Source organism: Pecten maximus, chromosome 12, assembly GCF_902652985.1.
Source record: "Pecten maximus chromosome 12, xPecMax1.1, whole genome shotgun sequence".
Classification (NCBI taxonomy): Eukaryota; Metazoa; Mollusca; class Bivalvia; order Pectinida; family Pectinidae; genus Pecten; species Pecten maximus.
Window position 1 is genome coordinate 12,190,497 of NC_047026.1, and position 111,824 is coordinate 12,302,320.

A 111,824-nucleotide genomic window follows, 5' to 3' on the forward strand; every position below is an offset into this window, starting at 1 on the left:
GCACGAAACTCAAATGGTTCGAGCTTGATCCATCGGAAGGTCTCAGGTTTGAGCCCCACACAGTCTGGTTAATGCATTTTTCCTGTGCTATTACCCTTTGTACTTACAAATAATTTTTCTGCAAAGACAATCCCATAATCTCTTTCCTGGATACATAAAAAATTGAGAGTCAGACCCTTTAAAATACAATGACTTCTTGGTATAACCATGAGCTTTGTTTAATTCATATGCTAATTTTTCTCATTTTCAATTTTCAACTTTTTTTTTTTTTGCTCAAAAAGGACAGGTGTTTCTGGTTTTTGTTTATTTTTTTTCTCTCAAAAGTGATTACCTTTGATGTCATTGTACTGTAAATTTCACTGGAACTATTTTTTGTGAAAACAGGTTTTCACTAAACTGATAGACATAGTGCTGGTGGTTGATTACAACAGAGCAGAACTCACAAGTCATTGAATGAGGTGTGTCTCTGTACCCAGGTAAACTCAGGTGTAAACGACACATGTGACTAGGTAACATATCTAATACCAGAGTTTTGTGGATCCCTGGGGAGCCCTGTATACACTCTAACACATACAGCTCCTCAAGTACCTGGCTGGGTGCTGTTGAGATACCTGGGCAGAAGTGTACACCTGTGATGGTTGACACAGGTAAAACAGCCTGACCCAGCGTCAGTGAAGGAATTCTTGTTTACCCCTTTTATAAATGTACTGTTATAATCCACCCTTTGTCCCCGTGGAAACCAGCTGATGAAGTATATGGAAAGGACAAGAGGCCCTGCATAGGGGAAGTTTAAAATTTAATTTAAATATTAAAAATATGAAGATTTAAAGTATTACTAGGTCACTTAAATTTATACATGTCTGATCGATATAAATTTATTTTTGTGCATTTAAAATATGTTTTGTTGTGTAAATGTGAAGAATTCTAAAAAGAATTTTTAATTAAGTAAATTTCCATGGTAATTTGATATTTACCTGTTGGATAGCCTCTTTTACAGGTAAAACTGTCTCACTCAAATAAATTCAAAATCCATCTGTGATGATAAAGAAGAATACATGCTTGTGAATAGGCCCAGTACCGTATTATACACACCTCAAGTTTCAAGCTTGTTATCTTAATAACAGTCGTTTACAGTTATAATCCCGATTTAATGTCTTGAATTACTGCAGTCTGGAATCATTTTCAAAATATCAAATGTGACCTGATATTATTCATATAAATATCCTAATTTTAAAAACTGAATATTTTATCTTCAAGTTTTTGTCGAAAGAAATAATTTCAGTTAACCATGCAGAATTAAAAATGTGGTGTATTTGTCTAAATTTCAATTTACTGGCTATAAAGCACATCATCGTCACAATAGATCTGGCGACATTGAAAACCGAACACCAATTTAAGCAAAAATATGGTTTCTTGTATGCAGAAGGCTATATTTAGGTAGCCGACTTTTTGGATACAAAGACAGTTCAGAAACTTTCAACTCGATGACCCTTGGGTGAAATCTGTAAATCTCCTTTTCCACTGGGGAAATTTTAACCCATACATCATATCCTACTTCAAACTTAAACTGATGAAAAAAACATTGCCTTGTGAACTCTTAAAATTGGATCAAGTATGTGGCATAAGATATATGGTCTTGTGTCATTTCAAGGGGAGACGACTGTGTTGTTGTAAGGGGGGGACTACTGTGTTGTTTTAAGGGGAGACTACTTTGTCATGTTAAGGGGAGACTACTTTGTCATGTTAAGGGGAGACTACTTTGTCATGTTAAGGGGAGACTACTGTGTCATTTTAAAGGGTGACATCTAGATTGTAATTTTAATTATAATTTTTATGAGCTGTTTCGTAATGGATTGTACTAATAGTTGCTCTTAGACTAGCTGTACACATATTTGTTAAAGCAACATTAACTGTAAAAATCACTGTTGAAAAATGTTATCAGAAATATAGCAAAGACTTTCCATGATAATGAAAATTTAAAGTGTATGAAACTATTTTTGAAACATTACTATTTGGTGGGTCCTTCAAGAATGCATATGTTACCGCTCGTTACAGCCGAAAATTGTTCGTGTAGCATCCTTTACAAACATTTATCGAGGTTAACAGTGTTTTAAAACTCATAAACATATATTTATAGAAACATTTTTATGGTAAAGACTCGGGTATCACTATTTCTTAAACTCATTACACTATTTATAAGAAATCAATATTTAATGAGTATTAAATCAACAGTTATAGCCACATTAAATGCATTTAGAATTATACATGACCAGATACTGAAAATTATACCAGTATAACACATCTAACTGCAGATTATCTATCATTTTATAAAATGTGTGAAAGAACAGAAAAAATTCACAGGTCTCGGATAATTTTTGGATAATTCTCTCCATCAGCAGAGCCAAGCTGAGTGAAAGAGAGTGAATTATTTGTGGCAACTTTTAGAGAGATTATCATTTAAAACAATGAAAATTTTAAAGTACTGTTGATATAACATTTTGGAAAATATGGACATCTATAGAATGTATAGAGGAACTTTCAGAGCAAATTTGAACAGCAGAATCATTTAAAGATTTAATGTACCAGATAAAAACTAATAAAAGCATTATATCATTTTTTTATTTCAGGCAGAGATTGTCAACAATGACTGACAAAATGCTTTGGTGAATTGCTACCAAGAGGAGACAACTGTTCACTACAATGGGCGACAACTCTACATAAAACAACAGAAATAAAGAAATCTGATACCTGGTGGGTGCCAAAGGGAATACTATATTGGAAAACCCCTTAATAATGTAATTATTTTTTGTTTATATACCTGTTTATAATCAGTGTGTCATATATAGAGCTAACCACACTCTTCTGTATGTCTATATACAAATAATCATTTATTTATGGATTAAACTGATGCAACATGTCCTGCATGCCTCAGATGATGATGGATCTTGATCAGACCAATTAGAAGCATAGGGTTCACTCACCAGCAAATCACAAGATAAGACTGGATCAATGTGGTCCCTACTGTAAATCTATACCTCCTTGTTTACTATAGAAATCCCAAAGGTCCTTTTAGGGAGAATTTGTACACAGATTCCATAGCAATGTAATCAGCTACACTTCCCAGTAATTAATCTGCCCGAATAAAGGACCTTTATGTCGAAAGTATTGTCAGCTCACAAAAAAAAATATCAAACATCCAGTCATGATATTTTTCTAAAATTTGAAAAATTAAAAATATGTACATATTTGATTTCAAGTGTCAATATTTTTCTAAATGAATATTTTGTGAGTGTTTTTAAGAAGAAAATGCCAGTTTTGATATTTTCTATATATATATATTGAATGGTCATGCTAACAATACTTTAAAAACTTTGAAAACTGATCAATCAAGATTTAATTAAAAGATGGAATTAATGAGAACTTGCTCTTTATTGATGTGTACCAAAGAAGGTTTGATAATTGAGGCAGACATACTAGTTACAGAGATTAAATACAAATATTTTGAAGCTTACAACAGTTTTATGGTATAAGAAATCTTACATTTTGTCATTTCCAGAAATGTTATAAATTGTTTTGAATGTGTAAAAACATTGAGGCTTTATTGTATCTATTTGGTAGTTTTCATTTGATAAAATATCATTTTTAACATGTTATTCCTTAAACTTTCATAATGATGTTTGTAAAATTAATAACTGTTCATGTCCACATTTCATTTCAAGCATGAATCTGCCTGATTTGATTTACGGAAAGATTTAAATAATTAAAATCCACGGAAATGAATAACAAAATATACTTATGATGTCGCCACTGTGCATTAAGATATTGCTCCTTGTTTTCGGATCAAGGAATCTGTCAGAATTCTGTATATTTCTGCTCAAATAAAGGGTTTGTGAGCCAGGGGCTATTGACTCTGTTTGAGGGGCCAGCTGGCTGCCATTTGTCTAGGGTGACAGTAGGAAATGGGACTGTCTTTTGGGGTTAGGTCTCAGTCAGGATATTTATGTTGGATCACATCCTGTGCTGGAGAACAGGAAGTTTGTGATAGGTAGCCAACAGTTGTTCTCTAGAATATATCCTGTTTACAATGTTTCTTCACCCTGGTGGCAAAATATTATTTTAAGTTTTGTGATTTATTTTTGTTTTTTATGAATATATATAACTATTTCTTCAAGATATATTCTATTTTTCTTGTTTTTTTTTTGTTTTCTTTGATTTTGTTTTCTTCATTCTTCATTATCGTTCATATTTTTCTTGGGTTTTTTTTCTGGCCTTTTTTTTTTTGAATTCCTCATTCTTCCGTGTCATATAGATATATTTATTTCCAACTTTGAATATTAAATGTTAGTAAGTATTCAAGGTTATCTGACATCCACACAGTTTTGTCAATTACTAAAAAGAAAACATTATTTGTGTTACATATCATTATTAACATGTCAGAAAGATACTTGCATTTATGTTGCAAATTGTTACCATAAAGGTAAAAGTTTTCAGCTCCCCAAATGCTAAATTTGTTCAGTCTGAGCAAAAGGTAGGATGCAAAAATATGTTGTTTTAAAACTCAAAGAAACAAAGACTGTGTTGAAAGGACTCGTAATATTTCCTATAAATCATATTTTGCAGTAATGACACCAATCTATCATAGGATTACTTCCCAGGATGTCTATCTCATTTATACAGCTAGGCAGACTTGAACAGAATAATTTCTTGTGCTTGATGCTGCATATAGCATTCTATAGCAGAATGGAACTGCTGATTAATTCCAGAGCTCTACCAGATACCCAGGATCGAAGCATAGAAGCATGAAAATGGGTGACTGAATATGTAGTCATCAGAAGCAACCTATATAGATGCACTTTGTAGGTAGATTTACCTACTTTACAATGGAAACACCGTTAATACATCCTGCCTGGAACATCGTATAATATATAACACAAGACTGTATATGTATGTCTATCTCAGAGGAAGTTCCTCTTAATGTACAGCAGAGTAATCGCTGGTATATATCTTCATTACCTTTTTACATAATCTGTTATTCTTATCAAGGGGGCCCATCATGGGATGATTAATTAGACCAGCATCTGTAGCCCTGGACCAGCTTGGGGTCGGTATGATGAGGCTGGCTGGATCCCTGTGGGATGGTTTAGTGAGATATGTGATGCAATGTCAATTAACACACTATCACATGATACCCCATCACCTAGAGTAAGCCTCTTCAGCAGATTTCTAGTCCCCCCCCCTATAATTCATCATCTGTAACCCCTTATTATGATGTACAGTCTTCAGGCAGTCAGGATATCAGGTCATGTTTCATATGTATACATTCAGGTTTTAGTGCACCTAAAAAATTTAATTAGTGCATGTAATTATTACACCATACTAATTTAGTATGAAATGCAGTAAAATAGGACTATATCGTCACTTAAGACTGAATAATGATGAGATAGATAGTTATAAACAAATATTATAAGGTTGAAAAAAAGATATTTTTGTAAAATATAAGCTTTACAAACTGAAAAACCAAAACTAAGTTTCAAGCAAGTTGATGGCATTGTTCTTCACATATCTCATTTCACAAAGAAATTTCTTTTAGATGTCCTTAATAAAGCTGATACACAGGGGCTTGACACTTGCCTATGACACAGAATGAAATATTTAACTCCAGTGTTTTGACCCCCAGATTACTCAATTATATATTGAGGTTCCGACACAGGGTGAAAGAAATATGTCAAGCCCCTGTGGGTTTGATCACAGGGAAATTACTTCATTTTACACCGTTGTGATTGTACTTATCTATCGTTATCTACCTTTTGGTTTTTACTAAAACTTATTTAATTTGTTATATTGAACATGAGACCTGTAGAATTTAAATACATGTATCTGGATTAATAAGATTTTTAACAAAGTAAACACTGTGACATCAATATGTTACTTCACAAATGAGATGCACTACTTAACATCTAGGCAGATGAGAATTGATTTTAATGAAAAAATAAAGAAATGGTTGTTAAAATATTATTCCCACCTCCCAACTTAACTAGGGAGATTTTCTTGTCAGCTTCATAATGCTAGATTGTCGGACAAGTAAAATAGAAATCTGGTCCCAAGCAGGACTATCAAAAACAATTACCACAGGTAGAAAAATGTACATGTTTTAATTAGCAGTAACAAATAAATTCTGTATGGTGTATATGTTGTTTTGAATTTAATTATCATTCATTAATTTCCATACGATATATTATCAGTCCAATTATCAATCATGTTTTATGAGAATTTTGACGAGTTAACAATTAAGTGTTGACCTCAAATCTGATGTGAATATTTTTCAATCTGACTTTGATGTAAAGACCATGGTGTATTTAATTGCTTGTGAAAGTGTTATCCAATACATCTACATTGTTCCCATAATGTGGTATTTAATTTATGATAATTGTATTCACATTCACATGTAAAATGCATTAATCAGCATTACATGCACACTGTATCAGAATTCCATTACACCCAGACAGACCTTACTGAAAATTTATCTTATTCATCTGTTTAACTCCTGGGGCAAACAAAGAAAGTATAATTACTATCAAATTATTGAGACATCCAGGTGAGATTTTATGTACTGATATACCTGTATCATGACATCTGTGTAACTGTCACAGATTGATGACAGGTTATCTGATTATCTGCAGGTTATCATAGGATTTCAATGAGTCTTCATACAAACTTAGATATATATATAGTTTTCTATCTTGGTTTTAAAAATGTTTTTGTTTTATTACCATTGTCTGAGATTTTAAAGTCAGTTCCATGTCAGTGACCTCCCCTCCACTTCCCCTACTGTCACTTTTGATATCCTGGTAGTTCTTGTTGCAGTATTTTCTCACTATTAGTCAAGGTTTTCTCTATATACTGTACATTTTGCTTTAGTTTGTTCAAGATTTTCTCAGTATTGGTCAAGGTTTGCTCGGTATTGGTCAAGGTTTGCTCCAGTATTGGTCAAGGTTTTCTCAGTATTGGTCAATGTTTGCACAGTATTGGTCAAGGTCAAGGTTTGCTCAGTATTGGTCAAGGTTTGCTCCATATTGGTCAAGGTTGTCTTAGTTTTGGTCAATGTTTGCTCAGTATTGCATGGTCAAGGTTTGCTCAGTATTGGTCAAGGTTTTCTCAGTATTGGTCAAGTTCAAGGTTTGCTCAGTATAAGTCAAGGTCAAGGTTTGCTCAGTATTGGTCAAGGTTTTCTCAGTATTGGTCAAGGTCAAGGTTTGCTCAGTATTAGTCAAGGTCAAGGTTTGCTCAGTATTGGTCAAGGTTTGCTTCATATAGGTCAAGGTTTTCTCAGTATTGGTCAATGTTTGCTCAGTATTGGTCAAGGTTTGCTCAGTATTGGTCAAGGTTTTCTCAGTATTGGTCAAGTTCAAGGTTTGCTCAGTATTGGTCAAGGTTTGCTCCATATTGGTCAAGGTTTTTCTTAGTTTTGGTCAATGTTTGCTCAGTATTGGTCAAGGTTTTTTTCAGTATTTGGTCAAGGTCAAGGTTTGCTCAGTATTAGTCAAGGTCAAGGTTTGATCAGTATTGGTCAAGGTTTGATCAGTATTGGTCAAGGTTTTCTCAGTATTGGTCAAGGTCAAGGTTTGTTCAGTATTGATCAAGGTTTTCTCAGTATTGGTCAAGGTCAAGGTTTGCTCAGTATTTGATCAAGGTCAAGGTTTGCTCAGTATTAGTCAAGGTCAAGGTTTGATCAGTATTGGTCAAGGTTTTCTCAGTATTGGTCAAGGTCAAGGTTTGTTCAGTATTGATCAAGGTTTTCTCAGTATTGGTCAAGGTCAAGGTTTGCTCAGTATTAGTCAAGGTCAAGGTTTGCTCAGTATTAGTCAAGGTCAAGGTTTGCTCAGTATTGATCAAGGTTTTCTCAGTATTAATTGGTCAAGGTTTGCTCCATATTGGTCAAGGTCAAGGTTTGCTCTATATTTTGCTAATTTAAAGCATTTGCTGTGATGTTTACTACAGTTTTCACAGATGACGACTACAGAAAAAATATGATCTGTAGATGTCGACTAACGACAGAAAAATTAATGGTACAGGGTTTTATATGATACAGATTGATGAAGACCATGGGGAAGTTTCATGTTTGACATCTTGAACTTATTGGGAAATGTTTTATTTCCTTGTACATTGTGAGATACATTTGATGTATCGCAATATATATCCTGTTGTCTCCACCCTATCTCTCATTTTGAGGATGTGGCTTCATAAACCCATATTTGACCTAGATTTGTGACTCGTTGATGAGGTAGAAGATGCTTAGCCTTGCTGAACCCCTGGTCTTATTCACCTACAGATTTGTATGGCATGTGTCGTTGATGAAGCTGAAGATGCTTACCATTCCTGGATGCCCTTGTTTTGTCAATTATAGTTTTGCTTGGAACTGCATGCAATAAAAAGCAGTTGAAAACTAGATTGGCCACAGTACAAACTCAGTGTATACAGTCAAACCTGTGTATAAAGGACACCTAAGGGACAAGGCAAAAGTGTCCTTTATAGAGAGGTGTCCTTTACATAGAGGTTCAATGAGCTATGTCCCTTATAAACGAAGAACCAAACCAAAGTCTGATTACATGTATAAGTAGCAGAAACCTAATGTTGTAGCAATTTGGTTAAAGTGACCTCAAAAGGTCAAGCTCAGGTCAGTTGACCTCTAGATGTCTCTGGATTATGATGAACATCAGATTCCTTGACATCACATTATACATATTTATCATATAAGTACAAAGGTATTAGAAAGTCATGCATTGCCCTGGGCTCCCTGCAGAGGTCCAGAACAATGGCCGACTGTTCCAGTACAGTTATAATTCGGCTAGGTTAGGTATAGGGCTAACTATAACACCTCTATAGCAAAGTGTCACAATTCCCCACAGGTAAGACGTGCTGACACTAAATCCCTGTGCTACTTCATGACTTGGATATTGAAATATTAACCTTCAATTGTTAACATTGATCTATCAACATAATAGGGCAGGCACTCGGTGATAAATCAACCAGCTGATTTGAAAGATAACATTTGTCAACTGTGCTTAAGGGATTAAAATTTGACACCAATTTGTTATACTTTTGATATAAGACCAACTAATTGTTTTCATATGCCATAAGTTTGTTACACCATTGGCTATTAACAAAATGTTTCTTGATATATACATGTATGCTATTGTTTCCATCATTTGATTTTGAGGTAAATGTTTAATTCAAGACAAAAAATTAGAATTTTTTAAAGCTAGTGTTACTGTATATTTCTTCGTATCAATAGTGAAATGGGTTTAAGAAATAGCGATACCCCAGCCTATACAATGAAAAATGGAAATAAATATACATTGTATGTTGAATATTTTAAAACATTGATTCTTATAGTTATCTGGGAACCTGATGCTGAGTTTCTAGTTGATATAGAAAAATATAGAATGTAGACAATATCATACAAAAGTGACCATTTTGTAATAAATTCAATAAACTGATCATGCAATGAAAAAAAAAATCATACAAAATCACATGGTCGGAAAGCCATGAGACTCGCTGCTCTGTCATAAATAAAACAGGAATGATAGGAACAATAGAAATTCCAGATATGATGGGAATGTAAAGAGTTAAGAAGCAGTCTGTGGTGAAGTTCCACTATGAAATAGATAAATTAAAATTAAGCTATTTATTTTTATCCACTTCCTCTTTTCTTCCTTTTTGTTTTTCTCACCCCTGTTTCATCCTTTGATCTTCACTTTTCAATTTTGTCTATTCTTTATCACTTCTCTTTATGTATATCACTATATTTCAGTCCAAACTATCCTATCCTTTCTGTATAAAATACCTCATTTAAAAAAAAATTCCCTACTATCTAAGGTTATTGGAAATTATAAAAATTTGAAATGACTGATCATGAATATTCTAAAGCATGATTTAAAGTGTATTAGCTAATCTGGTAAGTTAATATGTCATAATAATGATAAAGTAAATTGATGTTGGACAGCATCACCTTTTGACCACTGCCTTTGGTAGCCATATAGTCTGCTATACAGGAAATGCCATCCTCATTCAAAGGAAGTGGCTAGCACCTAGTTACAAACGCCACTTGGAGTTCTGTGAAGTTAACAGGTAATTGAGTGTAGGTCCACAGATGTCACTGAAGATGTGTCAAAGGGAAAAAACTGTTATCTATAATTGAAAGCTGGTTGTATTGTAAAGAATTCTGGTTATAAAGAAAAAGATTAACAGATGTCATCACCAAAAATAATTATCTGCTTCCAACAACCATTTAAACCTTCAGAGTTATCTGCCCTTAGTGGTCAATTTGTATGTACTTGAAGAAGAAACACTGGCAATTCGATAATGACCATCAACAGGAAATTGACCATTGATATATACTTTGGATGACTGAGACTGAAAGCATGAAAATATTTAACAACAGTAGAGTATATGAACAAATCAATAGAAATCTTTGAAGTCTTTGTGTTCTTTAGAAACAATTAACTGTGAGTAAGTTGAACTGTTTGTATTTATCTTTTTGGTTTACTCTCGGAAACAGAATTAGTAATATCTACAAGAAATCTTCATTTGATAACGATTCATTGACAAATTGAGGTGTTTGTATAATATTATAATACATAATGCATGCTGGGAGAAACTGGTATAAAAATATGACCAAGAGTTATCTGCCCTTGAGTGTCCTTCAGGAAGCTCGTGATTTAGTTCTTAAATCTCAAAGCAGAACAAATTACCTGTTTAATAAAAAAATGTTCACATCTGACACAGGAACAGGATGGTTCCTTTCTTTTAATAATGTATTTTAATTTGATATGCATATGATGTGTTAAAACATCTGTCACTTAGAGTTGCCTGCCCTTGAGTGTCTCAACAGGAAACAGACATTTATCCACAGAGTTCAAAGAGCACATGATAGAACAAAATTATCTTCTATGAACAAGTATTTAAACAAATGTGCTAACCTCTCCATCAAATTACTGAGAGTGGAGGCTGATGAGATTAAAGAGGGCAGTTAAATACCCAGAATATCAGTCAATACACAGTCCTCTTTTATGTAGATTTCAGTTCTGTACCATTTGTAAACAATTGTACTCCATGGATGGCTTTAATGAAACCGCTGCCTTTGTGTAAACACGCAGATATAACCACATGATCAGTTCAGCTTCCTCTTCTGGGATTCTGGAAGTTTTGGAACTCTTTGGTGTGAAGGAAACAAGATTTTAAACATATGTTTTGCATTTTCTGATGTCTAATCATTTATTCACCAAGATTTGTCTTGTTTGAAATTTCTTATTCTTTCTTTATGGAAAATTAATTTGTATGACAAAATTTAAAGATTTCCTTCTTAAAAGATGCATGGGAAAACCTTATGAGCATAGACTGGCTGTGTACTTAAGTATTAAATATGTTTTTCATCTAGATAGCTTCTGTTGTTTGAGTCCTTTTATGAATATAAAATCTGTAGAAGAATGATTTGGTGTACATAATCAAAGTGATGCCCGTAGATGGCCGACAATGGGATCTTGTCTTAATTACATGTAGATTGGGCTCTGATAATAATATATCAAAATCGGTGCAGATGGTTAGCAGTCTTTGACTCAGCTTCCGGATGGGATGAAGCGATACACCCACAGCTATTGGAAGATTTTCATAAAATGGAATTATAATAAACACACAGAGGCCCTTCCCTAACTAATGCAATAGTTTGGTCAATTATATGTAGATTGTATACAGAGGAGTTGAATGATATGGACAAGCTGGTAGGCTTTAATATACATACATGTACCAGGCTTTACATGTCGACTCATGAAAATGCATGTTTATGCAGACAACAGAAATTATAAGTAATATTTCACATCAGAGATGTTTTGTTCATTTGTTGTACATAAAAACCATTGATAATGTACGATAATTGATCATTTAGGTTTTTCCTTGAGATATTCCTATTTGAAATTAATATCTTTTGTACAAAAAAGTTTAATATTTATGAGTCTTTCATTGTATTTTTGAATTTTTAAAAAAATGGAAATATTTTAAATTTCAAAGCCCCCCACAACACACAAGAAAAAGATTTTGCACATCTAATATACTATCTTTGATATCTGTCATGCTTGAGGAAAAGAAAATTATTTGTATCAGTATAAATGATGAGGAGTAAATTGTTCTCAAAAAAAGGAAAATTTTGGTGTTAGAAGGATCGACTGATGTGGGTGTGTTTGTACCTCACCATGCCAGCTAGCCCCTGGCAGGCAGTAGCAGTAAGATGTTAGAGGGCCAGAGGTGTGATGGGAAGCATATGGACGACTTCATTATACTTGTATAACAACTGTTTTCTGTCCAGGCATAACATATGCAGGATGTACAATTCAGATGGGATATTGCTCCAATCTATGAAAAAAAATCGAAATTATCAGAAACGGAAATATTTACATATTGACCGCTCCTTGGTGCTATTTCAGAGTCGGGGTAGAAAAGCCAGAGATCAGATTTGACACTCCCGCCCCCTTCCCCCAAAATCATTACCATATTATTGAGCTTATAGATTTAAGATGGAAGCTGTAGATTTATATATGTGTAGTATTTCCTGCCAACGCAGGTTTCCCCCTTGCCCTACTTCCTCAATTTGGTTTAGGGGAGAAAATCGGAAAATGTTTTCATACTTGTTAGCACCTGGACCCCTTTCTTATATGCTTGCTTCAATTTTGTTAGGTTCTGGATGGCATTTGTCAATATTTCTAATTCAGGAGCTAATTTTCTTATTACATTTCAGCCTCTAAATCCAAGTTTACTTGTCTGAATTCAGTTCCTAAATCCAAGTTTCCTTGTCCGAAATTTTTTGTTTATTTTGGAGATTTTGGTTTGAAGTCATCCATTCAAACTTGACACCTTTCTACCAAATCTTGTTGCTGTTTGTTGATCTAAGGCTCTTGGTCAGTCTAGGGGTCAATTCCAGCCTCAAGCCGACAGAATCCTTGCTGTTTTATTCTAAACACACCTTTCTTTAATTAAATTAATTTTTATCAGGTGCCATGATTTGAAATCAAAGTTATCTCCTAGAACATGGATATAATTACATCTAGATTTCCTGTGCTCTCCAAATTCAGATGATAAGATGTTACAATTGTATTATTAAAAGTCTGATATCTGGGTTTTGAATTTGGGAGGTTTTATAAGGGATGAGAGTCGGATTTTCTTCTGTAGTTTGTAAGCTTTTACTAATGCATGAAGTTTCAAAATTGTGATTTATTTGAAAAAGAATATATCAAATACAGAAAAATGTTCATTTACAAAATTCAAAAACTTAATTAAATCCAATTGAATTATCCATTCACTACACAATTTTGCACAGCTGTGAAGGAGTAAGATTAAGAAATGACTGCTGTCGCAGTGTTAATTGTTAAATACTGAGGATTATCAAGAACATGTATCTTTGTTAAAGACTTGTGACATTTCTCATTTAGGTTTTCACCGAGAATTTTATCTGTCAAAGTGGTTACTTCAAGGAGGTCAGAGCTTTATGTAATATATGTCTGCTCCTATTTCTCAACTGTCCAAGAAAGTAATATCTCCGTTTAATTAAGAAGTTAATGCGTAAAAAATCCTCTGTAATGTGGGGGAAAAGGGGAATTTTATTAACGATTGTTTTTTCCAAATGAAACTATGCAGAAAATTAGCTTGAATGGAGTGAGGACACGTTATTAATCATGACTGTCCTACAGCCACTTTAAATATGGCTATTACACAGGTAAAAATGACAGGTGACTGTGTATTTGACATGTAGTTTTCTGCAGAATGACCCTAACTTTGTTGGACTGACAGGACTAATGTTACAGTATCGACTGACCAGCATTGTGTACTTGATTAGCAGAAATTCAGAATTCCTTATCAAAAACATACACATCTCCCAATAAATTTATACCTTAAGAATACTTCTGAAACATAAAATATACATTAAAATGAAAAAAATTTCAAATTCAATAAACTAATTTCTCCTATCCAGAAAAATATCAAGCTGACCGTTATGAAATCTAGTTCTACTGTCTGTGTAGCTATTTTGGCTCATTTCTCACCTATAACAGTTGAGGGATTCTATCATTGCCAAAGGCAGCCGACTTTTACCTGACACTGTGACAAATGATCTCCAGGGATATAAAGGTGTTAGATAAATTTGGAGATCAGGAAATGAGATTTTAATCTGGTAATTAATTAAAAGTTTTAAAAAATCAGCAATGTTTCTGGATGTTTGGTAAGGAAGAGCCGATTTAATTACCCTTGGTATTTTCTTGACAATTATGTATTACATCAAAAGGCATATTAACAAGGACTTAGAATAGATGTTATATGTCCCTGACATATAATAAATGAAAATAATTACAAAATCAGATTACAATATTTTTACACTTGTATAATTTATTAACATTATTTTTGAAATCATTCTGAAGATATATATATTATATACCACATAAGTTATTATGGTGTTATTTTACTAAGGTTTTAACTTCTTCTTTTTTGTGAATCATCAAATTATAATAAAATGTAAGCTTTGTTTGTTTCCTCCGGAAATTGATTGTATGAACATTTTCAATAATAATCACTATAGCTCAACTTACCCATAAATTTTCCTGTAGCCTATCTTTTCTGTTTTGAAAAAAAATATTCCACAAAATTTGATTTAATTTAGACACCTATGGTGATTTCTGTACAATCTTTGTCAGATTTTTACAATACCATCTACAAATAACTGTATTTTTCAATTAGGAAGTTAACACGTTTTTATTGAATGCTATCATACCGAACATCCTGTGTTCAGAAAATAGCTGTAGGACTTTTTTAAGAGAAGCAGAGTGACGTCACGAGAAATCTTTTGATCCCAAGTTTGAAAGTCTGTCACGTGATCCCTCCCCATACACACACCGATAGGCTAGAAAGTTGGATGCTTCAGTTGTGATACGGAGAAGTAGAGTGCGCACTGTTATGGAGATTTTAAAAAGTGTTTTTGGATTATTAACAACTTGATTTACACATATATGTGGGATTTACGAAAGTTTAAGGTAAGCATTTGTAACTTTTGTAAGTTGAAAAACGCAGAAATAAATAGAAATCTTGGAAATTAAAGGGACGCTACGGGACTGGAATACCCGAATGGCTGGGCGACGAACCATGTGGCTAAGAAGTTGTAGGGGGTTATCGTCCCAGGCGAATTCCTGGCAAGTTTGTCTTTCTATTATCCGTATAACGCTTGACAACAAATTAGATTAAAATCTCGTCTATTTCTGAAGTTGAAAATGTGTTTCGGTGGAAAATTAGTGGTTTCGCAGGGAGCATATCTTCTATTTGTTTACAAGTCTGTGTGCATGTTTTAGGCCTAGCTTTCATGAATACCTGTTGTTGCGGAACGTTGACGTCTTTTTTAAGTATTCAAAAATGATTTTATGAGTAACAAACAGCTACCTACATCAGGATGTGTATATTGTAAACAAATAAGAAATAATATAAAGTTAGCTTTATTAATATAATCGGCAAAATTTATTTGCGACTCTTGCAGGTGCGCGTTTTGAGTGAAATAGGCCTATAAGGACAGCCATAATATACTGATATGCGATATTTCCTCTAGATGAAATTGAAGTCAAGACTTATGTTGGAAATTCTATATTCAGTCCCTCCGCACCCCTTGAACCAGTCAGTCATCTCAATCTGGGGCCCGTGTGACTGTGATCGACTTTTGTTATGCTGATAAGGCTCCAGGTATGCGATACGCGTTTGCACGTTCGACCTGTCAATGATGTGAATAAAATTTAGCATCACTTTATGTCTGAATTAATTGTGACCAGTTGATAAGCGATTCGTGATGGTCTTATCATGGTATCTAATTCTAATTTCAATAACTTGCATGATCTCTCATACCTGCGAAAGGGCCCTTTACCTGTACAAATTCCCGCGTTTTTTCACGATTGACCGTCACCCCGGGGCATTCTAGTGACCGATTAAACAGAGATTAAAACGGCAAGCATTGGTCAACTGGTCAATGATTGGCTCCAAAGGATTTTGTGATCTTTTGTTTGGACAACATTAACTGCAGACTGACCATTAGTGTCTTGATAATTAGGAGCATTTACCTGTAAGGAAGTGGTCAATTACACACCTAGGTAAAAGCCAATCAATTGTCAGGGAGCTTTACTCTGTGTCAAGATTAACAGGTAACTACAGGTATTGATATGAGATGTACATTGTATTTAGTTGACTTGTTTTTAATGCAAGTTGTATTATATATAATTCATACTAGGAATAATAAAAGTTCTTTTATTTCACAATACCTAGTTGGCTGGATAAAAACTTTCTACCTATCAATTAATACCTGTTCAGTAGCAGTCTTTGTTAGTTGTGATAATCTATCAAGGTCTTTAAGGTTGAAATGACTTTATTTCAAGAATTGAAAAATATTTATGTGAATCTTCTTCCTTATTGATTTGATTAATAAAGTAGCAAGAGTTTCTTTCACAATTATTCTAAATATTCAGTAGTGAAAAGTTTTGATAAGATTGTTCAGATTTTTATCAAAATGAAGAATTTTTACCTTTGATTGGTTATTGCTTGTTGATTGTCTATAAATCAACATCACTATAGTTTTATTAATACTGTTAATTGTAGGGCTATCTTAATTGACAATTAAACAGAGAAAATTATTGATTCTGACAAAGAAATCATACTTCGAATTTAACTTGAATGTTGAAAAATATAAATATGGTAGATGATTGAAGAAAGTCAAACTGTAGGTGTTAGAAGTAAAACACAATAGAATAGGCAAAGCATCTGTTGGACAAAATCCCTCCAAAATATTTTTGTCAGATGTTTTAGATTATAAACTGCAATTTACAGTGACCACCAGTTTCTCTGGCCCTGGACATTTGTATGGAGTCAGTTGTCTTCAGTGAGCCCTTCAAGTTGATCAGCTGAAGTGGTCACTTCCAGCTGTTAAGGGTCATTCTCACCAGTATGTTAAAAGTTTTTGTTCTCAGGGGTCTAAATTTTCCAAGTGGGGTTGACTGTATTTAGCCAATCCTAAGTACATCCATGTGGAGTCTCTAGACCCAGATATTGTGTGACTTGTCGTCGGATCTGTATCATGTTAAATTAAGATAAATTACATTCTGGATATGATTTACTTTATAATAGCAAGATTTTAAATTGGTATTTATACATGAAAACTGAATTCAGTTAAAAATATCAAAAAGACATTTCTTAGCTTATTGTTGCTATAAATTTCTCTGACAAATTATTTTCTTCAAAAGCAAGCCTTGTGTTTATTTTTATAACATACTCCTGTCTATAATTTGTATAGTTAAATTAAAGTTAGATTAAAAAAAGAAGATACATTTACAGTCTTCTAGTTTAAGGGTTAAAAAATAGAAAAGGAATAAATTTGTCATATAAATCACTTTTAAGTATGAAGCTCTTGGCCACACTAAATCACTCGGTCTCTATATATTTGCTTCAGACTATGACAAAATTTGTTTATCTACATAGAATGTAAATTGGCAAATTAAATTAGCACTGTGAAACAGGATAGACATAGGTCCTAGCCTTGACTACATACACCTTTAAAAAGTGATTAAATGTTGTGTTATCCTGAGTTTATCAGGATCATCAACAGATTACAGACATACAAGTATACCCCCCAACACAGTCGAGGAATTTTCCCACTGAAGATCAGGAAAAAAATACTCGACCCTCCCCATGAATGAAGGTTGAAGTTGCTTTAGTGCTATAGTGTAAAATCTGTTACGACAAACCAAATCATGGGGAATAATCTTGACATCTAATTTTCATCCCCTTTATCCATTTCTGATCTGAATGATATTACATGGTCATGTATGAGAGGTTTTGTGAGATTTATTGATATTTGTGACTGATGCTGAGTGACGGGTGTAACATCAGGTTCAAGATAGAGCTACTAGATGTACTATTATAACAGACACACATATTTCCATATCTACTTCTTTTTACACAGAGATCGAGATAAAGAAAGGTATTTCAATTACTTTTTTCCCCTCTTGTGACCTAAGGGAGGTAATTTGCCCTCTGTTGGCTTACAATTTGCTTCCTTTCATTTCATGGTTTAAATGCAGGTCGTTAATTATTAGCGTGTGTAATTGGTCAAATTAGAAATGTGATGATTATCTTGTTATCTGTGGAATTGATTCTTGTCAGGGAGTCAATTACATTAACCCTGGGGATGAGTATTGATCAATCGGAATCATTGATTAACATGTGTGAATAGCTTAGTTTTTACTGGCCATTAGTTGGGAATCGGGAATTCAAATGATTTAACTGTCCCTGAATACTACTGCAGTGTAGTATATATTGTCAGGAAGATACAGAGTATACAGTTACCATTGTGTTAAAAAAAATATTGGCCATCAGCCTAATTATAAGCAAGAATAAGAGAATTGTATCTACATTCATGAGATCACTAGTGAGGGGTAAGTTGTGACTTAATATGCTTTCATTGAGTAAGCTAGCTGAGTTACTATAGATATTATAAAAATTTGATCATGATGGTACTTAATGTGATATAAATATTGAAAGTGATTAGTATCACTGGTTCTTAGGCAGGTTTGGGTTCAAAAAGATGAGTTTTAATGGTCTAATTAAACTGAATTAGTTGCATCAAAATAAGTAAATGGTAAAATTAGGAACAATTTTGCACTTGCTTATATTGGGAAAGAAGTCACCAGTATTTATTTACCCAGACCAATTTTACTGCTCCTTGGCCATCAGACCTAGTTTTTTTCACACCATAATATTTGATATAAGGTTAAAAAAGTTAAAATTGCTGAATTTTTCTAACTCCAATGACTTGTTACATTTATGTGACCAGGGCAATGTTCTGTAATTTATCTGCAGTTAAAAAAAAGTTTTCCTGATCTACTTAACCTTAATTTTTCATGATCAGACAAAAAGCTGCAACAGATTTGGAGGAATCAAGCAGAAACATTTTGTCCATCCAATTTTAAGCACATCATGTCATTTCCCTGTCTAGTCTTGGGTAAAGAAGTTTTTGAAATGAAACTATATTTGGATGTCACATTCAGATATTGAAAATTTCATAGAAATGATATTGGTATTAATTTGTCAAAGTTGTTAATTTTAAGAGTAATAATTTGATACAGCGCGCAGGTAAGAATATATTGATCTGTAATATGTTTGTCATGAAACATTGCATTTTACTGTTAAATCACAACAAAAGGATCCAAAATAACATTATCTTCAGACTTCCTTCTGATCACATCGATTTTATATTTTGAATTCATCAGTAACGGAGACAACACAAAGAGGATTTAGCATGTTACATGTAAGAATAAAACCAGATTCATTACAAGGGAGAATATTCATTTCTAGTTTGATGCCAAAACTGTGGAGTTTTCATTGTTAAATAAGCTCATGTTTGGGAAGGAAGGGGAAATGGCCTGGGAAATCATGTATGTCTCAGTGTCATGATAGGGAAAATGTACTGGTAGTGAATTATTGATAAAGTATTTAGAGCGGGAGGGAGGGACCTAGCCATGGAAACAATTTTTGAAGATTTAAAGTCATGAATGATAAAAAACATGCAAGCATATATATAAGTAGAGGACTTTCATCATGTGAGGAATTTATCATAAAATATATATATGTGGTGAGTCTGGTGATGTCACTGAAGTGCATTGTTGTCATGCATGGTGGCATCACTAGGGTATATTGTTGTCATGGTAACATCACAAGGGTACATTGTTATGGTGACATCACTATGGTACATTGTCATGGTGACAGCATTAGGGTACATTGTTGTGGTGGTAACATCACAAGGCTACATTGTTGTCATAGTAAAACATAAAAGTACATTTTACAAATAATGACATCCCTAGACTACATGGTTGTCATGGTGACATCACTGGGGGACATCACTGGAGTACATTGTAGTATAAGTGACATCACTGGAGTACATTGTAGTATTGGTGACATCACTGGAGTACATTGTATAGTGACATCACTGGAGTACATTGTAGTAGTGGTGACATCACTGGAGTACATTGTCGTATAAGTGACATCACTGAAGTACATTGTAGTATTGGTGACATTACTGGAGTACATTGTAGTATAAGTGACATTACTGGAGTACATTGTAGTATAAGTGACATCACTGGAGTACATTGTAGTCTTGGGGACATCACTGGAGTACATTGTAGTAGTGGTGACATCACTGGAGTACATTGTAGTATTGGTGACATCACTGGAGTACATTGTAGTCTTGGTGACATCACTGGAGTACATTGTAGTGGTGGTGACATCACTGGAGTACATTGTAGTATTGGTGACATCACTGGAGTACATTGTAGTCTTGGTGACATCACTGGAGTACATTGTAGTGGTGGTGACATCACTGGAGTACATTGTAGTCTTGGTGACATCACTGGAGTACATTGTAGTGGTGGTGACATCACTGGAGTACATTGTAGTAGTGGTGACATCACTGGAGTACATTGTAGTAACATTAATGGTGACATCACTTTTCACTGAGTTCTCTCATCTGAATACTTCTGCTGTTTTAGAGTGTAACAAATGATTTTATGTGATTTTGACAATTTCATGCTCTGTTCTGATTTGTTACCAGAATATTTTGATCATCTCTATAATTCAGATACTGCAGTCTAAATGAAAATGACACTATGTGTGGTGAAGCGTGTATCAATCTGAACATTTTTTTCAACTCTAGTAAATGTGTTGCTATGCTGGAATGTCTTCGGTCAAGTGTAGAGTTGGGTACAACCATATGTCAGAATTACTCACACGTACACACCCCCAGTACACTTAACAAATCATCCAGCATATGAGAGCTCTCTCTCACTATACAGTCTACATGGGGCTTACCATCAACTCTGCCTATTATATATGTGGGTACCCTTTTGACAGAAGTCTAAACTTATGTGATTGTTTTGTGTTATAGTTCATTACAGTACTGGTGTCGTCTGTAATTGTCATCAGTTTAATATTTAACTGTATTTTCTTTTTCTTTTGCAGATCTTGTGAAAACAATAAGATGGAAATTTTATTCTGAAGGAACACATTGAAGGATTTACCCTCCGTACAAATATTAAAGGAATATTAATAAAATCTTCAAATATTTCAATTTTTTTAACCAAATTTTGTGTGCCATTTGAAATATTGTTGATGATGTGAAATGTTCATTGATTCTTCTGGATTAATATACAAGATAACCTGAATGTGTGAAAGGATTTGAAAAAAATGTTATTTTGCTGAAATCTGATGTTCAATTCGTGGAGTTAAGACTGAAAAGTGTGACGACGCAATGTTACTGTGTTTTCCGAGGACGTTGGATTTATGATATAGTGTAACTCGTGGACATGGGCACAAGCTTTGTTTTTCTGGTATTGATATTTGCATTAGGAATATCAGTGGCAGACAAACCAACTCGTAAGTATTAATTAAGTTCATGGAATATATTAATTGGGACAAATTTATATGAATTTGCTTCCATAAAATTTATGAAAAACTTATATTTTATGTGGAAAAAAACCCTCCAAATATCCTTTTAAATTTCTTTACGTTAAAAAAAAACATTTTGGTTTCCATAAAAAACATCTGTCCCAGTAAATGAGTTATCGGGGGTCCGAAAATGTGTCCTATTCTCAATCAAAATTATTACATATATATTCCCAGTATTTGCAGTTTATTCCGCAAAATTCCCTTTCTAATTCACCACTTTTCATCCCCAAAGTAGGAAAAGGAGCCCTGCCCTAATAATATTCCTTTAAGTATTAGATCTTACATTCTTCTTAACTTCCAGAGCATTTGCTTTCGGAGTGTGTCTATGTACAGAGGTCAGAAGTCTGGAGAAGTTTTTTACAATCCAGCTGTCATGTAACTTCCTAGTAGTCAATTGTCACTCGTGCATATACAGAGACTCCTTAGTCAAAGATTCAACAAGTATTCTAATCATTGCTGGAGATCTTATCACAAAAGCCACATATTTGTATTGTAAAGTTTCTGAATAGCTTGTTATTGCATACAAATTTTTGTATACCAACGGTTTAGAAGGCACATTTTTGCTTACATAGTTTTCGGATACCTGAGTTTCTGTGTTATCTTCCTATACTGAACGTACAAACAAGCAAAGGGACAAAGTATAAAGCGAGCTATGTACATCACAGGCCAGCTCGGAAACAAAATATGATGATGGAATCGATCTAACACGGGGAGTCAATGCTGAAAATAGCTCAATGTGACCTGTCACCAGGAACGTTTTCCTGTACTAAAGTCTATATGGCAAAGTTTGTATTCACAGGGGTCAAAACAAAGGTGTGTGTAGCTATTCGGGGCTGGTCACGCTCTCTGAACATCCCGAATACCAAGACACCTCTACAATGGTACAATATTACACTGGAGACCAGGATCATCTCCATCTTATACCCTGCTCACTATAGCCTACACACAAAGACTATACCACAATCTTTTAAGGAGACCCTCTTTTTTTTGTCAGTTTCTGCTCTGTTTGGTTCCCTCGACAACAATGGACTTATTTGTCATGGACATGTCTAAAGTAAAATTTGAATTAGTGATTTTCAATGCGTACCTTAGCAACTGAAATTTAAACATGAATAGAAACACGTAGCCGGATCAGGTGACCCAAATATCTTTTAACGACTCTTTTAAACGCGACCCAAAGCTTTGTGCATACTTCCACCATGAACAGTCTCTAAAGTCTGAAAATAGATCCCCTGATGAGGTTTAAAAGTTCAAACGATAACATTTAAAACGATGAACACACAATGTTTTGTTTAATGAGATATCCTTATGTGAAAAACTCCCAAATTTCAACAAATGATTGCAGAGGAAAAGGATGGTCAAGCTGGCCTCAATTGGACTTGAATGTGTTCCACATTTGTTTCTCAAGTCACATAAACCTTATTCAAAGAGATCTTTTTACTCCATCAAAAGTCTTGAAATGGTGACGAGACAGAACAGTATCCTGTATTTGAGTAAAGACTTGATATGTACACCCTGTATCCAGGTGTGTTTCATTAGTGTTACATGTTGGGGGGGGTTTCAAGCTTCATACATTTCTTAAATTTCTAGGCATTTGAGCCAGATTTATGTAGCTATAGGCTATCGACATGTGCACACAGCATTAGCCTTGTACTCTACTACTACTGCTGAATTTGTATTCATAAAATTTACGTTAAATTACATGTAATCAACTTAACACTGATCGCGTAATAGAAATAGTTGTACAGGAAAGTTTTATAAAACTTTAAAATGCAGAAATGTAGTTCATGAATAAATATTTTTCCAAAAAGTTTTGTTGAGAAATATTGTTTTTCTATAAATATGCAAAAAAAAAGAGTGCTCAATGAATAAAAACGCTGAAAATAGGGAGTAAAGAAGATAGATAGATCTACAACTTTTAATAAGGAGGGATATCTGGAGTCCCTTGTACTAAAAGCACGAGACCCTTTGCCTTTTTTTGATTTTCTCATTTCAAAGGTAGGTTTCATTGTTTGGTTTCCCTGCAGTGGTGTTGTCAGATGTACCACATCTCTTTGAGTATTGCACATGTGGATTTCATAACCACCAATTTGTACAACATAAATAACGAATTAATTCAAGAAAAACTCCTGTTCCATCAAAAGAATGCCTTTCACCTGATCCTGAATCTTACAGGGAAAATCCAGTCGAAAGTAAAGTTAATTTGTAAATTAGAAGATATTTCGTGAGTATTATAACGGGCATTATAACAAAGCCGAATGCTTGTGTTCCCACAAACGTTTGTAGTGTTTTCATAAACTCCTCTCTGTACGGAAGAGGAAGGAAGTCTAGTACTAAAAGAAGCCTTTGAACAACTATACACAGATACAATACTGCTAACCTCTAGATCTAGTCTCTGTTTTTACAACTGGCTGGAAAATAGTCCATCCTGGTAATAATTGTTGAAAAATATAATTATTTCATTTTCGATTGGGGACCGAAATGTTACCAGAAGACAAGATTTGGGTGATTTTGAAGTATTTTTGTGATTTTTTATATCATGTTTATTGAAATGACCTTTGTTGACATTGATGATTCATTGTTTAAGGCCCACCAGAACTAAAGGACACCAACCAAAATAATGACTTGAAAGTGTACGAAGGCGCCAAAGCAAGGTTACGATGTACAGTGAAAGGACATCCACGTCCCTGGATCATATGGACCAAGAACAACCAGAGCGTCTCTCCAAAACTAGAACCTAGGTATATATCTGAAATTTTATGTGGAGTTATATACCCTTCACAGCGACAACTGTAGCAAGGGAAGTTCCAAATTTTCAGTACCATATTCATACACAAATAAAGCTCCCTACGTCAATTTTACAGAATCTAAAATTTTTAAATATTAAGGTAAATGTGGTTCACAAATATTCCCTCTCCCAATTTAAATTCTAATTATAACTTCTACAAAAAGGGGAGGGGCTTATTTGAGAATAAATACGGTACTAAGCTAGGGGAGGGGGCTTATTTGAGAATAAGTATGGTAGAGATTAACTTGCTCATTTGTAGGCTCAGGTGTCTAAAGGTTTTCTCCGAAAATTCTCTTTTAAGATTTTTTTATTTTTTTGGCGATTAAGAAAAAGTATGACAGAATTATCCAATATGATTCTGAGTGTGTTAACCATAATTCAAAATTTCTGAATTTACACTTTCCTCAAACCTGCCTTTAATGACATCCTGTATTATCCGACATCATTTGAAACGCATGTCAGAAAACAGTGTAGCTTTCTTTCTGAAATCCAGCGTCCTTCCTTGATCATAATAGAAATAAGGAAAACAATTTTGTCTATTCCTTTCAATTGTGTTTGCGGTTTGAAAGGCATTTTCTTCTGGATTGCTAAATACCGCAGGCTGCATTAGTTTATTGTTTGCAAGCTTACGAAGGGCTACAACTTGTTTTACTGAAAAATTCTGTATATTACAGATCTATTGGTATTGTAGGAGTGATATTTGTTATCACTTGCTGGTGTATCTTCAGGTTTTTCAAACATTTTGTCACTTTTTGAAACTTCACCTTTTACCACAATTTGGACAGCTATTTTGGGTTAAAAAACTTAAAAGTTGCATTTCTTCAACCAACTGACACAGTAAGGATCAAAGCAATGTAGATTTCGAGCCTATTTTTAAAATAAAAATGTCGATTTTTTCGCTGTATAGCTGTCGCAGCCCAAGGCAAATTCCATCCAGGAATTGTTTTATTGTGGTTGACAAGCCTCAACACCTGATTGGGGTACTCCCTGGTAGTGATGGCCATCTTGGTGATGTTAGTGCTAATTTGTCTTTTATAATTCATAAGGTTTATAGATAAATAAAAACACTTTTGACAAGATCTACAATTAAAGTGATGCATACCAGATAAATCCTTGAGTCATTGAAAATTAAAATTGCTTTTTGTTACAGGTACAAAATCAATAGAAACGCCCTCGTCATAGATAAAGTACACCGTAACGACACAGCGGTCTTTTCCTGTTATGCATGGAACAAACATGGGAACGTCTCCACCACTTTTACATTAACGGTTATCACAGGTAAGGTTTATCATTATAATTTATCTATACCTTCCATAGGTTACGAGACTGCTATAGTCTTGTTTTATGAGAACTTAGTAGGAAATTTACCATCTTAAAACGTCAAGTCAAAATTATTTTTTGTCCTCTTTCTGTAGATTTTAATGTATTGAGTTAAGTATTGTTTAGAGTGGAAGAAGCTGAATCTACCCCTTTAAAAACTTCAGCCAATCTACTGTAAAAGCTGTGAATCCAATATTATTAGTACCTTAATACCAGTGAAAATGGAGGTCTCCTCTCTGTTCGTCTTGTACGTACGTAACGCCAAAGATTGTCAATGCTCTAGCAGCTTCATTTCTTGAGCGATTTTGATTAAACTTAATACAATGATAAAGGACCATACTATATTGAACATGTTGGGTTTATGGTAAAGGTCAAGGTGAACATGTTGGGTTTCTGGTAAAGGTCAAGGTGAACATGTTGGGTTTTTGGTAAAGGTCAAGGTGAACATGTTGGGTTTTTGGTAAAGGTCAAGGTGAACATGTTGGGTTTATGGTAAAAGTCAAGGTCACTGTTACTATTTTTAGCAGGGGCTGGTAGGGGACATGTATTGCTAAGTGATAGGATGTTTGTTATGGATATTATCTTGTATGTTAAGAGTCGTTTGGTAAGTGATCATCACTATAAACTAGTGTGAGACTTGAGGTAGCTGAAGGAATGCCTCCAGTATATGTAATTAGCGTCTAAATGTGTCTCCTTGTGCATAACTTTAAAGATTATCTGAAGTTAGATTTATAAAATTTGCAGTGTATTGTTATATTTTTCTTGGTGTAGATTTCAGATTAACTAAATATAACAAATATTTATATCTGGGTGGTAAAACTTTGCTTTTGCCTGTATGCTTAAATATAACTTAGGTGAACTGAATCGGGAGGAAATTATCAAGTGTCAGAGTTTGTAATGAAAGGAAATAAGATAACTAGATCTGTTTTATCAGTAGTAGCCGAGACATGAGACCATCTAGGCTGAGTAATAAAGAAATAACCACACATTGACTTAAGCAACACGAGTCCATCTGATTTAACCCAGCAGTCGTCAAGCCAGTTACATTCAATTACGGCATCAAAACTCATTTCCCTTCATCGTATTGCGATACATACAGCCCAGCTTTAATTTTCTATTGTTTGAAGGTTTTACAAAATTGCTTGGGAATGAGAGCGAAGTCTATGTAACGAGTATATAGGTATCTGATGTTTTTTTCGGCTCCACGTTGGTAGAGGGTCGAGCAAGGACATTACCAGTCATCTCTGGTCTTTATCACAGTTTATAGTGATCACAAAGCCCTGTCAGTTTATTTTAATAGGAGGACCATGAATAAGATTTCTCTGTTATAACACTGTTTATGCAGAAACAGGACAAAGAAACAATTTGAAAATAAAGTTAAATATAAAAAAGTTTTTTAGGCAGCAATATTTATGTTGAAAATGATAATAGTTATCCACCTATTTTTACTCTGAGGAAAAAAAACTTTTTCAGTCATGATCGATATTCTGGTTCCGGTCTTCTATCTAGAAGAAACTTTTTAAAAATTTGGTTGTAAAGAAAGTTAATACAGAGAACAGACTGTGAAAATTGTAAGTACTATTTTACAAAGGGCCATAAATGGATCCCTTTGTACAGGAAGTTGGGATAATCTGCACCTAGAAGCTGCTGCCTCACCCAGCCTCGGTTCACCGACTTCCATAACTCATTATAAACTTTTGTTTATGGTGTGAACCTATTTGTTGTGCTGTAGTCTGTTTGGAGCCTACTAAATTAGTTGTTGCCATCCTACATGTGTGATATGACGTTGTGCTGTCTACCAGAAGTTTGAAGGACCTTATATGCCTGTTTGAGGCTGTATATGTCTGAAAATGTGGGGTGTCACCCAGAAATTACTGTTAGGCCTTTGTACAGGGGGGATGAGTGATGATGTGGTTTATGTATGATGGCAGAATTATTTAACCAGCTTTAATCCTCATTAAAGACTGACATGTTTGTTAGGCATTTCAGTCAGATATAGTTAATAAACCTAGAATACAAAAAAACTGGCTGTATGTTGATTTGAAGTATAAATTATATCCCAACAACACGGGCTTTGGTCGATTTTTATTGTGGAGCCAGAAAGTCATCAGTTTTAATCTAAGATTAATAATTAGTAGTAGATGATTTTATCATGGACTTAAAAGTTGTGTTTTATTAAAACTTTAAGGCATTCTTGTATTTTCCTTTTTTTGATCTAAAAGGCTTTACAAATTCAAAGGTTAAAATTAAATTTTCAATTTTGCAGAGGAAGAAGAAGAGCCGGTGGAACAGTCATATGCCATCTCCAAATGTAACAAAAAGGAAGAAGGTATGTGTTCTTTGATTTCTATCGTGACTCTGCTTTCTTTGGTTAATGATGAACACTTGAGTACTCTGTTTCGTCTCTGTGAAAGAAGTGGATACTGTATTATTTTACTGTTTGTGGAAATAGAACCACAATTGGCTCTAGTTACAATAAACTGTTCAGTGCATGTGGTCTTTCTACGGTATCCCATATCCCCTAGTGTCCAATATCGCTTCGGAGCGCGAGCGGAACGATACTCCGGTTCAGCATATTGGTTTGACTTGATTCAGATCTCATGGAGTTTAAATTCACCGATGAAGTCCTCTTTTGAAATAAGAAAAAAAAAATTAATTAAATGTAAACTATAATCAATCTTAAGTGGTCAACCATTTATGAATATAAGTAAAAGTAAGGAATAATGTAGACAAGTTAGATCTATTAGCTGGGGCTCCTGTAGGCAGCCCTAATGTATACAAAGATGACAACGAGTGTTTAAACTGTTTGTAGAAATAACACTCGCAGAACAGGTAGTTAGACTTGATCTAAAGATGATGATCTTTCCTAGGGGGTGTATTTGTTTTCTTTAGATTCTGATACTTCTGGTGTAATTATTTCAGCAGAGTTTGTAAGTGGCCAGAGTCTCCTCACCAATATCTCGTTAGGCGTATCATTGAGAGGCTGCAGAGAAAGAAAAAAATCTCTCTTCCTCCCAATTATCTGTAGATTATAGCTTGTTGCTAACTTAGGTTTGTGGAGTATGTATAGGTATAATAGTCAAGGTAAAAGTAATGTCCCAGCCCAAATCTCAGCCACAAGTATTTTAAGAAACATATTGCGAAGGAGAAGAGATCCCAGGGTATGTATTTCGTGGAGTTCACATAATATCTTCTGCCAGATATATCGGAAACATTTGTCTTGATAACATACCATAGAATTGTATTGTATGTCATTATTCAGCTCTTGTCAATTTTGTGAGAATTCGCCCTTGTTAATGATTTAGAGCAAGGGTTACGTAGACGAGATTCAAATCTTGATATTTCACAGTTGACGTAACCTGGGGTGCAAGTGGAATCCTTACAAACCTGGCTTACAATGGCCTAAATTTAGGAGCCCATTTCAACTCGTGGTGCAGAGGGAAAATTATATATCTTGTAGATAAACATTATCTCTGAATTTCTGATGTAAAAAATGACATCACACAAAACCACGATATGAATTACACGCAGATGTGTCCTCGTTGACTTTGCAACATTTAAAATACTAGCCTGCTTTTTTGGCCAGAATTTTCCATGCATGTAACGTAATTGACGATGAATACAAAACAATTTTACTTATTTAATATCTATTTCGTGAAAAAAAAAGTATAATAATATCTGAAATGTATGTTTCATAATGAAGATATATGAGATGGATGACATTCAATTACACAGCCATTTTTCAGCATTATAGTTCCTACATACAGTAATGTAGATCTGTTAAAAGGACTGGAAAGGGGCACTGACTCTGTATGATTGAAATGGCTGGGATTTCTAGACAGATGAAACCTTATATTATGTTGTTATATTCTAAGGTCAAAGTATTTGACCATCAGATGTTAAAATTAGGTTACATAGTTGTGTTTACATTACAATGAATGTGGATTTGTATTACCGATAAGTGCAATTTCATTTTGTCCCTGAACATTATATCCATAAGTTTTCTAACAAGGAAAGATATATGTGACTTGTTTGTGTCTTGACAATTTAAATCACCTTGTATATGTGCTCATTAAGAAGTATCTTGAATTTATCTGCCGTCATTTTACCAGGATGACAAAGAAACTACAGTTTAATAAAAGTGAAAAATTTAAAGCCCCTGTTAATTTCAGTGTTGTTAGATTTGATGTTCAACCTTGAGGGATATCCTGGGAAAAGAGGGTCGTGGAGTCCTTTACAATCTTGTGGAATAGTTAGTTGAGTGTTGTTGTAAATAGCCACCAGTTTGTATTATTTAAGTACAAACAAATCTAGTGATAAGAAAGTACATCTTGGACAGTAGAGAGGGGAAGATGTAAAGTTCTCAGTAGATTAAGATTAGATCAGAAAGAGGGAGGTAAAGAGGTGAAGGATCTTCCTCAGACACCAAACAATATCTACACTATCATTGTATGTGACTCTTCCATATTGATTTACAGTCTGGGAGCAAAATATACAGATTTATTTTGTAGATATGAGTTTTCAAACAATGATACAAATTAGAGTTATTCAACCATTTTCAGAGAGCAGCTCCTATACCAAGGTTTTGTTTGTTACCTGGTGTAAAATGCTTGTAGCTGGTTAAATGATAAATATTTGTGTATTATACAATTATAGACTTTTTATAAGGTTGATACTTGGTTTTATTAACCTGGAGAAAATATGGACCCGGATTCGGTCTGTCCACTGCCACTGAAGTTTTGTGGGTTGGAAACAAAGCAGGAAACAAAGGCATTCACAATTTCTGATTTTACTGACTTTCCAAGGACAAAACACTCATGTTTCGGTTAAAGCTGACTATCTATTACAAGATTTATATCTAGAAGTGCTATTTGTTTGACTTTTGTACAGTCCTGTTTGCTTCCAAGTCTGGACAGTCATAATTCATTTTAGGAAGTATGGAGAAAAGTTCTGGTTTTATCATTTATTAAGAAATAAATATATTGGGTATATAAAGCAGTGGGTGAAATGCCCCAGCTGGGTTTTCCCTCTACAGGAGGAGCCAGCTCGTGACTCATTATAACTCTCTCACAGTTTGAGTTTTAAAGACATCTAAACCTTTCAAAACAACTTGACAGTTGTCACAAGAAACACAATCTGTAAGGAGTGTCTGTGGTCTAGAAAATATTTCTGTTCACAAACAATTGTCCCTGTTACTATAGTATAATGTAGCCATGGTATTTAATCAGAGAAAATCCACAAACCTGTCTAAATGACACGGAGTCCTTGGAACCTGGCACAGATATTTTATCTCTGAAATAATCGTTATTAAATTGTACCATTAAGTTGATTTTGAAAGTGGATAATGCTTACAGATTTTAAACTTGAATTTGAAAAGTGTTTTTTTAACAAACAAACAAAAAGTGAAAAAAAAAGTTAAATTTTAGATTTAATTCTCATTGTGAAAATTTTCGTGCTTAAGTAGTATACTGTTGTTATGTGTAGGAGTACTAGTGTGTTTGGTAGAGGATAAAAGTCATTTATAAGAGGGAAATCAAGATGTCCGGTTTCAATTGAGCGTGCTTGACCATTTAGTCCAGGTCCAGATAGATGTCAAAGGGTGAAGCTAGCCACATGTGGTGTGGCTGTGTGTTACTTTATATCAGGGATCTCCTGTGTGTATGTGTGAAGTGTGTACCCTGTTCACTCTGTGACCCCCTCCCTCCCTCTCCCCTCACTACCCATCTCCTGCCTCTTCCCACAGCCCCTACAGGGGGGAGTAAGTATACAACATCACAGTAGGGGCTGGGGGCTGGAGTGTCACAGTAATGCCACCAGCCCACTCTGATTTGTACCATATGGATCTGGAGGAGTTCGGAGTCACAAACACTTCAAATGCCCTAGGATTCCTCCCAGTTCTGGTTACTTCTGGCATCAGTGGAAAATTTTAATATGAAAAGTGTATTTCATATTCATTACCCAGGAATTCTTACAAATATTACTGAAAATATGCCCTACAGTGAAAGTACATACTGTATACACATCGATAGATAGATATTATGATTTTAGTTTTGTCATGAATTCACCTAATTAAACAATATTCTATGTAATATGTTTACACATCATTATATATTAGTCATGTTGTAACTAACTAGTCCCAAAGATCTGTTTTATTGTAGCATTAACAATGAGTCAGACTTGTATTTTTTTTAGTTCTACACACTGAATTTAGTCCTGATTTATCCACATGTGTTTGTGTGTCATTCTTGTCTAGATCGGAACTCTCCTCTGCCAGAGTTAAAAAGTTCAATCTGGTGTAAAAATATGAATGAATATTTTGACCCATTTTGACTAAGATTCGAGCAGTAGTGGGCTAGAGACAGTGAAAAGTTCTAATTTTATTTCTACTGTATAATAATGATATAGATGTTATTAGTATACATGGGTTCTAGCCAGGTGTACATCTCGGGTTTCCTCAGCTTGAATCACATAAATCAAAATTAAATACATTTGATTGATTCTTGACATGATCAGTTGAAGGATTAGTCGAAACATTTTGTTGATGCATTGTAATGTTACTCCACAAAACATGTCCAACATTTCGTAAGTGATTGCAAAGGAAGATTCATCTCTGAACACAGAAATTAATTTTCAAACACAGCGGTAATATGTCTAACATATATTTATATTCAATTTTGTATAAAGAGAAAGACAAAGTATGTAAATTTATTCTTTCGTGATGCATCAAAGAGATAATTGTAAATTTATGTGACAGATTTATGTTACTGTCACCGGGATTCCTGCTCCTCCCCATAACTTGTGATGGATCCGACAGAGGGTTATCAACAAGGACCACTACACAAAGTCTACCACTGTAGATATGGTCTACAGTGTCCCCCTAGTGCTGAAATTACCATGTTCTGTAGACAAAAAGGTTAAATGTTGGTGTCCTGCACTTAGTTCTCTGTATTCAGAACTGACAACTTGAATTTTGTCAGATCTCCAGCCTGGTATAATATGTGGTAGAACCTGACAGTTTGAATTTTGTCTGAAGTTGAACTGAACACAACAGATTCTTTGTCATCATGCCTTCTGGAATTCAAAGTGTTGGCACCACACCGGAACACCAAGGGAGATGAGATACTTTCAGATAATACTATAAATATCTTGATTCTGATGATGTAAGGTCTTCTTTGTAAAAATATTTCAACATCCTGTTTAGGGATTTGATATATAGAATATTCGACATACATGTATCATGACCCCCAAAATATTCTGAAACATAAGATTGTTGTCATTTCTTCAGTAGAAAAATTCTCAAACACAAACGATTGGTTTGAGAATTAAACGCAAAGATACCATTTGTTTTCGTTTTTTTACAAGTGAACCAGACTTTCCCCTCAGTTTTAGGAGTTTAGATTTACAGACTGGTGAAAATATCCAGCTGTACTCCTTATTTGTATTTAGGGGGAAAAAACACCAGACACCTATAACAAAAATACTGACCTTTGAACTTCAATGTCTCCTCAACACAGAGCCACTGTGCTATGTGAACGGTGTTACTAGCTTAATTTGCATTGTGTATGAGAGCGAGATGCAATTAAATTGCAATGTGCTGAATTAAATCTGACAAGCCAACAATTAATACCTATATCAGGGGCCAGTGTAACATCACCTCTTAGGAATGTACGAGACCTGTTGTTTGTTACATGGGAACAAGGCACATGTCAGTATTTTAAACAGTACACAAATTAATCCAAAAACATTGATTTTGCAAAAAAAAAAGAAAAATTATTGAATATTATCAACTGTTTTCTGATTTTCTAGAAAGTCTAAAAATGTCCAAAAGAAATATAGTTTAGTAACAATTTGAATACTTTTTGAAATTTGCAGGGCCACCATCTTGGAAGCCGAGTAAAGAGAACTCTCGGTGGATTGCACGCCCGGCACGTGCCCCAGTGGAACTGAAATGTCAAGCGTGCGGAAACCCTATTCCCAACATCACATGGTACAAGAACAATCTCTATATCGACTCCAGTGTCAAGGAAGGCAAGGTAAAGGTCATCACTATTGACAACCTTTGTCAATTGATATACTGTATGACATATTTCTGAATCGTAGGAAACAATGAAATGTTGGGAAACAATGAAATGTTAGGAAACAATGAAATGTTGGACTAATTGGTAATTGAAAAGTAAAATAGTTTTTGCTAGATCAATGCAATTAGAGGTCCATTTCAATTCGTAATTTATTTATTTTTATTTTTTTTTAACTGCAGTGTTAGTTAGGGTTTGTTGTCAATATTGAAGTATATGAACATTTAAATAGTACATGAAAACAAATATCTAGATTTGTTTATAGGTATAGTAGCTAAGTAGCTTCTTTATAAAAATGGGGTATAGACTGCCAAAAATGGGAGGGAAAACACTATAAGGACTGGAACACACAAAGGATGGTGTTTAGGAAATTAGATTAAAGGGTGGGAAATTGATATTAGGGGAAATATGGTGAGGGTCTGACATGTGTTGTCCATATAAAAACAGAAAACATGATTCAGTAAGTTTGGTTAGCTGTAAAACTTTGACAGTTTTCAAGAAACCCACTATAAAGGGCTGGATTTGTATTCACATTTATTTATCAGTATATTTATGAAGTGGAGGGGGCGGGGATGTCAAAAAGTGTTTTTTTTAATTTTGTGACTAAAATTTTTTGTGATTTTTCCACTGTTATAAATCTTTTAATAACTTGTTAGGTTTGTATAGAAAGTAGAGTGTCTTGTAAACAGGTGTTAATGACTGTTTGTAAATGTTTTTAAAAATGTATATTAAACCTTCATAAGACACTATCAATATCTAAAATTAACACATCAATGTCAAACAGGTTAATTAATGTCATATCAAAACCCTGGTACTAATCTAACCAGGCTTAGCCCAAGGTGGCACACGAGACTGATAGATGCTTGGGTAAAGCACACACACAGGTCGAGAGAAAATGCAGACCCACCAGCATGGACAGCCAAACCGCCACCACATGCACACGTTCTCCTGTGCCACTCCAGGCTTATGGGTTTAAATATTGCCATATGCCAAAAAATCCAAAAATATAGGGAGCGATCTGACAGAGACTAGGGCCTGGGTCTAGTCTTAACCCACCAGATCCTCGCATTTAATTGGATTTGGCATCCACATTCAATCACTTTCCATAATCCATGGTCTCCTCCTACCTCCTCCCGACACACTAGGCTGTATTCAAGGTCTAGCGACCACTGTAAGTCACAGGTGCAGCATCCTATATCCTAGACTGGTATATTATTATATACAGTGTACTCTTCTTGGTATTTACCATCAGTGAACCACGCAGGAGAATAACGCTTTATAAGCTTATCATAATAGCAATAAACTGAGAAAAAAACAAGAAATATAACATTTTTAGTGTTCTTTTGAATTTATGTTAAAAACTAGAAAGAAATATTTTGTTAAAAACTAGAAAGAAATATTTTTATTGATTTGGTTTTATGGGTTGTTGAATTGAGGTAGGTAACAGTTACTGACAAACCCTGCTCCCTGTTCTGTTTATCTCCGATCTGCCAAGCCAAGTTATAGTCAACTTTTGTACTTCCCTGGTCTGGTCTTAGAAATAAATCAGGCAATAAAGATAGAATCAGTTAGTAACATACTAGAAATTAGTCCATCATTAAACTACATGTATCAATCAGGACAGACCCTTCTGGCCATCAGTCAGTTGGTCAGTTGTGGTCAATCAGGAGTGGCCTGCAGGTCCATCAGCTGGAAGCCTGATCTCTTTATTACCAAGATCCTGAGATATGGCATGGAAAGTTGGAAAATTTGTTGAAGAATCTTTTAGATTTTCTATAACAAAGGTGTTACCTTTATCAGCTGACGATTTGGTTGGTTGATGAGTCTTACATATAAATGTATTTCACTTTTTCTTTTCAGTACCAAGTGGATGGCTATAAGTTAAAGATGACCGACTTGACCACTGAGGATAATGGCAACTATACGTGTGTGATCCAAAACAAGCATGGGAAACTTCTGTGGATGTACATGCTCGAAGTTATAGGTACAAAACGTTTATTAAATGCCACCAGACAAATACAGCAGACCAATATACCAAGGATATTTTAATGCAAATTCTGGTAGAAATAAGAAGTTTTCTTCATTTCATTTTAGTGAATCGATGATCAAAATCATAGTTTCGTTTTCAAAATTATATTTGCATAGTCACTAAAAATAATATCTTAAAATTCAGTTAGGCAGTAGATTCTCTGTCAAATCTGTTGGGTCTATCATAACACATTAGTGAAAAAATCCCTGAAAATCCTGTTCTTTTTAAATTCCAATGGACTGACTGTACATTGTGGTTGACATATGTAAGTTGTAGAAAATTGATAAGCATTATGACCTGTTCCTAAAACACGAAGTGCCTGGGACAAGGATCACGATTAAAACAAACTATGAAGATGTAGAGATCAGTGTTCATCTCCATGATACCAAATAAAATATCCTACATTACATTTATTATAACATTGGTAGTTATCTGAAAGTAAACCAAATTCTTTGTTTCATTATAGCAGCAAGCATCATTTCACAGGATCTTATCAAATAGTTTTTTGAGGAAACAGAATAAGGCTCTTTAAATATATAGCATGTGTAGCCCTAGTTACTGTTCAAATATGTAGCTAGGAGAAAAATTTTAATAGAAGTTGATTCAGTGAACCAAGGATGGGAATGTTAAAAGCAGTTTTTGAATAATTTTTTTTTCTTGAAAATGTGGAGGAAACAAAATTTAATCAAATGTTTGAATTCTTCAGTCAGAAATGTAAATACTGTGTTAAGTGGTTGTTTTTAATGGTGGTGGATGGCAAGCTATCACGACTGATCTCCATTACTGGCATTTACACTCCTGAAAAGTTTCTGTGCGATAGATAGAGAAGATATGAGAAAGGACTAAGCAGATAAAGAAAGAAAAGTGTGAGGCTTTCTGCCTTGTTAAGAGAGGGAGAAGTGTGAGCCATTCTCTCTGTGTTATTATGTGTGACCAAGATATATGGAGGGAGCAGCACTTGGTGTTTGCTGTAGCGTAGTAGATGGAATCTCATGATTTTCTCACCCCCTCCAGTAACGGATTCCACAGTAGACATTATTGTAATTGGTCACATAACTGATAAATCAATTTGTCTATCACCCTCTTCTCTCTGTCGTAAATCACCAGCTGATAATTCCCCATGATCATCTGCCAATCATTTATTTCTCAAATCTTCTTCTGCATCCCACTCTGCATGGTGCAACTGTTTTTTATCCTAACTCTGAAACTGGAGTTCTCTCTTTCTCCAACTCCCCCAACTCGAGTCTACACCTCCCCTAAGCTATTAAAGGAACTGGGAAATTATTTCAGAGAGTCACCCTCTGTCTGTTTGTAATTAGTGGAGAATTCTGTTCAGAAGGCATTAAGATTTTATTTCCTATTAAATGTTGTAAACTTAGACTTCACTTTCTTGTGGGTAACTAAACAGTGTGTGCCTTGTTAGGCTTCGAAAGATATGTTCATCTCATCAACGGAATTTTGCTCCCCCGAAAGCTGCTCAAAGAACAACTTTACTGTTATAAGATTAATTATCCTGATAAACGAAAACAAGGAAATGTATGTCTTGATTTCAGAAGACTTGGGCAGGTTTTTTTCAAGCTGTTAAGTTAGTTAGAATAGTTTGATATGTTGACTGCAGGTAGACTTTAAATGGCTGAGGAATATTCAATTCTATCTATATCATTACTCCCGTAAAATTGAATTTGTACTCCACTAAATTTAATTTGAGGAAAATTTTGATTGAATTAATTTGTGTAAATGAACTCGGGAGTTAAATCCAGTGTTCAGAAAGACATCATTTTACAAGTGTATCCTAGATATTAAGAATCTTGAAAATTTCTTTGATATAAATGAAGTTATAAAATTAATCAGTTTGATAGCATATGTTTGGGGTGTTGTGGCATATCATGATCAGGAATTCTCAATCAATTTTACTTTTAAAAAGACCTGTATCAGATCGACAAAATGGTGTAACCTACCACTAAAAATTTGGCAAAAGATTTTGAAACTGTACCATTATACTGAAGAATTAACTGTTAGAAAAAAATCTGTATTTCATAATTGTGATGATTGATTTTGTAGATCGAAAGGTCCAGAAGCCCGATGTAGAGGGTCCGGTGAACACAACGGCTTATGTTGGTGAAAATATTAAACTCCATTGTAAGGTGAAAAGTGACATCCAGGCACATATACAGTGGGTGAAGCACTATCAGATAAACGGCACCTACCGCAAACCAGACGGCACGCCTTACGTCCACGTCATACAGGTACGTATCCTACCAACTATCAAAATCGGTAACATTGAGATGGAAATTTTGGTACCAAGATCACCTTTTAAAAATTGCTTTTTTTCTCTTTTTTTTTTATAGACATAACTTTTATATAGATTGGAGAACTAAAGAGAAAGTTGTATAATGTAAAATTTACATTGTATATATTTAATTGGGAATTACAAAGAATATTGTCTGTCATAGATTTAAAGGTTGCCATCTTTGAATTTTGCAAAAAAGCAATTATATTGACAGGAATTTCGATTAAAATGTTTATTAGGAATGTTTATTAAATTAACTGTACAAAAAAAAGCTATTTTCACCAAGTGCTTTAACTTTAAGTAAGTAAGTTTTCAATTCTTTATGTTCTATCTATACACATGACGTGTATGAAGCTAGAAGATCTACAATTATGTTAGTAGATTTATATACTAGTATAGATAGTTGGTATCAGTTGTATTCCTCCATTAATCGTTCCGTTTAGCTCAGTCATCCTATACTTACTATGTTTTATGAAGTTAGGTCGAATACGTACCCACAGATTTTATACATAGTGATAAGATCTGCTTTCTTGTGTCGTTTTCAGGGTCGTAGGGTATGACAAGTTTCAATACTCTGCATCAATGACAAAATCTGTGTTGTTATGCCTGACTGCATAAATGTTGTCATTTTTAAGTACCACGTCCTTTAATTATAGCCATTTGAATGCAACCGTCACTGAATATATGTGTGTGTGTCAATTTTACCAGCGTGTGTGTGTCAAATTTTACTCCCGAAGTAGTGTTGTTACAAAAAAAAACCGAAATGCATGTATGTGTAAATCCCTGTACCAGTCTGTCTGTTGTGTCGGTGTTTGTATGAATATGTTTCACAAAATCTGATTAGATTTCCTTTCACAGAAATTTGACCTGTATAATAAATATGCACCATGCTGCTGCAGATGAGGCCAGTTAAGTTTAAATAATACCGCACTGCTGGCATAGCATGTGATTTAACAGAAATCTTCATTTAACAGAAAGTGTCCAAAGGGAGACAATCCAGAATCCGAGGACCTGAATGAGATTGCAGATACCCTGTTTTGTTTTTTTTAATCCACCATTGACATGCATGTTAATCTGACCCATCACTAATTTTGATGAGATATGAATCTAACAGCAACTCTAGTTGAGATTTTTGTCCAGACACACACCTCTGGCTGATGAATGCTTTTGATGTTGTGATATCCTGTTTCCCCATTACTAGAGAGACTTCCATTTGCATCCCCCCCTGAAATAATTTGTTTTGTCAAAAATGTGTTTCAAAAATGTGTTGCATGATGAAATAATTTAAAAATAATTTGTGAAGAATAACATGATTTTAAATTTGTACATGTTAATTATTGTGTGGAGTGAGCAAATGGAAATCTTTCTGATTTCAAAGTGGTCTCATATTGTAAGATAGTTTTATCATCAATGATTAATTATTCTATCGTTTGATTAAACTGGAAAAGACAAAGAAGTTATTTTACAAAATATCTAAACTTTCTATGAAACTATAATTGAAAAAAAATTGTTGAAAGTTTATCTATGTCAGAATCTTTAAAAAAAAAAATACATATTTTGATTAAGTGACTAATTGTCTACCTTTGATCCCTTCAGCAATCAACATACAACATGACTAACCCAGAAATACTAGAGATTCTCAACGTGTCCAAGTCAGATAGAGGCTGGTATACATGTCTGGTTTCTAATTTTGCTGGGAGACGGTTTGGAAGTGCTTGGCTGACAGTCGAAGGTAAGGTTACATCATAGTGTTGCTGTATAGAATTGGATGGTTCATTTGAAAATGAAAAAGATGTCATTCCATGTCCGCTGGCTGGGAACATTTATAATCATGTGATGAATATTTTCTGAAGATAATAAGTCTTTATTTAGCTTTTTTAATGCAAAATACTGGAAATGGAGATCTAGTGTAGGTGCAATGAGTTAAAAGAAGTTTTGTGTTGCCAAGCACAAATATTGTCTGCTTGTTTTAGCCTGAGATGAATATTGTCTGTTTTTAGCCTTTGCTTTGATAAAATCAACATCAGGCTGAGTTTTATATAATAGGCTGTCCTCATGGTAAATAGTAAAGTGAAATCTTTTGAAAGTATGAAGATTTTTTATTGTGTAATTATTATATTTAGATGAACGTCCTGATCTCCATGGCAATGACAGTCTTATCAACATGAGACGAGCACAGGAGGAGCCACGAAGTACAAAGAAAGAATACACAATCATTGCTGTTGTTTCTGTGTTCTGTGTTGTCTTCCTCATCGTCATCATCCTTCTCATTTTCGTCTGTCGTCGCAAGTACAACTCACGTGGAAAATATGGCTGTGTGAAACGCGTGATAGTCCTGAAAGCTGTAAGTTATCGAGATATTTCGTTGTAAAATATATTTAAGTTTTCCAATCAGTTGAAAGTCAAATTTTAGAAACTTTTCTTATCTTATTGTCCTGATGTCTTTGTTCTATTTTACAGAATGAAATCTACTATCCTGACAAGGCTTCGCTTGAAGGCCAACCCCTAGTTATTCCACAGGTCCGTATTGAGAACTCATCTCGGCGACGACGTTTGTCATCCGACCTCACCTGTATGTTTGAGTACGACCTGCCCCTGGACAGCAAGTGGGAGTTTAACAGAGAAAAGTAAGGAATCACTTTTATTCAAATTACCTGTTTGAAAATATAATCTTTATGCATGAAAATTTGTATCTGGCTGTTTTAAAACAAATGGATGGAAATATGAAATTTTTGTTCTCTAACCAAATTAACATTATGACCTGACTATTCAGCAGGACTTTTATCTCATTGCGTTTCTATTGTATGTTGGAGATATGTAATGTTTTAATTGAACTTACAGACTGACTTTGGGCAAACCGCTTGGTGAAGGAGCTTTTGGTCTTGTGATGAGGGCAGAAGCTATGGGCCTCAAGCCATCTCCCCTCACCTCCACTGTGGTTGCTGTGAAAATGTTGAAAGGTTTGTGAAAAAGTTTGATTACAATTTATATTTCCTCTGTTGATGTATTGTTTGACCAGATTCTCATGGATATCATTAAGGTTTCAATTTAAGATTATTAGTCCCACACCGGAATTGGGAGAGACTAGTTTTTCATTGTGTGTCAGTCTGTCTTTCCGTCAGTTTTTATTGTGTGTCAGTCTGTCTTTCCGTCAGTTTTTATTGTGTGTCAGTCTGTCTTTCCGTCAATCTTCCGCATTTTCATCTTGTATGGGCTTTGTTGCCTAGACTACTTGTCACTAGATCTTTAACATGGGGCATGGGTTCACCTAGATGAGACAATGGTATGTATCAAAAGCAGGTCACTTTGACATTTTGACCTGACCTATATAAACATTTTTCCATTCTTGGCATATATAATTTCACATTCGGTCTCGACTGTGATTTGCCAAATTTTCTTATTAAGAAACATTGATAGCCTGAGTCGAGTTCAGTAGTTTGTAATGTGTTGACATTTTATCTGTTATAGAGGATGCAACTGATCGAGAGTTGACGGATCTGATGACCGAGATGGAAATGATGAAGTTAATTGGTAGTCATAAAAACATCATTAACTTACTTGGATGTTGTTCACAAAATGGTAAGTTAGATCAACCTGGGTGCTTACCCATAGCCATACAAGGGGTAAAATTTTAAAATCAAGAAACAACTATACAAAACCCTACATCTGAATGGAATTTACTCAAAAGTATTCTCAATTTTCAGGATTGTACAATTCAATGTGCCCAATGCTATTAGATTTGGTGTCCTTGCAAATTTTAAACCTGTGATATGAAGATACGGCTTAACTTGATATTGAATGGAAATGAGAAAGCTCCACTGCTCAAAATTACATATCTTAAAAAATATTTCAGGTCCCCTATACGTAGTAGTGGAATATGCGCCCCACGGAAACCTCCGTGACTTCCTGCGGGCGCGACGACCTCCAAGCTCGGGTTACGAGAAACCCAATTTGGATGGAGATGACCGAGCTCTCACAGAAAAAGACCTGATATGTTTTGCTTACCAAATAGCGAGAGGCATGGAGTATCTGGCTTCCCGACAGGTGAGTGTCGTAGTAGCAATCGCCTCTTCGACATTAACTTTTTTCTGCACTTGTCCCTTCGGACAAGTGATAAGATAAATTCACTTGTCCAAATGACATAATCACTTGTCCTACATGTGTTTCTACTTTCCATCTGTTATGTGTAAACAGCGAGATGATTTATTATAAAGTAGAGGTAAGCACTGCAAGCCATAATTTTGACTCATAATAATTACTAACAACAATAAAACAACAAGAAAGTATTATTACAAGTTATTTAAGTTTTACTAAACCATCCTTTTTTTACCTAAAAGCAGATGAATGAAGTACTTTAAAATAATTAACTTTCATGAAGAACTGTTCGACTAAACTATAAACAAACTTACTACTGTGAAAACATTAAAACATGTCACCGTTTTCTAGGGCACGGCAGTCTGCTTCATCTGTAGCCTCCTTAATTATATCAAAACTGATTCATTTTTATTACGATTCCAGCAGACGGTATCTGTCGTAGTATCAATGCTCTCACATGTACAGCATTCGCATGCGTTTCAAACATACTAGTGATACCGATTACATGTTTTCGAGAGCCCTCGGAAGTCTACCATCATTTCTATGTAGTTCTGAATGAAGCTTTAATAAGCATGGTCAACTCACTTCCGTTCGATGGTTAACACAATTTAAAGGAGTTTTTACTCATTTTACAGTGAGTATTGAATCAGTTTTGACTTCAGAATATAACATAAATAAAACATAAAGACAGATTTGTTACTTGTCCCGTCGGACAAGTACTTTAATGATTTCACTTGTCCGACATCAATTTCGTCTGGTACAGGGCAATCGGACAAGCGTTAATGTCGACCCCTGTAACCCTTAGAACCACACCATTTACCTCACAATTCTGTAAATAAATTGTTTCCTGCTTCTAATATATCTCATCATTTTCTTTGCAAAGTAACTTTATTTATTGCCTTTCTTTTAAAGTGCATTTAACATATTTAGGAAATTCTTTAAATCCATATGATATATATAAAAATTGATATCAGAAAAGTCCAGACAAAGAAAATTGTTTGATATCACTTGCATGAGGAAAATATTTTATACGTTCTTGTATTGGTTTGCATAGACTAATTCTCAAAGCTAGATTTGTTTTCTTAATTCAGATGTTTATGGGAGTTAAATATTCAGCTCAATGTGTTAAGTATGATACAATATAGTAATTTGTTTCCCTTGTTACAGTGTATACACCGCGATTTAGCAGCCAGAAATGTGCTTGTAGCAGAAGACCATGTCCTGAAGATAGCCGATTTTGGTCTAACACGAAACATTACCAATGTGGACTATTACAGAAAAACTGGAGATGTAAGTCTGGTTGTCCCTAGTAACGGCAGAAATCTCTAGACTGAAAATCAAAATATGTTCATTGAATTATTGTGAAGAAGGATTTAAAGTTTAAAAAGACCACACTTTTGTTTTGTACAGCATTCATAAGCTGAGATTTCATACCTAAGGGATTTCTGTGCTTAGATAGATTGTATCAAAGTTAGTAAGTGCAATGTTCTATTAAAGTTTCGGTTTGTTGATCCATATTGAGTAGTAGAAATTCCTTTTTTATTCAAGAAGCATAGTTTTCATGCAAAACATTAATGTAAAATAGTACTGCATCAAACTTTTATTTATATACTATAAGCATCTTTAGAGAATACAGTTTATAAAATGTAATGTCTGTTCCCTATAGGGTCGTCTGCCTGTCAAATGGATGGCTCCTGAAGCTCTGTTTGACCGTAAATATACTTCAAAGAGTGACGTGTAAGTATAATTTTGTTTTTGTTTCTTGAGAAATGTAAATCCTGTTCATTAATATAAAATGATTTGATATATTTTGTACAAAATAGTGTGCGAATAATCCTTTTATTAATCTATAATGAGAATAATCCATCATTTATTCTTCACGAAAAAGGAAATTACATCCAAACCTGTCTATAGCGATACCCTGTCCCTACTGACTGGCTTTGCTTGTCTCCTAGATTGACACTAAAGGTCGAGCTTACAGAATCTGATGTAATATTTTTGCTAAACATTTCAGTTGATATAATCATGCTGAATTTTTTAATTTTTTTTTGTACAGGTGGTCCTATGGTATTTTACTGTGGGAGATTTTCACACTGGGGGGTAACCCATACCCCTCGGTACCAGTGGAGCGGCTGTTTGAGCTGCTGAGAGAAGGACATCGTATGGAGAAGCCGCCATATGCCTCCATGGAAATGTACGACATGATGAGTGAGTGTTGGGCACATAATCCCAGTCACCGACCATCATTTAGTATGCTGGTCAAGGAACTGGACAAGATCCTTACAGTCCGTGCTAGAGAGGTCAGTACCAATGAAAACAGGTCATATTATGAAGGTTCTTCATTACAAAGGTGGTTCTGAATGCCAGTAGTATTTGGATGCTATAACTTTAGAGTCATCACATGTTTAGCTATTCTGAAAAAGTTAGACATTATTCTGAGTAGTTGTCATTCATGATACTGCAATATGATGATCTTTCTCATTATGGAATTAAAGTTGTATCTAAGCTATAGCCTCTAACAGTGTACTTTATTAGTAATTTCTTGCTTTCCTTGCAGTTCCAAGAATACTTAGATTTGGAGCCTGTTGAAAGTAGTCGGAGTTCAGACTGTCGGACGTCGGACAGTCAGTATTCTTCCATGTCCCGGAGCAGTAGTAGTGTGGACGAGAGTGAAATCACAAGTACAAGTAGTAGTGGTAATGACTCGGAAACGGACTGTGTGTAGTAGTCAAACCAGCAACCTTGATCAAAGACACCAAACAATACCTGATCAAAAGTGAGAAAAAACACGGAAATTAGAGGAATCTTCCATGTGGATTGTGGACTCGCTATATTGCTATATTTTTTTCCTTGTGTATGCGTGTTACCCGTGGAGGTCAAGGCAGCAGAGCAGGGCATCAGCTGTGTCAAAATGATTCGCACAAAACCGGACAGAGTAGGGAGCACATGTCACTTACAGGGTATCGAAGTGCGAGAGTGGAACGAGTGGCGTGAGTGTGTGTTTGTGTACCTGTAGGTGTCACATGGGCGAGACATTATACCTATCTATGCAAACAGTGTGCCAAGTGTCGGGAAGTCGGGAAGATTTCACCGCAGACGTTTCCTTTATTTCTAAAGAGGCAAGATGTGTATAATACTGTTCATGAATGTGCTTTAATGATTATTTCCAACATTATGGGAGTTCTAAGATGTGAATATTTTCGTAGTGAACAACCAGACAAGGATTTTGGAAGGACAAATTGTGAATATTACACTGATTTGCAGCGTGATCGCACCTTTGAGGAACTGCCACAGAAACAGAGACGGATCAAACGTACAGGATACATTATTTGTTGAAACATTTTTCCTCCAGTTTTGGTCGTGTGCGACACGGACTGTAGATTCACCGAGACACATCGAGTAATGTGGTGGACATAATATTTTGTCTCATGATGTGATCATTTTTGTGTGGGTGGTCTCGGAACAACCAGGACAGGGCTCGACATACCTTGTCTAGTGACTTGACCACGTTATTGTGTCGTTACATGCCATGAACTCTTTAACAATTATATTATTGATAGTGTCGTGAAATCCAGCCAGTATGTCCAAGACTTGCTTTTTCTATATTTTTTTTTTTTTTCTCAAACTGAAGACACAACATGTGACTCGTGTCTGTTGCTATCAACGATCATCCACAATTATTGATGTTTTGTATGTTGAATTGTTGCGTTGGTGACACATTGGAACAGAAGTGACGCACATATTATAACAACCCAGCATTACACACCACCAGTTGTCTATATATTGTCCTTGTTTACACTTTATGTTGACAGATAAATATTTTGTATCATCAGTTAATATTCTTGATCAATGGAAAAATGACATCACCGCACAATTTTCAGATCCTTCAATCCAAAGGTTATTCTAATTACATCTATGTTTTCAAAATAAAAATTTAAGAAATTACTTAAAATTAAGATTAGTTTCCCAAATGAAAAAATAAAAAGATCTAAAAGCTCTAAAAAATCACTTTTATGACCATTGTTTAATCATAACGATATTTCAAGGCTATTGTTTGAGAAGGTTATTAAATTGAAAATTTTTCTGTTTCTGGGTTTTAATATTGATCTTAAAAAGTATATTATTGTTACTTGTAGATTTGACTTTGGTTCTGTGATGTCAAATTGTTTCCCTACGTTAGAATTTGATCATTAATAGTGTTGATCGAGGTTTGTCTCTTTGTATCAGGAAGTATCAAGGGTTCATTCCGTGGGAATATTTAAAAAGGGGCCATTTTTACAAGGATGGCAACATGTATTTTCATGAAAAATAAAAATGGGATGTATCACTATTTAATTCTATGTTAACTTCAGTTCAATGAGTGTCCTTTTTCCCCATGTGGTTAATTCACAATCTGAAAGAGTAAGTCCTAAGCGCTATGTTAATATCGTATTTATGTATATTTGAAATGTCTAATGAATGTTATTATTTACGATGCTGCTAAGATACATATTGTATTTGAGATAATGATCATGATTAATAATTATTTCATATCTTGGAAGAAAATGTCTGATTTTGTTGTATTTTTCTCTCTGATTTGACTCTTCAATGTTTTATATGAAACTTTCTGGACATTTTAATAAAATTGAAGCTGCTGGAAACTTCAATGAATTGAGCCAGTAGTGTTATAAATAGCCTTGTTATTGACGAGGAGTGTTATTATGTAGGAGACTAATCATTGTTAATACAGGCGTTTTGTTTCTCAGATTTTTATATGCTTTTAGAAAAGGTTTAGATAAGCCTTATATTTTTTATTGGTTTTGATTAACATTAGTTATAAATCATGTCGCATATGAAACACTGATCGTTTGTCAGTTTTGAATTGAAAAATAATTGTTGACCAATTTTTTTTTTTTTTAGAATAAGAACAAATAGAATGCACTGACTTTTAATTAACTGTGTTTCTAACTGCCAAACTAATTATCATTTTAGACACAAATTATTTTTATTGCCAGTGGTACTGGTTTGATATTTCCCAGAGAAGTGGAGATTTTGTTCTAAGATTTTTTCTTCAAAGGGACATAACTCATGTCGCTGCCAGTGTAATGTTTTGTATGGAAGCAGTCTATTGGTCGTATTTGGTGCCAAGTTGTGTTCATGTCATTTTTTATTTTTTAAAAGAGCAGTTTTATGTAAACAACTAGTTCTGCTTTTGTTGAATTGAATTTAAGATTTTATGTATTTTTTAGAAAGAATTGAAAGATTTAGCATAGAAAATGAAAATATACATATGTACAAAATATTTTGTAGTGATTTTGGAATGATGAGGTAAAAAAATCATCTTTGGTTATGATTACGATTGATTCTATAAAAAAAATTGTTAATACTTGTACTTTCTTTTATTCTTAAAGCGTTTTTATTTTTCATAATCGATTGACAATCGAATGATGTGTTATCTACAGTTCTTGTGAAGAGATTCTATGTGGCGTTTTGCTATGCGATTTCAATAGGAAGTTATCTATAATTTTCTATTCTTTTGTACAATTATTTGTAAAATCATTTATATCTTAAATATATACAAGTCTTCCTATTTTGAATCATTACATATATCTATAACTCAATCGGCAAAAATCGTCTCAAACAATGCCTCAGCTATGACAAGAAGGTTTTGGTGAAGTTAAATTGTATTAATTTTTGTAATATTAACAACAAAACAAAAATTCTATTTATTTGCTCATGGGAAAGAAATCCAAAATTTAACAATCAAAATCGTGTTAAACCTCATTTTTCATGAATTAGAAATCATATGACTGTGTATATCATTCTCTTACTGTGGACGGGTTACACTGTATAACTATGTTTCCCTGAGTGAGATTTCCCCATCTTAGACCACAGTAGATAGAGACGGGGGATTACCAAGTAATCCATTACAATTGTATGATGTCACTGAACGTCATTATTGCATTGATGCGGGAGGCCATGAAGTTAAAATGAAAAATAAGTATTCCCTACTTTGGTGGTCAAAATGAGGGATTTCTTCTCTTACCACTTGGTAAAATTCTAAAGATACCAAAAACTTTTGATATTAGTCAATTTAAGAAGGTTACCCATTACTTCGGTTCCCCCTGCAGCTCACTGCCAAAGTGTTGAAGGATTCTCTTAGTATTTACAGTATAGAGGTTGGTGGAATCTCAAAGACAACTTTTCATAAAAAAAAACAAAATATTAACAGCTAATGAGGTTTGACTTCTCAAGCATGTAATTGATTAGTTTTGATAAAGGCTATTTTTGTAACAATTATTTTGTGTTTTATCTCCAGATTGTGTTCATGTTTAAACTGCAATAACAAATAAAGTGTTCATTCAGCTGCATTTAAGCTCATAACTAAAATGATATTGCATTTATAGAAAATATCTCTCACCTTTTAAACTCTCTCAAGTCAATGTGTTCAAGTCTATAACTTCAGATTTTTTTTTAACTTTGTTTTTGTGAGTTACATGTACAACAGTAGGTATCTTGTTATGCTTTTTTATATAAATTTCCATTTGTTGTTAGTATATATGCAGATGGAAATCTGCCTTGTTAAACTTTATCACAGTATGTGTCTGTACTATGTATATACATGTACACACCTCTCTACCAAAGTGTTACAGACAATGTCAAAGGTCAAACAATCAACAGAGGTCAACCGCACATAGGTCGGAGGTCAAGCAAACATAGGTCAGGGGTCAACCAAACAATATAGAGGGGGTGGGGGAGGGTCCACCAAGCAACATAGGTCGGAGGTCAAACAAACAAAGGTCATGGGTCAACTGAACAATATGGGGGGGGGTCAACCAAACAACATAGGTCGGGGGGGTCAACCACACATAGGTCATGCTCTTTTAACTTGGTCAAAGGTTGGCCAAAAAGAAAAATTTCAGTGGGCAGTGGATCAAATTTGTGGCATTGTGTATATACTGTACTAGTAAGTTCATAGGGTATATTGTTCTGGAAATAGCTAGAGTGGATATCGAACAGATACTTAATCGATATATATATGCACAATGTAGTTTCAAGTCAGTTCAAATAAGAATAAAAAAAAAATGAAAAAAAAGAGGTAAATATCTATATAAATTTATATACTATATATATAAAAAAAAATGGGGAGAAAAAGATTGTATTTGTCGGTAGATTCACTCTGTAAGTGATATTGTCCTAAGACTTCTCTGTGACACTTCGGTAGACATTTGTATGATGTCATCAACAGTATTGCCAAATTGTTCTGTCCCAAACTCATTCATAAAACATAAAATCACCAAAAAGCATTTATTGTCATATCAACATCACAAACTAATTACATCCTGTTTTTCATGTTTAATATTTAACAACTCAATTACAACCAAGTACTGAGAGGTTCAAAATCAGAAACCACACAGTAAATTGAAAATTCCTACAAAAAGTCAAAAATCCATGTTGTTCCTAAGATAGAAATGGGCTTTTCAGGGAAGGGGAGGGATTGTGTATATAGGTTCAGGTAAAGGGAGGGATTATGTATATAGGGGGAGGGGGGAATGTGAAGCTTATGTTCTATGACAGTTTGAAGACGATCAAAAATTGTCATGACAGGCATTTACGAAACATTCTTGGAACATTTCAAACTTAATGAACATGAAAGTAGATAAAAATGTTTATCAATGAAATGTTTCTGTTAGAGAAACCAGTATTCATGTACATACAAAAAATATGTGACCTACTTGGTTTTAAAGACTATCTTTATGGAAGTGCTAGGAGTGATAGATTGAGTTGTTGAAGATTGTACATGAGAATGAGGACGTGAGACATTTACTTATCAGAGATGTTGTTGGTAACAGTGAACTCTGTAGACAGTGTTGCATTGTATATTAATTAGGGGAAATAAAGATTCCAGCAAATCAGTGCAAACAAACAATTGTCTTTTGTTTTCTCTTGAGAGTATTTACATTGACCAGATTTGTCTCCACTAGTTGTAGTGTGGTGGATGCTGAGAATTATTCCAGGTGAATATATATGGAGAGCAGGAGGTCCAGGATGTTTTGTAGGGAGATTCAACTTTTAACTTGATTGACCTAAAGACTGCCAAACTGCAAACTTGTGTCCAAAATAAAACAGTAATATATTGTATACTACTCCCGAGTGTAAGGTTACAAGCACAGGGCCTTGGCACAATTTTATAAATGATAGTCCATATATATGTGTATTATAGTGACATAGATGGACTATCATTTATAAAATTGTGTCAAGCCCCTGTGGTTACAAGATTGATATATACTATATGGTACCGACCTCCTCAAACACTCTGGATCCGTGACTACTGCCTTTTAGGTATAAAGAATATTGAATAAATCCAGAATCTCCTAATACGTTCACCCCTTCACACCAGAAATACTTCTAATGTTAATCCTCAAAACCAGAAATATATTAAGGAGCCTTCCAATATAATACTGCCAATTCCCAAAACAAGAAATACACTGAGGAGCCTTCCAATATAATGCCAATTCCCAAAACAAGAAATACACCGAGGAGCCTTCCAATATAATGCCAATTCTCAAAACAAGAAATACACCGAGGAGCCTTCCAATATAATGCCAATTCCCAAAACAAGAAATACACTCTTTCAATACTATCAGTCCAGTGGTACAATTACTTGTCATTTTTGTTGAGGACAGAACTACTGAGGGCCTACACGGCTCTCCCTGCTGTTTGTTGTTAACTTGAATGCTAATTGTACCTAGTTTCCTGTGTATTCAGAACTTGCTGGTGGCTAGTAGAATCTTTCCCTACCTTGAGGATGTGACAGAGAAATCTTCAACCTTCCTGTTCAATTACTGTGACGTCATTTTCTTCTTGGAAGAATGTGCTGTCTGTCACATCCTGGGTTTGGTTTATTTTGTTTAACGTTCTTTTAACAGCCTGGGTCATGTAAGGACGTGCCAGGTTTTCGAGATGGAGGAAAGTCGGAGTATCCGGAGAAAAACCACTTACCTACAGTCAGTACATGGCGACTGCCCCATGTGGATTTTTCAACTCTTGACCCAGAGGTGGAGGTCAAGTGATAATGTGTCAGGAGCACTTAACACTCTGCCACCGCGGCCCCCTCATACCCTGGGAGTGACGGAGAACTCGTGAACAAGTGAAATTGGAGACATATCTGTAAATGACGAGAGAATGTCCTTCCTGTCTACTTCCATAAAAGGCAGGATGCCATCTCTGTCTGTGTTCCCGCTATCTCAGGGATTACGGTTACTCCGGATCCGACACCATGAGATAGTCTTACTTGTATTGAGAACGTTAAGCTTGGATTTCGGAGATGCTCCGACTCTTGACGGCGCGGATAACAGATCGGCAAAAGATGGGACTCCCTGCACCAAACATCAACTAGCACATGACACCTCATTCTATTCTGATGTTGACATCATTTTCAAAGCTGCTTTTATGTCCGCACCTCAGAGAACTTTCCGATATAGTACTGTTTCATGACTAATATCTAGAAGTGTTGCGTTCATGCAGTGATAACTCCCATTGGTGGTGATTTTCATTTTCTGATCATTTCAGATAATGACTTTGCATACAAATGTAATTTGGCTACAGATACAGCCTATCAAATCCTCTCCATACGACAATATACAACATCTACACACCATTCCGATAGTGAACAGACTGATTTATCTATTATTATTGATCGCGACATGTAATGATGGTCAGCATAGACGCTCTGTGTCCGAACAGACAGTTAACAAAGTTAAGATTTGTGACATATTAATACAAAATTGCGCAGGATTACATGGATTTAATAAAGATGTTTCGTATTGAAAATGTGCTTCTGAATCTACTTGAGAACGACAGCGTTCTCTGCTGACAATGAATCAACAAAACGCCCGCCTGCCTAAACAACTCACGAATGGACATTAATTTCAGTATTTTTGAAAACTTTAAAAACTGCAAATGCAGTTACAATCATTTAAAATTAATCACTGTGTACATCACAAATTTTTAAGATATGTGACTATAGCACAGATACAGATATAGAGGCAAAACCATGGAACTAAGTGGAACTTAAGTTTAAGCTATTTACGGGTACAGGCGTGGCTTCACGAGTGATTGGAAAAAAGTTGAAAATACAAAGAAATTAGAGTAGAGCTAAATTTTGGGGAACGATTTTTTTACTTAAAGTGTTGACGATATGAGTTAAGTTTTAACATTTTTCAATCACTCGCCCTGACTTCATTCATACTTATTTTTTCGAAGTTTGGTGTGTTGATAAAGAAACACAGTATATAGAATTTCCTCATGCACAATATGGATGCACAATTTACCCTGAATATTAGAATAAATACAAATTAGCAACAAAATTTAAAAAAAAAAAAAACAAAAAACAAAAACAAAAAAACACACACACAAAACAAATAATTTTAAAAAAAAAAACCAAGAAAGCGCGGCACCGTCAATATTCCTATGCTTACCAAAATATATGTATCATAAAAAAATGTTGCGAAAATTCATGTTGTCTAATAAATTAACCTTTTGAATTTTCATGTAAACGGCAAAGGAAATAAATGTAGAAATCTAGATGTCTTATCTATAAGTTAAAATCGGCCTATCAACAAACCCAGGAAATTTCTTTGATAAAAAATTAAATGGTAAGATTATATAGAATTCTAGCAGAATAATATTGTGCGGAAAGACTTTTGAACCAGAAGTGTAGAACGATTTACATACATGTAGATATACTGTATGTTGCATAGGAAAAACTAGCCTAGATTTCTAGAACTACACCAGACATGGTGTCAGGGCCAGAGGAAACTCTGTACAAAGAGCTGATAAAATATTATTTTAATTGGATTGGCTACAAAATATCATTTGTTCTCTATTCATCTTATTGCAAAGTCTCTGTAACGGTGCTTGGTTTTAAGTTTATTAACAGTCACATATAGTATGATACCCTAGCCTAACGCGAACTTTTAAAGAGCGAATGACTTGCCAACTTTGTGGCAAAAGGGGGGTAACTCTCAAAACCACACCGACCGAATCAACATGGCTGCGTCCAGTTCTAACCTAGCAAGATTCCGAGAAATTGGGAAGAAGATATTGGCGATCGGGAGAAATTACAAGTAATTTTCTCTAACAAAATGCAAATTTATGCTACAGTGTTGTGAGTTGTATATCTGTTGTTAAGTGGCACGCTTTGGTTTTATCGTAAACACGGATTTCTTCCAAGTGAAGGTTGGACGCTGTTCATCCACAGGGGGTTCATCCGAGGCCGATTCGTTATCTTGATGACCCTCGGACATGGCTTAATATGTCTTCTCAAATTTAAGTTTCTAAAAAGTGTCAAATGTTATTGTTTGATATCATTATACCTTGAAGAATATGGCAGTAAATAAGGGACACGAGTCTCATTGGGGATATTGTGGGCGTTCACCGATGAAACTAACGTAGCCCGAGTTTCTTCTGGCCCGACACTACGTCTGGCTAACCGATGACCTACATTTAGGGACATGTCTAGTCATATAGATAAAATTAGCTGTTAGTGAAATTAGCGGTTGATGAACAACAGTTGACGACCTAATTAAATTCTCTAACTAGGCCTATTATAACCGAGCATACTATTCCTGTCTGATTTGCTAAAGTGTAGGTACAGTTAAAATACAAACGTACTTGATGACACACGTGCATAAGGCAGATTACATATTTATGTTAGTTTAACCAGCACTTCTGATCTGTTCCAGATCCCATGCTGCAGAACTGAACAACCCAATCCCACAGAAACCCTTGGTATTCATCAAACCAACCACTTCCTACATTATAGAGGGCCAACGAATTAGGGTAAGTGTTATAGCCCAAGTTTCCTCTGACCGTAACACCAGACTTATACATTCTGAGAGATAGATGTCTATTGTAGAATAATCTGTCAGAATGCCCAAGTCTGGTGTCAGGACCAGAAGAAACTCGGACAAGGTTAAGTAAAGCTTAGTATGAACTTGATGGACACTTCCTACGGGAGGTCAAAAATTGCTTATAGCAAATAATATTATATTGGTAAAGTTTGGTATTTAAAATTGTATGGAGCAAATGTGGAAATGTAACTTCTACAAACGAAATTAATATTTCATGATACAGAGAAAATATAGGTAAAGGTGACATACTGCCTTAACCAAATGTGAAATATATTGTCTACAAAGAGTTACATGCTGAACATCAAGAATGATCTTATTCATTTATTGTTATAATTTTGCTAGAGCACACTGGGGTATTATCGACCATTTGTCTTATTAAAGCTTGATAAAAGTCGTAAGAAGATTGTCTTGTCATTCAATCGCTTCTATCACTCAGAATACTCCCTTCGGAATAACTATAGGTTTTCCTTAGATTTCTGAGAGCCTTTAAACTCCTAATGGATGACATTGTTGAAACTGGCTAGCGCGGGTCTTTCAAAACAACGTAATGTTACGGGATAATTTAACTGGAAAGGAAAAATGGGTGGTTTTTTTACTATTCACAAGCAGATAGTCTGACAGTTTTTATTGTATGAACTGTATATGAATGATTATTTTGAAGGTTTTTATGAAAAATGGGATAGTCATGTCAGATACAAGAAAAAATGGGAGGGTCGATAATACCCTGACGAAATAATAATCGCAAGGTATTATCGACCGCTGACTAAATCGAAAAATAAAGGGGAGTTCCGCATGTATGATTTGACATTATAAAGGTTATATATATATATTTGACTCATTAGTAAACTATCTGTACGGTAGTATAATGGTTAAAAAAGATTAAATAAAGTGATAGTTCTGCGAATTTGTTTTGCAATTTAATACGTGTTCGAATACACTCACTGGCACGTATTTCATTTTCTCTGTTGTAATTGATCAATCAGAATTAAAATATGCAGTGGAATATAACCAAAATAACCCGTATATTCAAAATCAAATTGGTAATTTGATGGATTTAAACTTACAATAAAGGATTTATTTATTAGATTATATCTTTTTTATATACACTTGTGTTTATATTTATTTACCAGAACAGTCCCTAATGAATCCGATACAAGCTTTAATCCCACTTTAACATAATTAGCATAACAACAAAACAATTGAAAATAATTAGCAACTGGTTACGTATCAGATTGATGATAAATATCAGTTCTGTAGTTTATGGTAGTAGATTCCATGCAGCAACGATGCAACTCTCATAAACCTGAATCGGGATACAGCTATTCAGGCATACAGGTTCCGGTGCGACTTCTGTTTGTAAGGCCCATATAGCTTGAAACAACTTACATTTTGTATTTTGTTTCCATAGTTTGTTTTCGGCACCCTATACCTTATACATTTCTGTAGTTACAATTATGATTTTAAAAGAAGATTTGTATATGAACGAGGAGTGTGTTAGAGCTAGTTTGGATGAAAATATTGTCAATAATAAAAAAAAGTATACTATCAATTCTTTAAAAAGTTTTCTTACGGTCGATAATACCCGGAAGTGGTCGATAATACCCAGCATATATTGTTGAATAACATTGAAGGTTATCTCAAGGTCATAAAAAGTCTGTGCATCAAGTTGGTCAATAAATATGGCTCTTGAATGAGGCTATCGGATCATCGATGTTTGAGCAGTATGTGACAGTGCAACTCTCGGATGCAGTGAATTTACCCTTAAATGGTCGATAATACCCTAGTGTGCTCTAATATGAATACAAAAAAAAATTTAATGATTGAAGATTCTGATCATTCATCTTTATAGGAGTTCTCTATAGAAAATTTCTTTTATAACTCTAATGAAATTAAGTCCTTTCTTTTACCTGTGAAACAGTTTCCACCTGACTGCAGTGAACTTCATCATGAAGTGGAGCTTGGAGTCGTCATTGGGAAAGGCGGGAACAACATTTCTGAGGAAGACGCAATGGAACATGTTGGAGGGTACGTTCTTGCCCTGGACATGACAGCTCGTGATCTCCAGTCTTTCGCCAAAAAGAACGGTCATCCTTGGGCACTTGCAAAATCCTGGGATACATCTTGTCCTGTCAGCAATTTCATTGAAAAGGACAAAATACCGAATCCTGGCAACCTTAACCTCTGGCTCAAGGTCAATGGAGAGATGAAACAAAATGGAAACACAACGGACATGATTTTCCCTATTCCATTCTTGATCAGTTTTCTCAGCAAATATTTCACGCTCGAGGAGGGAGATGTATTGTTGACCGGTACGCCATCTGGTGTTGGCCCAGTGAATGAAGGGGATGAAATACAGGCAGGGTTGTCGGACATCATGTCTATCAAATTCAGTGTGGCTGAAAACAAGTGATTTTACTGAAAATTAATCCTTTCTGTGATCACAATCAAGTGTGAAGGATTCATTTTCATTTAATTACCTGAAACTGGTGCTATAATCAGAAAAAAATGGTATGGCCATAAACCATATTGCATTAATCAAGATATTATTACTTGCAGGGTAATGTATGTAATTTCACTTTACAAATGTGTGTGTATTTAGTGAAAGAATTTCCATATCAATTATGATTCATTTAATTACATTTACATATTTTATAAAAGCTTGATGCAGATTATTATTAATTATGTTAGATTTATATAAAATTATTATGTTAATGAGAATAATACAAATTAAACATAATTTTACAAAAATGTATTTTTTGTTTTTTGTTGTGATATTTAATGTAAATAAACTGTAATTGTACAATTTGTATTTAATTGTGTTCTTGAATGCTATTCTAAAGATATATTTACCAAGTTAGAATGGCCAGCAGCCCCTAAGTTTTTGTTAAGAATTTCTTTGCTAAATTCTAATACTAAATTATCTCCCCCTAGTTAGAAACATTGGCCATATCCTAGAGACTTGACTGGCCCCCTGTCTCTAGAATATTAAAATCATAAATAAAATTGAGCTTTTGATTTTGGTCCCTAGGATATGACTAATTCTAGTTTGAAGTTTGAAACTAGGGGCAGATAATCTAGTACTAGAATTTCTCTTGGCAATTCTTAACAAAAAGAACTTAGGGTCTGGTGGCCAGTCTACCTAGAGACCAAAATCATAATACTCAATTTTATTTATAATTATAATATCCTAGAGATTTGGCCAGTCAAATACCAAGTATTAACTTGAGCATTTATAATTGATAGTAACAAGGGGAGCATTGGGCCTGTACGTCTCGCCTGATACTTATTTTACTTCTGTGAACTAGGTACATCTCTTTAAAATAGGATCTTTCTCGGTTTTACTGGTGAGGATTTGGTAGTACTAAACTTGAGATATAATATATGTGTCAGGTATGACCTTTGACCTCTTTGTTATTCAGGAGTCGTTTATAAATTTGACAGTACAAACACATGTAACCTTGAAAATGTGTCTAAGTTATTCACAGAACTGTGATAGCGTGTCGTCCATCCGAGGTAAACTTTTTCTATTTTGAAACTTGGTATGCATTATAATCATGATATACGGTAGTTGTGTTACCTGAACGGCATTTTAATTGAACCATTTTGCAAGTTATTGTCCTTTGTTTATTTCTGTCTATGATGGGTTTTTTTCTTTTTTTCTGGAGACTGATTTCTTTGAAAATAAGTCTGTGTTATAATAATGATTAATACAAGATGTAGTTGTGTTTTCCTGAATGACATATATTATTGATTTGAATGCCATCTATCTATATTGCTATTTTATTTTTGCCAGATCTACAATTTTGGAAATTAATTTTGTAGTCAAAGTAAAGGTGAGGGTTAAAGCACACCACCTATGACCACTCATAAAGTGATGTAAATCTTCGTTCAACGCAAGTTAATATAGAACACTACAGCATCAGGCCTTTGGGTTATTTAAAAATATCTCAAGAGTTGACGACAGACTCCGCGCCACAGCATAAGCTCATTTGCCCTACGATCCTTCACGATGTAATTCAGGATGGGGTTTACATTTTACCCAAGTATATGGTTGCTGCTGTTCTGAACATCAAACCTTCGGGAGCCTCTCGGAGTCAGAGTCCGAGTCTGAGCTTCTAACAGGAAATAAAGAAAAAATAACATACAAAATCTTACCACTGTTTATTTGGCATTCCATTCATTTCAACAAAAACTCACACTTGTAAATAATAAATTGTTATATGTCTTCAGTTAGTATTCCTTATGATATTTCATTGATTTGCATTCAAAGCTATTTCTTTATCAAAGGTTCAATCTAATCTAAATCAGATGTTCACTATCCTCTCCGTAAACTCCATAACACATACAGAGTTTACCCTAGAGAGGATAGTGAACATCTGATTTTAATTAGATTGTCAAAGGTTAGGCATTGTAAAAATATTTTCTCATGTAAAAGTGATTTACAATTTCTAATCCAGCAAAAACAAAAGATTATTGAGCCACCTATATACGTATGTGGCCCCTTTGTGGCCTTTGTCCTGATCTAAAGAAAATTGGAATTTCTAAATACATGCCAGTTAATGATAACAAAACAAAGCTGATAGTAAAACAAAACTATGAAGAGGGAGATCAGCCACTGACTGGATAGGATGACAGGTAAAATACATACCCTGTACAGCCACTGACTGGATAGGATGACAGGTAAAATACATACCCTGTACCAGTTTATGCAACATATACATTTATTACATTTATACCAGTGAAATATCGGAAATCATTTATTCTATAAAAGTGGTATTTTTCACAATATCACTTTTTCTGATTTTAAAATATCACTGTTTTCTGATTTGACCAATCAAAACACTGCTTACAAACAACAATGGGAGGATTTAAAAGCTGCCCCGGTAGAAATTGCTACCAAAATGTAATAAACAGAATATCTCACAATATATAAATATCTTCAGTAATAACAAATATATTTCACTCGTGTGGCTAAAATTTTGATATATTTTTCACTCGTGCTGCAGACTCGTGAAAAATATCAAAATATTAGCCCACTCATGAAATATATTTGGTATTACTGAAGACACTGTTAGATACCCTCTGTATTTATCACATAATCCTTCTGTTATCCAGTGAATTCACCCGTGTAATATTTTTGCATATATCACTAGTTGTGTAATAAACCCTGACTCAGTCAGAAATCTATTGTCATGTCATAATATGTCATGTCATAATATATATTTGTCATGAAATGTGAATGGGGCAACAAAATGGCTGCCCTCCACATTTTAAATTTAAAACCCGTGATGTAATTTTTCTGAGTTATGTGGAAAAAAAGTATCTTAGATTTGTTTTCATTTTATACGAGACTACAAGAAACTTCTTGAAGTTTGAATTTCCGCTCAAAATAGAAACTGTTCAAGGTCATTTCATAAAATCTCATATTTAATGAAAACTAATGATCATTTAAGATACTACATATCTTTCACTTTACTTTGCTAAAAAAAATCATACATTTAAACTAATGTCGACTGTTGCGATCAGTCACTTTCACTCTAACGGCTGCATAGTCTAAGATTTCTTTATCTCGGACACCTGACATTTGACGTTTCCACAGAAAAAATATCTGTATGTAGTAACACCCAAACATTACTGTTTGGACCAGAGGAAACTGGTGACCTTATAGTCAAGTATGTATATTAGGACAAAATTCAGGTGTGGTCTCCTAATTACAAATTGTAAATAACAAATACAAAATAATATGAGATTCAACAAACATATCATACAAAAATCAACAAATCAGATTATAATTATAATTGAGCAAATCATCTAAACATAATTAAACCGGTTAACTGAAACCCACATCCTGCCTAGCTACCACATAAGTTCTGTAGTTCATCAAAGGAACGAAAGACCTTAAATATTGTAAATCACATTTTAAAAAAATCTTAATTTGTCCTTGTTCATACATTCTTTTATTAAACACAATTAGGAAAATAAACATACAAGATGATAACTTAAAAACTTCATTATATACTCAGAGGTTTTTCTTGTCCAAACCCCGTTTCCATGGCAAAAAATTGACAGAAGGTTTAGGCATTTTTCTGGAAAGGACGCCAGTCTATCACATAATTACGTCCCGGCATGTTAGTATCTTATTTGTATAGCTGGTTAGACTGGAATATTCTGGATAATACATCTTTAATATTTAAGGAAACAATAATAAGGTCAAACATTCACCTGTCTGATTTAAACATACCCTAACTTTCGGTCAGTTGACCGACACTTAACTATGCTGCCCATAAACATGTACCAGGTGACCTTTGACCCTTTAACTTTAAACAATGACCATCATAGTGTGATCAAGTTTAGACTCTGATGTTAGGAGGGAAAACATCTTACCCTGGTAACCAAATATGTTTAATTGTTCCCAAGATGTCATCGATTCAGAAGAGGACAGGTTGCTATGGGCAGACAGACATGGATAACAATACATGTCCTCCGCTCCTAAAATAGCAGGGGCATATTTTTGGTTGATTAGCCTGTGAAAAGAAAAGGTATTTTCAGGTGGGGTTTCATTGTAGTAGTTGGTGGCTACCTCAATAAATAATGTATAGTAACGCCATTGTATGCTTTCCACAGGAATTTAAAGTAATATTTTGTCCAAAAAAACAATCACAACATGACAATGCCATCCCTGATCTCAGTTTGCTGAGAATCAAAAACTGGACCAAGTAAGTAACAAATTCAAACCTTGGATCTTCATCTAAGTTTGCATAATTCTAATGCTATGCTGATCGAGATATGGCAGCCTCTTCAGTCAGTCAGATAACTATCGTTTCATGGTAAGGAAGGATTTACATTATGTTTCAGCAAATGCACATCATCCCTAGGGAATCAAATTATTTCAAAGCCAGATATATAACTAATAAGCTGTGTTTAATGTACATGTATTAGAATAGGGTATACAGAATAAATAAATAATTGTTAATTTCGAGTTGTCAATAAAGCTGTTTAATGATTAAACAGTTTGGATTTCATCTGACGATTTTATAAAATTTGCACGAAAGCATCACAAGAATATGTGTTATGAAGCAATGAAATCGCAATCCAGCACAAATTATTAATGAATAGCATACACACCTGTGTATTTACACAATGCTTGCTTACATCTTGATTTGTTTTGATTTGTTTTTGTTTAACGTCCTATTAACAGCCAGGGTCATTTAAGGACGTGCCAGGTTTTGGAGGTGGAGGAAAGCCGGAGTACCCGGAGAAAAACCACCGGCCTATGGTCAGTACCTGGCAACTGCCCCACGTAGGTTTCGAACTCACAACCCAGAGGTGGAGGGCTATAGTGTTAAAGTGTCGGGGCACCTTAACCACTCGGCCACCGCGGCCCCCCTGCTTACATCTATCATTCAGTGGGCCTCAAGGTCCAAATTCCCAAATGCGCTATATTTAGTCAGGTTTTATAATACTGAACAGAGATAATCCCAACAGGAAAGATATCTTGAAATATTGTAAATATCATAATAACTTAGAAAGCATTCTTAAAAGGTATACAGAACAGACAGAAATTTTGCAACTTGTGCTGGATATCCATATTACTTTAAAAAGTTATCAAAATAAAATTGTACATGCAGTTGTACTTGGAATAACCATAGGAATTGGGTCATTAGTCACAAGGGGTGGACACAGACCTCAAGGGCTAACCCTGATTGTGCTTATTCCTTCATACCCAGTAAGTAGCTGTGCTGTTTAGGAATGGTAACTCATTATACATTGAGCCAGGGGCTATGTTAAGGGTTGGGTCCTGGTAACGTGATTATTATTCTCTCTTCACAGTGATTGGTTTGATTTGTTTTGTTTAACGTCCTAATAACAGCCAAGGTCATTTAAGGATGTGCCAGGTTTTGGAGGTGGAGGAAACCCAGAGTACCCGGAGAAAAACCACCGGCCTACGGTCAGTACCTGGCAACTGCCCTACATAGGTTTCGAACTCACAACCCAGAGGTGGAGGGCTAGTGATAAAGTATCGGGACTCAGCCACTGCAGCCCAACAGTGAACATATAGGGCGAGGATAACCCATGTTTTGACGTACTGTAGAAAACTAAATTAATTCTCCCTGGTTTAGGCCTGGACATAATGGCCAACTCTTGTCAGCAGCCGTTGAAGCGCCCATCTTTTTGTCTCGCTATGAGTGGATGATGTACATAGGCAGAGAATTAGAACAGATTCAACAAAGTTCGTTTTCACATAAAAGTGATCCCTTTCCAGGATTTCTTCAAGTGATATTAGAAACCAAAGATGGTTAAATTTCATTTACATATTGAAAAGGAGAATTAAATAAAAAAAAAAAAAAATCCTATTTTGATCACCGACCGATAACCTTCAACCTTCCAAGCCTTATTTCAGTCATCTTTTTACACAACTTGACACTTATTCCTGACTAGAGACATTGAAATCCTACCCTACTATTTTATAATGCCTGTGACAGACAGTGTAATAAATATATTAGAACTCGATATGTTGTATATACATTTAGCGACTTTACTTCAGTCGTACCACTCCTAAAAAAGGTGGCAAATTCTTCCACTTTCTAAAATGAAACAAACAATGGTATTTTTTATCATAGTTACACACATTAAATATCTGCTGATTACATAGAATACATCAAATAGGTAATTCAATCCACATCATCACCAATAAATTATGATCCGCCCGTGTACCTGGTATGTTGTACAATTGTACAATTAGTTAATCTCGTGAGCCTATTCTCTGTATGTCATTATCAGAATAATTGACAAAGATATTTCTATATATACAAGAACCTACTCTCTAACATACATGTACACCTATGTACCAACAGACACACAATTACCTTAAGAGACATTTTCTTCAGGTGGATAAATATGTTTGTAAAGCACAATTAAACTGCGTAACTTTATGCATAACATTCAAGTGAGACAGAATGAGAAGCATTAACTCTTGAAACCAGGTTCTTGATCGGTAAATATTTTTTTCGAGTAATTGTTGCTGGAGTACGGAATGCTTCGGTCTGCTATAGCAACGTTCCAGAAGCATTCTTTTATGTAATATTTTTACTCTATATTTCAAGCATTATGACAAATTTTCAATGATTTTTATGACTTCATTTTCATTGGAATTTATTGAAATTTCATATAAATGTTGAGAATTATTTGCTCATTCCTCTGATAATGCTTGTATGATTTTCCGTAGCCGCTTTCAAGAGATATTGCACATTAGTTTTAAAAGTTTAGCAGTGGTATTATAAAGTATTATAATGTGAGAATTAAGAGCAAAACAATGTCACACCTTTGTTTTAGTGTATATCTTCGTCTATTTCAGAAAATTAATTTACTGGAAAAGTATGTTAAATATATCAGGTGAAAAAGTTATAAACTGTCCACAGGTGTGAAATTTCAAGAAAATCCATTGAAAAACAATTTTATGAAAATTCTACTGAAAATTGTCAAATTGCATGAAATATATAGTAAAAATATTAAATGACCCGAATATTTATGGCATGTCACTGAGGTTGTCATATGTTAAAGTGTGGCAAACTGAGTCATAGATTTGATTATCATTTCATACATTTTGATCAAGTTGTATAAAGACAATTTCCTGGTCATCTGTATGATAAAGGTGACAAGGTACATGTGTTGCTAGCCACAGAAATGTCACACATAAACGCTGCAATGACTTTGATTTATCTACATCTACATCTGTATGTTTGCTGTATTTCCCCTAGAGTAAGCCCAGCTTAGACCCAATACATAACCTACGACTCACAAGCCGACATGGAGGTGGGCTTATTACCAGACCATGAAGGAAATTTAGCAATAATCTTATTGAACAGCAACATATATGGGTGAGCGTATTACTGAGCACGGGCTTACTGCTGGATAAATACAACATACAATATTTTACAGTGTATTTATATATATATACACTGCCTTCAATACGTAACTATACATTCTCTTTTGACTTGTTGAAATTTAAGTGCCTCACAACTAGTGTTACCTCGAGTTCAAATTAATAATCTTCAAGAAGTTGCAATTTCAATTTTGTCAATGAAACAGCAATATTTTTTTTTGAAAATAACCCACCTTGATAAAGTTTCAGTGAGGGTCAAGAGATGGACCTATTATCCAAGATATGAAGAAAATGCTAAAAAAATTTTTTTAAAGATATGCCGTAACATTACACTCTATGATTATCTCTTTCAAAATATGTTATTCTGTGAAAATATGCTCGCGATTTAACAGCATTTCTAAAAAGGAAAGACAGGATAGTGAAAAAAATGATGCATTATGAGAATTTATAGATCATTAATAACCATATTGATTATTGATGAATTAAAAAAATTGTAATTATATTTACTGAATTCCAAAATTCTGCCTACAAAGTGTACAGGAGTTTATGGATGGCAGTGCATCCTCAGAAACATATTCTACACAAATGTTTGTACATGAACACTTATACAATGTATGTGTGGAAATGATTTACTACACACTCTGATGATGTAACACATGTACACACACGGCGTCACATTTACTACACATTCTGATGATGTAACACATACACACACAGTGTCACATTTACTACACATTCTGATGATGTAACACATGTATACACACAGCGTCACATTTACTACACACTCTGATGATGTAACACACATACACACACACAGTGTCACATTTACTACACACTCTGATGATGTAACACACACACAGTGTCACATTTACTACAACACTTCTGATGATGTACACATACACAAGTGTTCACATTTACTACAGCACTCTGATGATTGTAACAACATACACACCGCAGTTACATTTACTACAACACTCTGATGATGTTAACACAATACACAGCAGTGTCACATTTACTACCACTTCTGATGATGTAACACACATACACAGCGTTACATTTACTACACATTCTGATGATGTAACACACATACACACAGCGTCACATTTACTACACATTCTGATGATGTAACACACATACACACAGCGTCACATTTACTACACATTCTGATGATGTAACACATACACAGTGTCACATTTACTACACACTCTGATAATGTAACACACAGTGTCACATTTACTACACACTCTGATGATGTAACACACATATACACACACAGTGTCACATTTACTACACACTCTGATGATGTAACACACATACACAGTGTCACATTTACTACACATTCTGATGATGTAACACACATATACACACACAGTGTCACATTTACTACACACTCTGATGATGTAACACACACATACACACACAGCGTCACATTTACTACACATTCTGATGATGTAACACACATATGCACACAGTGTCACATTTACTACACATTCTGATGATGTAACACACACATACACACACATTGTCACATTTACTACACATTCTGATGATGTAACACACATACACACAGCGTCACATTTACTACACACTCTGATGATGTAACACACATACACAGTGTCACATTTACTACACATTCTGATGATGTAACACACATATGCACACAGTGTCACATTTACTACACATTCTGATGATGTAACACACACACATACACAGTATCACATTTACTACACACTCTGATGATGTAACACACATACACACACAGTGTCACATTTACTACACACTCTGATGATGTAACACACATACACACAGTGTCACATTTACTACACACTCTGATGATGTAACACACATACACACACAGCATCACATTTACTACACACTCTGATCATGTATGTGTGTGACACTGACACATACACAGTGTCACATTTACTACACACACAACATTATTTTGATGCAGTGGACTATGAATACTATACTAAGTGTGTACTTTGTACTTTCTACTCTTACAAATTTACTCAAATTAGCACATACAGACATCAGACAACGGTGACGTCAAATCTCTTTGAACTACTATTCTACATACTTGTATTTACTAATACATATTTATTCAAACTAGCTCACACAGACATCAGACAACAGCGAAGTCAAACTTCTTATAACTAACAAGGTAAATAATTTAAATCATTTGTTTCACTCTTTTCCCATCTATATATATATACACATATACCTTTAACAAATACTGAACCTCAAATCAAAAGTTTATTTATACATGTTGTTCAAACTTTGAGTGTTGAGAAACCCATCTACACCCTCTTTAACTTCCATTCTTACAGGGTTTCTAAATCACTTACACTATAACATCGATCTTTACCCGGTAAAAAGTCCATAATAATAATAATTTTGGAGTTTTATTTATGTAATACTATATCCCTGAAACATAGCTGTCTCAAAGTGGTTCACAAATTTCCGTGGTTATTGGGCCAGTAGCGACCAGCCAATGTCTCTCTCAACTCCCTGGGGAGAATACAGCCAGAGCTGCCATTTTGGCACTGACAGCTTACACATGACATTTCTCCCACTGCCCTACCACGTACACTCATTTACAGCTGAGTCAAATAGAACACAACAGAGTTAAGTATTTTATTCAAGGATACAGCACAGCTTCCGTGGTGGGACTCGAACCAGTGACCATTTGGTCACGTAGCCCTGCATCCTACCACTAGACCACGGTGCTTCCATGCTTATCAATAATAAGCCTGCCGCTCAGCCTTGGACAAAATCCAAGTAAAATAAAGCTGCAGTAAAATGCTATTTCAGTGTCCTGTAATAAGTCCACTTCTTACTATGAGTAAAAATCAATGTGTTGGCCCCTTGGGTTGTAACGGGATTAATGTATGATCATAGGCACTTGCCTCGTCTGTCAATATAACCATATATAACGGTATACATATATTACATATTGGGTGTGTCGACAGACGTGCGAGTACCTGCGGTATGATATGGTGTTACTACACATAGGTATACATATATAAATAGACATGTAATAACAAATATTTTAATATACTAACACAGATACAAAATTTAATCACACACTATGGAATAGAGGTGAGGTTTAACCCCATAATAGCACTCAAAACGGAAGCTCATTATTAAAAAAACTTTGATTTTCATAAAAATACCTAAGAAAAGGAAAATTATCATGAATAATTTATATATTCCTGAATTAATTTACATGTGATATAAATATTCAGGATTTTTTAATGATTTGAATATTCATGTTTCACTTTAAAGTCTTTTACATATTTACTTTTAATAAACTTAATAAAACCTTTATGTTAATTTCTATCACAAACTTCTCTAAACCAAATTCCTGTCAGCAGATGTTGATATTCTGTAATGTATAGTTCAGAATGACTGCTTGGTTTAAATAGATTAAAGATACCCCCATAAAGAAAAAAATGGAATGATTATTTGAAATACACAGGCCAGTGTCATGAGATCAAAAAGTCTGTCAGATGAGACAGAGATGAGATTCACAGTGGGAGATTTATAGGCTCATGTCATTAGATTCAAAAGTCTGTCAGATGAGACAGAGATGAGATTCACAAGTCCCTGGGATGAGATTCTGACAGGCAATTTTCACAAAAGTCTGTAAATTGTTTTTGCTGATTTGTTTTTTTTATCCTCACAACAGCTATGGTCATATGAATGAGGTGTGAACAGGTAATCAGGCCAATAGGCATGCATTCACTATATACTGACAATGGGCCCCCATTCACATTATACTGACAACAGTCAACCATTCACTATATACTGACAACAGGCCCCCATTCACTATATACTGACAACAAGCACCCATTCACATTATACTGTCAACAGGTACCCATTCACTATATACTGACAACAGGCACCCATTCACACTATACTGACAACAGGCACCCATTCACACTATACTGACAACAGGCACCCATTCACATTATACTGACAACAGGCACCCATTCACATTATACTGACAACAGGCACCCATTCACATTATACTGACAACAGGCACCCATTCACGTTATACTGACGACAGGCACCCATTCACATTGTACTGACAATGGGCACCCATTCACATTATACTGACAACAGGCACCCATTCACATTATACTGACAACAGGCACCCATTCACGTTATACTGACAACAGGCACCCATTCACACTATACTGACAACAGGCACCCATTCACTATATACTGTCAACAGGCACCCATTCACGTTATACTGACGACAGGCACCCATTCACATTATACAGACAATGGGCACCCGTTCACATTATACTGACAACAGGCACCCATTCACATTATACTGTCAACAGGCACCCATTCACATTATACTGACAATGGGCACCCATTCACATTATACTGTCAACAGGCACCCATTCACGTTATACTGACGACAGGCACCCATTCACATTATACTGACGACAGGCACCCATTCACATTATACTGACGACAGGCACCCATTCACATTATACTGCCAACAGGCCCCCATTCACATTATACTGACAACAGGTACCCATTCACTATATACTGACAACAGGCACCCATTCACATTATACTGACAACAGGCACCCATTCACATTATACTGACAACGGGCACCCATTCACATTATACTGACAACAGGCCCCCATTCACGTTATACTGACAACAGGCACCCATTCACATTATACTGACGACAGGCACCCATTCACATTATACTGACAACAGGCACCCATTCACATTATACTGACAACAGGCACCCATTCACATTATACTGACAATGGGCACCCATTCACATTATACTGCCAACAGGCCCCCATTCACATTATACTAACAACAGGCACCCATTCACATTATACTGACAATGGGCACCCATTCACATTATACTGACAATGGGCACCCATTCACATTATACTGACAACAGGCACCCATTCACATTATACTGACAACAGGCCCCTATTCACATTATACTGACAATGGGCACCCATTCACATTATACTGACAACGGGCACCCATTCACATTATACTGACAATGGGCACCCATTCACATTATACTGACAACAGGCACCCATTCACATTATACTGACAATGGGCACCCATTCACATTATACTGACAATGGGCACCAATTCACATTATACTGACGACAGGCACCCATTCACATTATACTGACGACAGACACTTATTCACATTATACAGACAATGGGCACCCATTCACATTATACTGATGACAGGCACCCATTCACATTATACAGACAATGGGCACCTATTCACATTATACTGACAACAGGCAACCATTCACATTATACTGACAACAGGCACCCATTCACATTATACTGACGACAGGCACCCATTCACATTATACTGACAATGGGCACCCATTCACATTATACTGACGACAGACAACTATTCACATTATACTGATAATGGGCCCCCATTCACATTATACTGACAACAGGCACCCATTCACATTATACTGACAACAGGCAACCATTCACATTATACTGACAACAGGCAACCATTCACATTATACTGACAACAGGCACCCATTCACATTATACTGATAATGGGCCCCCATTCACATTATACTGACGACAGGCACCCATTCACATTATACTGACAACAGGCACCCATTCACTATATACTGATAATGGGCCCCCATTCACTATATACTGACAACAGGCCCCCATTCACATTATACTGACAACAGGCACCCATTCACATTATACTGACAATGGGCACCCATTCACATTATACTGACAACGGGCACCCATTCACGTTATACTGATAATGGGCCCCCATTCACTATATACTGACGACAGGCACCCATTCACATTATACTGCCAACAGGCACCCATTCATATTATACTGACAACAGGCACCCATTCACTATATACTGATAATGGGCCCCCATTCACTATATACTGACAACAGGCCCCCATTCACATTATACTGACAACAGGCACCCATTCACATTATACTGACAACAGGCACCCATTCACATTATACTGACAACGGGCACCCATTCACATTATACTGACAACGGGCACCCATTCACATTATACTGACAACAGGCACCCATTCACATTATACTGATAACGGGCACCCATTCACTATATACTGACAACAGGCACCCATTCACATTATACTGACAATGGGCACCCATTCACATTATACTGACAATGGGCACCCATTCACATTATACTGACAATGGGCACCCATTCACATTATACTGACAACAGGCACCCATTCACATTATACTGACAACAGGCCCCTATTCACATTATACTGACAATGGGCACCCATTCACATTATACTGACAATGGGCACCCATTCACATTATACTGACAACAGGCACCCATTCACATTATACTGACAATGGGCACCCATTCACATTATACTGACAATGGGCACCCATTCACATTATACTGACGACAGGCACCCATTCACATTATACTGACAACAGGCACCCATTCACATTATACTGACAACAGGCACCCATTCACATTATACTGACGACAGGCACCCATTCACATTATACTGACAACAGGCCCCTATTCACATTATACTGACGACAGGCACCCATTCACATTATACTGACAACAGGCACCCATTCACATTATACTGACAACAGGCCCCTATTCACATTATACTGACAACGGGCACCCATTCACATTATACTGACAATGGGCACCCATTCACATTATACTGACAATGGGCACCCATTCACATTATACTGACAATGGGCACCCATTCACATTATACTGACGACAGGCACCCATTCACATTATACTGACGACAGACACTTATTCACATTATACAGACAATGGGCACCCATTCACATTATACTGATGACAGGCACCCATTCACATTATACAGACAATGGGCACCTATTCACATTATACTGACAACAGGCACCCATTCACATTATACTGACAATGGGCCCCCATTCACATTATACTGACAACAGGCACCCATTCACATTATACTGACAACAGGCACCCATTCACATTATACTGACGACAGGCACCCATTCACATTATACTGACAATGGGCACCCATTCACATTATACTGACGACAGACAACTATTCACATTATACTGATAATGGGCCCCCATTCACATTATACTGACAACAGGCACCCATTCACATTATACTGACAACAGGCACCCATTCACTATATACTGACAACAGGCACCCATTCACATTATACTGACAACAGGCACCCATTCACATTATACTGATAATGGGCCCCCATTCACATTATACTGACGACAGGCACCCATTCACATTATACTGACAACAGGCACCCATTCACATTATACTGACAACAGGCACCCATTCACATTATACTGACAACAGGCACCCATTCACTACATACTGATAATGGGCACCCATTCACATTATACTGACAACAGGCACCCATTCACATTATACTGACAACAGGCAACCATTCACATTATACTGACAACAGGCACCCATTCACATTATACTGATAATGGGCCCCCATTCACATTATACTGACGACAGGCACCCATTCACATTATACTGACAATGGGCACCCATTCACTATATACTGACAACAGGCACCCATTCACATTATACTGACAACAGGCACCCATTCACATTATACTGACAACAGGCACCCATTCACTATATACTGATAATGGGCCCCCATTCACTATATACTGACAACAGGCCCCCATTCACATTATACTGACAACAGGCACCCATTCACATTATACTGACAATGGGCACCCATTCACATTATACTGACAACGGGCACCCATTCACGTTATACTGATAATGGGCCCCCATTCACTATATACTGACGACAGGCACCCATTCACATTATACTGACAACAGGCACCCATTCACTATATACTGATAATGGGCCCCCATTCACTATATACTGACAACAGGCACCCATTCACATTATACTGACAACAGGCACCCATTCACATTATACTGACAACAGGCACCCATTCACATTATACTGACAACAGGCACCCATTCACATTATACTGACAACAGGCACCCATTCACATTATACTGACGACAGGCACCCATTCACATTATACTGATAACGGGCACCCATTCACTATATACTGACAACGGGCACCCATTCACATTATACTGACAATGGGCACCCATTCACTATATACTGACAACAGGCACCCATTCACATTATACTGACAACGGGCACCCATTCACTATATACTGACAACGGGCACCCATTCACATTATACTGACAATGGGCACCCATTCACATTATACTGACAACGGGCACCCATTCACTATATACTGACAACGGGCACCCATTCACATTATACTGACAACGGGCACCCATTCACATTATACTGACAACGGGCACCCATTCACTATATACTGACAACGGGCACCCATTCACATTATACTGACAATGGGCACCCATTCACATTATACTGACAACGGGCACCCATTCACATTATACTGACAACGGGCACCCATTCACATTATACTGACAACGGGCACCTATTCACATTATACTAACAACAGACACCCATTCACTATATACTGACAACAGGCACCAATTCATACTAAACTGTAAATGGGTGCTCATTGTCAGTATTTAACTGACAACAGGTACCCATCCGGCTACGGGCAAACCAGTTTTTACTTTTAACTAAATGTCATGCAGAGGACAGTAAGAACCAATGTTATAGACTTTGGTTTGTCTTGTTCACAACATACTTACTGGGGGGGAAATCTCCATGTCTGTGATACAAATTTTGCAGGTATATTATGTAATATCATAAAACAAGTAATATTAACTATTATATAAATAGTGCCCTTGTCTGAGGGGAATATGGAGGATTGTTTCCCCGAGGGAACATTATCTTCCCGAGCCGATAGGCGAGGGAAGATAATGTTCTCGAGGGGAAACAATCCTCCATATTCCCCTCAGACAAGGGCACTATTTATTTTATTATACCGAATAGAAAAATTTAATAATAATTAATATTGAGGCAAACCTCTTGGACGTCTGCTCCATGTTTACAAGTTGTCTGTGTCACTGTTGCGTTTGTAAGAATTGTCTCCCTTCTCAATGTTCGGGATTTTCCGTAAGAAACAATTGTGTGTTTTCGGGCGGAGCGGGGAACATTGCAATATCCCACGGCAATGTTGACCGCTGTTTCTGACACTGCATATTGTTTCAGGTCATGTGATTAGGAATTGACCAATAATAAGGCGAGAATCTTACATACGGTATAATAATAGCTATTATTGTCCCTGATGGAAGCGTGCGAGGCCAAGATTGTGGGAGGAAACCAAAGTAAATCCACATCATGGTCAGGCAGGTTACACCATATCTTCTCTGATCTGATCGGTGAACCAAAACACCTTAGAGGCATGCGAGTGTTTACCAAGAATTAATCCTGTAATCCACTGCATGTTTACCGTAAGAATTGACGTGGATATCCTGAAGATTAGGTGGTTTCCTTTGTGTACCAAAATAGATCTGCTGCCTCCACTGCAACACTTGGGATATTATTCTTTCCTTCCTTTCCCATCTTATTTTCCATGAATTGTTTTGTCTGTGTCTCCTTAATTCTAATATGACCCTTGCTGTTGCGAAGATGTCAAATCCAGTTTTAAATAGCCAAACAGAGACATTACTACTTCACCAAATCTTGTGTACTACATCACCAAATCTTGTGCACTACATCACCAAATCTTGTGTACTACATCACCAAATCTTGTGTATGTCACCAAATCTTGTGTACTACGTCACCAAATCTCGTGTACTGTCCGATGTTTTCTCTACAGTAAAATATGTTATGCCCTGATGTGATAATCTTGTTGCCTTCCATTTTCGATAGATCAGAATTCCTATAACTGCAATAGCGACGACTGCCACCAACGGTACAATGACATACACGACCACCAATCTATTCTCGTTGACTGCTTGACTTTCTGTAGATTGATGCACTGAAACAAAGTATTACATTTTTTTTTTATTATTATATGAAATTAATATTGATTTCAATGTTCGCTCTTATATTATATTCAAAACTTATGATTTAATCAAATGTATGTTATTTTCATCTCAACATGCTTTGTCAAAAAAAAAAAAAACATTTCAGCAGGGACTTCTTTTTCTTTTTAGGGGGTAGAATGGTTCTTGTATCAAAGTATGTCCATGGTACGGGGGTATATACTTACCTGATTCAGGTGAGATCCAAAGCCAGGTGTGACAATGCTCCACTCCCTCGTTAATGATGATACAGGTGTATAAACCTTCATCATCATAAGAAAGATTTGGTAGGTACAGTTGAGGCGATTCATTAGTGTACGACACGCTCGTCTGTAAAAACAAAGTGTTATGTGTCATAAATACATACAGGCTTAATTACATTTGTTACCTTTAAGCTTGATTAACGACCTTCACCTTCATATCATGGATGACCTTGACCTTCACAGCCTTTGTTTTGAGGAAAGTCAATAGTGAGACAATTAAGTGTATTAAGAAATGCAAAGTTTGGACAGTTTTTATGCTAACTATATTGAAATATACTTGATCATTTTAGATATTGATTGTCATCAGAATGCAAACTAAAAATTAAGCATTTTAGATGAGTTTGAAGAAAAACTACACTTTTTCCATGGAAAATTGGAAAGTAAATCAACAATTTGAAGAATATGAAGAGAACTAAAGGGACAAATGCAATATTTTTCTCTTTGTTTTTCCCTTTTCTCTCGCCAAAATCCAGCCCTGAACCATTCCTTATTAATATACCTGTATGATAGTATCATTGGAGATGAACTGGTCGAGAGAATCACGCTTGACCCATGACACATATTCTGGTGCATCCTGATCCAGAATGAGGCTGCACACAAGTTTGATGGATTGTCCCAGCGTAGCGGTCAAGTTGGAGGGGACAATGGTCAGCTGCTGCAAGTCCTTTTCTTCTTTGTTATCTGTAATACAGGGCAAGGTCATTTATCATTATGGTCAGAGGTTACAATGGAGTCCCTTCCCAACTCAATCTTATCTTTTTCTACAACCACAAATACTTCTACATTCTTGTCGTCAATGTAAGCATCATCTTCATTATCATCTAGTGAGACAAGTTAAACTTTAAAATAAATGACTATCATTCATCAGGATTAAAGTGTATTAACTTAATCTAAAAACTTTATTTTACAAATGAGTTAATTTTGTTCTGTATAATAAGAATATCAATTTCATTGGGAAGCAGATGTAATTTGAAGATTGACAGTATGGATAAAGTTCCTTGAAGAAACATCCTTAATTTAACTCACCTGACAAAACATTCAACGTAAATATGACTTCCTTGAGGCCATACTGGTTGATACCACGACAGGAGTACTCGCCGGAATCATTTAAGTTTAAAGACGAAATAATCAGCACAGTCCGTGATATGTTGTACCTGAAGTCAAACCCATACAGTTAGTGTATGCTGTAAAATACACAAAGTCTATATTTAAATAAAAAACGAAGAAATACCAAACATTCTGTGTTATATAGGTATAGTGATAGATTATAACGATTTTGTTTGTTTGTTGGGTTTATTGCCTTGTGAACAGCCAGGGCCATTTTGAGGCAGGGCTTCCTCGTAGTAGTAGGTGACTACCTCACCGAACATTATACAGGCGACCTGTCGCATATCATCCAGAGCAATTAGGGTGGAGTGTCTTCCCCAAGGACACAACCACAACAACACAGACTGGCCTGTTTCACAGCTTCCCAAGAAACACAAACTGACACGGGTAGGGAGCCTCCAACCCACACACATCGGATCTTCACCTGATCATTAAGGTCACTATTGTTTTTGCTTTAGTTAAGTCTATAGAACAGTGCATCTGATTTACCAGAATTAGAACAAGCTGGTTGGTTTTTGAAAGTATGGTGTATAGTTAAAAAGCTCATCATTCACAAATTAAAAGTCATTTCTAGATCAGCAGTTGAGAAAATCATGTACATGTATTTGCTGATATATCTGAAGAGGTAACTTCGCAAAATAAAGTATTCGTGAAAATCCAAGTGATTAACAGTGTCACTTTACCTTGGATCATGGTGGTGCCACATTTGGCGTCCATGTCTGTACCAGTACAGAATTGGGCGGGGTTTGGACGTCATGAGACAGCTGATTCTCATCGTCTCCCCCTCCTTATATTCAAGATCTGTGGTCGGCATATCGACCATCTTGGGCGGACCTGTTGATAGGACAAAATGTTCTACATTTTTTGTATATATATATTATTTGCACATGTACTTACACTGTTATCAGTAGTGATGGTCGGATATAATTGTTTAACCAAAATTAAAATCAATTAATCTGTTCATTACAATTTTTCATAATTGATCATCAGTATAAATTGTACTACACTGTATACTGTTTCATAAACAACAAATTTCACAGCATATACAGTAATACATAACAAAAATGTCAATTGTCTACATATTTCATTTGTATGCTTATTCTAGGTAAATCAGACATTTTTTCAGTTTAATTTACCAACAAAAACAAGAGGCCCAGAGGGCCTGTATCGCTCACCTGGATTTCATGAGATATGAAACAAGAATGATGATGAAGTATATTGTCACTGGTATTGCTATGTCAATATATCATAGGCATTTTATATGGGTACGTGAGGTTTTTATGCCAAAAATGCATTAATCCATGAAATGAAATTGACTTTTGGCGCAACCCCAGATGCTACCACACAAATGTGAGCGATATCCATTGCTTAGTTTCAGAAAAGAAGTTGTTTAAACCAATTGACCCCTTTTGACCCCGCCCTCTGCACCCTGGGGTCAGTTCCTTCCGTTATAAAATTTTGAATCCCTAACCAAAAGGATGCTACCAGTCAAATATGAGCTGTTTCATAGAAGTTGTTCATATCAATTTAGCCAAATTGACCCTTCTTGGCCCCACCCCTAAGTCCCCTGGGGGGGGGGGGGGGGGGGGTCAACCCCAAAATTTGTACAATTTTGAATCCCCACCCCATGACCATGCTACCATACAAATGTGAGTGATATCCATTGCTTAGTTTCAGAGAAGAAGTTGTTTATATCAATTCTGCCAAAATGACCCCTTTTGGCCCCGCCTCTTAGCTCCCCGGGGGTCAGCTCTGTCATTTATACAGTTTTGAATCCCTACCCCGGGGGTGAAAGCAGGCAAATATGAGCGATATCCATAGCTTAGTTTCAGAGAAGAAGTTGTTTATATCAATTTAGCCAAATTGACCCCTTTTGGCCCCGCCCCTCAGGCCCCAGGTAGGTCGGCCCCACCATTTGTACAATTTTGAATCCTGGCCCCAAAGGGATGCTCACAGTCAAATACGAGCAATATCTATTGCTTGATTTCAGAGGAGAAGTTGTTCATATCAATATAGCCAAATTGACCCTTCTTGGCCCCGCCCCTCAGGCCCCCGTGGGGTCAGCCTCACCATTTGTACAATTTTGAATCCCCACCCCATACTGATGCTACCAGGCAAATATGAGCAATATCCATTGCTCGGTTTCAGAGGAGAAGTCGTTTATATCAATATAGCCCAATTGACCACATTTGGCCCCGCCCCTCAGGCCCCCGTGGGGTCAGCCTCACCATTTGTACAATTTTGAATCCCCATCTCATAGTGATGCTACCAGGCAAATATGAGCAATATCCATTGCTTGGTTTCGGAGAAGAAGTCGTTGATATAAATATAGGTATATTGACCCCTTTTGGCCCCGCCCTCAGGCCCCCAGGGGGTCAGCCCCACCATTTGTACAATTTTGAATCCTCACCCCATAGTGATGCTACCAGGCAAATAGGAGCGATATCCTTTGCTTGGTTTAAGAGAAGAAGTCGTTAATATTAATATAGCCAAATTGACCCCTTTTGGCCCCGCCCCTCAGACCCCTGGGGGGTCAGCCCCACCATTTGTACAATTTTGAGTCCACACCCCATAGGGATGCTTCTGACAAAATTTCGTCAAATTCTGATCAGTGGTTATGAAGAAGAAGTCAATTGTTGACGGACGGACGGACGACAGACGACGGACGGACGGACGGACGACGGACGACGGACGCAACGGTATGGCATAAGCTCACCTTGGTCCTTCGGACCAGGTGAGCTAAAAAACAAAAAAATTATGAAAGAGAATGATTATGTAATCGATTAACTACATTGACAGGCCTTTTTTGCCTTTGTTATCCAATTAATGATAACGGATTAGCTACCAATATGTCATCATTAATTAATAATACAATGACCCTGTACCATTTACATAAATTTTGGTATAAAAAAGTGTAATATCACCAAACATATCTGTGATTAGTTGAACATTCCCAATGTATCGAAAGCCACAACACAATTTGTTGGGGTTCATGCATTTGTGACATTACAAAAAAAGTCAGAGGAATGAAAAGAAAATGGTTCATATTTTAGATTTCATATCGGTACTTGGAGAAAAACCACCAATCTACGGTCAGTATCTGGCAACTGCCCCACGTAGGTTCCGAACTCGCAACCCAGAGGTGGCGGGCTAGTGATAAAGTGTCGGGACACCTTAACCACTCGGCCACTAATTCTTGATAAAATGCTGTTCACTCAATGGCTTGTATAAATATCGTACTTGTATAATAAACATAATCTGACGTTTGTTTCTATATTGTATTCATTAGAACTCAAATTTTACATCTTAAATTTATTTCTGAAATAATAATTCAAATCTTGAATATACAGTTTGAAATAAACTGAAATAATTTCAGAAAAAAATAATTCAAATGTTGAATATACAGTTTATTTCAGAAACAATAATTCAAATTTTGAATATATAGTTTATTTCAGAAAAAAATAACTCAAATGTTGAATATACAGTTTATTTCGGAAACAATCATTCAAATTTTAAATCTAAAGTTTATTTCAGAAAAAAATAATCCAAATTTTAAATCTAAAGTTTACTTCAGAAACAAAAATTCAAATGTTGAATTGAAAATAAACTATACCTCTGGGTTGTAATGTTGCTACTGGTAAAAAATTAATAAAATTCATCAGAATGAAGACCACAATGTCAATATTTTCTGGTTTCATTCTTCTCAAATTCCAGATCTCTTTTTCTTTTTCCTTTCGGATCTTTGTTCTTTTTCCTTAACGTCCTCAAAATACCCAGGGTCATAAGAAGCAGCCTCTCATACATCTATCTGTAAAAAGTAAAACAACATAAATTATAAATTATCTGTTAATAGTAAAACAACACCCAGCTTACAAGCTATACATGAATAATCTATGGGGTGTATCTCTAAACACCAACATTTTGAATTTACCTGTAGGGTCGTTTGTTTTGATAGTGATTATAGTCTATAAATTTCCTATGAGGAATCTCAATGCCAGCAGGTAAATTTACCTGTGAAAGTTACCTGTTGATACTTACCTGTAGGTAAAATTAGGGACTTATAATTAAACACAATGTATATCTGATATATCCAATTTATCTAATATTTAATTTAAAAATGATAATACAATATAATATGTATGAAAATTATTCTTATGTCCAAAATTATGATTTTTTTTGTTTTATATATAAACCAGAATTTTAAGAGATTTTATATAGGAATACTTGTTCCATACATTTCAATTGAGCAGGAGTAGTGAAAAAATGGGTCCTAATTTCAGTAGGTAAATATACAAGGTCAATACACAACTTATCAGTTTAACACCTACTTTGAGACAATTTTTTTGTTGATTACATCTTCTAAATGACAACCACCTAGCTAAAATGCAATACAGACAATGGTTGCCATATTGAATGTTAGTTTGGACCATCTTGACCTGTGGACTCAGCTCTTTAGTATTGTCCCATTCTTAAGGACTTAACTATTCAGAACAAGTAGAGATTACAAATTTTAAAGATGGTGTCTTTTTAAAAGTATGTCAAAGGTCGCGGTCAAGGTCAGCAGGTCTGCAAATGTAGTACTAATGGAAAGGCTTCAGGTACTTTTCTGAGGACCTTTTGGGGTGGTAATGGGTCCCATTCCCTACTGAAATTATTTCATATTTAAGCCAAATTCCCAAAATTTGTAGCTTACTCCTAAAAAAATCTCCAAATTCACCAATTTTATTACAATAATGAGACAAAGAGAAAAAGCCCATGTCACAAGGAAAATGCATATCAAATATAATAGCCCTGTCTCGTACAGTTAGCATAGACTTTTTTCTATGTAGGTCAAAGGTCACAGTCAATCTCAGCAGGTCAGCATGTATAGTTACCAATTAAAGGAAAGGTATATTGTCACAAGGAGCACACATGTATATATCAAATACCTAAGAATTAATTATATGCAAAATACACAATAGGTTCATTAATATAAAAACTGCATAATCACGTTCACTCCCATCACAATCTGGTTATGGTACAATCTCGTGCACTAAAGGTCAATACATTCAGTACATTGATACGTCTCTGGGCCAACGCACTTGACCTTGAATATTCACCGATACTGGCGATAACAATCACAACATCCATTACACGTGAGCTCTTTAAGTTGATAAAATAGGCCACATTTGAAGAAAATACTTTTTGACATTAATTTATTGTAGAACATGCATGTGACCTGTTTTAAGTATGATGGCATTTCACACGTGTTGTTTACGAAACGAATGGTACTCGCCGATATTTTATCAGAACATTCCATTTGGCCCGTTATCAATTAAAGTGCATGTATCAACTGATAGCATGTATGTCATAGTGTGCCCTTTTCTCTTTTTCGCGTAAATTGAGGGTAGGCCTTAAATAATGACATTCCAGTATCTGTCTTACCTGTCCATCAAGCATGTACCGGCTTACTGAAGTAAGGAACGACAACTCTAAATAGAGAAGGGCGGGGTGACAACTTGTACGCCAGACCCAGACTCGATGCTTAGACATGTTTAATATCTAATTGGGTGCAGCATAGCGTGATTGATGACGGTTACAGTGAACTTTCCCAGAAGGATAAAAACTCTGTTGATTGATTTGTTAGATTCCTGATAAACCAGAGACCTAGGCCTATATATATATGTGATACTATTTATTAATCCTTCATCATTTTTATCTATTAAGAAAATAAGAAAATGATGTAAATATTGATAACATATATGTGATACTATTGTACTGTGTATGCTTTACCTGAATAAATATTACTATTATTATAACTGTTAAAATCCAAAATGGCCACCTGCATAGAAGCCATTTTTTTCAGTCTCCAAATTCAACATTCACAACTAACGTTACAGCATATGTATATTAGGAACCAAGAGGTGTCTTCGTGATGTGAGAATGTTTCATGGAGGGTTTTCTGAGATAACGCGAGGCCTAACCATAAAAAAAATTGTTAACTTTTAGTCGTCAAAATCCAATATGTTATCTGTCCGAAATTTTACCTATTCAAGTCAGTGAGTGAGACTAAAATTTGATCATTAACCACAACGGACCAGGGAGACTATACAATGTACATACATTTTATGAATAGTGAGAAAGATCCTTGAAAATCACAACCACAATTTGACATTTAGACACAATATTTTTGGTGAACAAGAACTGAAAGTGAGTGTATCGCTTCCATAAAATATTGACATAGCTAAAAATGTGCCTGAAAATTGAACATTTTTTGCATTTAAGATTGTGTTGCATACTCATTGTGCAATTCTGAAGTGAAATACATATTTGAGCTCATAATTAATGAAGTAAATCATACTCTTGAGAATATAAGATTATTTGACAGCAAACAGCATAGTTGTGATACTTTAAAAAAAATATATATACTGTATATATAAAAAGTTATCCCCGTCATGCACTAGTGAGCAACACTTAGTATGTACGGGCCATAGCACAGGCTCCTGGGATTTTTTTAAAAACTAACCTATTTTTTGTTAAATAAGTGTTCGTTGAGGGAACGGCACTCCATCCTTATAGTCGAGCAAGATAAATTTGTCTCTTAAATTGAATAACTTTTTTTTGCAATCAAATAAACTTGCCCATCTTGCTTCTATTGACTGAAATTTTAAAGCTGAGATATTGATTTTAGAGGTTTTATCAATAATATAATTTACAGCCAGTGACCGTCTCCAGAGAATTACTCAATATCATCGATATAAACTAGAAATAAAAGCGGGCCTATGATCAAACCCTAAGCTACATCAGCCTTGATCATTTCCCAGACCAAAACTTGACCATAGGCCTAGTTGTATCAGAGAAAACTACTCTGATTTCTTCGCTTGAATATATTAGTACATACTTTACCAACGTCCTTAGATATGCCAAGAGGTTAGTTTACAGCTGAACTACTAGGTGTGAAACCTTATTGACAACTGGATATGAGATTATCATCACAGAAGAAATTATGTAAGTATTTAAAAATGCAACGTTCAAAGACCTTTCCTACAACACTGAGTAAAGATATTGGTCGATCATTTGTTAACATCGTTCCGGTTTTCCTTCTTTTAAATGGATTGGAGTTATGTGCCCTTGTTTCCATTTGGACGGTATCTCAGCCAAAAAAAGTGATTTGATAAATATTTGTCAAGTTTACATTATATCTATAGACTAGGCCATCGGTACTGGTGTCCTCTTCAGGAGAATCTGGTACCCTGACCATTCAGTATGTTCTCAAGGCAGCTCCCTGGAACGGACGTAACACCATCTATGGCAGACTGGGTCGTCTGCAGGCAGTCTTTTTCAGTCGCATGTTGAACACCATATGTATCTGATTCTAGGCCTCTTCCTTATTGAGAAAAGCTTTTTAAACATTTTAAAACATCCAATTCCTGACCTTGAGAGTGGGTCAAGGTCATTCATTGAACAAACTTGATAGCCATTTTATTCCATCATGATTTCTCCTGTTTATTATGACAATGTGGTTTTTGGCTATGAAGAAGAAGTCATTTATAAAATAAAATATGTACATTTGATCTTTGTGATCTTAAAAGTGGGTGAAGGTCATTAATTTAAACAAATTTGACAGTCTTTATTCCAGACATGCCGAATAGCATCTCCTAGTATTTCATCGTTATAATATCCCTAAGTACATATAATGTATAGTATATGATCAAAGTGACATTTTTAGCTTAAATTGAGGCAGTAATTTTACAAAAAGTCCAAAAAGCCCTTAATTTCACAAATCTCTCAATCAAGATAACTGTCACTACCTCGGTATATTGAAATTTTACAGATCCTATAATGAACGGTCCAAACAAACAAAACAACAAATAATATTGATATAATATTTTAATCACATCCAGATTAGAAATTCACACTCCAATTTGAAAATGTGAATACAAATGATTGTAAATCATTTGATTTTCAGCACAATTTCCAGTACTCAAACTGAAACAAATTATAAAACATAAATATTAATGACTATCGAATTTATAAAATTCTTGATCCTTTCATTAAATACCCAGCAGGTTCGAACCCAGATCACATTTCAAAACAAACTTCATAACAAGACAATGTAAATGAACAATAATACTTGATACAGTGTATATTAAATGTGAAATTGACACGACAATGTATATATCTATATATACATGTATACAATCTAATGTTGAATGATCGGTTAGCTTCGAACTATCTGCAACCCCTCATTCTCTTGTTGTAAACGTTCAACGATTTTCTTTATCTCTCACTACAAACAGAATAAAACTTCTACCCGTCCGCTGAATTTTAATTTTTTTTCTTAAAAGTTGAAATGTTTACCACTTTAATATGAAATTGTAGTGACAATAATTTCAGACTAATTTATCCAAAATCATATTTTTGTTATGGAATTTATATGGATCTACCATTAACTAAAATCTGGGACTAGATCTTTTAAATGTATTTTGATATTTATTGATATTTCAAAAAATTTGAAAGGTTTTTAGCAACTGTATCAGGGCGAAATTCATTGATATTTACCCAGGAGGTGGAGGCTAGATATTTGAAATCACATGCAACCCTTGATGAGCGACCGTATTCTACCATACAGTAAGTACTAGATGTAGAGTGTCAGGCACATTCTAGTGAAATAAACAAAACATAATTTCCATATACAGTACTTCATAAATTAAAGTAAAATCTTGAGGTGTCACCTAATCAACTGATGCATATTTTATTTTCTGTAAAGAGTTACATTTTAACAAATCTGTAAAGCTATCATCTTTTCAAAATGAATCTGAATCCATTACTGAGGGATTCCATTACAATTTTGAGCCAACAACATTCAAATTTACTGCTGATATTACCAGTAAAGTATTAAAGGGGTAAGCAAAGTCGGTGACATTCCATTTGTAGAAAGACATTAATTTTGTTTCTGGAAAACATTTTGTTTATTTCACAGGAAGTTATATAATATATATTATAGTATACCCTTTTTCTAAGTGATTGCTATTTGAATTATAATCACAATACACATAAACATTCATAAAATTTACAACACATCTCACCCACAATGTACAATTCTAACTTTTAACATCACAAAAACATACATTTTTTAACTTTTGTACTAACTTACCAATATCAACCTATATCAACATAGCTCCTTTAATTGTTTACTGCATATATATATATAGATAGATATTTAAACTAAGATATCTACATTAACCATCGAAAGACAGATGACTATTTAAATCCATTCAAAATTCAAAATTCCAGGGCAATTGATGTTATTTTGAGAAAAATAATTCTCAAATCAAAAAAATCAGCATATACCATCTTCACTTTCAAAGTTAAGCACAATGTATGGAAATGTTTATCTTACAACTATATATTATATCTTTGTAATATCATACAAGTAGGGTTCAGTAGATACATGTGAGATGCTTGCTGCTAAACACAAGTACAATAATTTGTTTCTCATTTTTTAAGATACTATGAATTATATATAATCATGATTATTTCATCACGCTACTGACCAGCCCCTTTGATTAACCCCCTTGCTTTAGAGTTATCTCCCCTTGTATGTGTTCTTGGCAGCATTCTTTCAATAATTTGATCGTTTTATAAATTGGGATAGATTTATAGTGATACTAATATTTCTTTTTGCCAGCTTTGGCAAATAATTTCAAGACCAGCACGAACATTAATCCCCTCTCCCCAAAAGTGTAATATTTTAAAAGAGCCAAACAAGTTTTCAAGCACAAAAAAACAAAACAAAAAAAATACCTGCAACTTGGGATTGTGTTCAATGCTCAGCATGGAAAAAATGTTTTTGGACTGGTATTTTACACAAGAAATATTTAATTGTTAAATTTAATATTGAAAAAGGAATACCTTTAAAATCTAGTGACAAGCTGAAATGTTAAAATAGTCATTTCAGTTTTTAGTATCCAAAGCCTGAAAACCCAATCTATAATGTCCTGAAACTTTTCCCTAGCCAACAGCTCGAGATTGGTCCCTCTCCAAGTTAACATTAAAAGAAAATTGTCCAGAACATCCACAGTATGGCTTATTTTCCCTCTGGAAAGCCTATGATTGTCAAAAAATGTAAAAAAAAATCAATATCTAAAAACAAAAATTCCTTCTGTTTTTTAATTGCTTAAGTAAAATACATTTTTTATGATGATCTTGGTATGGAGCGATCCCTACAGCAAACAGACAATGTAGCTACAGCATGAATTTAGGCGGGACATTGGAACATCATTGTACAATGTTTTATATACTAAATGGATAATAGAAATTACATTTGTAATAATTAATTGTACAAAACAATGTTTATTAGATAGATTGTAGATTTCGATGACCAATTATTTTTTTACAACCTCCAAAGACAACAAACTTTAATGCCATTTTCCCTGTTAAGTGAGAATACAATGAACTGACAGTTTGACACCAATATACAACAATATATGTGTAGTACAGAGGGTACATCACATCTATCTATTCATAAATCTTCTAAATGCAAAAAGACATTATTTTCTAATCAAGAAGGTTTTCTTACGAGGAATTAAGCTTCCTAACATCACCTATATAAGTTTATAAACTCCACATCTGTAATTCTCAAGGTCTGTATAATTGTCTAGAAATACCACACAATCACCATCTTCTGAGGGGAGTCTGTTTAAAGTAATAGAATTTTTTTTTTGCAAGGTTTGCATCACATTCAAGAACACATTACCAGAACTAAGGGGGTAAACGTGGAATGTTAGCAGCTGATGAGAGACTGCGGAGAGACGTCTAGTAACAATGGGTGATATCGCCTATGGTTACGCTTCTATAGTTGCGTGCTATGCTGATCCGCTGCCGCTGAAGCGGCCGCTTTTTGTTGTTGCTGCTTATGGGCATCACGTGGGTAATACTTGGCCAGTTGGCTCATTGGAATTCGTTTCAACATCTCCTTGGGGAAAATTCGCAGCAGCTGCCATCCAATATCTAATGTCTCAAAAATTGTTCTATTCTCGTAGTGGCCTGCAAATATCACACACAAAAAATAAGCATTAAAACAGAAATTTGAATGTAAGAATCACGAATAAGCCATTAGAGTTTGTTAACTTCAAATATCAGCGGCACACAATTAAAATACTTATTGATATAATGTATCAAATGAATGAAATGTGGCATTATTAAGGGGTTAAGCAATGTATTATACAGGTGAAATGTTGATAACTTGAAGCGGTTTGGCAGTATATCTCCCCTACACTGGACACTTTTAAATCAGGCCTAAATCGGGCATGGAGATATCACCCAGGGAAATTTGATCCAGAGTGCTATAGGGCTGGAAGTGCCCAGAAGTCAGTACCAGTAAATTCAGTAGACATGTCAACAGTAGTCAAAGACTACTTCATGACGTCAATAACGACGAGTTAATGTGGAGTATATCAATGGGGACATTCAAGGGAAATAACAACTGAAGAAAATCTAGACAATATGTTTGCAGAGCCAATGGAAGGAGGTAAAGGTTTGACCCCAAGTGTTGAATCAAGTTATTACTGTATATAAAACTATCAACTTCCTTTTAAAAACAAGTGTAAAGCTCGTTATAACAACTTAAATCACTCTTGTTGGCCCGGATGGTTGCAGTAAGGGGTCTTTCAGAATCAAATCTTAGTCCCCTAGGTGAAAGGGGAGTGCACTACTACATCGTCACGACTCACCTGACCCCCATTGGTAGGGCATGTAAATGATGGGCATAATATGCACATTTCATAGTAAATATATGATAGGTGTTAAATCAAGATTTTACTCTATGATAACAATAAGCATTACATAAAAAATTCACATTAAACTGATATTAACACAACAGGTAACTTAACATGAGAAGATGCCTACCTTGAGCGATGAAATTCTTCTCAAACTTCGTAAGGAATTCTAGGTAGAGTAAATCGTCGGGTGTGAGGGCTTCCTCTCCTACGACAGCCTTCATGGCCTGGACGTCTTTACCGATGGCGTAGCAGGCATACTGTAACAAATCACACAATGAGGTTAGCCTGATGATGTAATAGATATCCCATATTATTCTATACTGAGTGGGTACCGTAGAATTGAAAAATGTATAAAATTCGGCGAAACTAGTCAACTACTTAGTAAAGCTGATCCACCCAGCACGACGTTGTTATGGTCATCTTTACTCTTTTACTACTCAACTTTACGGCCAGACTCTTGTATTCCTTGTGGAATCCATCGGCTGGGTAACACAGAACCATACCCAACTGTTTATATGGACGTTGGATCTCCCACCTCCCGTACTTTTTATGTTAGATTGTGGATGTCAAATGTTCAATTTCGTTTTTCTTTCATTAAACACAAATAAGAAAGGTGTTGAGAGTCAAGTTCAGTATTGAAAGTTGATTTGTCTAACAAGTTGAACCTTCATAAGATCCTGAGAATTACTTCTTGCAGGACCCAAAGAAACAGTTCAACACTCGTTGACAATAGGAGTCAGACGTATTGAGTTTTGTTTTCTGCTCAACAAAGTTTTTTTTTTTTTTTTTAAATGACAAAGATTTTCATTCAAAGTAATTTTGAAGGAATGAAATCAAAATAAATTTGATTTGTCAGAAGCACAGCACCACCTACCAGCTGATTGGATACATCAGAGTGGTCTTCTCTTGTCATTCCTTCACCGATAGCAGACTTCATCAATCTCGACAATGATGGCAGCACGTTGATAGGTGGGAAGATCTACAATGAGAGGGAGTCTCGTGTTATTTTGTACACATTGAAGTTTTGAAAGAAAATCTATTATATTTTTAACTTTATATTGCATAAGAATGTAATTAGTATCATTCATGAATCTTCATGTTTTTAAAAGACTCAATCCAAATTGGAAAAATAGAATTTAATTTGCATTTTTTTTTTTTTTTTTCCATAAATGATTGTGTTGCCCCTGTCTTCAGCATTGTTTTATTTTGAAGAGATACAATGAAAGAATAATTTAATGGTTTCATTTCTGATCATCAAATCTGATTAAAAAACTTTGTCAATATTATTTGGACAGAGGGCCCCTTTTTAGTGTATCAAAATACAGTACAGCTAAAAAAATGCCCATTGCACTACTGCACACTGCACAGAAATACTTTTAGATTTTGTCTGATCAATTCTGATACATGTATTTAACCGATGTGATGCCCGGGTACCTCCAATGAGTAAGTACCTATGTAAATGTTTACCTGTCGATTATGAAGCTGTCGATCCACATAAATTTGTCCCTCCGTAATGTAACCAGTCAAATCAGGAATGGGATGAGTGATGTCTAAATACAGAAAACAAATCACCATATAAAATGTTTAAAATATTTTATGGGTATATTTTGTTAAGGCTTTGTATACAAGAGAATAGTCATAAAACTCTCCCCAACATGGAATATTCTTTTGTGTAGAGGCTACCCAAACAAGAGATGAGTTTTAGGATTTTATGTTTTCATTTGGGTAAATTCTTATATCTTACCAACCAGCTTCTGTTAGAATATCAAAGAGTAATTATGATCAAGAATAGGCAATGATATATATATAATGAAAGAATAATTTAATGATTGTCATTACTGATTGTCATATCTGATTAAAAAAGTTAAATACTTCACCATATTACTACCCTCCAGTTTGAGTTTCTCATTTTTTTTTTTTTTTAATATTTAAAGTGGACAAGAAGTGACCAATATCCACTTGCTCACAGACCAAATCTACTGTCTACGGGCCATCAAACCTGTAAAGTTTTTCTCTACAATGGGTGACATTTTATGCTTTCTTGTGACACACATGTACAAATTGTTGGAGGTTTAATGTGTTTCATTATGATTTAGTTGTAACAAGTTTGCATCCTCACATTACCTAGAGGTCGTATGAAGACTTAAATAATGAACTCTGTCTACATCATAATGATGAACCTACCATCGTTTGGCATGGTAAGGATGGGGATTTGTGTGATGGAGCCGTTCCTGCCTTCTACTCGTCCGGCACGTTCGTAGATGGTGGCTAAATCGGTGTACATGTAACCTGGGAAACCACGACGACCCGGTACTTCCTCTCTGGCCGCTGACACCTACAAATTGTAAAATGGAGTGAAAGTGGTTGTTACGAGTGAAATAAACAATGCAGAATTATACAAACATTAAATTGTACTATTTTTAACATTAATATGATTAAAATTAAATAAATTCAGTAAATAAAGAATAGACAATGTCCATTAATAATAGCATACTGTGAAAAGTTTGTATTAAATTAAAGTCACAAAGCAAGAATATAAAATGTCTTCCTACAAAAATTCTTTTTTTTCTCCGATATCTCTATCGTATAAGTAGTCTCCAATAAAAATAGCAACAGTGACCTTGACCCCAACCCCTGAAATTTGAACCTGTCTGAGATATTATGGTCCTTTATCATTGTGTGAAGTTCGATCAAAATCCTTCAAGGAATGAAGCCATTTAAAACTTCGGCATTAGGTATGTACATAGTTTGTACATAATTATGTACAGAATGGATGGAGAGGAAACCTATAGTCTCCAGAGTTTTACAGGTTTCCAAGGTCCCACGACTGTACTTACTTCTCTGAGAGCGTCGGCATAGGAACTCATGTCAGTCAGGATTACAAGGACGTGTTTCTCACACTGGTATGCCATGAACTCTGCGGCTGTGAGAGCTATACGTGGTGTGATAATACGCTCTATCCTGAAACGACCAAATAAAACTAATGTAATTCCTTAAGCATGAAAGCCATTTTATGTCCTCTCGGAAAAAGATCATGTTTGCTCTTTCTTTTTAAAATTCGAATTGAATTCATCAAAAAGAAGAATTTAATTGGAAGATAAAAAAATAACTTTAAAAAAAAACATGTTTTCCTCCCTCCAATATAACATGCCCGAATTACAAAAACTTACGTGGGATCGTTAGCCAAGTTGAGGAACAGACACACATTCTCCATGGATCCGTTCTCTTCAAAGTCCTGTTTAAAGAAACGGGCAGCCTCCATGTTCACCTGTAAAGGAAAAACAACTACATATTACCAGTAACAGAAAACTAAAGATTAATTATAAGATACAGAATTCTGAACCTCTTTGCGGCAAGACTTTCAGAAATTCTCTCTAATAAATACCACACATGGAATCTTTAGACAAACTTAGTTAGCACAACCGATCACTTTATCCTGTAAGCCCTGGGATTGGTTTATTTTGTTTAATGTCCTATTAACAGCCAGGGTCATTTAAGGATGTGTCTGGTTTTGGAGGTGGAGGAAAGCCAGGAGTACCCAGAGAAAAACAACTGGCCTACGGTTCTGTACCAGGCAACTGCCCCACGAGGGTTTCGAACTCACAACCCAGAGGTAGAGGGCTAGTGATAAAGTGTCGGGACACCTTAACCACTCGGCCACCCCAGCCCTGTAAGCCCAGGGATTGCCAAGGAATGGGTTTTTTTTACAAGATAAAGACTGTATTTGTTTTTAAAAGTTGAAATGTTATTTTCTTGATGAGGATTTCATGTGCAAATTATATTTTGGTTCTTCAAACTCGTTTTTATTGGTTTCACACACAGGTAGACCTGTACTTCATTTTGTTGTACTGAAAATATTTTTCCCTTATGATATGAAAACAATAGTCAGTATCAAATTGAAATCAATACACAATTTATCCTCAAATATAGAACTTACACCCATGGCGGCAAACACAATAGCGAAGTTGTCATCGTGATCGTCCAATACACTCTTGCCCGGCAGCTTGACTAGACCGCCTTGACGACAAATCTGGGCAGCAATCTGTAACCAAGCAACAGTCAAACTTAGTGATGTCATCAAACCATGGAGACATACAATCATGAAAGATGTATTCATCGAAGATATTAATAAATTCTCAAATGTCTATCAAAATATGCAGTCAATATTATCAATGTTATGTGTCCACAAACACAGTGTATTTCAGACTCTTTAACCAACATATTTGTGCTGATTTACTGGTAAGTTATGAAGCATTAGTAGGTACTTTGTGTTCTTTAATGGTCTAAAAGAAAACAAATGTTTAAATTTACGTACTTTTATTATCCTTAATGAATACACACATGTACTTTACATGCTCTTGAAGTTCAGTATAGAATTTTTTTTTTTTTCTTTAAACAAGATTAAAGTTTGAAGTAACACATAAAATTGATGGTGTGTTATCTTAAACTTATCTCCCTTGTTTTTAATATGTTAAGTCATTTTGTTTACTGTTCTCAAACATTGATCTGTTGTTGATAATCATTGTAGATGTCATCTGTATGATTAAAGATCATAAAGGTCCTTTTGAATTTTTTTTTTTTTAAATCGATACTAACTTCATTATGTGGTAGACCAGCAGCTGAGAAGATGGGAATTTTCTGTCCACGAGCGATACTGTTCATACCATCAATGGCGGATATACCAGTCTGAATCATCTCTTCGGGATATATACGAGCCCAGGGGTTGATAGGCTGGCCTGGTTAACCCAAACAGAATATATAACTTTATTACATCTTTACCAGTAAAATATTGAAAATTATTCATTCTATAGAAGTGATTTTTTCACTAGTTAAACAATCAAATCAATATATGTTGGGGTACAAAGAGTTTTCAGTTTTTCTCTCAATAATCCAGTCCTAGTAATGAGAATCTGGTTTTTCCCCCCTGTTGCTTCAGTCGTTCTCTCAATAATATTATTATCCGGTCCTCGTAATGAGAATCCGTTGCTTCAGTCTTTCTTTCAATAATATTATTATCTAGTCATCGTAATGAGAATTTGTTGTTTCAATCTTTCTCTCCGTAATATTACCCTGTCCTTGTAACATTACCTTGGATATCAAGGAAATCTTCTGCCACTACGGGGGGTCCCTTATCGATGGGTCTACCAGATCCGTTGAATACTCGGCCTGAAAACACAACATCACTCAATCAAATCGGAGTCAGGCGGTCTATAAATGTACCCAACTTCTTCTATTGGAAAGTACGAAAAAAGACATTTCCGCCATACCTCAAATTGTACTCCCAGTAAAAAAATGTGCAGATATTAATCAATTAGTTCTTGATGTATTTGTAAATTACTACATGTATGTTTGAAGATTAATTTAATAAAAATTAATAGATTTCTATTGTTCTTTTCCAGTCTCACTTTATCCATTTACATACCAAGTACAATGAGAACATAATAATGATATTGACCTCTTGAATTCTGTTAAAGCCATATTATAAGTCCTATTGATGAGAATGTATGAGAAAACCCTCAAATAAATATCTACATAAGACTTGGACACTGTGGTAATGTGTTTCTCGTCACAGATAATCGTGCTATGTTGCATATGAAATCATAAATTGGTTGTGACATCACAATAGCATTATTTATGACAAGGCAATATTACATGGTAGAACGGGCTTGTTGTGTGATAAAAAAACAACATCATCATGAAAATTAATACAAACTATGGTACTTTGGAGAAAACTTTAAGTGTACTTTTAAAATCTGGGAGGAAAATGACATCCATAGTTACCTACCCAACATGTCCTCCGACACCGCCATTCTGAGAATGTCTCCTGTAAATTCACAGGTGGTGTGCTTTGCATCAATGCCATGTGTCCCCTCAAACACCTGCAAAAAAATAGTGAGTTTTTATATACACTCTCTACATAATCCCATACTGTACTCAGTAATTTACCTGGGTAACCTCTGCCTGGTAAGAAGCCCATAAATATCTACTACAGTACAGTATAGATGACAATGCTTGATATTCAATGTTCTGCAGCAACCCCACCTTCTGACCTTTGCTTATATTATTACAGGATATATACTTATGGGTCAAATATGAGTTATGAAGTCTATTAACAAGAGGCCCAGAGGGCCTGCATTGCTCATCTGGATGTTTCAGTAATAATGGCAAAATACTTTCATTTAAGTTATATATTACAATTATTTTTTGCTTTTTGTTGCTATAGTTAAAACCAAATGTGAACTAAATCCTTTCATTCTTTTTTGTTTGTTTTTGTTTGTTTTTGTTTTTGTTTTTATATTTCCACTATTAGGCCCCTGTCTCTCTGGCCCCAAGGCAGCCACACTCTCTTGTTCTACAACATTAGATAACCTTAACTCAATGATGCTCAAAACCAAATTTCATCAAAATCAATTCTGCCATTTAGTGTTAAATGAACATATTCTGTTTTTTTTTTTAAACATTGTTTTGGATACATAGGCTACAAGTATTAATTAAATTTGCATTTGAGAAATTAATCCCCACATAAGAACGTTAATTAGTAGGTGGATTAGGGGGAAATTGTACTTCATGACACAAATATCTCATTTTAGTTTTGATCTTGTGTGTTTTGTTTTTTTTTAATACAAATAAATAACATATTGCATACTGATAAATAAATGTACAATGCTAGATGTATACATGTTTTGATTTTAATTACAGATATAACCAAACTTGAAACGGAAGACAGATTAATTTTATGTAATTTATAAAGTAATAAAATCATATTCAAATAATCAATACAGCATTGTGAGTTAGGGAACATATTTTTTAACTTCAGAACTTATTAATTTAGGCATTAATTTCTTAAAAGAATGCCACAAAAACACTTTAATCTTGTATCATTTATTTCACTGTAATTTCAATTTGTTCATTGTCTCTCTCTGTGAAATGGCACAAAAGAGTTTCTCAAAAAATATTAGCTATTTGCAGTTTTTGTTGTTTATTTATATTTAAATGAGCCAGTCATGTCACAGATAATAAACAATATGCAGCTCTTCTACATATAAATGCTACATACAAAGATGATTTCAATATTCTGACCTTCATAAATAAAAAATGCAGGAAGACACCAAAATTTAGGCCAGCTATATAACTGTATAGGGTTAACATTGCGTTACTGAAAACACAGGTATTTACTGCAAAACCTACATTACTGTATCAGGAAAATTCCTAAGTACCCGACTTTAAATTTAGCCTAACAGTGATAGGAGCAGGTCACAGGGTTCTGTTGCTGGGTATATCAACAATTTTGTGAAGATAACAAACATTTTGAGTCGTCATCGACAGATAACGGCCTCCCCATACCTAAATCTGTGTTTACTGGTGAAGTCTGGTGAACTTGAATTTAATGTGAATGACTTTAAAAAGACATTTTTTTGTAGCAGACTTATATTTCACTTTTTATACATTTGTCATTTTGTTTTCTTTATCCTACATTTTAAGTTATTATTGAATTTGCTTGTCATTCATTAAGCTGAATCATGCTTTTATCAATTGTGAACAGAGTGAATAGGGAGGGGTCTTCAATATGAAGTATTGTCAGCTTAATGTATATGTCCAAAGCAATTGTGAAATTAACTGGTTAAGATTAGGGTGAGGCACCATTATAAGATCTTCTCTGACAGATATTTTAATGTATTACTGCCTCCTGTATAGACTGTCCTTGTCTTTACTTGCTTTCCACTTTAGAAGTCTCACAGAGCTCGAGGCACAAAATGAGATATATACACGGGCGAGGTCAGATTGATCGGTCAGTAAGTTACCCGAGATACATTATCAGTTAAAGTTTGTGTATTATATCACAGTTATCATCCATGCACATATAAATGTACAGAACTGCTTGTCCATACAGAAAATTGATAATTAATATAAATAAATGATATAATAATTATAAACAATAAAATAATTAGTATAAATATGTATAACTTAAACTTATGAGTACTTTTTCATTGTTCAACATTTTAAAAAGTCAAAAAGAAACTGCTTCACTCAAGTAGTTTTAAGGTATCAGTCCATCTCAAGGATGTTTATAAATTGAATTTTCTTTGGCTTGACAATTTGAAAGTGAACAATATCCCCCATTAAAATTTCTAAAAGATGACTAAGCATGGGGATAAGTGTAATTTTTACACAATGGAGTAAACAAAAAATTTAATTAGAAAAGAAAACGAAAATTATTTTAAACTTCTGGATTCTGTCAGTATGACCATATATAGTCATAGATATATCCTGCTGATATCAAACATATTACTACTACAGACAATGAAGGGCTGGAAAAAGTTTGAAATGAAACCCTGGCATTTTGGAACAGGACAAAATATTACCTGGACAACAGCCTTTGAGCCGCTGACCTCCAGCACTTGACCGCTCCTTTGTGTTCCATCAGCAAGTGTCAACTGGACAATTTCAGCGAATTTTGGAAACTAAACACAGAAGAAAATACATGCTGACAAATCTACACATGTGGCATGCATAATGTGTTTTTTTCTATAAAATAGTATTAAATTAGGAATTTTTTGTGGTAAATTTTGATACATACATGTACAGTGGACCCTCGATAATCCGAACACCTTCGTTCCCAGTCCAAACCGTCCGGATTACGAGTTTTCCGGACTGCCGAATTTCGTGTACCAGGTCAAAAAAATTGTCGTGTAAGAGTTATCTCCCTTGATTATATACAATCCAGGACGTTTCATAAACACGTCTAATTGTCAGACTTTTAAACAATAAATATACTTATGTTTCTGATATGATTCTTGTTTTGTTTTGTATAAAGTAAAAAATAAACTATGTTTTTTAAAGAACATGTAAAGTGAAAGTTGTTTTATTTATAGCGGGCATATGTGACCTACAAACAACACACATGTGTCACGTCCCGGAGATTCACAAACAAGTAGAAATTACAAACGTTAAATACCTTAAATAAAATACCCGGATTTTACAACTTACCGTCAGTCCATGTTTTTTTTTTTAATGATTTTTACGTACCAGAAACCCCAAGCTATCTATTTAAAAGTACGCAACACCAGCGAGAACTACCCAAGATGTCCGATAATTATTAAACCCGTATTCACTTAACAATGTGACGCTTAGTTAAGTATCAGACGACTATTGACTAATTTGTGTGTAATCAACCCAGTTCTTGTGATCACTGCTTAATACGTAAATGTGTACGTAAATAATAACATGCATCTTTCAATGAGTCGTCGTTTCACGTAACGGTGTTACAAGCCTGATATCCGTGTTTACCCAATACAAGTGTTAATGATGTTAATTACCGATCATCAATTTATTACATGTATTTGAGATTGATTTATTATCGTATCACGTACTGTATGTTTGTGCATAAATTCTGTAACATTTAGGTCGTAGAGAAAAAGCAATGGACCGTTATAAAAACAAAAGCTACACATTGTAACACAGGTAAACACCCGGGGCTATGACCTGGCAGCGGTCGCTATGACTACACACAGTGTCAAGCGATAGCCTGTACTGCTGTCGACACGGGTGACTTGCCCCGACATTTTTTTTCTCCTCGTGGTGAAAAAATCGTCCGGATTATTGAGGGAAATTTACTAATGAAAAGTACGTTCCGTTCCCAAAATGGGCTTCCGGAATCGGAATCCGAATTTCCGGACTGGTGAGTACAAATAACGTTACGGAAATCCGTTCCCGTGCATTTCCGTCCGGACTGTGAGTTTTCCGGACTATCGGCGTCCGGATTATCGCGGGTCCACTGTATTTTTGTTTTTCATAATATAATGGATCAACGAAATACACATACAATTATACACTTTTCTTCACTTGAAAAGTCCAAATAATCCAACACACTTTAAGGAATTTGCCCCGAGCATGGCTTCTATCCTGTAAAATACGGTATATAATATATATATATCCTAGAGAGAGTTTCCTGCTTTACAAACTGATGTCACTACAAATTTCAACCTACCTTTACATCATCCAATATAACCAGGGGCCCGTTGACACCAGATACTGTTTTGTAGGCTGAAAAATAAAATGGATGATAGGAAATTTATCTAAATCATATGAAGGATACATATGTTACTGTATACACCAGCTGTCCCACATCAGAAACACTGCTTTGCATATTATAGTTCAAGTTTTATGCTGGGTATTTTATAAATGGGGTACGTCATTTTCAGATAAAATGGTGCCCCCTTACTTTAAATCTTCTAAAGTCTTTCTTTATTTTCAATGCTTCAAAGAGGCTCAGGGACAGCTTCAACACAAACGCTGGAGTTTATTAACAGTAAAAGTACCAGTCTGCTGGAACCTGGGCAAAATTGACCAGATACAATAGTTGTCAGAAGACGACATAGCTCATCAAGTGGGTTGAAATCCTGAATTGATTTTTTTTTAAATCTAAAGTATGGCAAAGGTCAAGGTCAGCAGGTCCATAAATGTAGTATCAATGAAACTATCTTGTCACAAGGAACACACATGTCAGATATGTAGGCTGTACCCTCATTAGTATTGACAAAATATTGTTTTATAAAAACTTAAACCTAGCTGTCTACAGATGTCAATGCCCCCATGCCAAGGATATATAGCAATAGTTCCCCTTGTCTTCATTCTGGCAAGTTAAAAAGTTGAAATTTCATCAAAAATACCATCACACGAAAAATATCACTCAATTACAAATATTTTCTTTTCCACAATTTGGTCATCTTTCTAAAACTACCAGTATACATACATGTAATGATAGCAGCCTTAACACTTTAATTTTTTTTAATATATTATTCAAACGATTTACATAAAGCTGCATGGTGTGGTAACAGTTATTGGTAATGTTATTTGTAATCTAATCAGGGATCTTTATAAAACTTTTCATTTCAAGTGAAATGTAAATATTATGCACTGTACACGTACAATTTGAATAAATCATATTTAACTTTGATCAGAGCTATATATACGTTGTGTAAAATATCCTGGTACTCCTGTTCCTGTATTTGATATATTTTGTTACCATTTATGAAATGATTATTGTGTATAAAAGAAAAATATATTATGTTGAAACACTAGGCTGCCATTTTTGTTTTATTTTGATCAGGATCGAGAATATAAATACAAAAGTTAATGCTGTCTGTCTAAAAGGCTTGAAATCGTGGAATAAATAATTCATGAATTTTTCATCTTACATACTAACTAGTACATGTATCCCTCTTCAAAGATCAAACTTCTATTAAGAACCCATATGTAGACTGCAATGCAGTTCAGTTACAGCTTGTACAGTACTGATGTCCTAGCAAGTTAACAAATTTGTATAAAAGGGAACATTTAAAATCCTCCAATAAAACTGTGATGTCCTTTGTATTCGATACAAAATAGTGTCATAAAATCTGCAAAGAAGGATGTATGGAGTAGAAAGTTTTGAATTTAAACTGACAAAAAGAAAATTTCACAGCGTAATGTTTTAACACCAAAGAAATGTTTTGGGGCCATCCCTTCAGCGAGATTTTATGGTCTAATATGAATGTTTCAATGACTCAGTAACACATATATACCCTCCGGCATGTTATATATAACGTACAGGCAGATCCATTTACACCTAACAGGGCTCCAACACTTCCTGGAACGGCTGAGCTCCAGGCCAAGTTAAGGTTACTTTCTGCTTCTTATCAATATATATATTCTGTTTGTATATCATTTCTTGAAATTCTGACTAGCAGTTCAATATTTATTTTTGAATTGATGGGACAAGGAGATTGATACATATATATTCATAGCTTAAATTCATGTTAAAACGATTTACACGACAGTAACGTACCAATCATGATATCATATTATCAATACCAATATCATATGAAGAAGGCTTATATATAGGCTATGCCTGATGACTTTTAACGAATTTGGAATAAAATTTGTTGAAAGTCGGAAATTGAAATTTAGGATGCAAATATATTATAAAGGTACAACTGTAGTGTATTCTATATTACTTAAAATAATTTTCAAGTATAAATATATTATTTTCTGTTTAAACCTTTAATTTCCTGGCATATCTTTTTTTCTTATTTTTTTTTTTTTTTTTTTAAATGGAGAAAGCATAATCCTGTGCAATGTCATTCAAATATTTTACCTGTTCGATAGTGACTTTCATTTTCTCAGATGATTTATTTAGACAGACAAAATCTATCATTTTGCAACATTTAGGAAAAGTCGGCATATACGTGTGCTAAATATGATTTTCCAAAATTTTGATATATATGTCCCACATACATACAGGTATATATATATTGTACTGCAAGTTTCACCCTCCAGTTCTCAAATATCTGATTACGAAAGAAAGAGACATTGTCAATTTCATGGAGTAGTTTTCAATATTATAATCAGATCAATATCCATTGATGATGAATAACAGGAAATATTTCATCATTGGACAAAAAGTTACACAAACTCTGATGGTCGAGTCTCCTCTCTAACATCAACTTCATTACGCTTCACGAACTTAGATACATATGTTCTGTATATGAATTTTTGTAAGATATGCATTATAGTATTGAGGAATAATGTTTTTAAATAACATAGTAAGGAGGAAAGTCCTTAGTTTTAACACTAAGAAATACACATCATGCATCGTCATATCCTGATGGTAATATCACTGACAACAGGATACAAAGTCAAGTGTTTTATCAGTTAAAATCCTTACAGTGCAGTTGTGTATACACACCGATATCTACTATAGCCAAATTCTATATCTTTATCAGGTATTGACACGAGGGGTGTTCAATAAAAAGTTTACTCTTTTATGGAGATTTCACCTTTCCTACTGTATACAGCCATTGTAAAGCCGTTCCGTTAAAACTTTTTTAAAAATCCTTGACAGCTGAACAATAACAATTGCATAAGTTATGGTCCTTTTCGAGCTGCATTAAGAATATTGTGAAAATCAAGTCCCAGTATACGTATCTTACAGTGTTTTCTGTCTGGTTTTACTTGTAGTGGTATGCTAGCTAGCTATATTTTCAAATTCAAATCAAAATTCTCTTTTCTTGGAGATAATATATTAATACACACATATATCCTTAATTCAAAATAGACCCTTATAAAGATAACACCATGCACGAAATCTTGTTGACATATTATGTCGATTGGCAGAATTAATTACCAAGAGCCCTATAAACTGTGTAAATAACATGCCCAATAGCCTCAAGACCCATTTCCGAAAATGCCATTTCTATTTCCGAGACAAGCATTCCATTGAAGTATTCCGAGTGCTATATTGATTAAATCACAACAGAGCATTTTTCATCAGCTGTCTGTGGGCTAGGGTGTCCTATAGAAGCAAGAGATCGCCCAAAATCAATAGTAGGACTTTACGACAGCGAAGCAAAATTCCTTGTTATTGCGATGGGACAATACTGAATTTCTTTCATTCGTTGTTTAATATGTACATGTACATCTTTCAACATGTAAGCCATTGTGTGTTTTATTCTTAAATAAGAGTCAAAGAGAATGCTTAAATATAGACTATTACAACATGAGTATTCAAACAGTGTCCATTGAATTTGAAAAGAGCGTTAATTATAAGGTTATAATCATCTATATACTATTGAGAGAGTCAGTCTATTTCAAGGTCATCATATAACTGTACTCATCATAAGAAGATTACTTCTAATTTGTTTTGCCATGAGTCCATGAACCGGGGGTACCCCAAGGCTTGAAGGGTGAAAGGTGAACTTTGACTCTTTAAGTCACCTTTGACCCTTAACCTTGCCTAATGACTACCAGATCTAGACTAAGTGCAGAATTTAATGTACATCTGTAATGATAATATGATGTAAATATGAACCAAATCTGTTGGGGGGAGGGGGTATGTGTGTGTGTCACAATATACAGTGATTTAGAACAGGACAGATGGACACCATTAACACTATATGCCCCTCCCTACCAACAAATGGCAGGGGCATAAAAATACATACAACAAGGATTATATAACAAAACATTACAATTTTCAACACTCACTGTTGTGTTCACAAATACATGATTTAGAAAATGTATACTTATGCTGAAGATTTAAAAGATAAAACTTTTTTTACTCTTTTGATCTATTAAAATATCATAACTAGTCATTGTCCCAATTGTTGTAAATGTATGCCAAATCACGATGTCATGAATTATACTATACTGTGACATCATACTAGCTATGACATAACTTTTTCCATAGTCGATGAACATGTAAAAGACACTGTTGGTCACACATATGTATTTTTAAGTCCTTCCGCATTATACACAAATTCTTGGTGCCGTTAACAGGAAAAAGAAATGGACAAAGTACTACCCCTGGTAGTATGAATTTAATATTAAAAGAAACCTTAAATAAATTTCTATAATATCCCTTAGAGACTGCAGCAGATTATAATGATAAAATGAAAGTTATAATGCTTCTTTCGGAGTTTGGTTAAATTATTACACATATCTTTTAAACACTCAATCCAGTTATACATGTAATTGAATCATCAATGTGTATACATAATTATTAATAATTGTAAATTACACATTCATTAATTCATAACAATTCTCAATCAACAAAAATGCATTTGCATGACCCCAGTATATTGAATATGTATGCCAAATCACAATGCCATGAATTGTTCTATACTATGATGTGATATTAGCTATGACGTAACTTTTTTGAATATAGATGAAGAAAATGCCTAGTTCTTCCCCATAAACTAATATAAATCCTTATTCCAGCCATGCATGTCTCCATTCCATTATAAATGCAATTTTCAACTTTAACATATATATATATATATATTCCAAACCAGACTGTGTAGTGTTTCCACAGAAACAGACAAAAATTGTCAACGATCTGTTATATTACATTGTAACAATTTAAGCCGGCAGCCAGAGCAGAGGAAAAATGTCTTAATTGGAAGCCAAATATCAGAAGATTCATTTATTTGAACTTCTAATGTACATGTGTATATATGTGCTGCTACATATTATTACATGTCAAGTTTATATTTACCTGTTGTTAAGTTTAATAAATCACATATAATGAGCATCGGTGTTACATCATAACCATACAAATTATATCATGTACTATTTTAAATCTTACTAATTAATCTCATTTTTTGACACAAAACATCCATGTAATAAGAATTTGAAAAAAACACTTTTAGGTAATCGCTAGTAATCAGTCACTTTCACTTTTTTAATCTTTGTCTTAAAATTTGTATTCAGCAGGAAATTTAAGTATCCACGTGTAACGATATACATAGGTAACTAGTATATATAGCCTCAAGTAGTTGAAGGTCACACAAATTGCATGGTAGGTAGGAAAAACACTGATTTCATTTCATAGTATTAGTATACATATTGGTTCTAAACACTTTTACTTTAAATAGTAATTGCAAACTTGGATGTAAGTTTACATTGTAGTTAACATTTGTTAATCATCAGTTATTCTAAAACCTAGTCAAATCCAAAATCTGCAGAAGGGTCAAAATAGATGTCACTCCACCACGTCAGTAGCAATTAATTCTGTGGGAAAATTTTATTTTCTCTAGGGTCAATTGCAAGTCCTAACGGTACAGTTGTCATGTTTATACTGTATCTGGTATAGATGTAAATTAAAAAAATATGTTTTGGTTGAAATTAGTCTCTTTTGCTATCTGGCCATGGGTCTGTTAACAAACCACACATGCACTTTATTTTAAGGCTGACATCAATGTTTTCACATCTAATATTACTTATTTTAAATATAAGATAAAATAATTGAAATACATATTTTTTTAACAATTTTATATTGAGTGCTTGATAAGGAAGTATTTCTAAATTTTTCCCCCAAGACCAGACTGCATTGGCAGTTCCTAATGTCTAAATGTTTGTTTGACAAATGCCTGCAGGTACTGAAATATTGACTATGCATAGATAGGCAAATTATGTTTACCGGTATATATCTTGTCACAAATCTCTTTGCCTTATATAATTACCTATTTATAGATGGTCTGTCAGCCAACCACATTTCAATATTGCATAGAAGCTACATATTTCCAAACTATCTGAGAATCATTTGTGTAATGATATGAATGCAAGGAGTGACTGTCATGTACGTGACTGATCAATTTGACATGCATATATGTATACATAGTAAGTCTTTTCTATAGACTTAGTAAGTCCTGATTTTGGCTTGGTTTGTTTTGTTTAACATCCTATTAACAGCCAGGTTCATTTAAGGATGTGCCAGGTTTTGAAGCTGGAGGAATTCGAAAGCCAGAGTACTTGGAGAAAAACCACCGGCCTATGGTCAGAACCTGGCAACTGTGCCCCACATACCGTAGGTTTCGAGCTCGCAACCCAGAGATGGAGGGCTAGTGATAAATGTCGGGACACCTAAACCATATAAGGGCAACTGAATGTAAAACAGTCTGAAATCCTAATTTGTAGTGTATTTTCTATGATGAAACATTAAAATTACATTACAGCAAAACATGGGAAAAAAGCCTAAAATTATTCGACTTTTATCTGAAAATTTTCATATCAGAGCGGAATGCAAACCAAAACAATTTGCCAAGTTCTGCTTGCAACAGGAAAACTACTAGAGTCCATCATAACATTAAGTCAGATTCTAGTTTAAATGTTAGCAGGTGTAGAGAATATATACAGATTTCCATTTCATTTCAGCTTTTGACACTCTTTACCATCCATATCCGGTCAAGTCATTTTTATTTTACGTTATATATATATGTATATAAAAGTAAACACAAGCCAAAGGTTTTTACAACCGACAAGAAGATGTGAAACAGCTTGAGCAAATCACAAAAGTATGTTATACAATATCTTCTTTTAAATGGTAAAATCAAAATACAGTTGTGTATCAATTTAAAATATGCAAAACAGTATATAGTGCTGTAATATATTTGGTAATAAATAATGCTGGTAAGTTAAAACAAATATTTATACTGCACCAAAAGCTCATGAGACAAAAAAAAACCATATCAGATAAAAAAAACATATACACAGCATTTGCAGAGATCTGCTTTCAACATCTCAGCAGTATATGGTGGGGATTTATTGGTCTGAATGACCGGATCGAATGACCCAGGCCATTTGACCAAACAGACATATATTTTGGACAGAACCAACTATCTATTTTGGGAGTTGTGGGGAGCACATACAGTGAAGACGCCTTATAGCTAAAGTTGTCTTAGTCATGTTTATACCTATGGAAGGTCATGGTATCAAAATTTGCCTGGTTAACACCTGAAAACTTTTAGAGACCAAAACATGTAGGATTATATTTACTTACAGATTCTCTAGCCTTGACATTTCCCTGTACAGTCATAGGGAAACTTCGGCTAATTATATATATAATTACTAATTTATAGAAATTTGCAATGAAATCATATTTATTCTTCAAAGGATATTGAAATATTAATTGATTATAAGATCAAGAATAAGGTCTTTTATTAGATAATGTCAATATGTTTTCTCCGTGTTAAAAAAAAAAGGAAAAGATATATTGAAACTGAAAAACGTCAAAAGTTACCGGGTGTTCATGGTCTTTCTTTTTTTCTACCAAACACGAGTGACATAATTTATCTATGTATGTATCTCCGACATGTCAAGGTAGGAACCTTCAATAGAGGTCAGTACCGTGAATTCCGATGCTACCAGGTACAAACTACCCCAGCACGTAGCTTATCGTCTAAATATTATATCACACAGCCGGTCACAAGCTGACCGACTGTAAAAGCGAAACTTGTAAACGTGCAATATAAAATGAATGACGTGCATATGAACAATCTAGAATAAAATTTAGACATACTTAGCCTTGGTTGTGAAATGTAATCCCTTGTAATAGCAAGTTTGTGTGTATTTCGTGCTGCAAGCTCATCTAAAGGTCCGTTCAGAGAGCTCATATCCACCTTGCTTTTCGCCATCTTGAAAGGTTATTGATCATGTGATTTTACATGTCACGAGTTCCTCTAAGGGAGGTAACTTGTGACCAAATGACGCAGACCCAATGTTTTGTGCACATCGATATTTTTGGTATGTAGGTGGAACCATTTAAAGGTGACCTTCAGCAGATCTGTTCGTATTGATTTCGTGCTATAAAAGTACACTAGTTCTACAAAATGCATCGTTTCTGGGTTTTTTTTAAAAGAAATCACCAGAAATCTATAATTCCTGTAAAATGTGTCTAATGGAAAAAATAGTTTTTTTTTTAAATGCAAAGGCCTATTTATATACATGCTTCACAATCATGCTTATATTACAAGTGGAAATCACCGATTCCTTCGATTACCAATTATTAACAATACCTGAACATGTGATTGCACCATTAACCGATTTTAGATGATATACGGATATATATATATACCTGGAATATCTGCATAAGAACAAAATATCAATAAAATGAAATAAAAATACAACAATCATAAAGAAAATAAGGGATCATTCATGAGTTACTGACGTAAAATTTGTACGTCTGGTTTTTTTTTTTTTTTTTTTTTTGTTGTTTTGTTTTTTTGTTGTTGTTTTTTTTTTTTTTTTAGTGAAATCCGTTAGTTGTCAAGTTAAGGCCCGAATAGAAATCCGGGAACTTGTATTACACGTTTTGTGCCGGGTTCAGTGCCAGTTATAGATTTGTTAATATTTATAAACTAAGAATTTCTCTTAATTAAGAAAATGCGAAAAAGGAAAAAAAAAGACAACCATGTTTGATAGAGTAGAGGTCCTATAGTTTCCTATGAATGAATTAGCTACTTCGCTCTTTCTGGTACATACTTTCCTAACAAGAGGCTGGTAATCTAATGATTATCTAAAAAAAATAGTTGGTGGTATAAGATTTAATAAACAACGTGTGGTGCGTGCGGCGTCTGTTGTTTGCGAACTAAAAAATCTACTAGGCCTACTCGAGAACGGCAAAATGTTTTTGACCAAACTTTACCTGCAGCGTTATTGGGTATAGGTTTTCCGATGAAATATAAAGAAACTTTATGTCGCAAACATGAAAATAATCATTAATAAGAAACATATTAGCAAATGCCATCTATTTTTGCGACAAACACCATCCTCGATATTAAATTCCATGGGTCATGCTCAATTTTGCGCTCTGCACAGAGGGAAAGTGACCGTACCGTATCCCTTGGGACATATCGATGGGTAAACTGGTATTTTTTCTTCTGTGCGCACAAAGGGCTCAGAAGAAAAAATGCTCTCTTTTTTTGTCCTTTTGACGACAACATATTAATTGGATGCACGGAGAATTGGCGAATCTTTATTTCTATCTTAATGTTGAATTTTAAAGTAACATAATTCTCTGAAACCATTAGACAAGTCTCTGTGACCATACACGAAAGGTTTTATGTTTTCTGCACCGTCAACCAGAACGATACCCTAATGGTAATGGAGCAGTATCAAAAGAACACTCAGTAACCAGCGGAATACCACAAGGAAGTGTTCTAGGCCCAATGTTGTTTGTTATTTATATAAATGATTTACCAGAACACGCAACATCTACAACATTCTTTTTTTTTTTTTTGTATTTGTTTTATTTTTTCAGAGATTTTCATACAGTGTAAAGTACATAGTATTCAATTGTATTCAGAATAATCATTATTACAGCACCATAGAATTGTAGATGATCCAACACAAATACACACATCTTAATCCAGATTCATAAAATCATTTACTTTTGATGAATTTTCTAAATGTTACTTTCCCACTGTATTTAAAGAAAGGAAGAAAGCAGAAGAAAAGGTGTAGAGCAGACAGAAAAATCATAGCAATAAAGCAATAGGGACGAAACAAGAAACATGGACAAAGACATATATATAGTAACAAAGACAGACATAGAGACAGAGACAGAGGGAGAGAGAGACAAAGAGAGGTGTCAGAAAATCAAATATTTACAGTATGGTCTGTAGTCTAACCCAGATGTACCCAGGATAAACAGAATTGCTGGTAAGACAATTTAGGTCTGACTTATAATTAGACCAGCCTTACTGTATATGAATGAAGACTGGCAAGGGAAAGACAAGAGGATTTAAACATGTATTGTCGTCAGCAAGTGTCACCACATATGATTATAGCAATAAAATTTTATTTTGAAATCTTATAGAAACAATAACATGTATTAACTTTGGTTACATATAACATTACAAAGTATAGCAGTAAACAAGAATCTAAGAACAATAATCAGCAAATTGAAGTTCTAAGAGATATTAAGTAATTTTTGCCATTTTCTCCATTCATTTTGAAAATTTTCCTTATACTTGTCCCCTTTACCCATTGCAATATATTTTTGTGTAACATAATGATCTTTAATAGTTTTTTTGAGACCAGTCAAAGATAAATTAATTTGTAGACACCTTGTTGAATAAATATACTGTTTAATAATTAAAATGATTGTACTGTCTATTGGTGTTCTTATTCCATCTTGATTATATAATCCAAAAATAAAAGTTTCCTTATTATATGCGAAAGGTATCATTAAAGAATCTAATAAAAACTCAAAATTTTGTAACATAACTTGCACCTTATCACATTCCCAAAGTGTATGTTCTATTGTTTCAATATCAGTTTTGCACCAGTAGCAATACGGATTTTCTGCTATTCCTGCCTTAAATAGAAATGAATTTGTTGTTAAGATGTGTTGATTAATTCTATATTGTAGCCACTGTAGTTTTGAATTTTTGGTTATATAAAAAGGCAATTTGTATATTTTCCTCCATGTTTCATTATCAAAGTTGAAGATATCCCATTTTTTTCTTCCAGTGGATATTATGTTATTTTTACTGAGTAAATAGTAAAAGTCTTTTGTTCCCTTTTTACTGCGAAAAAGAATTTCCATATCAATTGGTATAAATGGGTAGATAGGAGATGATAATTCCTGTTTCTGAATATGTTTTCTAATAGCTGAGATAAGTCCTCGATATTTAAGGATGTTTGTATTAATATCAAAGACCCGTTGAAATTCTTCGAAGGAGTAAAATGAATTATTGTTTTTGTTAATTAAGTCACTAATTACAATAATTCCTTTATTGTACCAATCTTGATAAAAAATATTCTGATTATCTACTTTAATTAATTTATTATACCAAATTGGTGTTTTAGCCAACATATCTGGGGATTTATATAAGTAGTTTTTATTAGATAGTTTTATCCATGCTTTAAAGACATCTTTCCAGAATAGATTTTTACATTTATTGTGACATATTGAGATATATTCCATCCCACAGTTAGCCATAAGGTGATCATCAACAAAAGATCTAAGAATTAACTGCCATTTACTTGAACTTGTAAAAAGTCTCCTTAACCATGTTAGCTTCAAAGATTCAATGAATGACTTCACATGTAACATTTTTAGCCCCCCATCAATGTATTTTTTAATAGTTACATCTCTTTTCACCTTATCTATTTTACTTTTCCAAAGAAAACAATACAGTTCTGTGTTTAATTTTTTCAAGAAATTCTCATCTGGATTTGGCAAAGAGATAAAGAGATGATTGAACTGAGAAATTAATAAAGCCTTTATAATATGAATTCTACCGATTGGAGTTAAGACTCGTCGTTCCCAAATTCTAATAAGTGCCTTTAACTTTACTAATTTCTTATCATAATTTAGTTTAGGTATTCGATGAAGGTCAACATGAAATTCGATTCCTAAAAGTGTAAATGTTTGATTTCCCCACTGTAGATTCAGTTCAGGGTAGACAACTTCATCACTATATTTTTTGCTTCCAATCCAAATAGCCTGGGTTTTAGATATATTTATTTTCAATCCTGATATTTTTGCAAAAGATTTTAATTCATCAATAGATTCTTTAAGGGATTCCTCTGTTCCATCCAAGATCAGTGAAGTGTCATCAGCATATTGAGACAGTAAAATAGGAATATTATCAACATCAATACCTTTTATATTATTATTGTTCCTTATTCTAATAGCTAAGATTTCAGCACACATTATAAATATATATGGTGCAATTGGGTCCCCCTGCCTACAGCCTCTCTCTATTTCAAAAAATGGAGACAGATTTCCCCCTTGATTAATCGCTGAGCTTGAATTGTTTTGTAGAACCTTCACCCATTTCTTAATATCTTCCCCAAATTTAAAAAAATCAAGAACTTTATCAATAAACTTCCAAGAAACAAAGTCAAAAGCCTTTTCAAAATCAATAATCAACAACATTCCAGGTATATTTTTATCTTCTGCATATTGCATAATATCATAAACAATTCGAGTGTTTTCCCCAATATAACGTCCTGAGATGAAACCCGTTTGATCAGTATGAATTAATTTGTTCAAAACTATTTTTATTCGGTTAGCTATTGATCCTGATGCAATTTTATAAATAATATTGAGTAAAGAAATTGGTCTCCAGTTTTTAAGATATTGTCGAGGCTTATCTCCCTTAGGTATACATGTTATTATGCCCTGTCTTTGTGTAATTGATAATTGACCCTGATTGAACCCATAATTAATTGATCTGACTATAAAAGTACCTAACTGTTTCCAGAAGCATTTAAAAAATTCCACAGTGAACCCATCAGAGCCTGGGCTTTTATTATTTTTCATAGCTTTTAAAGTATTTGATGCTTCATTAAGAGTAATTATACCTTCTAATTTGTTAGATTGTGCCTCTGTTAATTTTGGAATATCAATATCTTTTAAAAAATCACCTAGGTGAATATCCTCTATATAATGATCAATTGTATACAATTTTTTGTAAAAATGTTTTACCTCATCGAGAATTTCTGCTTGTTTAGTTATTTTATCACCATTTTCTTTCTCTATCATTGGTATTAACTTTGAGGTGTAATTTCTGTTTTCTAAATTTAAGAAATAATGTGTTGGTTTTTCACCCTCTTCTACCCATTTAGCTCTAGATCTAATTAAGCTACCTTTTAATTTATTCAATCTTATATTTTGTAATTCTTGTTTTTTTTCATTCACCCTGTCTATATCAACCTCATTACTATCTTCTAGTTCATGTATAGTTTCTATAAGTCTACTTTCGTTCAAATTCTGTATCTTCTTTTTATATGACGAGTGGGAAATGGTTTTGCCTCGAATTTCTATTAAAAGTGTTTCCAAAAAAAGTTGATCGCTTATCATAAATTGTATATCAGAATCAGGTATATTGCTGATGTTTTCTAAATGATAAACTGGAAGAGCATATTGTCTTTTAATGTCTAAAATAAGTTTATTTATAAGTTCTAAGTAATCTAAATCATGTAAAAGTGAATTGTTAAACTTCCATAATCCTTTTCCTTTTCTGAATTCGTTAAACTTTAAAGCAATTACAGGAAGTGAATGATCTGTTCTATAGCCTGGTTCAATATTTGAATAATGAATGCTTGGTAATAGATTGTCCGAAATAAGAAAAAAATCTAGCCTAGCTTGTTTAACAGGATTACTTCTCCTCCAGGTGTATCTTCTATTTTCTGGATGCTGTTCTCTATATATATCTACCATTCCCAATTCTTCTATAAGTTCAATTATTTTATCCCTGGCTTTCGGGTTATTGATATTTTTATAGCTTTTATCATAATCCACTGTAGGGTTCAAAACTAAGTTAAAATCACCACATATTATAAAAGAATCATTGCCAAATAGATTAATAGTTTCAGTTAAGTTTTCATAAAATTCTGGATTGTCTGAATTAGGGCCATATAGTGTAATTAATGTTACTTTTCTACCTTCTATCCTCATATCAAGTGCCAAAAAATTACCAGACAACTCCCTTTTTACCTGCAATACTTTTACTTCAAAATTGTTATTGAGTAAAATTGCTACCCCCCGTGCATTTGATCTGAATGAATTAAAATAGCACAACATTCTTATTTGCAGACGATACTAAGATACACAGGAATACCAAATGTGAACATGATAAGGAATTACCGGCAAAAGATTTAAATATTATAAAAAAAAATTCTGATATATGGCTGTTAAAGTTCCATTCACAAAAATGTAAAGTACTTTCAATCCATGGCAAAAACACGAGGAGCCACATGGAAGGATCTGGTGAGGAGAAGATCGACCTGGAAAATATAACACGGGAAAAAGACACCGATGTGCTGGTAGACGGGGATCTTACTTTCGCCGCTCACATTCAACAAGCAGTTAATAAAGCGAATAGTATACTTGGGCTTATTCGCAGATCGTTCGTGCATTCGGAACACCTCGGCCGATTCTCTACGGTCATCTAACCTCGGATGTATCACGGTCGTCGCCATATTGGAACTACTTTCAAGTTCCCGGATGCGGGGCGGGAGGGGGAGGGGTAAACATGGCTGCGTCCATGGATACAACACCCGTGGAAAGTGTTTTGCCCAATACGACGTGCATGCTCTCTGACAATGAAGTTTGATAAGTTGTACATCTGTACAGTATATGTGAAGAGAATGTTTAGGGGTTTCTTTAGTCAGTTCTTGAATGGAAGGTGTGAGTTCAAGGGAAGACTGTGACTTATAAGTAAATTATGGTAGGTGTAGGGGGGGTCTACCCGCCACCCTTACAGCCATATTGCTTACTATAACCGCATACCTTCCAATATACATCATGATCAGTGTAACAGTACTAGTGCAACTATTGTTTCATTAATTACTTACCTTCACAACAATTATGAGATGTCTACATGATTGTAATCAATTGTATTAGTACCTATTACATGTATATATTTTAAATTTACTTTTACATGTTTTTATATGCC

The 111,824-nt window shown here is 34.7% G+C and overlaps 4 protein-coding genes and 1 long non-coding RNA gene across 9 annotated transcripts; 3 read left to right on the forward strand and 2 right to left on the reverse strand.

The window, feature by feature from the left end:
• The first annotated feature begins 493 nt into the window (after positions 1-493).
• LOC117339943 (fibroblast growth factor receptor 4-like) lies at positions 494-50,067 on the forward strand. 5 transcript variants are annotated; one of them, XM_033901662.1, is made up of 20 exons: positions 494-647; positions 2,628-2,795; positions 21,076-21,489; positions 24,149-24,302; positions 25,500-25,627; positions 27,936-27,998; positions 33,542-33,702; positions 35,605-35,728; positions 37,835-38,019; positions 38,609-38,617; positions 39,660-39,795; positions 40,187-40,407; positions 40,524-40,690; positions 40,905-41,023; positions 41,532-41,642; positions 41,917-42,107; positions 43,326-43,448; positions 43,825-43,895; positions 44,215-44,458; positions 44,716-44,925. In XM_033901662.1, the coding sequence occupies exons 3-20, from the start codon at positions 21,420-21,422 to the stop codon at positions 44,881-44,883; spliced, it is 2,445 nt and encodes an 814-aa protein (XP_033757553.1). In that variant the 5' UTR covers positions 494-647; positions 2,628-2,795; positions 21,076-21,419; the 3' UTR covers positions 44,884-44,925. The 5 variants fall into 5 exon arrangements, with proteins under 5 accessions (XP_033757553.1, XP_033757554.1, XP_033757556.1 ...); XM_033901663.1 differs by having other exon boundaries at positions 2,628-2,751; XM_033901665.1 differs by lacking the exons at positions 494-647; positions 2,628-2,795 and adding an exon at positions 14,921-15,068 and having other exon boundaries at positions 44,716-50,067.
• On the forward strand, positions 45,070-56,849 carry LOC117338851 (acylpyruvase FAHD1, mitochondrial-like). Its single transcript, XM_033900213.1, has 4 exons — positions 45,070-45,170; positions 53,123-53,266; positions 53,885-53,981; positions 55,971-56,849. The coding sequence occupies exons 1-4, from the start codon at positions 45,070-45,072 to the stop codon at positions 56,460-56,462; spliced, it is 834 nt and encodes a 277-aa protein (XP_033756104.1). The 3' UTR covers positions 56,463-56,849.
• A 1,355-nt stretch (positions 56,850-58,204) lies between these two features.
• Positions 58,205-59,815, forward strand: LOC117339945. The gene is made up of 2 exons (XR_004535341.1): positions 58,205-58,687; positions 58,733-59,815. It is a non-coding gene; the product is annotated as an uncharacterized LOC117339945 (long non-coding RNA).
• A 12,957-nt stretch (positions 59,816-72,772) lies between these two features.
• LOC117339946 (fibroblast growth factor receptor 4-like) lies at positions 72,773-79,076 on the reverse strand. Its single transcript, XM_033901667.1, has 6 exons — positions 78,951-79,076; positions 76,021-76,171; positions 75,257-75,384; positions 74,730-74,911; positions 74,156-74,297; positions 72,773-73,921 (listed from the first exon to the last, which is right to left on the reverse strand). The coding sequence occupies exons 1-6, from the start codon at positions 79,033-79,035 to the stop codon at positions 73,716-73,718; spliced, it is 894 nt and encodes a 297-aa protein (XP_033757558.1). The 5' UTR covers positions 79,036-79,076; the 3' UTR covers positions 72,773-73,715.
• A 4,115-nt stretch (positions 79,077-83,191) lies between these two features.
• On the reverse strand, positions 83,192-105,062 carry LOC117339947 (V-type proton ATPase subunit B). The gene is made up of 14 exons (XM_033901669.1): positions 104,933-105,062; positions 97,088-97,143; positions 95,463-95,561; positions 92,885-92,978; positions 92,188-92,265; positions 91,696-91,835; positions 91,037-91,141; positions 90,270-90,367; positions 89,937-90,060; positions 89,284-89,434; positions 88,567-88,649; positions 87,974-88,078; positions 87,227-87,356; positions 83,192-86,365 (listed from the first exon to the last, which is right to left on the reverse strand). The coding sequence occupies exons 1-14, from the start codon at positions 105,045-105,047 to the stop codon at positions 86,172-86,174; spliced, it is 1,572 nt and encodes a 523-aa protein (XP_033757560.1). The 5' UTR covers positions 105,048-105,062; the 3' UTR covers positions 83,192-86,171.
• Positions 105,063-111,824: the final 6,762 nt, after the last annotated feature.

What these genes read in the sequence shown, in the direction of transcription:
- LOC117339943 (XM_033901662.1), top strand. Translation starts at nt 21,420, where the DNA reads ATGGGCACAAGCTTTGTTTTTCTGGTATTGATATTTGCATTAGGAATA. An exon ending in TGCTTGGCTGACAGTCGAAG is followed by an intron (nt 39,796 to 40,186) that starts GTAAGGTTACAT and finishes TATTATATTTAG; the next exon opens with ATGAACGTCCTGATCTCCAT. An exon ending in TTACAGTCCGTGCTAGAGAG is followed by an intron (nt 44,459 to 44,715) that starts GTCAGTACCAAT and finishes CTTTCCTTGCAG; the next exon opens with TTCCAAGAATACTTAGATTT.
- LOC117338851 (XM_033900213.1), top strand. Translation starts at nt 45,070, where the DNA reads ATGATTCGCACAAAACCGGACAGAGTAGGGAGCACATGTCACTTACAG. An exon ending in GCGATCGGGAGAAATTACAA is followed by an intron (nt 53,267 to 53,884) that starts GTAATTTTCTCT and finishes GATCTGTTCCAG; the next exon opens with ATCCCATGCTGCAGAACTGA. An exon ending in TAGAGGGCCAACGAATTAGG is followed by an intron (nt 53,982 to 55,970) that starts GTAAGTGTTATA and finishes CCTGTGAAACAG; the next exon opens with TTTCCACCTGACTGCAGTGA.
- LOC117339946 (XM_033901667.1), bottom strand. Translation starts at nt 79,035, where the DNA reads ATGAAACCAGAAAATATTGACATTGTGGTCTTCATTCTGATGAATTTT. An exon ending in AGCAACATTACAACCCAGAG is followed by an intron (nt 76,172 to 78,950) that starts GTATAGTTTATT and finishes TCCTATCAACAG; the next exon opens with GTCCGCCCAAGATGGTCGAT. An exon ending in CCAATGATACTATCATACAG is followed by an intron (nt 74,298 to 74,729) that starts GTATATTAATAA and finishes TTGTTTTTACAG; the next exon opens with ACGAGCGTGTCGTACACTAA.
- LOC117339947 (XM_033901669.1), bottom strand. Translation starts at nt 105,047, where the DNA reads ATGGCGAAAAGCAAGGTGGATATGAGCTCTCTGAACGGACCTTTAGAT. An exon ending in AGATTTCCTTGATATCCAAG is followed by an intron (nt 91,836 to 92,187) that starts GTAATGTTACAA and finishes TGGGTTAACCAG; the next exon opens with GCCAGCCTATCAACCCCTGG. An exon ending in ATGCCGACGCTCTCAGAGAA is followed by an intron (nt 89,435 to 89,936) that starts GTAAGTACAGTC and finishes TACAATTTGTAG; the next exon opens with GTGTCAGCGGCCAGAGAGGA.